This window comes from Scomber scombrus, chromosome 3 (genome assembly GCF_963691925.1).
Source record: "Scomber scombrus chromosome 3, fScoSco1.1, whole genome shotgun sequence".
Lineage (NCBI taxonomy): Eukaryota > Metazoa > Chordata > Actinopteri > Scombriformes > Scombridae > Scomber > Scomber scombrus.
Window position 1 is genome coordinate 7,320,945 of NC_084972.1, and position 144,179 is coordinate 7,465,123.

At 41.2% G+C, this 144,179-nt stretch overlaps 4 protein-coding genes across 5 annotated transcripts in view; 2 read left to right on the top strand and 2 right to left on the bottom strand.

Annotated features, from left to right (window-relative positions):
- The window catches only part of ppp4r2b (protein phosphatase 4, regulatory subunit 2b), a 6,814-nt gene extending 1,558 nt beyond the window's left edge, over positions 1–5,256 (bottom strand). Inside the window, exons 1-9 of the mRNA XM_062443948.1 lie at positions 5,161–5,256; positions 4,381–4,462; positions 3,904–4,074; positions 2,531–2,624; positions 2,406–2,443; positions 2,169–2,264; positions 1,933–2,073; positions 1,531–1,841; positions 1–53 (exon numbers count right to left, since the gene is read on the bottom strand). The exon at positions 1–53 is cut by the window's left edge and continues 1,558 nt beyond it. Of these exons, the coding sequence (XP_062299932.1) occupies positions 1–53; positions 1,531–1,841; positions 1,933–2,073; positions 2,169–2,264; positions 2,406–2,443; positions 2,531–2,624; positions 3,904–4,074; positions 4,381–4,462; positions 5,161–5,194 (1,020 nt within the window). The 5' untranslated portion in view covers positions 5,195–5,256. The remainder of the gene's footprint in view (positions 54–1,530; positions 1,842–1,932; positions 2,074–2,168; positions 2,265–2,405; positions 2,444–2,530; positions 2,625–3,903; positions 4,075–4,380; positions 4,463–5,160) is intronic.
- Positions 5,257–8,256: 3,000 nt separating this feature from the next.
- Positions 8,257–28,527, bottom strand: gxylt2 (glucoside xylosyltransferase 2). Its single transcript, XM_062443937.1, has 7 exons — positions 28,114–28,527; positions 19,895–20,093; positions 18,672–18,803; positions 12,091–12,342; positions 11,634–11,757; positions 9,775–9,947; positions 8,257–8,716 (listed from the first exon to the last, which is right to left on the bottom strand). The coding sequence occupies exons 1-7, from the start codon at positions 28,404–28,406 to the stop codon at positions 8,540–8,542; spliced, it is 1,350 nt and encodes a 449-aa protein (XP_062299921.1). The 5' UTR covers positions 28,407–28,527; the 3' UTR covers positions 8,257–8,539.
- Positions 28,528–30,912: 2,385 nt separating this feature from the next.
- shq1 (SHQ1, H/ACA ribonucleoprotein assembly factor) lies at positions 30,913–68,955 on the top strand. 2 transcript variants are annotated; one of them, XM_062443917.1, is made up of 12 exons: positions 30,913–30,981; positions 31,893–32,059; positions 32,174–32,238; positions 34,767–34,895; positions 35,011–35,171; positions 35,303–35,415; positions 35,520–35,617; positions 42,433–42,590; positions 43,126–43,179; positions 49,235–49,358; positions 54,787–54,907; positions 67,342–68,954. In XM_062443917.1, exons 2-12 carry the CDS (start codon positions 31,917–31,919, stop codon positions 68,042–68,044), a joined length of 1,869 nt encoding a protein of 622 aa, XP_062299901.1. In that variant the 5' UTR covers positions 30,913–30,981; positions 31,893–31,916; the 3' UTR covers positions 68,045–68,954. The 2 variants fall into 2 exon arrangements, with proteins under 2 accessions (XP_062299901.1, XP_062299909.1); XM_062443925.1 differs by lacking the exon at positions 30,913–30,981 and having other exon boundaries at positions 31,919–32,059; positions 34,793–34,895; positions 67,342–68,955.
- Positions 68,956–88,120: 19,165 nt separating this feature from the next.
- Positions 88,121–107,961, top strand: rybpb (RING1 and YY1 binding protein b). The gene is made up of 5 exons (XM_062415623.1): positions 88,121–88,239; positions 88,858–88,983; positions 103,665–103,979; positions 104,133–104,231; positions 104,544–107,961. Exons 1-5 carry the CDS (start codon positions 88,214–88,216, stop codon positions 104,791–104,793), a joined length of 816 nt encoding a protein of 271 aa, XP_062271607.1. The 5' UTR covers positions 88,121–88,213; the 3' UTR covers positions 104,794–107,961.
- The last annotated feature ends 36,218 nt before the right edge of the window (positions 107,962–144,179 follow it).

The following is a 144,179-nucleotide window of genomic DNA, read 5'->3' on the forward strand; positions in this document are numbered from 1 at the left end:
CGCCTCCTGGCCTGAGCCCGCGCACACTTCTCCCTGTGTGCTGCTGGTTGGCTCTATAATGAACAAATTATGAAAAAAAAAAAAAAGACATTAGCCCCCTCCAGACTGTAAAATTACCCCAAATTTCCAACCAATTTCAGGCAGATGAATGACTGGTTTGATTTTCTTTTTGTCAAGCAGCAAAAGTCGAGAAGGATCACACACATTTCTGCTTCATTTGCCTTTCAACAAAACTTGTCATTTTTTACTCACATGACATTATATAATGGACTCAGTGATTCCTTTCATCTGCTAGATCAAATGTACATTACATAACTCTTAAAGTCCAACATATTAAGGTTAATATTTATAAAAAGTAATGCCTCTTAACATATATTATCTAAGTGTGAAGGATTTATCTCAACCAGCCAACTTGATTCACTCCCAGTACGTCACCTGCAATTGGTCAAACATATTAATGTTAATGCAAATCATGTCTGCTGCTACATCTACCTGCATCCATCCTGCACAGACACCATTAGAGAAATATTAGGAAATATTGGGCATTACCAAACTTCTGTGCTGATCATATTTCCCAAGAGAAAACGCTGAAAACCATCATCACAGCTGAACTCAAGCATGTTTAATACTTAAATCTATCGTGAAGCTACATGTTAAAATACTGACAGCACTCTTTGGATCGAGCCTGTACTCAGACAGTAATTTGACAGAAGCTAAGCCGGTCAAATTTTATGTGAGCAACAGCCAAACACTGACTGGTAAAATGATCTATGTGAAAAATAACCACAAACAATCACAGAATGCATCGTTTTCCGAACAATCTGCAAGTATAACAATGTAGAACAAGGTGGCAGCTAAATTATATGGTATCCAGATCAAGAAGAGGCACAAACCTCATGTCTACAGTCTGCACTGGATTTACATTACAATATAAACTACTTTCCCAGTCAAAGCATACATGTTATTATACATTATCCTACATTCTACAGGGAGATGAACGATCATCTTAACATATCAACAATTTCATAACCCAAATGGTGATGAACTGTCATCGTCGGCGCACTATCTTGGCTCACTGTCACAGATGGCATGCCTGAACAACATTTTCCATGCAAAGCAGGACATGTCGGCCAAGCTCCAGTAGCTCCACTATCTTCAGCGGCTGTCCCGTGGGAAACTTTTGACGTATGTTTACTAACTGGGGAAATAATTAGTCCGCCTCTCAGCCACTGAAAAATCTTTTTACAGACACATATGAAAAAGCACATGTTCCTATCTAACCAACTAACGTGCTTTTTTGCAAATGTTTCCTCCATACAGGACATTTGAACATTTCTGCTATGTGAGGGGTCATTTCTTAGTATTTAAAAACTCCATGAGAGATGATTTCCTCCCAGCTCAACCACTCAACATGACTTTGAACAAAACCCTTTCACCTCACACCACAAATAAGGCTGAACCGGACAAATCAATAACCAATTAACACACAGAGCATGTATAAACATAAAATAAAATAAATAAAAAATGTACCTTGGTCTTCCACAGCAGCAGCACTGCTGGAGGCTTCACTCTCCTTGCTGCGAGCAATCTTCTCCTCCTCTTCCTCCTCCTCCTCTTGGACCATGGCTTCGGCTTCCGCCTCTTTCGAGAGGCAGGTGGCGTGTAAAGGCCTCAGTGTGTCCGCCTCCTGCTCCTCCTCTTCGTCCTCCTCGTCTTCGTCCTCCTCCTCGCTGAACTTGAGTCTCTTCACCTCTTGCTGCTCGGCTTCCATGTCCTCTTGTTCATCTTCGTGTTTGTTCTTCACCGAACTCCCCAGGGAACCTCCTGACGCTGAAACCTCACTGACAAACAAACAGAAGATACAGAAGAGATTTTTTTTAAATGCCGAACATGGAGAACAGAGATTCCTGTGTGTTATATCTTGAGACATACCTGGAGTCTTTGTCGTCCTCTTGCTCTGTGTTGAGGTCTTTGTTGTCTGTGCTGTCTGGCAGGCCGTTTGCTGCTAGTGAGTTGGCCAGAGATAACTTCGGCCTGTTCAGTGGCCGTGGAGTTCCTGGACCGTTCACTTTCCTACAACAAGCAGACACAAAAGAGAAAAGGAGTAAATAAGCAGTATACATAAATCACAATTATAGATAGAATTTATGGATTTTAGGATCAATGACCGAATCTGTTGCCGACACAACCTCTCTGTAAAAGCGGACGTGTTCCCAGGAAGCATCACTCCATTCATTCTGTTGAGGGCATTGCATCCATTTTTCCTACACACACACACACACACACACACACACACACACACACACAGAGAGAGAGAGAGAAAGTGAGCATGACAGTTAATCCATCAGTAAACAACTTCCAAAGCTCCATATTTAGACTTTTTTCCAGTGTTTGACAGCACTTACTCTGAGTTTGGATGAACACAGCTTACCACCATTACATTCTAGATGGAAACAAGAATAGACTAATGAGTCAAGTGTCAAGTTAACAACTTCAAGAGGGAAATATAACCACGCTGATGAGGACTTACCTTTTCCACACCCCGGAGAAACTTCTCTGTTCCTGTGTAGTTCCTCTTTGGTTCTGTGAGCAACTCACACAAGCGCTGGATCGTAAATGGGATCCTGAAATAAGAAAAGCAGAAGTTTAAAAAACGTGCAGCGAGGGGTGTTGACACCTCTGTGCAAAAATGGCCGCCTCAGCCTGACACGCTCCCATTACGACAGCCAGCATCCACAGTGTGAACATTTTTCTCCAATATGAACATATACAAATTTGAAAGATTACTCTAAAACCTCGAATGGAAAAATACACAGATCAAGTTTGGACGGTGGCAAATCTGTTGTAAAACCTCTCAGGTCGTGTAATCAAAGAACAGTGTACAAAACACAAGATCATTTAAAGAGAGGAAAGAGAAAAAACTCCACTCTAACTCACAAACAAGTGTACTGAGTGTTTCTACAGTCCCGACAGCTGCAACAGATTGGGACATCTTCTCTCTAGCTAATCATGTCACATTCATTTCAGAAGATGCTTTCTGCCAGTTAAATAGTTCTGAACCAGGACCTCCAATATGTGGATGAAGTAGCTCATAAAAAAACGAAGTGTGTCAAATTCTGTAGGCAACACCTGTAAATACACATTTAATAAACACGCTACATTGTCTGCTTCTGTGCAGGCTGCATTGTGGATTGTGAACACAATACTGAAGGTGTTAAAAAAAGACATGGTTATTTTCTCCTTTTTAATAAGAGACATCTAGAAAAGCTGTCTCCACTGTTAACCTTTTGGCTGCTCAGTATGAATAAACATACACACAGTGATCACACAGCACTAAAATTCTCCTATTCAGTAATGAGACATGGAAAAAAAGGGTTCCAAATTCCCTGAATGTGACTTTAGTCCTATCAAGTATGATAGCATGTTCATCAATACATGCATCTAGGTGTTGTCCTTGGCAATATAATCGGGAAATTTGATTCTCAATTAGTTATTAAAACCAATCACTTTAATCAAGTGGTACTAAGTATTCCCCACCAAGGGAGAAAAAGTCTCATCTTTGTCAAAAACAAACTGACCCCCCCCCCCCAGAAACAGTAAATATATACAGATCTAATGGATTATCCTGCTCACACAATTACAGACATGATTAACTCACTATGCTTAGATGACAGTATCATATGACTGTAGGAAAATGTGCTACTCCATAACTTATGTTGTAGATTATAAATTTCTTGACAGCCAACTCTTTTCACTTTGCCATAGTGAGCAGTCAGTGATGAGGACAGGACACTAAACTTTGGTGGGAGGGTGGATATGTGCCACTGGTTCCTCCATACTTTCAGTCTGGCCACCACTGTCAGTGTCATACATTAAAACAGACTACTTCAGCTGGGTACCTACCCATTGTATCCCTTCACAATCTTCAGGATTCTCTCCTTCATATCCTCAAATGGAATTGACTCCACGTTGGGATTGGCAGGGCCTCTCTGCTCAGGCGCTGAGGCTCTGAAGTCATCCATCACCTTCTCCAGTTTAAACAGGAAGTAGTTCTTAAATTGAGACCATTGAACCCTAGAAGGAAATGGTACAAACATAAGGTTTAAAACATTAAAGCATTACACATTTCAGATACAGGAAAATGTGGACAAAGGTATACAAAGGTTGGCTGCACATTATGTGATACTATTTCATTCAAGTAGAGACATGGCAACACAGTTACACAAACATAAGTAATAATTTTGTATAAAAATGATTAATGGACAGCACATCTACACAAGCCATGAATACAGTTATCATCAATTTACATCTACAGGAGTTGAAAAATCTGGGTTTGTGTGGTAAGGAAGGGTTTTTATTAGGCATGCAATGTTAACTTACATGGTCTCCCCAGTCTTGGCAATGTGACAGAGAAACTGCTCCAGATGAGGACATGCTTCCTTCTTTGTTTTCTTATCAAAATCTGAGGACATACATATAAAGCCGTTGGTAAATAAACATACATTTACACCACCTAACATCATAATCAGAGATGAAGAGGCTTTGATTGAATGTAACGCTAGCTTAACCCATACTTTTACTAGCCTCGCTGTATGGTACGGATGCCTTGACTACCTGCACTGATTGACTTCTTTAACCAATTAAACGAGGCTTGTGAGTAGGTCTCTGACGACACTTTGGCGGAGGACTATCACGTCTAATTAGCGTGAACTATTTACATAACGTAGCGCTAATCGGCGAGTGGACGCTATCAATCCAGCTAGGTCGCTTGCTAGCTACGACTAGCTTAAGTTTAGCGCTCTGACTAGCATGTTGAAGTAGCATAGCCGGCAAACAGTCGCCGGTGACACCGACCAGTTACTTTATATCAGTCAAAAGTACAGCGAGCAAGTTGTAAACTAATAGGAGCAATGCCCATAACTTCTTAGGTAAATATCATGTAAATCATCATATTTCGGTTAGCTATCTTGTCTGGTTAATACACTGAGCCGACAGCTAGCTAACCATTTCCGTGAAACCACTAGTAATGTTAGCATTAGCTAGCGACGTTAGCTTCTGAGCTATAACCCGTTTATTTTTAAGAATTTAACAATTAAAGAAGCAAACACACAGCACACGGTGTCAATGAGAACACAAACTATCGAAATACACTGGGCTGACCTCTGAGCGCCTCTTGAAGCGAGTCAATTTCCATCACGACGTCGCCCTCCGTCAGTCCAGTGGATGTAAGAAGCAGACTGGCGGCTAGCAGCTGCTGCTAAGCTACAGTGTCACAGACGGAGAGGAGGGAGCATTTTAATATGGCGCCGTGAGGTCACTGCCTGTTCAACACTACACAAGGCACTGGGGAGCAGGAACACATCACGAGGAGGCTCAAATGTTTAGTTATGAAGAATTACTGATATCTAGAACCGTTGCTGTCACTTAAAAATAATATCAAATGGTAATAAATGCTGTTCATGTAGCGCAATTCTTCAGTGGACGAAATGTCACTCTGAGTCAAGAGTTACAGGACCAACGGAATACATGTTAAAAGTCACAAATGTACTAATAAACATGTCAGAAGTTACTATACAGCAAAATGAAAATGACTTAGGTGGGGTGTTTGTTTGAAACTCCATTCAATGGGAAACAACACGGCTAAAATTGTGTTTACCCCAACAAACTGAAAGAAGTACATTACAAGACTTTGCATACTGATGGTTGGGAAGGTTACTTTGGAAATGTAATGTGTTACAGATGACTAGTTACCCTATTTAAAATGTAACTATTTCAATTGCTTAATCAAAGTAATGTAACTTACTATATTTAATTACTTTTTGATTACTTACTGACCTGATTTGTAAGGGAGATCATTTCTTATAAAGCGAAATGTATCTCATTTGAAAATGTATTAATTACTTCATGTAGATTTGGGAATATAAAATAACTATGAAAAATGTTATAAGTCTGGCATGTGTGCTCCAAATAAGCCCACGTCATGATTTATTTACAAAATATATTTTGAAAAATCGAAGCTTAATTTCGAATAATTTAAAACAGCAATATATGTATTCAATAACATGTCCAATATTAAAGAATGAGCACAATCTTAAAGGTCTGACTTCAGATGTAACCCCCTTTGTATTCATCAACATTTTCATAAATAACTAACTTAATTACAAATTTTTCCTCAGTAAATGTAACAGATTGCAGTTATTTTTTATTTTGTAATTAAATTAACTAATTACTCCCCAACACTGAATATAATGTACACCCTACCAACCTATTCCAAAGCAACAGTAGTGGGTATTGATAACAAATATACATTTTGTAAAAAAAAAAAAGACTCAACTAAACATGAACTTCATGAAAGTCAGTATAGCCTACATCAGGATTCTGGAATACATTATTTTTACACTCAAACCAACTATTCAGTTAAGTTGGAAATCAGACTGTATACTACAATACTATAAAACAAAACCAGTAAATCGACGGACTGTTTTTTCATTTAACTAGGAACATTTCACTTCCAGAAATCCAAGTACGCCAGGGTCTCACCTATCATTTGAACTTTTCATGACTGAATTTAAGTATTAATTATTATTATTGCCTATCTTTTCTTTTCTTCTATTTTTTATATTCTATTATTATTATTACTTTTACCCTACGTTCTGTTACCATGTTGAATGTATCCAAAAGCTGAAAGTGAATGTCAGTCATGCCTGTTATGTTACTCTACTTCATTATGGTGACATATTTGAAGTGTTTTCTGTTGCCTCTAAATAAAGAGATGGGAGTAAAAAGACAAAGCACTGGAGAGAGCAGCAGAGACATATGGAATAATTTCCAATATAGAAAAGTAAATAAAAATAAGATCAATACCAATACTTCAATTCACTGATTAGAAGCATGATATACAAATATCAGTACATATAAACATATAATGGACTATTGGACTGGTTAATAGACTGCATATGCGTGCAGCACAATTTCCTTTTTAGAATAAGACATGTTTTTATTGTTGTTGTCAGTAGGTTTGAATTTCAGTGATGTATCATCGCCTGTTATAGCGTATGTTACCTAATACTCTTTATTATCTAAACACTGGTAGAGAAATAAGAAAGTATGATTTGTACCATAGAAGTGAAATGACTACTTTTCTTACTCTAATATTAAAGCCATATGTTCTTGTATTTCTAACAGCTTGCTCTTAAAGTCCACCTTAATTGTTTGCTAACTTTCTGTTCCCAAGACCCCTGCCATTGGATTTGGGCAATGAAACAATTTTTTAAGGCCTATATCTGTCCTTCATACACAGAGCTTCTCCCAATCTTTTACTCAAATCTGAAAATATCTTAAAGACTTGAAATTAAAGAAACCACTCAATAATTAATATACACCTCTGACAAGAATGCATTCATCCATTTGAATTTCTTTCGTGTAGTTCCATCCCCCATAAATTGCCTATATATGTACGGTAAATAAGACCCCATACATTGCATTGTTTTATTTAGAAAGACATATTGACTGTACACACATTTTTCAGTTTCCAGTTTGATTGATACATATAGACCATCACACCACATTCAAAGTAATGTTGCAAAAACATATCGTCCATGTGTTCTCGACAGACCACACATCATATTAGAAACAAAGATACCGACTCAAACACACAAGTCTACACCATTCATTTTCTTCAAATAGTAAACATGGCAGACGTGAATATTTATATGGCACATACTCAGCTGTAGTACTTTGAAATGCCAAGCACTTTTGGTTTGGATTCATTCGGATAGTGTAGCATCTAATGTGAACCACCCAGTCCTCTCTGCTGTAATATAATTCTGAAAGTGCATTTTAAATATCTGGTATGTAACATAAATACCTTATTTAATACTGTCAGTGGCATTTGGCAACTGCAGAACATGCCAAATATTCTCCTCATTCACACAGGCTTCAATTTCAAGTTATTTACTGGTAAAACATTCACATCATTTTCGAGGAGTGGTTTATGAATCTACTACTTCAAGTAGTAAAACTTTCCAAAGTCCAAAGTTGACTTTTTTTTTTTTAAGCTCCCTAAAGGCGGAAAAAGATTAAGTCAAACCATATTTATGAGGAAAAATAAAGAAGGCAAATGCTTTTATGCATCGCTCAGTTGACGAAAATCTGCCTCAAGTGTTGCTTTTAGCCTACACTTGAGCTCAAGAGCTGACAAAAAAATAATGCAGTCTCCCCCCCCCCCCCCCCCCCACTGTAACATTCTTATTCATTTTATCACCGTACATTAAAAAGGCTGTGCACAATGTAAGATGGCATTAAGGCAAAACCTATTCTACAGCATCACTGACCAGCACTGTATGCTTCTCTGTATACATAGAATTATTATTACCATAACCCACCAATAGAGCATCATAATGTTCATATTCTAGGAAGTGGGTGTCATGTGTTGAATACGCTGCAGTTCGATCTTGGAGATGCTGGTTTGACACATAATCCACAGCGAGATGGTCCTCGGTTATTCTCAGATAAAACATGGAGTCTGTTTCTCCGTCTGTTATTTATGCGGTTTGGCGTGTCGGACCACTTTTTCCTCAAACACCTTCTTCATGGTCTTTTCTATCTGCTTGAGGAAGACTTGAGGGATCCGACCACACAGGGTGTTGACCGTATCCAGGAACTTGGTCTGGATCGGATAGAAGAGGGACTGAAACATGTTGTCCTCGAATGGAAACTGCAAAGACATAGACGTGTCAGCTCTGATCCTAAAGCTTTTCCAGTTTGATAGTTTTTGTTTTTTTAATGGAACGTATCAGAGACTAAATGGTATTTATATATTCTGTAGCAAGGGTAGGGGTGGGGGTGGGCTCTGTATTAATCATAAATTACGACTGGGCGAGTCTTTAAGAGGCTTATCTCAGCGGAGCAGAGAGAACTGACTCTGCTGTCGGAGAAAAAAAAACAAATTTCCAAATTTAAAAACTGACCTAGATTGTTTCATGTGAGCAAGAGGAGCTCATTTGTATCACTGAGTAAATACTCATAGCTGCTCTTTTTCTGAGCTGATGGCCTTTAAAGAACATTCTCATTCTTACTAAGAGGAAACAATCAGTTTTTCAGCCAGCGGAAGGTGTATATATGTATATCTCAATTGACAGTGTGAGTGTGTCTGACTGTATTGGAGGCTGATATTGAGCTTTTTTTATCTGACTCTGAGTAAAATAGAGCACAAGTATATTTACCAAAATGTGCATTGTATTCGTTCTTCTATAGATTATAATATATAATATTCCCATAAAGGGTTTACATGAATTTGAGTGGCTAAAATAAATAAATAACTTGTATATGTTTCAATATTTGTACATAATATTCAGCTGCATTCATTGTATCCACATAATATTCACAACTACACTAATAACTTGGCTTTTTTTCTCAATTAGTCGTTATCAAATCAAAGCCAGTTGTATACAAAGTTTAGTTTATTGCTCAAAAAGTAACATAAAATGATTCTTTTGCTAGAGTTGAGTAGCTGGAGGCTTCATTAGCTGTGAGCATAACGAACTTTAATCTTCAACTGAACTCTCAGTTGTCTAATGGCATTATGGGTAATGTATGCGTCAAGTTTTGACAAGGAAGATGACTCTGATTTTGATCCTTTTTTAAAACCTCCATCATGAGAGCAATGCTGGATCAGTGCAGAACTGAAGTCTAACAAAACACCTTTCAACAGAGGGCGCTATACATCAACACCATTGTTCAGTAAGACTCTTAACATCCTTCTGGGATACTCACATCACGTATTGCATCATAGACTACTTTGAAGGCCGGCTGCTTGTCATCATGATACACTCCACGATTGCCATGCAGGATGGAAACACCCTCCTCTTCGGCCCCTTTGCAATTACTCCCATACATGCAGTGATCAGGCCTGTAGTTCCACTGGCAGGGAAAGATGAAGAGACACTCTGGGAAGAAAAACACACACAAGAACACATCATTGCAAAGATATTACACCACACACACATTGTTACTTTAAATGTGATGCCAGGACACAGTGAGCACAGCAGCTTATGAGATTGATAGAATTGATTTCTTTAGGACACTTTGGAAAATCTTGAGAGAGTTTGAACTACATACAACATGTATATCTCGGCATTACAACAAGGACCTTTGCTGTATCTTTCTTACTGGTTTCCTGTCATCTCTTCACTATCACTATCTAACAAATGCATACAAGATAATAAATAAAATAAAAACAGATAATAGTGATTTGAGCTAACAAAAGGTTGCATATATGGAATACTCATCTTTCCTACATGTCTTGTGGTTAATAATAGGTGCTGCTGATGAGGAAACTGCTTAAAACTGCAGCCTGAAGCAGTGGACAGTGATGGCACCATGCAGCCTGACTAATGCTGTTCCCCCTATGGATATATCTGAAGAGAACTGCATATATACTGTTCAAAGAACCATAATATTCCATCCAATTCAATGGAAACTGTTTGGAAAAGAGCAGACACTTAAAGCATATCAGGTAGGTGACTGGATGAACCATGTGATGTGTCTATCACTGCCTAACCTTTACAGTCTGCCAGTTTGTTTGTTTTGCTCCTCCCATTTATTGATTTCTGTGCACCTAAACAATGGAGGGTTAAAAAAAAGCTCTGAAAGCAAGGACACTGCTATATTCATGAGAGAAGCAATCAACCTCCAACTGCTCCAGTGCAGCAGCTGAAGGTAATTATACTGCAGCTGCAAGGTGTGAACGTGCACATCTGTATATATGAACATAAAATGTCAGAAGAAACACTGATGCTCCTACTGTATGTGTTCGCTCATTTGAAACTCTTACAGATATATATTTTACATTGAAATGTGCTCAGGATCTAGTATGGGAAATACAGTACCAAGCTTAAAGTCAAGAATAAACCACAAATGTACTGTGTTTACTCAAAAACAACATGAATCAGAATACCAAATCCATGTGATTCCCTTTAAAACCCCATCAAATCCTGATCTGAAGGGAGATCAAAGTTTTTTCCTGATTCCAGAAGAAGCAAAAAACGAGTCAGAACAACGCAGCGAACCAACTTGAGTATCTCTCTTGAGATGGCAAACAGCTCAGAGCTGCACCGTGTAAAACAAACACTCCACCCGCCTGTTTTTTCAAGCAAACGCCAGCTCTGCCAAAGGCCCTGAGCATTTAATGCCCACATCTGGCCACTGCAGCTGGAGCTCAGTCTGCTGCTGCTGCTGTCTGCCATTGCCTCCAGCCACTGGCTCATGTGTTTACTGATCCACATTCATAATGTTGACTGGGCTAGTGGGAAAAAAAGAGGCAATGTATGTGAACATGTTAATAGTGTGAAACCGCTGTGTTAATTGTGTTTATGCAAATATTTCAAGATGCAGTTTTGTATTGTAATGTTTTCTGTGGACCGTCATTAGAGTGTTCATCATTTGTTTTCAGTGTAATAATTAGAGCCAATGTTTGTTTATGTTTATACTCTGTACATGCATCGGAATTTCTTAACTCCCTAATATCAGTATCAGCCCCAAAAATCCAGTATCAGTCGGGCCCTAGTAGTAGTTATAGTACATTTTATGCTCATTGTGATCTTATATAAATATCCCTGTGAAAAGGACTGTACCGGGGTTGTAGTGGAAGATGATGTTGAGGAGGTCCTGGTCCCCCCAGGTGATGTGGTTCTTGTACTTCTGGTAGAGTGGATGTAGTAGATCCTCCCACGACAGACCGGCGGGGGTCATGCTGTTCTGAAATATCAACAGTGTTCACTTGCAAAACAGCTCGAGAGCAGCCTTTTACCAAAAACACATCAAAGGAGGAGCACATTTGCATTCCAGCTTCTAGTTGCAATCTGTTGCCAGTATTAAGAGCTTGAGCGCAGCTAAATTGACTTCTGAGGGCAGGAGCCTGTGATGGCAGCGTGGTAATCAGAAAGCTTCAATCACAGCCCACTCACAGCACTCAGTCTGTGACTTTCCTCGCAGAAAAAAAAACTCTTCAGAATGCAAAAGGGGAAATCACAGCTCACTTAAACTGTCTACTGATCAGAGTGAATAGGTATGACTAAGTTCTGGCCTTACTTTGAACATTGTGTGACGGATTCTCGTGAGATTCATCAGCATGACACCGGAGTTGACCCCAGTGACCCCGTAGAAAGGGTGCCGTGCAAAGCGGCTGTACCAGCCAATCTTGGGGACCTCGTGCTCTGGGGCCATTGCTGCCAGCTGGGTGCTGTTGAAGGACTTCAGGAGACTCCAGATGTCATCCATGGGCCGCAGGAACAGCACATCAGTGTCCACATACAGCAGCGAGTCCACATCCTTCAGGATGACCTGAGAGCACAATTACAGACAGTATAGTATTTAAGACAACAAACCAACCACTAAAACTCCATTACTCTGTAATATGCAGACATGAAGCTAAATCGATAAATATGTTTGACAGTGTTAACCTAATATCCTAATAAAGTTAGTAGATGGTTCTTCAGTACTTTTTACATTGACATCTCTCTCCCATGCTAGATACTCTTCTTCATTTGCAGAAACATCTTGTTCTCAGACACAGAGTGATTCGCATATTAATCAATCTTGCATTCAGAGGGTAAACAACAAAGGTCAGATCAACTAAATGTTCAAAGTAGGAAACAAATGCTATTCAACAATAAACAAGCACTTCATTTCAGTATTTTGACAAGACTGCAAGTTAGACAGGCTGTACATTAGCAAAGTGCTAATATTACCATGTAAACATGCTGATTTATAGAGAGGTTCACAATTTTTCTTAAAACAAGTCTGGTCTCTGTATGAACAGTGAAAGAGGTTTTCCTGGATGTAATCATTCCTCCTGTTCATGCTGACTATTAAAAGATCCTCTACAAATGTGCTTTCAATGTAAGTGGTAGGGGCCAAAATCCACAGTTTTTCCACAGTCATTTTGTACAAAAATGCCTTTAAAAGTAGATGTGAAGCTTATATGAGGCTTTAGCAGTCTGAGTTAGTCATATAAAGTGGATATCTGCCACATTAATAGTCTCTGTAGCATTACATTCCCTATTTGTGTTTCCCTGTTGAGCTGTGGTGGATGTATAGTAACACAAAGAGGGACTTGGCACTAAAAAGACTGTAACGCTGAAAGATATGTACTTGATTTGACTCATTTGAACAGCTGAAGCTTCATATTAGCTTCAAACTTTTAAATACATTTTTGCACAGAAGGAGGACTGTGGGTTTTGTCCTCCATCACTTACATTGTAAGTACATTATGAAGGGATCTTCTAATGGTAAGTGTGAACAGGAAGAATGATTACAGCTGGAAAATGAACAGTAGCCTATCTTGTCTATCATGTTTATTTTTGCTTTGGACTCATTTAGACCACTGATATTTTAACTCTAGGAAATAACATGTTGATTGGATGATCTGTCTGGATTAGTATTTGTTTAAATTGATTGCAGGAAGGGTGATTGACTACTGGGTGAGCTAGATTGACAAGAGAGAGAGAGAGAGAGAGAGAGAGAGAGAGAGAGAGAGAGAGAGAGAGAGAGAGAGAGAGAGAGAGAGAGAGAGAGAGAGAGAGAGAGAGAGAGAGAGAGAGAGAGAGAGAGAGAGAGAGAGAGAGAGAGAGAGAGCAGTACACTGCCATGTCAATTCATAAGCCTGTCTCAACAGAAACGGTCTATGCTTTAAGGCAATATGGAAACAATCAAGTCAGGTTGGAATTTTAAGCTCTACCTCCTGTCTTGCATGCATTGTTTTCTAGGTTCTTCTAGTCTCAACAGGAAATGCATTGGCAACTATGACATTAGATAGTGACTGCATCTGCATTCTAAACTGCTGATATACACATTTCTACACAGCTGGAAACTGAAATGTTACTATAGCCAACAAAGAACGCTGGGCGAAAGCCTGAATTAAAGAAAAACACGAAAAAAACAATAGACACATTGACTTATTTTTTCTGACTTCTATTATTCTTAATAAACCCCATGCCCATCATGCCCTTGCCACAGGACATGGCATCCATTAGTGGGATACATTACAAAAAACAATGACTAGTTTGATCTGTTTAATAGCAGAATATTTTCTTTAGAGTTTTATGAAACCACTGCTGTCGAGGCTTTGCCATTGTTCAGGCTAACATTAATAACATTCCCTAACACACAAACAAAGGAATGAAAGAGATAAATAAATAATCATATTCCTTACTACATCATTACTGTTGTCAACAAGTCTCTATCTGTATTTCTTATCTCACATCTGTCTGTGATTCTCCCTACAGGAGTAGTCGACTGGGTTGGCTTTTGGATATATGAATCATTTCATCATAGTTGAAAGTTGCCGTGAGATCTGAAATGTTAACAGACAGGACGAGTTGAGGTGATTGGTGAGCAAATAAGCTCCAACTGGCAGTTTTTACTCTCCAAACGTTGGAGACGCACTTTATACACAATGTCATTAGTAGAAAGATCACTGCTTTTAGAGAGAAATGAACATGAGAGAAGACGTCCTCATTGTCCATCACATCAGTAAGACTTTTAAAAGCCCTCTTCCTCACAGCGTGCTAGAGAAACACTGAAAGCTACAACTCTGTCAGGCTGATGTGGAAAAGCTTTCCTGCATCATTTAGACTTTCTGGCATGTCAGTGGAGTCATTGTGGAACCTGGCACTGAGTTCATTAAGCAGGCAGTCTATTAGTTGGTTTATTATAGCTCGCAAGTCATTGTCACTGACCCTTGTAGATTTTCCCCGTGAGGCAGTAACTATGCTTTCCTCAAATCGACTTGGTGAGCAGGAGGGCAAAGATATAACCCAGCTGTCGCTATTATTATACCCCATAATATTATTCGTCATTGCCAGCCTCTTCAGGAATTCTCTGTTACAGCTGTCACTGCGGATGTCTGTCAGTTACCATTTTCAATCAAATCCACTGTCGTCTGGACTGTCAGCCTTTGGTTGCATAGTCTGATTTGTTGAACAGTGCTTTTTAGAGTACAAGGAGAAAGATGAATGTCTTTGTTCGCATCCGTTGTAATAACGACTGTGCAATTTGACTCTGACCTTCCTTATCAGCATTTTCTGACAGTACTTCAATGATTATTCCTCAATGCTGTCGATCTGGAACTCCATCTTGTATCAAATCCTCGCTCCGGTTCCAGCGGTCTCTGATAGGGAAACATTTCTGCTGTTGACTGCCACACATGAAGGTGTGCAAGGAGTTAACGGTGTCGAAAAAAGTTGACGCGTCAGCTGATGTCTGTGCCACAGCTGCCAGGACTAGAATCAGTCTACGAGAGCGACAATGCCTGTAGATTGCATTTTGAAAGGTGCTCCTCAGGATGGCTTACGTCCAGCCATAACAGACACACCATCAAATCCGAATCACACAAGTTTGGGTCCAATTCAAAAAGTGCCACAACTTCAATTATTTTTTTGGCAATGGTCTTAGCTGTCATCTCCTCTGTATCCAAGAGGCTGATTGCTCTTTCCCTCACAAATCCCATGTACGGCTCTTTTAAATGAACAGCTAGCGACTCCTTTTTTGATATGTCCTCACATTTGTCAGCAAATACTGCATAGAAAGTTCTTTCTGATCCATGCAGCTCTTTTTTTATGCATCTTGGCAGCCGAGTGGATGCAGCATTTAATAAGCCACTTTGGATATAATGGCTAAGCATTTTTGCATTACTATACTTTACTATAGTCTTTGTTGTATATCTCTATTATTTCTGCAAGGACAGATTTTTTTTTTGCTTACCATCCAACAACAACATCCATTCACTGGCTTAACAGGCCTGTCCCAATGTAAAATGGCCTGTTATGATTGGTCCAGACATCACACCTTTAATCTTTTTGTAAGGTAAACAGTTTTTTGTATTTTTTTGTATATTTAAATGTTCATTTTAATAATTAAAAATATTAGCTAAGTCATTTAGGATGGCTCAGTTGTACAAGGTCTGTTAGGCCCACCTACAACGCTGCACTTTCATCCTGGAATTATTTTAGCTTTTACTCAAAAAGATATGATTAAACGTTAGTATCCATTGCGTGGGATAAAAGCATTTTCTTGATAAAAGAGGCCAGAAGAGATTCATAAGATTTGTTCAAGTTATGAGGCAGGATACAAATGACAGTGGTGATCTGTAGAAGGGCATCTTAGCATTCACTTATCATCTAACACTAACGTTGTGGGCTGCAGCAGTACAAGAAAAATGAGAGTTCCATTGTCCGCTAAGAACAGTAAGATGAGTTTCAGATGAGACAATTACTTTCAGTATCTACTGATGAATTATGCCATCAGTGGATGGCAGAAAATTTACAGGAGCGACTATTGGATGAAGTAAGATCAGGGTTTTGCTCCTCACTACCATAGACATGACTTTCAGAGGTGAGAAACTGCTTTATACAGCTTTGGTGACTTTCCAGTATACAGTATAAGGACATAGAGCTTTATAGATTACCTCACATTTTAGCACAGGCTGGTACAGTGTCAGTGTCTTCATACCTGTCACAATATGTCATTTTGGAAATGCAACAGAGAAAGACACAGGTTCAAGCTGTCTTCATGACAGAGCTGCAACACAGCTAACTGGGATATGATGTGAAGTCGGGGCCAATAAAGACTGAGCCACTAAGAGACAACTGCTCGAGCTGAGTGGTCGTATTTGTGCTCTAGTTGCTCCAAACTGCCAAAAGAAACAGTCACTGCTGCAGTGTGTTTTACTTTTTGTTGGATTGAGTTGTTGACAGCAGCGAGGAGTGGTGTGTGAGTACTAGTGGTGTGTGTGTGTGTGTGTGTGTGTGTGTGTGTGTGTGTGTGTGTGCGCACATGGCAAAAGCAGCAACCAACCCCAGCAAGAGCGGCGCAGCGGACCACTGACTGTTTCAACAACCTAATTTTATGTGTGTTTCCACAGTTATGCAGTAATGGGCATTACACTTTTATAAACCACAAAAACCAGACAGGATGTCCACATAATTAGCATCAAACTTTTCTCTTAAAGCCGGTATCCGTAATTACCTTAAATTATTCTCAGATGTATATATGTAATATGCGGTGAGTATCGCAAAACCCACAAAAATAAGGAACCAAATAGCTTAAATGTTCTCAATTAAACTGTTTGGAAAGCGATTAACCAAAATTAGGTTTGTTCGTACCGCCTTTATTCTGCGGCCGGCACAGGAATGTATGCAAGAACCATGACATTAAGGTTCAAAACAGTATGGTTGAAAAATCCTGTGGTTTCTGTTCAAAACTGTAACCTACAGGCATTTTTAGACCATAATGTTAACTTTTAAGAACCTGTCAGGCTTTGGTGATCAATTCTGCATTGTTTTTTTTTTTTTACTGTGGTTAAAGTAATTGAAAGGGTGATTCCTGCTTAAGACACCGGAACAAACAGTCATTTTTATGTGCTGCTATAGGCGGGAACATCAAGTGGGAGGCAACATGGATTTTCTTTCATGTTAAACGTAATGACTTTTAACGTCAGTATCATGAAATAATGAAGGGGCTCTGCTGTAGTAAGATGACAAATGGAGCTCAGAGTGACAGAGACTGTCTATAGATGAGCTCAGTGCAGGATGTGTCCTTCAGGACAGATCGGCTGCTGGCCCCCCCCCCCCCCCCCCCGCTCTCTTTCTCTCTCTATCTCTACTGTCAAACCAGCCTGCTGCTTAATTCTTTAATAATAAGAAGACAGGGAGTCACAGCTGAAGAATCTGGCAGAGAACAGAGAACAGACAGAGCTTTTTTTTTCTTTATAAGTAAGGAGAAAATAAAATACAGCTGGCTCTCTCACTACTTGAAAAATAAAAATGGCTCACTGCTGGAAATGTTTCATGATACAGAAATACCTACATTACTGCTTAATCAGTAGTATACTCACCAACGCTGTGCACACAATGTACAGTTTGCACGGAAATGAAACTAAATACATAACCAGAATATGTTGAAACACATGTCCTGCGTTATTGTGGTATTGTAAAATGAGCTGTTGTAGCGTCTACAACAGCTCAGATTTAGTGTCATCACCTCAGCAGTTAGTTTCCCAGAGCTGGTGTAATACAGTGAAAAATATTATTCCCCCGGGGGACCAACAATGCGCATACAGGTCTGACCCTAGTCTTGAGTTGACTTCTGCTGCTTCCAAAGCAGAGCTTGGTGTAAAAGTAGAGCAACTTTCAGATAAAAGACAGACAAAGATTCACATCTGGAGACAAAGCTAGTTAAACAGAATGCAACAATATTTAACTAGGTGTTTTCCTAATACAGAGGATACTAAATGTGTATTGATTGGCTTGCAGCAGGAGAAAAACACTTATGGATCTGTCTAACCTGCAATATGTTCATTAGATGGTCAGAAAGCAGGCTGCTATTTCAAGCAGAAATCAATAGACAGGCACAGTCTTTTCACTTGATGAAATTACTGGATTCCGTCTCTAGAGACTGCTTATTTGTTAAGTAAATGCAGCAGAAAAGGTGTGAAATCATCAGCAACCGCACAAGTAATTAATTACAAGCATGCACTGGAATAAAATAAAGGGTAGGGAAATGCTGTTTAAGTAGAAATGAAATGGATTAATGTTTTTTTTTTTCTTCTTAACAATGCTTAATGGCATTATGCACGGTGAGGATATGAATGGAGATAAGTGCGGCGGCCTTACCGGGAGGAAGAGTCTCTGAGCAGCGCAGGGTTTGAAGAGCTTCTTCCACTCGTCAGCGTTCCCCACGGAGAAGGTGATGGGGTAGAGGCTGTACTTGAACTTGGCTAAGATGGAGCGGGGCCACTTGTTCAGCTGGAAAGAAAAGCAAAACGTCGTTACTTCACACATCACATTTCATTCGGAGGAAGTGTCTAAAACGGACTGAGTGAGTGAGTAAGAGCCAGGATAAACAATCATTATTCTGAAAGCTAATCGCTCTCTTTCCCTCTCTCTTTTTTCACAGACTTATAAGCATGAAATGTCTCATAAAGAAGGCCATTTTAAACAATGAAGTCATGTCTCGTGGTGGGTCGCATGCAGCTGCCAGCTGTTGTTTTATTATAAAGCTATAGTCTAAACAAGTTGAAGGCAGCGTGTTGAAGTGACCTGCGAGGTGCTGAATCCCTCTGTAATCATGGGGTTTAATAGTTTGGCCCTGAGAAAAGTCAGAGCGCCACAAGCAATTGGTGAGATTTATGCTGACGAGGATAAACAGATTGCGGCCAACCTTTCAACCATTTCTCAACATACGCACATCGTGTTTCTTTACACTGCGGCTAGACATAAGCTCCTTGCTGTACACACTCAGGCACATGTGCTGCGTTACCTAAGCCTCGACTACCACCGCTCCCCGTCTTCTACAAGGGGGATTTTTCGACACATGGGAATGATTCACCGCACACAGCCCACATGAAGGCAGGAGCGCAGGTTTAGAGGTTTAGATCTAAAGTTGTTCAAGGTGCTTTAGGTGCTGTTTAAGGCCCATTAATTAAAGCGATGTTAATAGACTGTTAGTTAGAGTATCAATGGGAAATCAAAAACATGCAAAGCACCTCTGTAAAAGGTGACTTTGAAGTGATACACGGCCTTGGAAGCACAGCAGGGGTGTCTTGGTGATATATTACGCCCCAGTCTTGAGATAAAAGTCCTGAGATAAAAGGGTTATACGTCTGTACTAGAGTGAGCCAGGGAGGCAGAGTTAAAACTACTCTGATCTTGATGTCATCTGTTACACAGCGAGGGGGGAATGTTTAGCAGCCGCTGCATTAAATCAGAAGCTTTTAAAATAAGATCCAGTGAAGATCAGCATGGAGAAAATAAACTGATAAGACAAGTTGTTTTTTTAGCCAAGGTTTCTGTTTCTGTAAAAATGCCACATGTGCATTTACATTTGGGCATCTTACCCTTTCTTTAAACTGCGGGGCCAAAGGGTCCTCTGCAAAAATGTGAAACTTGATCTTCTTGAGGCTGAACAAGAGGGCCGATTTGACCAGGGTGAGAGTCTCGTCCAGACGATTCCCACAGGCCACCACGGCCAGGTGCATGACTTCCTCCGCCCTTATGCGTTTGGTCACAGGTCGGCCTACATTACTCCGCGATTTACTAGAAAAAAAGACAGAAGACAGGCATGAAAAATGCACCACAGTCTACAGGCGCAATATATTACAATTAGGACAGGGAGATAAAAAATAGACTCTTTAATCAAACAAATTATGTGCATTTTTTCCCCCCCTCCCGACAGTGTTTTTTGTTCTAAATGGGCCAAGGCCATGTGTGTGTGTGTGTGTGTGTGTGTGTGTGTGTGTGTGTGGGGGGGGGGGGGGGGGGGGGGGGGGGGGGGAGTGGAGGCGGTGTGGATGTGCTGACAATCCCTGATTTCACAAACCTTGCTTCCCTCACTCATCGCTTGTAAATTGGGCTGTGTTTGCAGTGTTTGTGAAGAGCAATTTATCCTCTGCAACAGATGTACTGGACTTTACTGCAGTCAAAACATACATAGAAAATGAGCTGCTGAAAGAATGAATGTTATTTAAAACTTCCACATTGAGTTTGACCAGCATGTCATTTTGAAGTTTGATAGCTACTAGATTATATTAACATGCATAACTATGACCATTTAATACAAAAAAAGGCAATTATATAGCACTTCAACAGTTCCCCCTATACATGACTCAATTTTACTGACGCGGTGGAGAAGCCTCTTAAAACATGCACTTGAACACCGTGGGATACTAAAATGCTTCACTGAAAATAAAGATAGTTATTACCCTCTTGAATTATATTCCCCTTAAATTCCCACTTTAAAAATAACAATTTAAATAAACATTTGTTTCACTGTGTTGAAACACTGTACTTATCCGCTTCACTGCAGATAACATTCAAACCCAAGACACCATTTTATCATCATTCCATCAAATAAAAAATGTGTTGTGCGTCGCTCATACACAGTTCTCTGTAATTCAGCCTTACATATTAGAATGATGTAACAGCTGACAATTTCAAGTGGATGAAATGCTTATCGTATAGTTGCAGAAACAAAAAGGGAGGAAATAGGGCTGTTGTCTGTTGTGGGTGGGGTTGAAGTCTGAGGACAGAAATAGGATCAACAAGCGAATAAAAAAGGCAAAATCCATCGTTGGTTTGCCTCCTTACTCACTAAAGATGGTCATGGAGCATCCTGCACAATTAGGACCACCTATTGTACAGTGTTTTTAGTAAGCTGAAGAGAGATTTAGTGCCAGACTAATGCTGCCAAGGTGCTCTTCAGAAAGATTTAGCAGGTCCTTTATATCTTGTGCAGTGAGGTTTTTTAATGAACATTGTTGTTGACTGCTGAATGTTGTGGATTGTTTGATTGATGTTGATGTGGTGCCTTGCACTTATCTTGTACTGCCTGAGTCTGTATGTTTCCTTGTTGTATGATGGCTGTCTTTGTGTGAAGGTGACACTCCATTTTCCTCCTAGGGGATTAATAAAGTACCTCTTATCTTATCTAACAATTTGAGGAAAATATGGTGATATTGTGATTCTTTGGACTAATGTTTTGCGACTGCAATTTAATTTGTCGTTATTTTCTAAAAATGCAATTCCAGGTCTGTATTGGTCTATATAGTAGTAAACAAGATAAGCTTGTTAGTGTTATCTATTCAATGCTGTTTCCACATGAAAATAATCAAATACAAATGATGCAGTTTCGTGTTACTAATTGGGTGTTTACCCCAAAACATCTTTAATTTCTAAGTAAATTAGGCCATTTTTTTAAATGACACATTTAGCTCCCATTTTAAAAAGGTATTATACTTGTAATGCAAGTTTGCTTCACTCGATTAAAAAACAGCATTTTAAAGTGACATTATATTTACTGATAAAGCTACATAGTTGTTGTCCCTTAAGGATAATTAAGACAAACAGCTGGTCAGTCACATCTGACACTGATAAGAACCCTGGGTAAGATACTGTTGACAGTACTTAAGTGTATCAGCTTGAGTTAACGTTAGCTTGCGTTAACTGACAGACCAGCTGCTATCGCCCCAACTCTAGCGTGACACGATTTGGAGATTTTAAAGTAATAAGCTGAAAATGTTATGATGTACTTAAAAGTTTAATAGTAGGATACCAACTACAGCTCCCTATCTACCAGCTGTCGGGTCATTTACTGAATACTCAGAAGCTACGAAGCTAGCTACTAGCTAACGTTAAAAGAATGTCATATGATACCTTAAGTTGTTTATCTAATGATACAGAACACCTTGACACTCTGTTGCTCTTTGATAGACGAAAAAAAACAGTCCACTATGATTTTGCACATCACATGAAATGACTTAGTCATTATTTTTGGTGAAATATGTGGTTGCAGAATAATGCTTTTACCTATTTTAGCTTAGGAAGGAAGACACTGTTGATAATGTGAGTTACAGCCTAATTGAAATTGCGGCATGTCCCACTTTGAAAATTGGACTCAAATTGCACTTTTGATTTTGAAAAGTAAGTACTCATTTATCCCAAATGAAACACTTTAATTTGGGAATTTTTTTTGAAGAAAAAAGAAAATACATCTAGTAGAATAGTTGTATAAATGTTAATAGTTGTATAAATATTAAAGTGAAATGCATCGTATTCTTTAAACATAGATTTGGTGATATCATCAGAGCTGCAACAAATGATTATTTTCATCATCAATGAATCTGTTATTTTCTTAATTAATCAATTAGTAGTTTGGTCCATAAAATGTCAGAAGGTGGTGAAAAATGTTTCTCAAAGCCATCAAATATATCAAATATCCTTCCACAATCCAAAAATATTCAGTTTACTGCTATAGAGGACTAAAGAAACCCATATATATATATTCACATTTTAGAAGCTGGAATCAAAGAATTTTGACTTTTATTCTTTAAGAAATTACTTGAAATGATGAGTTAATGATAAAAAAAAGTGGGGGTTGTAATAGTTGGCAAGTAATTCATTAATCCACTAATCTTTGCAGCTCGAGATATCATGGGCAAATATATCTGTTAAATGCAACCAGCAACCAGTCCCAGAGCACAGCATCACACGTAGGCTCTCTGTCTCGCCACACTTGTCAACATGTCACTGTTGAACAGTAATGATGCGTCACTTCACGAGCACATCCGCAACACCAAAATTCATTTTTGGAATTTGAGAATCAAAACAGAAGGAACAAGCCAAGCAGATCACCATATTCATCCTCCTGTCAGATAAACAAGGTGCAGCAAGGTCGAGGATTTCTCCGAAAGACACGACGTCCGTGCCTTCGAGTACCGTTCAACGCTGCCTCCCAGCTCTACCACACACACACTGAACCGCTTCTTCTTTTCTGTAGCTCTGTGAGTTCCCACTAGACTTTGTTCTTCCATGCTCAAAAGGCAAGGAGGTCTTTTATCTGATATAAAAATGTGCTCTCTCTGCAGAACAAGCTCTGCTGCTGAGTTAAAACACACTCATCAATTCAGAGTATCTCCCACTACGATAGGGAAACATTTGTACAATGGTGGAGCCTGAGGCGAAGGCCAACATCATCTGCCTCTCCTCCAATCACACATATAATGCTGAATCGGGCTGATTGTAACATCAGCATAACGTAAACGTTGTCATAGCTGTAGGGAAAGAAGACTGGCACACACCAGAAAAAAAGAACAGAACCTTTTGTTTCAGGGTGCAACGTTTTATGGGGAGAAGAGTGGAAGGCAAATGGTGTAACGTCTAAAAGACTGCGCAGTACCAGAAAGGCATGGATTTCCTCTGAGCCCGGAGGAAGCAAAGAGTCTACCATGAAACGGATGGGAAGACAGAAGAGTGAAATTTGACAGGTGGGTTGCAGGGCAGTCTCAAAGCGTGACACTTCGTTTTCCGCATGGCTGAGGGACAATGATGAACCGCAGATTAGAAAGAATGAGAAGGTGCTGCGAAATTTATCTGCCACACTTCAAAGGCTGATGCTCTGTCAAGGTTGTTGAACACATATTCCCATACACCCTCCCCCCACCAGAAAATGCAATCCATATCTCCTACACATGTGTAATTACATTGCACTTAGTCATGCAAAGTAAAAGGATTTCTGTGAGAGAAGAGAACAAAAAAAATTGGGAGGACAAAACAAAAAAATACATTTCTTTGTACCATAAAGAGCGGGCTGCACACATGATGTTTTGTGTCATGGCAGCGTTCCCCACATCTGGAAGCAGTCAAAAAAGCGCAGAAGAGGTACAAAAGGATTGAATTAATTACTGGCTGCAGAGTGAGCATAAGAGAAGCCCTCTGCCTACAAAGCGCCACAGCCAATGCTTTCAAATTATGTTGAGAGGGGGAAAAAAGCAGCACCTTTAAAGATAGTCAGAGTAAAAGAAAAATGTACACGTACAGAATAAGGATCCAGAGTTACACCAATGAACACCTTTAAGGTATTTAAATAACTGTATAAAAGGGCCATTTATTGGACTTGTATCAAACATGTTAATTGGGTTTGAAAGTGGGTAACAAAGCCTTTATAATGACCATCATTCCTCTTTTTTCATGGGGTGGAAACAGTATTAAACTTTTCAAAAACAGGCAAACCATGTCCAACCATTTCAGAATGAAAACAACCAATAGTTGCTCAGACTGATTAAATGGATTCATGGCTTGCTCTGTATTCAACTGTCGCCAGGACATGTAGCAAAGTAGAAGAAATTCAGAAAATTCATTCAGAAACAAACATCATTTGTGATTGGCTGTGGCCACAGCCAGCTGACTCTGGCTTTTTATGAGAACCAGATTATCTCTTTCCATTGCAGTCATCTCATGGGATGATTTGTAATCACCAGGATGCCTAGCTGAGTGGACTGAACCAAATATGCTACGTGTCGGTCCACTTTATTCACCCAAGATGTGCAGACTAAAAATGACATAATGTTATATGCAAATGATAAATTACTTTTATGCCACTGAAATACGACCACACAAAAAAAAATCAAGCCTGTGGCTATTGTGAGAATGCATACTGGTGTGAACATGTTTCTACTCTCCAGAAAACCAACACTCCCCTGATCAACACTTTCTGGCTAACTTACCTACAAATGACTGGTGTTACATGATGCACATTACACACAAAGCAACAGGTCTTAAGTAACAGCAACATTGGACAAAAAGAGTTAGATCAGATGTGCTGATTTGGGTACATTTAAAAATCAAGTGCTTTCTAACACAGGGCTTAAGCCTCAGTATGTTCCCGGTCTGTTGTGACTGCTCTGTATAAATGCAGTTGTACAGTGATTATTGTACCATGCTATGAATGTTCTGCACCGTTAAACTCTTGCTCAACACTAAAAAAAAAAAAAAGACTGAAATTCAAATGAAGTAAAGCATCATCAGCACCAAGAGATTTATGGTCAAAAAACCTTTAAATCAACCAAAGCTGCAACAAATAACGATTATTTAATCTATAAAATACAAGATGGTTATTTAAAAAAAAGCAAATAACAATGTCACCAGGTTCAAGGTATGTGGCATCTTCAAATTGCTTGTTTTTCTTTTTTTATCCAGCAGTTTAAAACCAAACATATTAAATTGACAATTGCAGGAAGGCAGCAGATCGTCACATTGTAGTCTCTAAAATCCTGCTCTTTAGAAAAAGTTGTATTCTCTCCAATCCAAGTCTTTCTATCTCTCTAGCTTCTCCTTCCACACCCTCCGTGACTCACTAAGCAGTAATTCTAAAAAAGAGTTAGCCAAGCTAACGGACAGATATAACTGGCCCTGATGAAGCTCACTCAGGCACTCTCTCCAAAACACGTCAGGCTACACAGGCAAGCAGGGAGATTTCAAAGCACTCCTATCAGAGAGGGTGCTTATGCGAGATGACGTTTTTATAGCTATGCATAATGCCAATATGAAAGACAGCGAGGAATGCTGCTTAACCATATGTGAAGGTCAAGGGATTTGTTTCAAAACAAATTATCAACGCCAATCTAATCCTGTAGATACATGCTTTAATACAGTGTTAACACACAGACTGAGAGATTACCTCAATAATATTCTGTCTGAAACATGTACTGAAGGGGATAAAAGAGATGACTAACAAGAAAACATAAGTCATATTAACATAAACTGCTGATAGGTTTGATCCATCTATAAATTGTTTAAAATGCCTAGAATAAAAGATGATAAATGCCCATCAAAATTTCCGTACGAAAAAAGAATTACTTGTCAGATCAACAAACTAAAATCCGAAGATATTCAGGATATAAAACAGAGGAAAGCCACAAATCCTCACATCTGAGGAGCTGGAGGCAGCAACTGCTTGGCATTTATGCTTAATAAATAATGATTAATGGATTATCAAAATTGCTGTAGATTAATCTTCTGATGCTCCCTTGACTGACGAATCGTCTAATTGACGATTAGAGACATGTTATGGAATGTTCTATGATAATAATAATGGGATGGTGTGTAGGGGGAGGTGTGGGATAGGGGGGGCAGCTGGAGCTCGTCTCTCTATTTTGGGCCACAGGAAGTAGTGTGATGTGTCAAGAGGAAATGATATGATTAGGAAAAACAGGGATGTTTGTCTATTAAGAACGCAGCACAGGAAATATGTCCGCTCAGATTAACGGATGAGTGTAGTGTAAATCTGTGGAGATAAAAAACATAAGGCCACACACCTACATAATGGTGTGTGGATTTATAAAAGGTGACAATAGACAACCCTGGCACATTTAAGTCAATTACTTATCCCTTCATTTATACATATATCCCTGCTATTCCTTAATCCACACTAACACAGTATACTTTCCACAAGTAGAGTGTGTTTAATGCCTGAAAACTATTGTTCGGATTCCTCTGGCTGTCCAACCGAAGAACCATCCAATTAGTGAACGAAATTAAATTTTCGGGCAGAAGCTCAGTGTTTCCTCTAATCGCAACAGTCAGTCTTGAGTGTTTTCCAAACCTGTTAGTGTTTCTTTACGGCCACCAGTGACCTCTTCCACCCCATCTCCCTTATCAGTGCCGAGCACACATGGAGGAGTGTGGTTTGTGGGAGGACGCAAAAGTCCTTTTCTCAATGTAACGCCTTGATGGCTTTTATCTACCCAACAGTGTCCCCAACCTTCAGTCTGGCTTTAGTACAGAATACACATTGGCAAAGCGGGCAAAGCTAAGTATCTCCGCAACCACACCATGGATATTACTGCTTCCACTGGCGTTCAATCGTAGGGGTGGAGGAAACGAAAGGGATGCGTGAGGCCGAAATTAGAAAACTGGAAGACAAAATAAAAAATGCTTTCATCCTCGAACAGAAATAGCGACTCTGTCTTTTGTCTGCAATCGCCAGGGTGCGGCGTTGTTTCAAGTCTTCTCTTATAAACCCGATCCAGAGAGGAGAATCACACCTGACAGGCCTCATACTCCCACATTAGTTTTTGGCAGACTTTGACAAGAGACGATCAACAGGATGGGTTTCCGTTTTTCGGTATCCCAACAGTGTCAAACTATTTAACAGGTAACCTAAACCTGTCCTCACTGATTGCAATCTACGGCCTTGAAGGTGACCTTTAGCCCTGCAAAGAATAGCAGAGGATTGAAGAAGTGGGCCTAAAACAACAAAGGGTCAATAATCTAGATTTAGAGGTCAGGTAATGCTTTATCATTCTGTTATGTGCTATTGTTTGATGTCCTCTCTGCAAATGCTGGCAACCTTTCCATCTAATCACGTTAGTCATGCTTCCTACTCACATTTCAACCAGATATTTGAGCAACCTCTGATTGCAACACCGTGATTCACCCTATCCAACAACAGACAAATAATGGACATCAAATGCAGCCAAGCAGATGCCCGTTTGCATGCTGAAGTGTCCCTTGACAGATCAGGCTATTGTGAAGCCAGCGTCCTTGAGCACAATATAAGCTGGTTGTTGTTTTTTTGATGGCACGTCTGCTTCAAAGCGTGATTAAAACGCTGACACACTCTTTAACTCCCAAACGATAGGAAAAGGTGAGAATCAGCAGCACCAAGTAGTTAACGATGCTGTTGTTGTGCGCACAGATGGAAACAGGCGTGGAAAGAGAGAGGGGTAAAAAAGGGGGCTGCAAAAAATCGACAGCGGCGACAGAAACAAACTCCCCTCACCTCTTTGCATTCACGCTGGCCCCTCTACTGATCGGTTTCCCCTCTTTCCGTCCCTTGAGAGGAGGCTCCTCCGGACGCACGGCGACTCCGGCTGGTGGTTTCCTCGCAAACTTTGCTGCAACATTGCGTCCGAGCTCAGAGGACGACGGGGAAGAGTTGCTGTCCTCCTCCTCCTCCTCCTGTACAACTTCTTTCAACAGCGGATCGTCCGCGGCGTTGCCCCCCAAAAAGTACAAAAGTAGGAAAACTCCGAAACACACGGCGATCACAACTACTTTGCAGTGGATCCGCATGGTGACGAGAGCGACTTGTTGGAAAGGGTGGAAAGGGCAGACGGGACTCCTCTCATGTCTGCGAGTGACGGAGAGCAGCCCGAGTTGACATTTTGTTACTGCTCCCCGCTCGCATTTCTCTGCAGATGATGATGGAGAGCAGAGAGGAGCTCCTCAGCGTCCATGGAGGATTACACAGCGCAGGCGGGGCTTCTCCTGCCTTACCGTAATCATGGGAGTAACGCCGCGTTAATTTATTGTAATAAACATGTAGCCTAAGGATAAAAATGTGTCTGTGGTAATAGAGGTACTGTATGTATAAAAGTGTGTATTCTCTGTTTTATTGGTGCTATGGCAAACATTATTAACCCTCAAACACGCAGGAGTGAAAATTAGATGTGAAAAATAATTTGATGTTACTACTTACCTCATTTGCAACTAAGTAAAACATCATGGTAAAACACTTAATGATTTGTTTAATGAAGAAAAGTGATATATTCTTGTTTTCCCTGGTCATTAATATCACACATACTAGTTTCTAAACTGATTTGATCATTTTTATCAAAGTATAGGCCCACCACAAGCTTCAATTCTACCAATCCAGTTCTACCTATTCCATTTTTCAACTAATTCTAAAAAGGACAAGACATGTACAATTGAACAACCACCTTGACCACTTTAAGCCATTGACTAGCTTCAAGCATTTGAACATATGGGCAAAGGTACACCGGCCCCTGCCTATCCCCAATATATTGATGCTCAATGCTATGACCAACATGTTTGCACGCAATGTACCACCTGACCAATAAAAAAGCAAATTATGCTCCTAATGGGCATTAAAGACTGTGTATCTCCTGGTGCACGTTGCCTGTTTAAGGGTTAAATGTGAAGAATGCAACTGTAATTTATGGATGTTTTAATTAAATATGGGTCAAACACTCAACTAAAATGTATATCAGCTGCATACAAATGTTCATAAGAAGAAATATTTACATTTTTGTATATTCTGGGCCAAATCAGGAGAAGTCAGTATTTAGTTTTTTTTTTACTGCTCTTAAATGTCAAAGTGGGTCAAATTTGACCTTGAACAGTATGTAAGGTTTAAGAAAAAAAGTAGCAATACTGCAATGCATTGACAGATTTAGGTAAATTGTCACCTTTCTTGTTGTACTTGTAACAACTTAGTTATTTATGTTTTTGTTTAGCTTTTGTATGTATTTGTCTGTATTTCTTTACTCTAAGTTTTTATGTTGTATGTCTCACCACAGGAGGGCCACCAACAAGCCTGTATAGGTTTTAATGGCTCCTCCTGCACATTTCTTTTTTTAGTTATTGTTGTTTTTATTTTGTATTACTTTTCTTGTATTATGAATTTTTTTCTTGTGAGATAAATAAAAATAATCATTATGAGAGGACTGCAAAACTGTAGAGTTTGATTTCTTTTATTTCAGCAGATCCTTTGGGAAGCCTGATGGGACGAATACTTCCTTTGAAAGCACCACAACAACCTTTTTCTTGTCTTTTCAAAGTTAATGTTTGGGGTTTTATTTTAGTTTTTCAGAAGTACTGTTTGCCCTTTCATACTTTCATTATTCACAGTGCCATTAAAAGTCTTCATTGTTTTGGCATGTGTATCACTAAAACACATGTCAAAAGACATGATAAGGGGTTTAAAGTGAGACTGTGAACATTTTTTACTGAACAGCAGCCATTGTGGCCACAGGTGACAATACGGGTAAATGCTAAAACCTACGAGTAGAACAGTAAAGAAGAGTTATGAGGTCAGTAAACTGACTCTGTGGTGTTCATTATACAGTAATATAAGTTTAATTTTACCACAACAAATAAAAGTGTAGCTACAAAGCCTCCGATGGTATTGAATTGAGTAAGGGTTTTACTCCCTATAGCTCAAATTTCATTTTTAAAGAGAGTCTGTGCTATTTCAAATTTTACATAGTCTTGCTTTAAGGTAGGTCCTGTTTTATTACCTCACCTTGAAGCTAATTTTTGAAGTTCCACGTGTCAAAAAGTTGTAAGAACTTAATCATTTAAGTTTCATGCTGATGAATATTCTTGAATTAATGTGTACCTTGACATAACAAAACTGAGGCCCAGAAATAATAATTAGATTAGACAAAAATTAAATAAAATATATTGTTACTTGATTAATCATTGAAGTAACTTTTTTAAAGCATTAATCCTAAAAGTTCCTTGATCTTCAGCTTCTCAATTTTCATAATTTCATCATCAAAATCATGTGCAGCATTTCTCTGTCTCATGTCATTCAAAACTGAATAGACTTTTGGTTTGGACTGTTGGCTGGGCAACAAGACATTTGAAGACATAACTAGACGTGCTGGGAAATAGCAATGGCTCCATAGCTGCGGCTCCATGTCATGTGATATCATAAAACTTGACATACACTGTCATATGCTGCAATTTGTACTGTCCATAAACGTGTCATTCAGGAAAGTGAATTTTCTCAGAACATTTTTACTGCCCGTTTACACGTCACACTACGGTAAAACATGGACGCTACATCAAAGTGCTGCTTGTGAGGCTTGTTGGGGGTAACTCTGTGTGTTTCTGGTTTCTGGTGAGTATTTATTCATGTTTATAAAATTTGAAATGAACTGTATGTCAGGCACTGTGACGGAAGTGGCTTAAACTGTTCACTTCCACTGCCTGAAATAAAGTAATAGCAGCGTCGGAAAGCTAGCACTGCTGCTATGGTGTGTTAGCAGAGACACCATGTGTTAGCTCAGCGTGCAGGCTAGTGACAAGCTGACTATAACACCAAACTTGGTCTAAAAATCTGTCATATAAACGTGACATGTAGCTGTCTGACACGTGCTTACACCTGACTGATTAACACTCATTGCCCATTGAGTTTTTAGGGTCTGTTGTTAAAATCGGTATGCAATTTTTCACTAAATTTAGAGCGGGGATTGTAATGCATGTGTGACGTACATAACTTATAAGGCTAAACTAATGTTAGATAACTAATACTCCTCAATGTACTTTAGAGGATATCTCGTAAAGATAATAATAGTGTCATAAGGCAGACATACACACTTACATACAACGTTTCATATTTAGTTAAATGAATTAATGTTACGTTGTGTTTGGAAAGGTACACACGTTTGCTAATATTCAATTCGTTTTAAATACCCAGATTTATAAAAGCAGCTTTGTATGAAGGAGAGAGAACAGCAGGATCCACGATTTATTACAGGCTAATGTGAATCTGAAGCATAGATGCCTGTTGTAACTCGCTGAAAATGAGTGGTTACGTTTGACATAAGCTTTGTTTACAGTTCTCACCATCAGTGCAGCACATGTGGAGTCATGTGATCAGCTACAACATCTTATAGAGTCAACCACAAGGTGGCACACTATAGTCAGCTGGGGTGTGATTCATCAGAGCAGCCTGGCTTGTCTGCTGTGAAATGCAATACTATAGAAAGTAACCTGAGTTCAGGGTTCTTCCTGTGTTTGATTCTGCAGGTGTGTGTGACATTGATATCCATCATGATAACTCCTGCATTTGACCTGAGCCAAGATGCTGAGTACCTGATCCTCAGCATCCGTGTGCCCTACACCAGAACATCAGAGTTTGACCTTTTCATTGACGGCACAGATTTTAAGTTTTATGCCAAGCCCTACTTTCTTAGGTGAGTTTACAAGTATACATGAAGTTATGTGACTCGGTATGGTTTCAATATTAACAGAAAACTGTCAGGATCAAACAAATGAGTTATAACCATCTGGATCTTTATTATTTTCAGATTAACTCTCCCTGGAAGGATAGTGGAAGATGGAAGAGAAAAGGCTGTATTTGACATTGATAAAGGTAGGTAACATTGTCATAAGATAACACATACAATGGCGGTAAATTAGTATGACATGTCATACTAGATAATACATGACAAAAATGCCTGCTGAGGTATTCCAGCAAATGCTGCTGCTGCATGAAAGGGAGCCCAATTTAATTTTACAACATTGCAGGTTCCAAGTCGTAATCTATATTTGGGCATTGAACCAACCTTAGAGTAAGTTTCCCATACCCATTGCCAGTACACTAAAATAATCTCAGCGCATCCTGAGGCTTTTTCTCATTTGCTCAAATATGATTGTAAAATTTCTGTCCTTGTCTAAAACTACTAAAACGATTACGTCTGTCATCCTTTGCGGTATTATATACAAGCGCTCTAAAAGCACAGAGCCAAACAAGCGCTGAGGGGCAAGAGAATAAAGAGCAGGGTTTGTTTTGGAGGATCTGATATCGCCCATCACTTTGCTTTCTTCTGTTCTTGCCAACGTAATGAATCGGGAACAAGTACAATCAGTTCATTCTGTGGTACATTACAAACTTCTAACGACCGTGTGTGTGTGTGCGTGTGCTTTTTTCCCCCCTTCGCTGGTGTTTGTAAGAATCAATGTGCTGACCTTTCCTTCACCAGAAGAAAAGAAAGCTGTTTTTATACTCTGTATTAATGCTGTCTCAACATATTGAGTTATACTATATATCATATACACTCATACTACTCATAAATGCTGAATCAGAGATCATATTGGAGCTTCATGAATCTATATGCTGAACAATTAATTTTGTATTTTCAGCTTTATTGTGTAGTTTTGACAGGAGACGCAGGTAGTGAGAGAGGGCTATGCCATGCACAAAGGTCTCTGCTTGGCATTGAATGGGGTTGTGGTTATATGGGTGTATGCATCTTAACCATCAGAGCCCCCGAATTGGTGTAAGCCACTGGATTTCCGGTCTTGATTCAGTCACCTGATAAAAAGTTAAAGGTCTAGTAAGAAATTTGTTTTAAATAAAAATGACCTCAGATTTAATGAATTCTCAGCCAGGAGCGATATGTAAAGCACACGTTTTAATAACAGAGCACTGATGATGATGATGATGATGATGATGATGATAAGAAGCCTGCAGTTTTAATTAGCGTAAAGCGGTGATGGTGTGTTAATGTGTTCCCGCAACAGGGACATGTCAGATTGAATCCAGATGTGTGATAGTCATATGTTGCATGTTCATATGGAAGCATGCACGCAAATTAGTAGAATGATGTAAACAATACTCATATATAAAAAAACATTCAAAGCGTTTCAGAACTGATTTAAAAGGTGTTTTATGACAACAACACATAGATATGCATGTATGCCAGAAAGTGGACTATTAACACATTTTAATTGTTCCGGATAAAAAAAATATGGATGTTCTTTTTTTACATGATTTCTGGGTCTCGCTTCATTTGTAAAAGACACCGAGATGTGTTTCGACTAGCAGTCAGTGATTGATCCCCGGGGTATCTTCAGTTTGTACTTCACTCAATCAAGCGCAGTAAATTAACCCACTGATCATGTTATTTCATCCCATTTAAAGGGCCACTGGAACCATCTGTAATGTCATAACGATTACAGCCTGCAGGTTGCCTGTAACATCTCATCACACAGCGACAGTGACGCTGACATGACAGCGAGCTGATGCAGGATTCCCCTTTTAAACACACAAATGAAACAACGATTATCGGCGTCCTCTGTATTTATAAAGCTCTCTGTGTGTCATCTTGATCCGTCTTTGACTTTCACATAATCACTTCTAATGAAGCTGTCTTTCTACAGAGACGTCCGCCTTATGGACTCTGACACCTCATTGCCCGTCTGTCAGCGTGGCCCCGGTTAACATGCTGTGTCTAAATAAGCCTGTAACATCTGCTAATAAAGCTCAGATAATGAGTGTCCTTGTTTAGACTAATAATGAGCAATCATTAAGATCCCTCTTCCAGGCTCTCCGCTCTGCAAAGCCCCACATCTTAAGCAATTAGTTAGCTTCCAGCATAAAGCACTTTTAAGCTTTACACTTGGGCGCATTGATGAAATTTTATGAGGTCTTTAGGGTGACCAGACTATACTTGTGGTGTGCCCAGATCTGTCTGATTCATCTATGCTGTATTTTTTTGCCTGCTATTCATTCTTTTAACAAAAATGCTCACCTGTGATTGTCCTAAATGTAATTCATAAACTTTTTTATAGTTGTAGTATGAGCAGTTACTGATCTAATAGTGTTTTCCTATGCATTTCATGTCTGAAACATCAGAGTGAAATATTCCTCAGATATATTACATGTCACGTATTAGTTTAATAAGTGCCTTCAGCAATTTTATTTGATTAAAGCAACCTCTCAATCTCATATAGAGGCTATTAATAATTTTCAGTGAGAATTAAAAAAAAAGGAATAGGTTGAAATGAATGCCTGATTTTGTCAGCAGTTTGCAGTCTAATTTACTTTAAATGATTGTCTAGTATAAATTGTCAAAACTAAGCATACATTCACCAAACAGATGTCCTGTCTTGCTTAAGGTCTTTTCACTCTTCGGGTCCCTAAGGAGACAGCTGGAGAGCACTTCGAAGGCCTCCAGATGCTGACGAGTCTCCTCGCTTCCAAAGGAGCCCGTTCAGCTAAACCACTGGTTGAAGAAATCAGCACAGGTGAGTCAAATCTTAACAAAAGTTCAACTTTTTTATCGACTGATCAATCAGTCATTTGGGTAAAGATAACATGGAGCGATACTGTATTAATCATACCTGCTTAACATTTCATCAGATGGCGGCGAAGGTGTGGGAGATGATGAGGAGGAAGACGATGAAGAATTTGACTGGCAGGTTGAGCAGGAGGTGTACACGGAGAGCTCTGAAGAGGAGCTGAGAGCCCTGCAGAAATACGGCTTTGGCAATCAGAGATCTGGAGTGTTTGCCAGATTACAGGTAAAGATAATGAGTAAAGATCCTTAAATCCTCCCGCCGTTTACAAAAGTGATTAGAGCTGCTGAATAAAAACGTTGTGAATTATTCAAGTAAAGTTTTAAAGGCTTTAAACGCTGTGAATGTCCCGACAGGAGGAGCTCAGTGAAGTGATTGATGTCAAGAACCCAGAAGGAACAACGGTAGCAGAGAGGAGGCAGGCCCGGCTGGAAGTGGAGGCATCAGCCTTCTCTCCCGACCATTACCTGTGAGTTCATTCATTCAAACAGAAAAAAAAACACATCCTGCATCTGAACATGGTGTTTCTGTGCCGTCTGTCTGTCGTCCGCTAACATATCTGCGTCATTGCAGGGCTGATTTGTTTGAGGACGATGAGATAAAGAGGCTGCTGAAGTTTAAACCGTGGTGGGCGAAGCTGAGTCCTTCTACAGACCAGGAAGGAGAAGCTGGTGAGTTCACGTCATCCCTTCATTTAAACACGTGTATAATTCAGTATATTCATCAGAATTGTGTCGCAGGGATACATCTCAAGTTTATCACCTTTTTAAACAATAGTGAAATCAATTTACATTTTTAGATTCATTTTTTCTGTGTACAGACAAGTTATGCACAGAAAGCACACTTCAACAGAAGGGTCTAATAACTGACTATGATTATTGTAGTTTTAGCTTAATAAAAAATAAAGTAAAAAAAAAAAATTATAGTAGTTTTAGGTGCGTATTTGCACAGTAGACATGGGTAGAGTGCATGAGAATTTGCAAAATTTCAATTAAGGTTCTTGAATTGCCAACTTCAGTTTGCAAATTTGTACTCAGTGATTTAAAAACATCTTTCAAATCAAAATGCCTGAATCCGGGCGCGCAGGTGGTCGAGTGGTTAAGAGCGCATGCCATGTACGCAGCGGACCCCGGTTCGAGTCCCGGCCGGCGGACCTTTCTGCATGTCACACCCCCCTCTCTCTCCCGTAATTTCCTGTCTCTCTACTTTCAAATAAAGGCGTCTATGCCAGAGAAAATCTTAAAAAAAAAAAAAAAAAAAGCCTGATTCCAATTTCCGGTTCCTCCAGTCCATGTGTCGATGTGTTCTTGGGCAAGATACTTAACCCCAAATTGCTCCATACGGCTGTGCCAACAGTGTATGAATGTGTGATTGAATGTTAGCTCCCCCCTGATGAGCAGGTTGGCACCCTGCGCGGTAGCCCCTGCCATCATTGTATGAATGTGTGAGTGAATGGGTAAATGTGACATGTAGTGTAAAAGCGATTTAAGCTGTGAAAAAGACTAGAAAATCTCTATATAAGTACAGTTCATTTACCGTTTACAATCAGATTTATTGCCAAGTAAGTAAGCAATTTGACTTGGTGTAGTGGTGCATAACGAAGCAAGGCAAATTCATTTGTATAGCACATTTTTAACGACAAGGCAATTCACAGTGCTTTACATAAAACATAAAATACATCAAGACAGAATAGAAAAGCAACACGTGGCAAAAGACATTTAAACATGATTAAAAGTGTTAATTGGAAATAAAATGAAGCAATAGAGTAAGACAGATAAAAACAGGAGAATACAGTTATAGTGCAGTGTGAGATATTAACCCTAGAATTGTGATTTAATAAAAAAGCAGTGGCAGACAGAAAAGCCTTCAGCCGTGATTTAAAAGAACCGAGAGTCGGAGCAGACCTGCAGTCTTCTGGGAGTTTGTTCCAGATATGTGGAGCATAAAAAGTGAACGCTGCTTCTCCATGTTCAGTTTTGACTCTGGTGACAGTCAAAACATAGAAGGTACGAGAAAAAAAACAAGCCAAATACCACAATAGACAGGTGGTATAAATATATGCATATACAGTTTTACAATAGAATAAGTAAAAAAAAAAAAAAAAAAAAAAAAAAAAAAAGGTGTTTTATGTGAAGACAGCTGTGGTGTTCACAAACAAAGCAACAGATGTGCAGCAACACATCGAAGAAGCCATTGTGCCATCTTGAAACCAGCAGGGATACATATCACATATCACATGTTTATAAATGCGTACTCATCATTTTGGGTTTTCAAGCAAATTAAAAGTAACCAACAAAGTAGTGACCGAAGGCTACCAGAAGGTGGCATGAAGCTGTATAAATTGAGAGGAGAATCATGCATTGTTTGTTCCTTTTAATTTGACCAAATTAAAATACTCTCAGCAACCATTTCACTATTCCCAGCAGTACTATTCCAAAAACTTCCACAAATAGTACCGTGAATTGGAATTACTGTACACGCAGAGCTCCAAACAGGAATCCGCTGGCTGGGATTCATGTCAGCCGGGTACTGACATTGTTCTCTGACAATATATCAATCCCCAAAGGACACATCAGCCTTTTCACTTGCCCCCCTCCAGAGGAAGGTCAGGGCTCAGCTAATCAGCTACAGAGCTGCTGCACAGCCTTTGCCAAAAAAGCCTCGGGGCACTTCAACAGGAAAGACACTTGCCATTATGAACGATTGAACCTTTCTTAATCACTACATCTCCCTGTTGGCTTTTGACAACTAAACATGCACATCTTGAGTGCTGCGACTACTGAGTTCAAATGTGACAAGCCCAAAAAGGGAAAAAAAGGAGGCAGGGTGCTTTTTCCACCTTCATACATTTCAATATCCTGTTTTTCTCCTATTCAGAAGTGCTTTTTTTTGCAATCAGTTCCCATCCATTTAAAATCAATGGCTCATTACCTAAGATTGAGACGTACCGCTTGTTGGCTGGAGCCTCCCAGCTTCATTTCTCCGTTCAGCCTCTTATGCTTGTCGGAGGCCCCCGGCACGATGCGAGAGTCTATTTAATTGTGTCATCCAGCTCCTCTAACAGCCTGCTAATTCCAGCACTTCCACTGTTTAAGCAGGCGCGCGTGGGCTCGCAGCCACAGCTTACGCGTAGAGCACGGGTGTCGTACGCTCCAGAGAGGATTTAGATTAAACGGATAGCATTATGTCAGGAGGAGCGAGCCCCCTCGTCCCCCCCCGACCCCGACCCGCCTGACGAACAGCCATCACTCAGCGACTCACAGTCCATTAGCGGCAGTCTGGGTTTACCCTCTGAAGAACATTACGGTCCTCTGTAGCCCCCGCCGGCTCCCATCGCCTCATTCTGCATTCTAAGACAGAGCGCCTCAGTCGGGAGCCCGGGCGTAGATAAATGGGCCAAATTAAACTTAATGGCTTGATTGACAGGCCAAATAGCATTAGCCTCAGCTGAGTGTGAAGAACAGGAGTCGGTCAGGAGATTTAAGAAGCGGGGCTAGTTGATTTAAACCGTTCGACGTATTTTTTAAAGACGGAGACTCACAATATCTCGATGCTGGGTCTTTCTTTTTTAGACTTTTCCTCTCACCCCACTTCACTTCTGCTGAGTCTGATATATATGTCACCTGACAGATGGATGTGGACACAAGTGCTAATGAAGTAGAAACTGGCCCCTTTGTGCTCTCCGGTGTCAGGGCTCACACACTGACAGGCCACAGCTGTCCACTGGAGGCCTGTATTCACACACCGCTCCAGACTAAACGGACCTGACAGCTCCCTCTCTTTCTTTCTCTCTCTCTCTCTCTCTCTCTCTCTCTACCTGCTGCACGTTGTTATGGCTAAGTTCAGACGCCAATTGGAAATCTATGACCTTTGACCAGATTTCAACTACTACAACTAAAACCAAAGCTTACAATTTGGACAAATTGTAGATTAAAAGTCTCTTTAATCTGCTGCCTCATGATCACAGCTTGCGCACGCACAAAATTAACCGTATCTGCAAGGTCACACCCCGACCCCTTTCCATTTGCGAGATTCTGGGAGTGTTTTCCAACACTCAGCAGTATTTGACAAAGCATATTTACTCCATGCCATCAGGCCATCTGGGCCCGTAGAGAGCAGAGAAGAGCCAGACTGCCTTTCCAACTGGAGGAATTAGGTCAGAAATTAATTTCCAATCAGCCGAAGCTCTTCTACGCCGAGTGCAAATGCCCACTAGAATTGATTGGCTCCATATCGGAGATGAATGAATGGCGGTGCAGCTGCAGTAAGAGGGTAAATCCATCAGGTCTGCTCACCTCGTCGGTTTGGCTGCAGGATTAATTGAAACTATCGCAGCCCCGCAAGGCTGCTGTGTGCGACTTGGAAGAGAGTGGGAGCTCTGTGAGTGTTCAGACTTTACATCATCTATATATATATATATATATATATATATATATATATATATATGTATATATATATATGTATATATATATATATATATATATATATATATATATGTATATATATATATGTATATATATATATATATATATATATTGTAATGGGAATTCTTATTAGTCATCTTCTCTGATACAAATGACCAACTATGTCATACGATTAGGTGTATGTGTGTCATAATCTGCTGATCGTGACACCACTTGTGTTACATGAAATGCTGATTGAGTGAACACCATTGAACATTGAGCGTTCGGGACTCAGCGCTGCAGGTTAAGTCTGTATACAGCTGGAGTCTGGGACTCCAAAAACCTCAAACCTCCCTGTCAAAGAGGGTAGAGAAGCGGGGGACCTGACACGTGAGGACCGACGCCCACTGACTGGCGTGATCAAGGAACCTTTTCTGGCACACAAACTTGTCTTTCTGGTGAGTAAATTCAGAAATAATAGATCCTCACCACCAGGGGTGGGTGTAATAGACGTATTAACAGGGCAGGTGCTTACCGCTGTTGGATCGTGAAGCTTCGGGTCTAGGACCCATAGAGACTGTAGCAGTGTGTGTGTGTGTGTGCGCCTTCAGGGTCATTTTTGTGTGAACGATGATGCAGGAAAATATATTTTAGAAGCAGTAGGTGTCAAAATGTGTACTTTTCTCTTGCATTTTTTATTCCTGGAGTTTATGTGTGCATTTGCTCACATTTACGTATCAGTTTTCATCTCTTCTCTCCAATCTTGGCACGAGCACGGATGCGAGTGCACGTGAATGTGGGTGTTCAGGTCTGCGCGTGTGTGTTCTCTCTCCGCTCAGCTGCGCTCTACCCGCCGCAGCTGCACCGATGAGGGACTCAGGTAGCGTCTGCAGGGAGCTAAAAACCTGACGTAATGCAGCAGGAATCTCCCTCCCAGCAGAGCCAAGTTCCCACTGCAGCCAGAGAGATCATTTTTTAAAGCGCTGCCTCTGTGTCTGTGTGTGTGAGTATGTGTGTGTATTTGTGTGTGTTTGTATATGCATACTGTATATCAAGTGTGTCCGCCTGCTCGTGTGAGTTTATGCGTTTGTGTACATGCTCCAGCCACACACACACACACACCAGTACATCTTTGCACATCAGGGGCTCGGTGCAGGGACTCTCCTCTTCTCATGCAGAGAGAGGAATTGCTTTCAGCTGTTTTATAAGCTGCTGTGAGAGAGAGAGAGAGAAAAAAAAAAGAACTGTTGAGTTACAGCATGTTCCTGCAGACATTCAGCGCCCCTTTCAGTACTAAACTGCAGATAGCTTAAATGGGATTGAAGTCTGTTTGTGTCGCCCCATTAGGCTTGCCGCAGATCAGACCATTAAGCAGATGCCTCCAAATAGTTTATTTATACTCATACGCATTTGAATTATAGGCAGATATGTCTCTATCAAAAAGCAACAGTTAATAGAATTTGTGGATATAAATTGCAACGATTTTAAGATACTTTCATAACCACAGACCTTTTATATTTTCCTAACACAGAGCTCTCGCGTATCTAAATGGGATTAGCTTTACTAATTTGACTAATGTGTTTTGCCTGTTGTTGTTTTTTTTGCTTCGATCCCTTAGCAACTGCTGCTGTCGTGGCTATTCCCCTCGACAAGGCGGCAGCTCCAGTGCAGCAGTTCATCAGCCGGCAATAAAAGCAGTGTGAAATAGTGAGAATGTGAAGCAGAGGTTCACTGGAAAAATACATCCAGTTTATACTACAATCCCCATTAAACTGGCTAATTTGTGTAAAAACAAAACAGTTTCCAGGTTATTTTGGCTCTCCAGCAACACTAAAACACGATAACAGTAGGAAAATGGCCAAATCTCTTTTTCCATTTGCAAACAAAACTGTACATCAGAGACTCAGTCTTCACCTGTGCTCTGTATACCCGCATACAAGGGTTGAAGGATCTCTCCTTGCCTCCCTGAAGTATATCCCTCTTTTACGATGATTCCCAGGTTTTCTCACCATGAATGAAATTAGATTTTAAAATGAATGCTTTGGATAATTAATCATAAAATATGCCGAAGTGGTGATAGGAGAGTGTATGACTGACCTGGAGTGTTATACCATGTGAAAAATTCATCTCATGCGGCCGTTTTGAGTGCGAAGGAGAATCGCAACATCCCTGTATCATCATGGTATCATCTGCACTCGATGCGCACTTGTTGAATGCCGCTTAGCACGATTGTCTGATTAATCTGCTTTTAGCTTAAAGGTTTTGCACTCTATTTCGTTCAGCCTTATTCGGAGCGATGCTCGGCTGTTAGCTGCCCGAAAAGTGAAAAGTAATTGGAAGACACCTGCAGCCGAACAGTTGATCCAGTTATTTTTGCCATCATAATAACATTTCAAGATCGCACCATATCTGTGACACTCGTGAGGTTAATGAGATTTGAAGAGGGCGTCTGTGTTTAATTACCTAGTCATAAGAACAAGAATGCTAAAAAAAAAAAATTCAAAAATCTGGTATTCCTGCAGGTATTTTTTACGGGGAAAATGGGAGATGATTTTGGTGGGAATTCTTGGGAAATACTGCTATTTCAATATGGCCCATACATCAATATTTTACTAAAGCTCCTTTTCCTCTCGTCCACACTGAAATATGAGCCGAGCATTTTCAGATACATCCAGTCTCGATAGTATTTTTTGAAAAGCACCATTTTGGTTATGAAATCGCAGACTTAATGGGGACAGAAGGCCAAACAATAGAGAAAATAGTGCATTTGCTGATTGGGTGGACAGTTTTAAAGACTAAACCTACTTCATGATGCTTTGGTGTCCTATTAACTTGATACACAATGGTTTCAGTATGTATCTCATGTGAAAATCCTGTATATATTTCTTTGTATATAACTGTAAGTTTGTAAATTCTTTATATCAAAAGCGTATGTATTAAGAATTCCACCATCGCACCTCACACCCACTGCTGGCTTCTTTTACAGTTCACAAGTCGACAGGAGAGAATCTTAAACCTAGGTCGTCTCAGTCCTTTTAAAAGATAAACCGAAGCTTTACGGTGACTTGAAATGTTTCCCGCAGCTGTATCGTTCACCGACGACGAGAAGGAGCAGCTGAGAAAATTCACCAACCGCTCCTACCTGCTGGACAAGGCGTCCCGTCACCAAGCGTGGCTCAGCCTGACGGACATCCTGCTGGCTTATTCCTACGAAGCACGCTCGACGGAGGGAGAGCACAATGTGAGTTGAGTGAGTACGTGTGAAGAGGCAACTCCTCCCGAGAAGCACTTAGCCTTGGATGACAAAGCCCTCTATCCTCAAATCCTTTAGACGCCCCCCCTTCCATTTCATTCAGAGCCTTAAGAGATTACCAGCAGATCCGAGAGCTCAGTCCAGGCCTCTTTATGTCACTCCTCCAAGGTAGCTGCAGAGAGGCAAGGTGAGCGAGGCAGATTTCATTGTTAAAAGACGGTTCTCAGGACTGTGTGAATGAAGCCAAATAAATACTAGAGATGTTTCATAGAACGCAGTGTTGACTTAAAGTCCAGTTATGAAAACAGAGTGTGTCACGTGTGTAATTTCCATCTGGGATATAATAACGTGGAGAGATTCCAGGAAAAAAGCCCATATTTCATTTTAAATGTTTTGTTGCCAGATTTGTAACTACGAAAAGAAACTCGAGTCGCTACTTTTGTGTGTTTCCTGGCAAAATCGGACGTACTGGATGTTGTTGGAAGTATTTCCTGTCTGTTAATGGTCTCCGTCTTCGCTGCAGGTGGAGTCACCATGGACTATCAGAAAACTCAGCGGGACTCTCTGCTGGCTGGAGGTGAGACAGTTTACGCACTAAAGAATAACACCAGCGTTGAATGATTGTCAATTACATATTTATTTATTTTTTTATTAATGGAGGCAGTATCAGTATTATTAACTGTTAGTAAAATAGAAAACAAGCATGCAGGATAGAGATAAGAAGACTATCTTCGTTGTTTGGGTGTTTGCGAAAGTCTGGTCTAATCTCATAAGTCCTCTGTCTTGTCTTTGCCTTAATTCATGCCACATAATATGGATCTTTATACTTTATACTCTTACATTGATTTATCTCTATATTCATGCCTCTCAGTAAAGTTACCTGTATTTATAATGCAACTGAATGGCATCTTCACAACATGTGCTTTTGAAACTGTTGCCAACTAGGGGTAGGCGCTGGTGAACAGATGGGACCGGTTTCCATGAGTTACAGATGTGTGTTCACAATACTTGCTGGCAGGTCTTGTCGGCACCCTGCTGCGAGTTTGTTGGTGCTCTGCTGTTCCACAGTGCAACCAGAGCAACCCTATCAGGTGGTTGATATTTCTGATGTCTTGACTGAATCTACAGAGAATCTGAGCGTATTTGCCACCCAAGTGTTTCTGAGGGATTAATCCCTTGCTGTTTTTAATTTATTAATTACTCAAATGGGGGGGGGGGGGGTAAAGGAGCAAATAATCATGCCTCAGGCAGCAGCTAACAATTACGTTTATCATTGATTTGATCTGTCGTTTTTTTATATTAGTTGTTTTGGTCTTTAAAATGTCAATCACAGTTCCCCCCAGGCCATGATGCAACCGCAGATAGATGCTATAGAAATATTCACATTTAAGAAGCTGGAACAAAAGAAATTGAATAAAAGTTGGCAATTGATCAACCAATTGATGAATTGACAAATCATTACAGCTTTATCCATGTCCAATCCGTTTTTCACTTAGCTTAGAAAATGGCCAGATGTTTAATTGTGTGTCAGGTAGGAAAACAAATAGAGATCATGTCTGAACCAAAACAGGATTTTTGAACAAGCAAACACACTGCGCCTTATACTGTGTTACCCTTTGTCTGTACTGTGCTCACTGTTCAGGCATGAAGATGTATTTTGGAATGATTTCCAGCTAAACAGGTGCTAGTTGAGTTGGGTGGTATCATGGTGGTTTCTGAGAATGTCAGCCCAACCTATTTAAAAAATGTGCTGTTTATCTGAATGACATTCCCGTAGAGACATTTTCTAAATTCTTCAAGTTAGTTTAATGTCGGCCAACATCTGCCTGTAAAACAAGATCAGTTATTTATTTAAATGTTTGCAATTTGCAGCGGAACGCTAGAAAACCTGAAAAAAAACAAGGAATTTTCGATGTTTTACTGTCGTTTTGTGAGCCCTGTAATAAGATTTATACTGGACCTTGAGCTGACTATAATGACTAAAAATGTCATGACATCATACTTCACATATCTCAACCTCTCCTTTATTATCCTCTTGAAGTTCTTAGACTTGCGGTTGGTTCTTGTCTGCTTTCAGGAGCTGCCGTTAAACAAACTTGTTTTGATTGGTGAGTGGGCTGGATGTATTTTGAATTGATTAGAAGTGAGAGACTCCCAAAGTGTGTGAATGTGTCTGTGTGACTTTCTCACAAACACACATGGTTTCACTCTGTCTAAATATGTTGACATTTGCATCGACATATGAAGGCACATTAGAGACTCATCTATCACTTACACTTTCTTTCACAATCGGTGGACTTGGCACTTAAAGGAAGAAACGGGTAATTATAGGGGGGTTTTGTGTGTGTGTGTGTGTGGGGGGGGGGGGGGGGGGGGGGAGGATCAGTCATCTCACAAACTGCCACTCAACAGTCACTTCAGTGTGAGTGCGTGTGTACGGCATTAGACATAGGAGTGTCCTACTGTTGGAGCAGTCTTAACACATCCTCCTACTGTGGACATGGGCCACAGTAGGAGGACAAATTTGAAAATCCCAGTTTGAAAATTCTCTCCATCCACACTGGTGTTTTCAGATAATCTTCTTAAAGGTTCATTTCCACATTGAAATACTAAAGCAACAGGAAACCGTTAAATCCCCCACTCCTCCTGGGGTAATGATAGTCAAGTGTTTGAAAGGCTACGCTATTTTGACAGACAAATTAGAGCTACTCTGTTTGGTCCCAGCTCATTACACCTCTCATGTGTTGTTTACTGCTTTCCATTATCACATCTATTGGTGTTTCTACACACACAGGGGGTGTTGCCAGTGTTCAGATTTAGTCAGCTGCAGTAAGTATGAGTTAATGATTTGGTAAAGCATCATAAACAATAGTACATCACATATCTTGGGGTCAAGGTGCCTGCCATGAACTGCAACTTTCTTCAATTTTTCATTGTCTAATAAAGAAATACCCACACAAGTAAAAAATAAATAAAGATTGATGATATAACAGTTTTATTCAGTAGTCATTTATCTTGAACATAACTACATACCACATTTAACTCTTTGAGCCTTTTCCAAGAACCAGATTCACTGATTAATCTGGATCACCTTAGTGAACCTTACCTGGAACATGCCTTTTTACGTCAAACCTCGTTCCAGATTTGAGGAAGTCTCTCATATCAGCAAAGATATCCAGATTACTCAGTAAAGCTGGTTCTTGGAACAGACTCCTGATGAGGAGATCATCTGAGATCGTTGGCATTACATTGCTGTACAAAACGGTTGATTGTAGAGATAGAGGTGACAGGAATTTGGCTTTTTAACATATCTTTGATACATTCTTTGAACATTTCTCACACAACTTTACAGACACAAATAATATTGGTTTCAAGAAATAAGTAACAAAATCATAGGACAGGTTATACATACTTTCACATTCACCCCACATTATCCAAGTAAATGTTGGCAGTATGTCCACATTGCTATATACAATATCACAGAAGATCATATTTCTAAATAAATGTCCTTCTGGAGTTACAGTCTCACAGTTTGTTTTCCATACAAAAACTTGATGTGGTTCAAATGGTCTGTAAGTTCAGAATGTCTCCTCTTTTTCTCCTCTTTTTACCCAATAAACTTGTAAGACAATCCCAGGACAATTGGATTCTATTAAGCCACATCCTCTCCAACAGAAGATTAGATTTATTGTCATAGATGGATATTGTTTTTAAAAAATCTCATTCTCAACTTCCTACAAAATTCTCTCCGAGTTGGGCCACTTCAGCATTAATGCCAGGACCTCTCCTACTCCTCATCTTCAATTATGTTGTTGACCTCCAATTTCCATTTACCTTTTACATATAATGTATTGTCTGTTGAATCTGTGCAAATCCAACTTTATATATAAGATATAGGTTTCTTTTGTATTTGATTTTCAACCATCTCAGCCTAGTGCTGCTCTAAATTGGCTGGTACCTATTTAATTTTGTCCCATTCCCTGTGTTTGGCTGACCAAATAATGTTGTATCTGAAAATATCTAAACAGTTCATTATATGAAATAAGTTACTGGGCCTGAAGTTGAGTCATTCCTTCAATTAAATTAGTTTTCTTTTAATTTACTGTCAGACCTTTCTACACCCACTTAATAAAACCATTATCCAGTTTGGCAGGCTAAAGGTTGCAAGTAGAAGCTATTTCGTTAACCTTGATAAAGACATAGGTGGGTTTTTTTTTCTTATTTTCTCCCAAACCTTTGAAGTATAATTTACCCATTCATTCTTTATCTCAAGTTTCCACCATACCCTTACCTTAAGAAACGAAAGAACAGATATTGATAAATTAATTACATGGACTTGTTCTAGATGCACCCCATTTTGTATCCATGTCTAACTTAATCCATGAGACAGATATCCTAGTAACTTCTGAAATGAGGCCACGGTTAAGCAACCCTTCTCTTTGTTAGAGCAGAGAACTATGACTCTCACTCTGGGCCTTTTATTTTTGCCATATTGAATTTGGAGACAAGTCTGTCCAGGAATTTGAATGTACTCTCTGGGACAGTCATAGAAAGACAGCAAAAGAGAACAAGCAGCCAAGACAGTACATTTATCCTACTTAAGGCAGAGGAAGCATCACCCATCCTTCCAAATCCCTTTTTGGCCTGAGAAACATGTTTATCATTACTGGCTGTGTATAATTTAGAAGAGTTAGTGGTCAAAGTGACCACCAAGTATCTAAAGCCTCCTTTTGACCATCTGAATTTCACCTCTCTGTCTAACTGTGTGGGCCAGCTTCCTGTGTTTGCTTCAGATTGAACTTCATTTATCTTATACCCAGAAACTCCTCCATAGTTGCTCAAACATTGCATGAGAACAGGTGTAGATGATACAGGATTCCTTATAAACAAAAGAACTTCATCCGCAAACAACTGTATTTTATGTACCATGTCTGACCACCCAATCTACTATCCCCTCAATTTTGATCATTCCCTCTAATCAGTTCAGCTAGTGGTTCAATACATAATAATAGACAAGACCAGGTTTCCTTACCAAAATTCAGAGCAGTAGCCATTCACCCTAACTCTAGATGTAGAATCTTGATTAAAAAATGAATCCTCAATGCATTTTAAAAATTCTCTGCAGCAAAGTGGGCATTGCCTTAGAAAAGGGTAGCCACTAATCACCACATCAGGTCAATAAATATAACAATATCCCTCTTCAGACCTTCATCTTGTGTCCAGATACATCAAGATTACCTTTAGATCTAGATGCTATAAATAGCTGTTCACCTCTGCCATCAGAATCCATCTAATATACACTTTTGAGCAGTTAATGAAAGCAACAGTACATGTTTCTTCCGTAAACCATGAGATTCATGGACTGTTGTTATTTTTATACTTTTGTCGGTGCTACTTAAAGGGGTTACGGGTTGTTGTTGCCACAGTTTGTGCATGAACGCATACACATCTGCTCAGACAGTTGAAAAGGAGATTGTTCATTAATTTTAAGGACACATTTGAGTTCACACCACACTAAAGACGCGGTAAACGTGTCCCAGAATACTTCAAATATTGCATGAGTGAGTAATAGGATCCCATAGCGTCCTCATTAAGTGTTGGGTGTGCACACATGATCACCACTTGATCAAACCACCCAAGATGCATTTTCACTGCTAATTATACACATGCCTTTGAGGCAGTGTAGAGGAGTTTGGTGTCGTAGACGTTCACCATAGTTTGAGAGGTAGGAGCTTTCCTGCTGTGGTGACAGCAGAGAAAGAACAGTCTCCACCTGCCTGGCAGCCCTTTACTGCTCATCAGTCAGTCAGCAGAGCCTGTCAGCTCCTATTGACAGGCCACCTCACTCAATCCCCCGCCGCCTGCCTCCTCTATCCTTCACCACAATACATTCCTCTATGTCTTTGGCTGGCTGTCTGTGTGTCACGGCTGATAACAATAATAACTTTTAAAAATAATAACTCCTGGTTCCTCACTCCATTCTCCCTCTGCGTTATCTCTTTTTTTTTTTTAATACTCTCACCATCTATCTCACTTGCCTCGCTTAGAGCCTAACATTCTCCTTCCCCACCACCTTGTCGCACCCTCACCCCCTCCTCCCTCCATCTGCTGCATGTTTACTTGTCCTCAGTCGACTGCGCTGGTGTGACTGAGTCCCCCCCTCCTCCCTCTCCCCCCACTCCTCCCTACAGCAGCAGACCTTATTTACACTTCTACTAAACAAGCCCAAGGGAGATCATGATCCCTGATGACATGCACTCACAAGCTCGCAACACATCCTTAAAAAGCCACAAAGAAAAGAAGAGAAAGAAACACGGAATAAAAAACCTCTGTTTCTGTCTCCAGGCCGTGCGTCCATTAGTGCAGAGAAAATCTGAGAGTGAAGGCAGTGATTAAAGAGAAGCAGCAATTAACAGGCCAGGCCTGCAGAGGTGTTTAAGAGTTGCAAGCCTCTATGTTGCCAGCTTTATAAATGAGGAGTTGTTGGGAGTAATTAGTGCACACCAATAGGAACCAGTCTTAACCTTGAGGAAAAAGAGGCAAAAATATCTGACTGAACCAAATCTTTACCCTCATCTTGCTGCTGTTTTGTGCTGGACAGCTTTGTTAATGTTATATTCCTTGTCCTGCAGACATACAACTCCTTACAAGAGGTCCTGGTGTCATTTGGACGGAGGGTTTTATGCTACCCACTCTACAGACACTTTGCCATGGTCTCTGCGGCTGTTCGTGACACAGCTATGATCCTGCAGTCAGGTGAGTCCTACTTACCAGCACCACACCAAACCACACACACACAGGATCATAAATATACATCACCAGAGTGACCTTTCACCTCGGCAGGCTGGTTGTGACCCCTCGGTGTCTGCCACGTGTTCGCGAGTGAATGGTTTCTTTGTGGATTTTGAGCTAAAACTGTCAGCTTCTGCGAAACAAAACCTCCACTGTGAACACATGATCGGTGCTAATTAGTGTTAATTGATTTTGTCCACCCCGCGGTTTCTTCTGAGCAGTGTTTTTATATGTAAATAAGGTTTTGTAGTGTGCAGGCAAGCAGGGACGGCTGCCTGCCTGTAAGCAGTGGGACGCAGCTCGATTGTGAGCGGACGCTGCTAAAAAAGCCAGCCGGAAAGCCAGCATGCTTTCATGGTACATTGCCCTGCAGAAGTGACCTGCTGGACAGATCCACAACCTGAAACCCGAACACAGTATGGAGAGAGTGGTTCACGATCATGCTGCAGCGTGTGTTTGAAAGTAATATTCCTCCAGCTAAGCAGGAGAGTGGCCCGGCTCCCACTCCTCAGGGAGCAAAATGTGGATTAGTGGAGAACGGACTGTTGACTTTGATATCTCAAAGCTCAGAGTAATCTTTAAATCAAAAGCCCCTGCGGACAGATGAAACTCTGCAGTGTAAACACACTTAAATGTGTGAGGGCTAAGATTATCCAGCTTGTGATGATTTTAACGCCGGTAAATGACAGCAAATTAAAGGCCTTTTAAGCCCCAGATTAGCATTTCCGTGCCTCATTAAGTCAGAAGATGAGTTGATCAGGGGAGGCAGGGAAACAGCAGTCGGAGTCACTCTCCCACCTTACCTCCACTCTCTTACCTCAGAAACACTTCCCCTGCCACAGCAAGCCTCCTCACAATCACCCCGATCCTGGATATCATTCCAACACCTTCTGACAGCTCACACAGCATCACACTCGAGCTCTACCTTACCTTAAAACACATACAAGAAGCTGATGAGCATTAGTGACAGGCTGAGGCTCTATTCATTTATTTTTTTCCACTGTATTTTAGGAAAAATTGTTAATTATTTTCATAATATTCACTCACAACTCATAGCGGTTATTATTTTGAAGCATTAGGGAAGTATGAGTAATAGGGCTTTTCCTTAATGAACTGTAACACTACAGTAATTCGGCCTGGCGTGTGTCTGAGGGTGTGTTTCCTCCCAGCATTACATTACACACTAATTAATTTGTCAGGATAAGGCAAATGGAATGGCACGCTCCATTTTTGAGGCACTTCATTTAAGTGGCTGCGAAAGCAAACATTCATAGGTATTAGGAAAACAAACCCATTAATGGCAGCGTGCAGGTTAAGGCCTTGGAGGAAATGTTATCCAGGGGTAAATATTTGAACAGCCCTCTGGCAGCGTGGCGAGTATTCTCAAGTTTCTCTTCCACCTGCCTCCTAAGTGGCTTTAACCAAAGAGCCACCAGGCAGGTGCGGAGGAGGAGGGAGAGCCTGAGGGGCCTTGCAGGTAGGAAGTGTGGAGGAGGACCTCTGGGTCATGCTGCTGTCATGATCTGACTGTGGAAAGAAGATGAGATGTGTCAGATGTGGCTCTCTGCTGCACATCCACCCACCACGCATCTCTGCTTGCTGGCCATAGAAAATCTTCTGGAATTCTGTGAGGGCAGGGAAACGTTGGGAATTTAATACACTGTGACCTTCAAGCCAGAGTGCTGATATTTGATAAGATGCACGGATTGTGTGTGTGTGCATATGCAACAGGTCATGGGGAGCAGGGACTAACGGAAAGACATGAGATAAGAGCGTGCTGGTATTAAACACTACAATATGTGCATTGACTAAACTAGATTTTGATGCCAGTGGGCAGCAAATTTAAAGAAAAGCAGGGTGACAGTGAACCTCTCTCGTCCTTAAAGCACATTATCATCAATTTGCAGATGATATACTTTTATTTATGTCAATGGTGCAGCACACTTCTGGAGCTTTGAATTAAAAATATAACCTCATTCAAATGACAAAATCAACTGGACAATATCTGCTCTGCTGTTATTATGAACACTATCTTAGAGTGACGCTGGTGTGAACCACAACATCCCAAAAATATCTCATTTTAACTATGTTGGAATATACATATATTTGTTCAAAAAGATACAGGGAGATGGTGCAGACGACCCAATTCCCTATCAGCCAGGATTTCAGTCACATAATTAATATTTAACCTTAATTTACACTAAATAATCTGTTAATTCATATAAAAATGCAAACAAAATTAAAGTTACCGCAAAGGAATTGGTCTGGTAGTTTGCTGTTCCAGATCTTAAACTATACTGTACAGCTGTCCTTTTTTAAGCAGGTTCAGCTGTGATTAATCTATTCTATGCCTTGCAATAGAAACAGATTGAAAATGAAATCTCTGTGAAACAGCTTTATTCACAGATTTTAACTATTAGGCAATCGATTCATTACTCAGAAATAATAAATTCTTACAATCACAATTTCTTAAAGCCCAACTTCTTCAGATGTCTTGCTGTGTCCAAGACCTAAAGATATTCATTTTATTATCACACAAGATAAATCTAATTTGACAAGGTTGAACTAAAGAATTTCCAGCATTTTTGCTTGAAAAATACTTTTAATCAATTATCAAAATGGTTGTAGTTAGTTTTGTCAGTTGACCAACTGATTAATTGTTCAGCGTTAGTAGAGACAACCTATAGCAGTCTAGATATTTGATATAAAGCTGAAATGATTACATCTAAGTAGGGCTGGGCATAAATCGATATTATATCGATATTGTGATATTTTATATATATTGTCCTAGATTTTGAATATCATGATATGGAATAAGTTTTGTCTTTTCCTGCTTTTAAAGGCTGCTTTTCTATTAAACATGATGTAGCTCAGCGGGATGTGTTGGAAAGAAAGCATGGAATGGGAAAAAATTAAAGTTTGTCATTTTCACTTTGCTGCATCTGCAGTTTTTGCATTCTCTTAATTTTTGTCTAGAAGACACAGCAGCCTTTGTTCAAACCTACCACTCTATCTATGTAAGAATGTTCATTCAGCAGCTATGAAGGAAGTTCTTCCCCACTCACTGGATAATCTGCTCTTCCCTAATGAACACACCTTTCTCACTTATCATGAGAGCCTTATCAAGAATAACAATGTTGACCTGGTTTAGAGATCAACCTTTCCTCTAAATATCTACAAACAACTTATAAATACTGATTGTAAAAAAAAAAAAAAGGAAAGAAAAGAAAAAAGAATCTTGGAAGAAAGTGTGTTTTCTCCTCACATGATCTAATCCTGAAGTTAAGAGCAGAGTTCCCTGCATACGATCCCATGCTTAAATGAGAACCAAATGTTTGTTTAAGGTTTTCCTCAGCGAGAGTGTAATGTTTATTTTGATTGGGCTGGAATGTCTCTGGACAATGCCAACCAGCTCTGCGGAGGTGGAGAGGAGCATTTTCTCTTGCCCTCAGCGGATTGTTGGCCACATCATAAGGCTATTTATATGCATGACTGGAGGGAGAAGTGCTGTGGCAGTTTAGCCTGTTGTATACTTCAGGGAAAACTCCTTTCTCAGAATAACAAATGGTCGAGTCTGTGTAGTTCCGCGTGTGTGATGTATTTGCCGCGTTGAAAGTTGTAGCCAGCTCGCTGTTATGACTTCAAACATACATTGTCAAAAGTGCAAGTGTCAACCGTAAACCATGTCATTCAGGGTTACCCACTGTAAGCAAAAGCTCCCACTGTTTGGTACATATACAGTATAGGTTTGATAGTTTACATACATGCTGTCAGATGATTCATTGTAATTATAATCAATCTAAAATTGTAGATTATTCATTTCATTGTGAATCAATACCGAAATGCATTGAAATGAAAAGTTGACACAAAAAATCCACATTAACTTAATGTATTACATTTAAAATGTAATAAAATCATACAGTTTGATACTATAGTGCCTGTAATTTAATCATGGGATGAACTTGAATGACAAGTTGTGACAGCAAAACATGCTGACAGTTGCGGTTTTATGTGGTGAATTTTTTAATATATGTCTAAATATAAAATGGAATGTTGTTCATGGTGCTCAAAGCATCAAAAAATGATGTTTTTAAAAGCTCAAAATCCACTGCTCTGTGATCTGTGAACAGATCTCATTCAAACTGTTTTAATGGTCCCTATGGAACCTGTTAACCTCTGCAGATAAAGAAAATAAACAGTATGCATGGCTAGATACCCTTGTGGGTAAGTAACAAAAGAAACATTCCCTTTCAGTAGATTTATCTGTGTGGTGAAGTTTTATCCACATTTCCCTCAGTAGGAGACATATCCAGCCTGAGGGTGGCACTTCATTTGTTTTACCACATTTTGCCCCATTAGTGGTAAGGATTTAAATTGAGAAAGTTGTGTCTCTATCATGAAATAACCGTTACAACCTCAAAGGATCACCAGGGTGTCTTGAGACTTTTTAGTTTTGGTTTAAGCAAAGTTTTCTGACGGTGGATTGAAACAACAGACTTCCATAAATTGTTCCAAAACAACCCTGCTGCTTAAACCGAAGGACGACGACGTGCAGGAAGCCAACAGTCTTTAGTTTTAAGTCAACCTGGGCAGCAAATCCATACTATAGAGCTGCTATTGATTTAGATTGCAACGTTGTTTGACACAATGTCGTTAGCAATGCAGGAGTGTCATTTGGGGGCGTACAGCAAACCTCGCAGGCTAGATTACAGCTGTAGATTTTGACAGTGGCAAATACAAGAAGATGTTCATTTCAGACCAGACGTTTTACAAAATGAAGACAATCGACCGATCTGAGCTGTGTAGCAAAGTGACCTGAGTTGGCCTTTGTGCCATAGGGGCTCTACTGCTGGAGAAACACTGTAGTTCATCACCCTGCTGGATTGACTTATTGTTTTCCTAAAAAATCGTAAACCAGTCCTTCAGCTTGTCGAATCACCAGCAAAATGCATTCAGATAAGGACTATTATGATACACAATAGCTGAATGGACAGATTTAAATAAATGGAAAATCATCAAAAACATTAAGTGCTTTTTTTTTTTTAAAGGAAGGCGAACACATTTTTGACATAAAATCCGAGCAGAGCCGCTATTAAATTGACAGATTGAACGCCAAAATTAGAGATGTCTTCTTTTGCTTTTTTTCTCTCTCTAAGATGAACCACTTATTAACCATGAACCCCGTCTTAAATGGTATGGATCAAATTACCGTGCAGCTCGCTGGGATTTTCCTCTGATCCCGTACCTTGGCTTTTATGTATGGAACAATGACTGCAAGCCTTTAGACGCATGCTGTGTCTGCCAGCAGCTGGAGTGCATTGTCATCTGTAATACCGAGCGTGAATAACACTGTTTTTCCATTTGCCTGCCACGGTGTGTTCCTGTTGCCCAGGGAAAGCCTGCGTCCTCAAATGCCTGCTGGATATTCACAGAGTCTTCCGACAGAACGACCCAGCCTACATACTGAACGACCTGTACATCACAGACTACTGCATCTGGATCCAGAGGGTCAAGTAAGTTCACCGACTCAGTCTAAACAGGCACACATGCACCAAAGATCCATACACACACACACCTCAGAGAGCTTCATCTTTAGAGAATTACCTTCAGAGCCAAGGGAAGTGCCACTCAGCCCCCACGATGCATCAGTGCTCCAGAGGAGAGGATTAGACGAGTCATTTGTCACAGCGGGGCCAATTGAATGACCAAGCCGGCAAGAGATGCAATTTCCCTTGTCTCCATTATCATGTGTCAAAAGTGCCATCAGTGAGTCTTAAAAAGAGCCAGCTGCACTCAGCACATTCACTTTGTTTGAAACTTTCAGAGCCTGTGTGTGTGTGTGTATGTGTGTATGTGTGTGTGTGCGCGCTGTGGCTTCTCATCTTCCGTGGGTGTAACCTTCCACTAAGCGTTGCAAGCCAAACGTGCAAAATCTGTGCCTCCCCTCTCCCTCCCCACCACCACCACCACTACACCACCACCACCACTACCTACAAATGATATAGGTTTGATGGCTCTTTCCTCCTCCTCCTACTACATATTTTACAATTACTTACACATTTCAAATGTTCAAATGTGAGCCTGCAAGCACATTACTCAGTAATGAGCTCTGTTTTACTCTTGGCCAGGGTTCAGCCAAGTGGTGTGCTCGTCTGGAAAAAGCCCAGTTGAAAAATGTGTGCCTGATGTTGTAGGCTCGGCGCCCAGATGCAGACACGATAAAAGGTCTGCAGGGATTTAGTGCCTTTTTTTTCTCCTTCTTCTTCCCCCTCGTCCTCACATTCGTATTTCTATATTTTCAAGCAAAAATCTTGAATTTCTGTTCTGAAAAATGCTGCAGATGCACGAGGAGAAGTCGACAATCGGTGTTCAGTTCAGGTTGTTGGATCTCTCTCTGTTCAAGACGGAGACCAGAGAGAAAGACGCGCCGGTACTTTAAAAGGCGGTCTATCTTCCTCTGTCATCTCACTGAAAAACTCAATCAGTCTCTTCTTAGCTAAAGGGCACCAGAGCACTGCTTTCCCCTCCCTGCTCCTCCTCCTCTCCACTCCTCTACCACTGCTCTCCTCCGCCGTCCATTGAAAGTAAATGTCAGCTTGACCTAACACGCCGACTCCTACTACGCCCAGCATCTATCATGAAATGGATTAGCCCGTGCTATCGACCGGTGATTGAATTGTTACATTTCCCTTTTTCTGTTTAGTTTTCCATAAAGAAAGTGGAGTCCGCTGTTTTGTTATCCCCTTCCACGTGGGTCACACAAGCCGTCGTTATTATGATTTAAATGACTCATATCTCAGCTTCTTTCACCTCCTACCACTTGAGAAAGCACCCGAGCATGTCTTACTTTCTGTTGTTTCACTATGGGTCTTTTTTGGCCTAACGCTCTAGAAAATTCCTCACAATCTCCGCTTGAGGTTTCCGAGATGGTGTTTGGAGTATAATATTAAAATGTCAAAATTCAAAGCAGCACAGGAGAGCTGAGCCCGCTCCTTGAGCAACAAAACCATCCACCGCTATCAGACATGCAGTTTGTTGTCGGGGTCCTTTTGTGCCGTCTGACAGGTTTGATGACAGATCGCGTCGGCATTGTTTCCTTCTTCTTGTGTGATATTCCCCCGTGCAGGATTTGTCATCCTTCACTAAGTGAGTCATCTCTGGGAGTCGGGGTGATAGGATTGAGATGTAATCTATACCTCTGGTGCAATCCCTGTATCTTGTCGGTGCTCGCAGCCGATGAGGCGGACACGATCAGTCCCACATGATGGACATGGCGATTAATGGATGTTTGCTGGCCGGGGGGGTTGATTTATTTAATCTCCTCTCCATCCCACATGCATTTCTACGCCTAAAGTTCCTCTGACTGCCGAGACATCAGACTCAAATTTACAACCTCGTAAAGACTTCACAGTGATTTAAACCACGGGGCTTTACTCTCCCATTTACTCTCACACACATAAGAGTCAGAGCACCCTGCGCAGTGGAATCAAAAGCGCAACCTCAAAGCAAATTGCTGCTCGCATCGTTTCAGTGATGGGAAACTTTTTTTTTTTAATTTATTTTTTTCACAGCGATGGTCATCGTTCCAGAGTTTTGCACACACTTCCTTTGTGGAAACTGTTTTAACTTGGCCCTCGCACACCCATCCAATCCTAATTATCTCCGAATTGTTAGCAGAGTATTATTCCAAATGGAGCAGCAGCCTCTCTAGTCCATTAGTTTCAGTGTATGCTTTTGAAGGTCCTCAGATGCCAAAGCCCCTGCAGAGCTGCTGGACTGCAGAGAAAAAGCGAGTCGCCTCACTTTCTCTCTTTGTATTTCTCCTTTTTTTTTTTTTTTTCCTTCCTCCTTTATCAAAAAGCTTGGAGAGAGGCCAATGTAGATTCACGGCAGCCAGCACAGACAAAGCTTATAAGCCTGGTGTTGTGTTACAATCCCTCGGTTAAATCAGAAGGGCTACAACTTCCTTTTTCAGTGCTGGTTCACTCACAACCACCCAACCACCCTTATTAATTGGGTCAATTAGATTCTTGCACCAAAAAAAAAAGAAGAAAAAACCATGGCAGCATTCAAGTGATATGCTCCAGGGTTAGTCTGAGAGGAGGGAAGTGAGGTAAGATTCATGTTTCCATATGAAGTCATTAGTGGAAAGAAAAAAAAATTGCTTTCTGTGTTGTTTTTTCCCCCCTTATTTCTTTTATGGAGTGAATTGCTGACTTGTTTATAAGATGTGTGAACAGGACAGTCACGCATTGCTCCACAGACTGGAAAATTGACAAGAAATGGTTCAGGGATAGACTGAGCCCCTCGTCATAACAGCTGAATGGACACACTCAGATAATTGTGAATGGTAGGTGTGAAGTGAGCACTCCCCAAAAACAAACGAGTGTTGTTTTCACTGAAGAAAGGGAAGACAAAGAATAAAAGAATGTGTGCAGCACCGCATGAACACAGCAAAGGAAACTGCCAAAAATGAAGTTGTAGATTTTCTTTTCTTTTTCTTGAGCCAAACCTTTTATTTTTTCAGTATGACACAGCGCTCTGGGTTTCTACTTACTCTCTGTACTTCCTCCGTCTCATTCATCCTTGGTATTGTGTGCATGACAATGGCCACTGGGGAGATTTGTCGGCAGCTCTGACAGAAGCTCCCCTGCAGGGAAAAGCATCTGGAGCTCCCAACAACTGGGAACGTTGCAGGGCAACGAGGTCAAGCACGGGGTCGTGTCAGCTAAGACCAGCGGTCAAAGGCCTTGAAAGTGCACTTGTGCATGGTGGTGTTTTGTTAACACCCCCCCACCCCCCCTCCCCCACAAGCCTGCCAAGCCTGGCTGGTTGGTTCACCTCAGCTTACCTCTCTATGTGATTATAAAGCCCAAGGCACTTATTACCTAGGTTTTCCCATCGGCTACTTAGCGTGATAGGTGTTTTCATTTTACTTGCCCTCAGGGGCTTTTCCTGGAGAATTCAAATTAGGTGTTACATGCTACTCCTGGGGTGTGATGCACCCTGTGTGGATGAAAATGGGGAATTGTGCTGCAGCCAAGCCTGCTATCTTCCTGATGTGCCACATCAACCACACAGCGGATGTGGCACCCAGTTATGTGTTTGTAAGGACTTCCCTGGCAGCTTCACACAACCTTTCAATATACCACCACTGTAATTTATGCAGACGATTCTACGATATATACATTAGCACACACACTTGTGGCACTTTTCCATTATACAGTTCTAGCACTACTCGTCTCGACTCGACTCTACTCAGTTTGGTACCAGGTACGTCGCTTTGCATTACTTCATCGTACCTCCTAAACATGGGCGGGGTCGTCAGCTCTCGTTGGATCCTCTCGTCTGCCACCACACACAGGAACGTCTGCACCTCGTCGAAGGACCACGGTGTAGTTTTGTGCATAGGAGCCATGTTAACTCGTGTGAAACTGTCGCGCTCATGACTCTTCCAGTGACGGCACTATCTGACCAATCAGCCGGCAGTCTGTTGACGTCACATTTTAGTATCGGCTCTGCTCGCTTGGAACCTCGCCAGAGCAGGTACTAAAAAAGTCCCTAATTGAAAAGCAAAAAAAAAGAGTAGAGACGAGTCGAGAAGAGCCGAGTAATGCTAGAACTGTATAATGGAAAAGCCCCATTGGAGAACTTGGGTTTTAAATGAGGAATAAAAGTTAGTAGAAGAATAGGTAATGGTAAATTAATTGGTTCTTAATATAGAAAAGACAAACTCTTGGGTCAAAATCTCTCTTGGGTATTTGGGTCAAAATATTCATTAAAAGTCACCAATTTTATATATAACTATCAGAGATACAGGTATTCAACAAGTTAAGGATGCAAAGTTATTAGACGTGACTATTAATAGTAAAATGTCTTGCAACAGTCAAATTGATCAAATGGTATTAAAAATGAACATGGCTGCTATAAAACACTGTAGAAAACTCATGCCTAGCTATTCACCCAAAAGATTAGTGATAATGTTAGTGTTAATCGGTCAGATGATTGTACAGCGATTTGGTCCAACACAACTGAAAGTCATTAAACAAGCAGCATCATTAAACAATAGTAAGTGCTATAAATAATCATTTGGCTTTGTTAAGTGTAAAAAGCAGGTTGCATTATTCTCTAGTGTGCCGTATTAAAATATCGTAACTAAAAGCTTAGTAATACTTTATAGTAGGCTATAATTTTATTCAGACTGACATCATTATTCTATTCGGCGGTCATCAGAGGGTCATTTTCTGTTGCCTCTGTGTAAAGCTAATTTAATACAGAGAACAGTTCATTATCAAGCAATGGTAGCATGGAACGTAGTACCAAGTTTTTTTTATTTCATAAAGTAATAAATGTTTTAACTAAAGGTTAAGATTGTATTTGGTTACAAAAGCCATTGATGCAACTTTTATTCGTGATTAAATGGAGGAGTTAATTGATTTATTTTCTCAGTTATTTAAGAGATGAATTATCATATAAAGCTATCATATGTGGTAATCAGGCATTGGGTTGGTGTTGGTTGTTGTGTGTCTTAGTGCCTTTGTGTCATGTTTTGTTACTGTTATTGTGAGTATGAATGTTACGGGTGTGTATTTCTGTTGTTGGAGCATTGTTAAAAATACTTTTGAGAGAGGTTAGCCACTGTTACAAGACAACAGCTAATGGGGATCTGAATAAACAAACAAACAAACAAACTGTCAAACGCATGTCCAGAAGGCTTTGAAACAGATAATGGAGCTGCTCTATCTCATGTTAGCCTCGGCACTGAGGGAGATCCAAGGTGCCCCGCTGGGAAGAACAAAGACACAAACGTCTCCCAGCTAACAGGGATAAGTAGTACAGATTTCCTCCCAGCATGGGGCCTCTCCCGCTTCTTGTCTCGATTACACAGGCTCATCTTGAACACAGACTTAGGCTGTGTCCACACTGATACAATTTTGTGTTCAAATGCATAACTTCTGCTACATTTACACCTAGCATCTACGCTACTTCTGAGATTTAAAACCCTTACAAACTGAGACTTTTTGAAAAACCTGCTGACCCTGTTCTAGTTTGAAAACTTAGGGATTGCATTTAAGTCTCTACGGGCAGAAACAGAGAGTTTTTAAAACGTGGATAAAGGCCCAGTTCTATTAGGGTGCAAAACCATACATCGCACCCTCAGCTGAAATTTGAGTAATAAATGCCAAGCGCAGCATGGTTGGTCTAGCACACAGACTGTGTGGGCATCTCGATGTGCTGATAAACATTTTAAAACATGTTAATAAGGACAGCGATTAATTATGAAATGGTAGTAAAAGGCTCATGTGGATGGAGTTTTTGTTTAAAATGCCGTTATGAGATGAAAATGCATTAATGTGGATGTAGCCTTTGACAGTCTTTGCATAATTCCTTTCATCCAGTTTTGGAGTACCCACTTAAGTTATTACAATTGATTATGGTGTAGGATTATAGCTGTCCTTTTTATCTGCAGCTGCAAAGGCATGTGCATATAGATGGGGGCTTGTTAAACAACTGCTTACAGCCTCCTAATTTATGTAATTTTTAGAGATATAAATAGTTGAACGTTAAGTAAACAGACGCTAGTAGACTGTCAACCGATACAGTTTGAAGAATCTCAAGGGATTATACAAGTCAGTTGATAGAAGAAAATGCTGTAATTGCAGCTAGTAAATTGCAGAAGTATGTAGTTAAGATTCCATACTTCAACCTCTAGAGCATAACTCAAATTTACCATTTTAGATGTCTAAGCTGCGATGTTTAAAACAAACACTTCACACCCAAGTCTGATAGCATTAACTTTTTTTAACACCTCCAAACCATAGCCTGAAGTAGCAAAGGGACTGTATTTTGATAAGATATTTTCAACACTATTAAACTCAAATTATGAAGTGGGAAATACATCTGAACCTTGTCTTTTTCAGGAATACTTTTTAAAGAAATAATACACATTCTTTTTCATGTTCCACCAAATCCACAAGAATGTTTAAGAAAAAGTTTTTTGGCTCTGATGGTAGGTTAGTTGGTCAGCCCACTACTTTGATCCAGACTGAAATCTCTTAGCCACTATTGGATGGATTGTCATGAAATGTTATGTAGACATTACTTTGATGATCTTGTGATGTTTCATGTAGCGCCAACAGCAAATTCATGTTTTCACTTATCCAGTGTAATTATCAAAATCTACTTTGGAACAGACATTTGTGGTGCCATAGGATGAATCTTAAAGATGATCAAAAGTGGCTTCCCCAATATTAACCAGGCTACTTTCCATTGACTAAGAATGACAGTGTCTTGTGGTTGATCATTTAGACAACAATTGGATGCATTGCCATGAAATTTGGTACATATATCCATGATGCCTAGAGGATGAATCCTACTAACCTTTTTGATCTCCTGACTATTCCTTTAGCGCTAACTTGACATTGACATTTGTGGTTTTGCACGAAATGTTAAGACAGCTACATGGAGTCTGGTCTATTAATGCCCCACTTTGAATGAACTGTAATAACTTGATCCTATGACTCCACATATCGAGCCATCATCAGAAATCACAATACTTTGGTTTATGACCAAATACTTGCTAAGCTAATGAAACATTCCTATCAGTCTCAGCTGTAATTTGTGTTTTTGTTTGGTTCTAACACTGTGTCCTTACTGAAAGTAACTTAACTGAGCATCAGCAACAAAATCAGTGTCCTAACGGCTTGCAAGGTGTTTTGAGCTCAATTTTGTAGGACACCCTGTTTCTATTAACCTCATGGTGCTCACATTGAAAGTGCTTCACGGACGAGGGACAGTTGATTTATTTAGTTAAAATGAGGTGTTGTCTCTTTGATACCTCCTCATTTCACCACAAAAGGGCAGCAGCTGGTTTGAGGGAGATCACCAGGGAGCTGCAAGATTCTAGTTAAGTTGCTGTTGGCTATATTGTACGTCATTTCCAGTAAAGAAACATCTAAATATCACAATATAAAACATGTGTTTTCTGTTTTAAAAGTATATACAAAAGCAATCGCCCATCTTTTACTTGATTGGTTATGTCTCCGGTCTGATCTTGAGTGCACGGCTGATAGGTACGTTGTTTGTTTACATGACGTAGCAGAAGTGAATATTTAACAGATTCAGTGTGGAGAGAGAGCATCTGATGTTACTCAGTGCAACGTGATGGTCGGATGCTCACTTGCTGTTAGTACATAGTGCCAGGTTAGTGTACATCCCATTTCACGCTGGGAATGTCTTCCTTCTCCTGTTGGACTTCCTTCCAGTAAAGTTGAGAATAAGGTCATTGTAAGATGTAGCGATGCTGAGCAAAACTATGGCTATAATTGTAAAGAAATCTAAATAATACACCGACATATCTATAACACAATGATATATCCCATATACAGTACAGTAACTCTTTTCTTAGGCAGCGATAAGTCTGACATGGAACATTTGCTTGTTGAATAAATACATCTGCGTTTCTCATTTCTGGGCTCGAAGTGGCAACCAGTGCCTCTGACCGTTCCAGTATTCAGTCACACTGACGGATCACATCTCCCAGCATCGGCTTTTATCACCCTCAGCTAGTGAATGATGCATTCGCAAGTTACACCGAGGAAATGCGCCGCTCATATTACACAGATTTATACATCTGAAGACAAGGTTTATCTGAGATGTTTTGAAGAGCACAAGACATGCGAGTCGCTCTTTCAATGAACACAAGCACAATGAAAGAAATGTCAGATTGTAATTTAGCTCGGCTTCTTCGCAGACACACACACGCACATACACCCTCTCTCCCCTCTTCATCTAAAGACTTTGGCAGATGGAGGCGTCTTTGTCTCGCCAGAAGTTTTCCAACCTTGAAAAAGCCTCCCCTCCTCAGTTTAATGAAGGCAAACCACAACAGCGGTGTAGTAATGACTGGATTGTGTACAACATTATCCCTCCCCCCTCCTGGACACAGCCTTTTGTATTCACCGCAGGCCGAGCTTCTCCCACCACAGAGCAAGGGAGGGGAGAGAAAACAAGCGCGCCTCTCCAATGCTAACTCAATAATGACTTCCCACGGGGGGAAAGAGAATACAGGGCAGTCTTTGAAGTGGCTGTGCTGCAGGAGGCTCTTCTGCCCCAGCCTGGTTTTATAGAGCCTGGGATCTAAACAGGCTCCGTACACCCGGCGCACACTGTCTAACACACACTTAATGTCATAATATCCTGTAGTCATTGTTTAAAAAGCTATTTGTCATTGTTAAAAAGTTGTGTATGGACTTGGGGATCTTGGCTTAAGTTGTGTGTGTTCCTTTTGTGGCTTTCACACATGGAATCAAACATCAATGGACTCAGTGAGCCAAAGAATGCAGTGGTTTTTGGTGTTTACTCATAAATCACAATTCAGACTTCAAACTTTGTTGACATGATTGTGTATAAAGATGAAGCATTTCTCACGCGAAAGGAGTCTCCAGTACATCTTTATTCTGTAATGCATACATTGATTTGGAAGGTCTGTCAGCATGGTGCATTTATGTGCTACTGTATGAACCGGACTCATTTCCAAGGTGTATGGATGCCTAAACTGGTGGTTTGTCCACCACTTTGTAATATCTTAACAACAATCAGATGCATTGTAATGGTATTTGGTACATGTATCCATGGCAACCAGAGGATAAATCCCACTCACTTTGGCGCTCCTCTGACCTTTTCTCTAGCACCACCTCAGGATGAATTGTCATATTTTTAACCCTTTAAAGATCTATTCCACACATCTGTTAAGACATATAAAACTCTGCTGCTTTGGACAATAATGTGTGTGTGATATGGTTGTTCACAAGGAAATTATAATCACCACTTTAAAATCCTTAAAATGACATCTACCCATCCCTCATTAAAAACCCAGCATTCAATGTAATATGCAGATATATTTCATTTAACAGTTTCGAAGGTGCAGTGTGTAGAATTTAGTGGTATCTAGTGGAACGAACTTGGCAGAAATGGAATATTCATATGTTTGTGTAATCACCTGAAAATAAGAATTGTTGTGTATTTGTTACCTTAGAATGAACCCCTTATATCTACAGAGGTAGCTGGTCCTCTTCCATGAGGCCACCATGTTGCACTTCCATGTTTCTACAGTAACCCAAAATGGACAAACCAATTACTGGCTCTAGAGAGGGGCTTTCATGTTTTCGTGAGTGTTTTGGCCACTGTAGGTTCTCCTTTATGCTTGGAAGTTGGAGTGTGGTGGTCAATTGATTGCAATCTGCAACCTCACTGCTAGATGACACTAAATTCTGCACACTGGTCCTTAAACACTGGACACAAAATGTCTCCTACACTGAGAAGGAGACAATGTGCTTGTTGGTGTTAGATTAAATCGGCTGGAGGTATGATTTGCAAAACTCTGGCAAGATTTTAACCCTAACCTTAACCTAACCCTAACCTCGCAACAGTCTGTCCCTCTGGTCCATCCAACCTACCATTTACCATGTGTACTGGAGGCTTCAGATTTCTACATCACACTTGTGTACGTCACAAATCATGCTCATAACTCCACTCCTAAAAATCAGATTTTCAATGAGCACAGAGAAACTTTTCCCTTTCAAGTGTCAAACTCTGCTCATACATCATCCTGCAGAGTGGAGTTCAAACGTCCAACTGTAGGAACAAAAACAAAAACATATTCTTAAGTGGAGGGATACTTAAAATTTCCCTCGACTGCTATCATTTCCAAATATGTCCAATGCTTTGGTTTATGACCAAATATCTTAAAAGCTCAGTCCCATTGGTTCATACTATGATATTAATCTTTACAAAAGGTCATTTTTATTACAGAGAAAATGATTTTCTACAACAGCTGTGCACAGTAGTTTTTATAAATGGTCCTCAAAAAGGGAGTAAACAGCGGTCTTGGGTGCTTCAGTGAAAATTTACAGCAGCAGGACAGTAAGTGACAGCAGTAAAGTCTCACATCTCCATGACCAAAACCGTGCAGGCACATTTTTCTAGAAACCTACGTTCCGAGCTTGGCAAGTTGCCTCAGCATCTTAGAGGGAAAATCAACTTAAGCCTCTGTTTTCACATTCTGGCACATAGTAACACAGAAAAACTGCCAAAACATTTGCGGATTAAGGTGCGTGTGAGAAAGGAGGTTCTGTATCTCCGACCCCTCCTCCCCCGCCTATCCTCATATCTTCACCGTCCTTTCTGTTTCTCAACATTCAGAGGAGAACGTGTATCCACATGATGGAGCGCGACTATAAGATCTGTTTACACAGTCCCTGCTGAGGTGTAAATGAATACTCAGCCCCTACATGCTCCTTCTATAAACACTTTACTCGCCAGAATAGGGAGCTCATTAGGACTGCGCTGTAATGAGGAGCCATCTCGGGGCTCAGCAGTAGGTTAATTGGGCCAGAGAGGGCAACAGGAGCCGAGTGTGAAAATGTGAATGGCAGCGGAAGAGTAACCCCTCTCCACACATTCACACACACACACACACACACACACACACACACACACACACACACACACACACACACACACACACACACACACACACACACACACACATACATACATACATACATCAGCGCGGCTCACACACACTTTATCCCACCCTGAATGGACACAGTCTGAATCGCAGTGACCCACAGAGGTCAGCTCCTAATCACCATGGCAATGGGGGCGGCACACACGCCCGAATCGGTCGGGGGGGACGAATAGCAACCACTTAAGTTTTTGGCAGCATAGCAGGCATTCCCAGCGTGAATAATGTGCAGCCGGGGGCCCTCCCAACAATCTGATGGCTTTACACAAATGGGGCCTTGTAGGAGGACATTCATCAGCAATAAAACACCTTCTTTCTCTCTCTCTTTCTCTCTCTCCGAAGAGTCCATTGCGTCTTCTGAAGCGACAGAACTGTAAAACCTGAAGCTACAGGATGGGACATTGTTTAATGCACTGCTTTATGAGGGCATTCTCTTAATTTTAATCTTTGGAGGACAGAGACGTTTAGCTGTAGGGGATGCAGCTCGGATCTATTCTCAGTCAAAACCTTTATCAGCTGTATTGCGGTGAGACATTGCCCACAACTGCAGTCTATGTGGTTATTCAGGTCTACTTCTATTCTGCAGGATTTACTCTCACTATGAGCTTGTGTTCCCCCTATTTTTTGCCTGATAGTTGAGAAAGATTGACGGAAATATCCAAAGTTTAAAATACTAAAGAGACTACAAGAATGTCTTTGGCTTCATTTAAACAGAAAGGCAAGTGTCATTAAAACATTTTTTTTTTTTTTAAGAGCAAAAATGTGACAAAATCCCATTTTATATGGTTTAAAAGGTTCCTATTCTTGCTTTTTTTCACTGTCGACCAATAACTGTTGGTTTATGTGGGTGAAAGCGTGCAAGCGTGTGCATTTGCACGCGCGGGCCGAGTAGGAAGAGGAAGAGGTGGAGGAGGAGGGGTCGGCATCTCTCTGTAATCCCTCTCAGTCTCTTATCACCTCGTGCAGGGAGAGCAGCAGTGAGGGGGGGAGGGGAGGAGGTGAGCCCCCGTGTATCGGAGCCGCTCATCTCCCTACATTATTAAACATCCATATTTCCATATTTCATTGAGCTCCCCTCCCGCGCCTCTGCAAATCGCGCTCTACTTAACATTCAGATGAGAATGGGATTTGGTTAATGGGTATTAGATTTGTAGATGGTTATCCTGTGACTATGTCTTTAGTACGCAGAGCCCAGTCACTCAGTCAGTCGCCGTACCTCCTTCTCCCCCTCTCTCTCTCTCTCTCTCTCTTCCTCTCTCTGGGGTACCACTGATGAAGTTGTAGTTTGATGTCTCTTTCTTTTCCCCTTCTTCACATAATCATAATTTATTCAAGAAGGTGAATTTAATGCTCAACTTTGTCTGCTTTGTCCCACTTTTCTTCTTCTTCGATATCCAATCTCTCCTTTCCTTCTCACAGGTCCAAGAAGGTGACAGCCTTGGGCGCCACGTTAAAAAAAACCTCCCTGCTGAAAAAAGACTTGGAGCTGGAGCTCGAGGAGCTAGAGGAAGCGGCGACAATGGTGGTTGAGGAGCAAGAGGAGAGGCAGGGAGCTTACAGGAGCGCTCCGATACCCGGCGGTGACAGCAGCAGCTATTCCAGTGACAGCAGCAGCAGCAGCAGTGACTCGTCTGATGAGAGCGAGGAATCTGATGCTGAAGGGCAGGGCTGCACCGACTCCAAAAAAGGAGGAGGAGGAGGAGAGACGTTTAAGGACAACCCTCTCCAGCAGCACTCCACCAGCACCACCACCACCACCACTGCTGCTGCTGCTGCCTCTCCTTCTCCCATCCCCCAGGAGCCCACAGTCACATTCCTGTCAGCAGGGAGGAAAGTGGAAGCCCTCCCCTCAGCCTCGGAAAGCTCCAGACAGCTGATCCAAGAGCTGGGGGAACTGGTGGCAGAGGAGATGAGAATCTCCCAAGACTCGCATTCCAGCCGCAAAGCAGAGGGGAACTGTTCACAGCTGAGCGGCGGCGCAGCAGAGACTGAAGGAACATCAGCGATGAGCAGCAGCAGTGGGACTTTATTAGAGCCGAGCCCTCGCAGGAACCCTCTACTCATCGTCCAGACACAGGAAGATCCAGATGAGAGTATCTTCATCTGTGGAAATGGAACTTAAAATGCTACCTGATGAATTTTGAACTGTAAACTCCATGTAGGTGATGTAAGATGTTTCTACATTTTGTAACTGCTTTATTTTGTGTTTCATTTTATTATGATATGAAAATTTGTATTACTTTAACCCCCCTCTAAAGCTACTTATTTCATGATAAATGAATTGATAAACTTGCTAAAGCATCATTAAAATTATTTTCATATTAACATGGCTGTTTCTTTAGTTGATCTAAAGTTATTAGAAGCCTGCTCCTTCTTCTCTTCATCTTCATTTTCTTTCTGTCTCTCCTTGTTATCTGATTTTGTTGCTACGGCTCTATATCCAAGCTGCCTACTCTCCATACTATCCATTTTTCTCTCTCTTAACATACTGTTTGATTTTATATAAATAATTTCTTCTTCATTTTAATAATTAAGAGTATTTCACCAGTGTTTGTGAATTCAGTACACTGTCATCTGCTAATACTGGAGAACTTTTCTAACATCATGTTTAATTCTATATACATTTATGCAAATGAACTGATACAATCTCTGTACGTGCTGAGCTCAAATAAACAAAACAAGAATTCCAAGAAGCCGAGGAAACATTCGTCATTGTTCATTGTTGGATGTCATTCAGTCAAAGTGCCTGGCAGAGCTACTTTAAAGCCTGCTATTCTTCTCCTAATATAAAGTAGGGAAAAGTACTAACCCCCTTCTCCTAAAGCCCCGGCATTGATTGAAGTGGAAAAGAGTCTGTCGGCACTAAACAGGGCCACGGAGTGATTGATTCATCTGGCATGAATGGCGGAGCGCCGTCGACACAGCTCAATATCATCGGGGCGCGTCTAGCAGGCGAGAGAAAACAAACAAGGAAGCACATGTCAGGCAGATAGATGAGGGCTGCGAGCGAGGCTGTGGCACAGGAGCCGTTTGTTTGAGAGATAAGAGCACCCCAGGGCCCGAGGCAGCCGCGAGATAGAGGAGCGGAGAGCCAGCAGAGACAAACTAACAAACCAGCTCTCACGATGCGCATACAACTAAAATGACTGAGCGAAGAGCGTATGCCAAAGTCGGTTTTAAGGCTGAATTTTTAATCTTTTCCGGTGTTATTTAACAGCTGTTGTTTAGGTTTAGGCACAAAAAACACTTGGTTAGGATTAGGGTTAGATGGTTTGGGTTAAAATAGTAAAATTCAGTCAAAATGCCCAATTTGGGTTAGGGTCATCTTTGAATTTGATGTCAAAGATGTCCATTTGGTGGCCTCGGTCAATGCTCTCATGCTGCTTTTGCAACTTTTTGCCAACAAATTATCTAGCCATCAACTGAGCCTGCCTCCTCCTAATAAGCCAAAATTATAAAATAAAAGAAATTCACCTTATATTGACGTCATGTCTCTGAGTAGGATTGCACCCAAAATTGGACTTTGCCGTATGCACTGGATGCAATTTAAAAGTAAAATTATGTTATTTGTACAGAGATTGAAGAGACTGGGCTAAACTGACACCCTGGTTAGTGCAATGCAATGAAATCCACTTTAATGTCTGTGTCCCCTGAGTGGACTTTGATTACTGTAAGTTAGGGACGAAAAAGAACGACAGAATTGACCCAAATTAGCAGAATTTGTCCTGGTTTTTGATCCTATTGTGTCATAACCGGCTGAGGGAGTGATTGATCAGGCACAGCCGCCATGTCGCCTCCGGCTTCTTCAAATGAAATTTCATCCTGCGTGAATGAAAGCAGCTCAGGAGCCACCGGTGATGATGGGCCCCTTAGGTAGGAGGTGTCTATAGTATTGTGTTACCGAGATGGATGGTGTTGTTAAGCGCCTCCCAAGAAGAGACGGGCTCTTTGCAACACACCCACGGGAGCTAGTGCCAACATCGCTGTGACTGAGATGAGTTACGCCGTAAAAGTCGGCTCATTTAAAACCCCTCTTCGTCGCAGGGACATGAGTCCGGGGACTGCGTGGCCCCCGCAGGCGGTGGTTCCCTCTCCCTGCTGGGGTTTCACATTGATTAAGTGACACTGGGCTGCGTTGCCGTTTTTCATCTTAAAGTGGCTTCCATATTCTCCCATCGGTGCAGCCGTCTCGGAGCCTAACCGAGGGGATCCGCGGCCAAGCTCTGCACTTCAGCCGACTTCTTCCGCAATTAATACTCCTCGCGGACACACATTTTTCAAGAGACTAGGTCATGGTTTAATGAACGTAGCTGATAAATTATACAAGGCAGTAATTAATGTGATGTCTATGCTCTTTTTTGTCTCAGATTTGATAAATCAGCCCCCTTATTCGTGTAGTGAATGTGCCCTCTGACCATCAGAGGTCTAAGAAATAGGAGTAATGTGTCGAGGACTGATTTGGGCCATCTTTGTAAGTGGCCCATTAGCAACAGCATAAGTCTAACAGTCAAAGTGAGCCTCAGGCTTGTGATATACTTTCTTTGTAGCAATGCATTATGCAGACGCAAGCTGCATCGTTCACCTATGCATATTTTATGTGTATCTGGAGAATGAAGACGTAAATCTGCTTGGAGAAGACCAAATTCACATCGGCCAACACCAGAACATCTTTGAGAATTTCCAATTTTGCAAAATATATTAACATAACATTGAGCATGGACGTTCGTCCTTGGAAATAAACAAAATAATTATGTAGGAGTAGTTCTGCCGGTGGTAACAATCTTATCCTCTAATGCTCTGCTAAAAAGCAAATAAGTAAATTTCCTAAAATTATTACTTTAACTTGACTTTCAAAAAGTTTTCAACTGCATCCTTTACGCACAAAATCAAGTATGGAACTTTGCTCTTCATCAGATGTTGTTGAAATATCAGGAAAAAGCTAATAGTAAGTGGACCTTGAGTTAAGATTATGTAGTCAAATAACTGAACATGGCAAGTTATATTGGTGATGATGCATCCTGAAATAATGCGCCTACTATTTTTACTATTGAGTTGCATCTTAGCATCAAGTAAGTTAATTACTGTGGTATAAGTGCTGGGGACCATTATACACATGTGAATGTGTTGCTAAAAGCGAGTGTAGTATATCTTAAAATGCTATGTGTTTTGTGTATAGAACCATCTGATCCAACACACAAGGAGGACCCATTTTAAATCCTCCATGTTAAGTGAATCATTTGGCTTTGGCTCTAATCCTAACCCTAACCCTAGATGTGACCTTGCTTACCTCACTGTAAATAGAAATTCCAAAAATGATCTCACTAGTATGATAATGTTATTTGCTTGTTTTTGTTTTTAATGGGAGCGGCAGCAGCAAGGACGGTGTCGTCACTGCCCCCTCTCCCACCGACACACTGCCTGTGGTTGATTATAATAGAAAACTCAATCTCCTCTCCTGTTCCTGAGAGGCAAAGTGATTCTGGTGCTTGAAAAGATTAATAGCCCTCAAGAAGAAATGAATCAGGTGCTCTCCAGAGCCTGACTCCTCCAATGGGCGTGCAAATAGAAATCCTTTTGTGCACCCTCTTTTTCTCACACGGCTGTGTCGTCTGATGCGGCTCGCCTCTCCCTTTTGTGGCCTTCGTACTGTGTCATGTCGCTCCAGGCTTGGCCGGCTAAGAGACGAGGAGCGGCTCTCGCTGAGCCTGCCGCGAAAAGAGAAGCAGGTGGCTGTTCCCTTCAGCTCATTCTTCTGGCTTTTGGAAGTCGGTCCTCTTGAAATGATTGGCGTATGGTAATGAGGGAATGATTGCATGGGATGTGTCAGTGTCTCTCGGGCTGACAGTGCTGACAGGGAGGGATTATCTAAATGGGCTATTTTCATGCTCTTAATCACAAAAGAAACAGTGAAATACCCTCTTTTCCGCAGCGTGTGGGAGCATGTGTGTGTGTGGCTGCGTGTTGACAGCGTCGGCATCCACTTGTCGTCAGTAGTGTTGCCTGGCTGATTCACTCTAATTGGTGTGAGCAATGTCCGTTAAATCACTCCCTAACTCTCAGTGGACATGTGCTATCAGGCAGCTTAATGCTGCAAATTGCCTCTGCCATGCTAGAGCTGTGCGTGTGTGTCTCTCTGTGTGTGTGTGAGCAAGAAAGCCTCCCATCATTATACCACCTTGTTAAGTGCGTTGGGGTTGCAGGAACATTGTTGAAGTGTTAAAGTAGAGGAGAGTCATCAGGGAGAGTAGCCATGCATGAAGCCCGACTGTCTCAATCTCTGACCCGCTGACATCTGAATGTACATTTAATACTATATATAAACTACATTCCACGTTGTGAACCTGCACCATACATAACAGCTGAGATACAAGACAGCTCCTCATAATTTTTTCACACTGGTAAACAACGGCACATTTCTAATGAGGCTGCTTCCACATTGTGCTTTCCTTTTTGTCCAGAACATTTGTTCATTATCTCAGCCAGTCCGTGCTTCGGCGTATGTTTCGAAGCGTTCCAAAAAAGCTCCAATCTCATGTTTGTTTTCGTAGCTAAAACAGCTGTCAAACACGATTAATATTTCAGTGAGAGACTGTGCTGGAGGGAACCTCTAAGTGCTAGGGGAGTTGGAAACAACAAACCAACACTGTTGCTTTCTGGCCTTCTTCTCCCCTGCTCGTTCGGCTGCGTCTTCTGTATATTATTCTCCTCTCTTCCACCCTGCTTTAATGAAGCTCTTTTTACGACTCCTGAAACCGAGCGGCGCAGGATGGAAATCATAATAAACTAGGTAAAGCTCTCTCTGTTGGTGTCAAGGCTTGGTCAGATTGAGCTATCATTGAGCAGGCTTTTTGATATTTTCTATTCAGAGGCAAGCTGATCAGAGGGTTATTAGATGAGAAAGAGTGTGCACACTTTGAGCTCATCTCAGAGGCTGATGAGGTGTTTGCTCTTCCTTATGTCCACGGGACGGTGTTCTTTAACCTCTGTGTGAAGTCCACATTTCTGCCCCTCTTGGCTCAGAGCGGAGCAGAATGAGCCCCACACTATTGATGCCTTGTGGATGTTAGTTAGTATGTTGCAACCAGACAGCAAACAAAGGTTTCTCGTGCTCATACTCCCCAAGCGCCCTGCAGACAAGCTCCCCTGACATTACAGATGTAGGATCTTGACACAGATAAAACCCTCTGCTTTCACGTAAACAGAGAAACACAACTCTGCTCCTTTTCTAAATTTGCTTGACGGTGTCTGTTCTGGAGTTCGCGTTGACACACGCTAAGCAAACAAACACTCAGACTTTCCACCCTGATTGCAGCTGTTGGAGCGAAACACGACATCATCCTTCCGTGCTTCATCCAAACAGCGTCTCCACAGTTAGCAGCACCTCTACCCTTTTCACCCCTACGCACATCACAAGATTTGGCCTCTTACCATACTCCTCTTCCCCTGGGAGAGTGTTGCATGAAAGCAGATACCCATACATGTGTCGCTATGCCAATCCTGTCAGCATGTCACGGATCGGACGCCCGCCGCGATTCAATCGCTGTTCTCTGGCACGCAGAGGTGTAGATTACATCTGAATGGTACAACGCCGTGCCTTCCAGCTGACACACGGCATCAGCGGAGAGAGAGAAAAAATGTGATCGTTTAGGGGTGAAGGGAGAGAAGAGCAAGGTAAAGCAAAAGGAGGAGGAGGAGAGGAAAAATCACTTTGGTGGCTGTCTGAAGTTCCTCCTCACACTGTCTTTCTAGTTTCTTGGAGAGACTTCTGCTGCTTCTCATCAAAAGACTTCAGTTGAGGGTAATGAAACATTCCAGCGGGCGCGTTCACCAGCCAGAAAAGAGCAGAAAATGACTGAAGTGTCGCAAGCTTAAGTAGGTTTACAGAATGTGGGGCCCCGGCTCTGCCACCACCATCTACCATCACAAAACTGACAGCTGAGCAAGGGAATACGCATGTTGTATGTTAATGCTGTGCGTGGCTTATTATGTTAAGCTGTGGGAACAGTGTCAGATCAGATAAGAACTGATAATATAAAACTATCTGCAGGCTGGATGTGAGCAGCACAACTCCACACTTGAAAAGAGAAAAGAACCTATCAGATAACCAGCCCGTACTTGGATAACTGTTGATAAGGTTGCTGGATCGGTTTACTTGTACAGAAGGAGGCTGTTGACCTCTGAACCCTGGAAGTGTAGCTGCTTAAACTGACCTTTAGTTGGTCCAAATGGCAGCGCGAGTTTATAGAGTGTGTGCTGAGTGCGGACTTTGCTCTCTATGAGGGTGTGCTTTAAGATTTAATCTGATACTATGATGCAGGTTGTTTGCATGGATTTTCAAGAGAACAAAGCAACGTTTTTTTTTTTTTTTTTCATATCTTCATATACTGTGAAGTCGTCAGTATGCTTTTAAGCAACGTACCTTTGCCACCCAGCCTTTGCAATGTTGGAACTGGGGATCTGACAAATTTGGTAACTTACCGAAACCGAAACAATCTGACAAGTGTGCAAAGGTGAGGAAGTATGTATTCTATCTCCAGCTCTATTGCTTCACTTTTGTGGACAGCTGAGTGCAACACCATAAATGCCTTTGAGGGAAGTCTTTTTGAAAGTGTGCACCATTATCCCCCATTATCCACAACTCAGTGTGTCCTGTCCCTCTCTATGACTGAAGGCTTTTGGTTAAACCTTCAAGTGTGGCTGTTCAAATCAGATATAAACACATCACATATCTGCCTTGTGTTTGGATGATCATACAAACTCACACTGCCTAATAGGTCAATAATGCACACATTGCTACATCCAGGTTGAAATGCAACATCATATAAATCTTGTTTGTTTTAAAGAGGTTTGAGCCACAGGGACAGCATATTGTGCTTCCAACTGTTTCCAATTGAAAATGAAAAATGGCAAGAATCTTAAATAATAGAATGAACATCAAGAACATCAGCTGTTTATGAACACCAGCACAACTGGTCTCAGCATCAACTGGGAAGGTGTCAAAGCATCGAACCATGACTCACTGAATGGCTGGAGAAGAATCAAATGGGACATTCACATTGTTACCAAAGACCATCTTATGACAGAGACAGGGGTTACAGTCTCCCCCACATATACAGTACAGCCACTTGATATCTCGTGACTGAAGTTCCTTGCTTGGGTCGCATGATGTCCACGGAGCCAGCTCCATATGCTGAATGAAAACAGAGAAAACTCCAAAAACCAGTAAGTGACATTTGAGCTTAGAGTATTTTCTTACATATACTGTTCCCAGAGGTAAGAATGAACTTCCAAGCTCAAATAAATCTCTTGATTTGAATTAGAAACATGTGCAACTATATCGTCCCAGATTTTCCCACTCAAATAACATTAACATTCAACATTAGATCAAACAGCTTGAATATTTTTGGTAATACATCTGTTTGCAGCCTGGTCCAACCCATCCTCTGATCTCAATGAACACACAGGGAGAGTGATGGGAGAACGGGATTTGCAGGCAGGCTAAATGTGTATGTTCCTCTCTAATATATCCCAGCCCTGAGTGCATAACCCTAACATGTGCTAATCTCTACAACACGAAAATCAATGAGGTGCCCACCCACACAACATTCATCTCTGCGGCTGAGTCAGGAGACTCCAGTATGCACACATCTGTGGAATGTTAGCATCACTTGTGGATTTACTAGCGCGTCAACAAACACACATCTTCCCTCAGCCCAGGGGTAACACCAGGACACGCTTCATGTCCTGTTAGGAATTATCAGGAGACAGGATGTCGTTCAAGTGTATAGAAAAATGAGATAATCTGTCACTTTTAGGATTTCAGGTTTTTATTTATTTGAAGATGTAGTGCTGTTGTATAATCATATTTCTTTATGACAAGATGTAATAAAACGAATGTCCCACGGTAGTACAATACAACCAGTTAGCTACATGAATAAGGTCATTAAGCTAATAATGCATTGACAGGCAACTATAACCACAATACTCCGGAGAAAACTGCCGGTGTGAAACAAGTTCACGGCTATTTCCTGCAGTCTATCTATCCGCGCTCCTGAACCTGTGAATCAATCAACCTGTCAATCACGACGTAGCCACGCCCTAATGCATACCCTGCTTTATCGTCAAATATAAAATCAGGGAGGCCAAAATTTCACAAATGAACATCATACTGCATTGAAGAAGGCTTTAAACTAGCGATTGAGACCATAAACACATTTTGAAAACATTTACTGAGGTTAGAAATCAAGTGAGAAGTTGGTGAATTCTCCATTGACTTGTATAGAGACGGAAGTCCTTTTGACACCAAAACGGTCGCCCCCTGGTGGCCTTTTGATAGAATGCAGTTTTAAGTTACTTCCGCGTTGGCCTCATTTCAGAGGACTGGAACTCCCTGCCTGGTTTACTGCCTGCTAGCACTAGCCTCATATTTAGCATACAGACATGACATCAACAGACATATCTGCTTGTCTAGCTGTCAGCAAGAATATTTCCTAAAAACTATGTCTTTCAAGAACTTTTAGCAACTTAAGGAAAAATTCTCATCGGTATTTAACTTTTAAGTAGAAGTGCTCAAAAAGCTTCATCAGATAATTTACTATGTGGTGTATGTGAGACGTTTGTGTCATGAAATGTTCTTGTGTCAACATGGCAGTGAAGGGACATAAAAATCATTTTAAAAAGCATGTTGAAAGGTATCTTCTTTTATTCTTGTACTCAGTGTTCCCAATTAATACATGCAGGTGCAACATCAATCTACACTTTTTTGCAAAGTTGACCTCACTGACTTTAGTCTCGCACTGTATACATGTCAAGGAGCTAGTCAAGTGCTCAGCATTCAGCTCCAGCAGAAAAATTACACGTCTCTCAGGGGGCCAGAGAGGCAGTGGTGAATAAATCTGAGAGTGGATGAGTCTCAATATTCATCTCAGAAAGGAGAGAGAGAGAGAGAGAGATGGAAAACAACATATAGCACAGAGTCTAGTGCCAGCAGGTTTGTTCTTGGAAATGTACAGCTTGGCAGTCAAACAGCTATCCAGCCTGTCGGAGGATGCAAGAATGTGAGAGACAGACGGCATCGTGACAAACTCTAATAGAGAACAGACCTTGATTCTGGACACCAGTTTCGAGAGAAAATGAGCATCTTGTCATCTTCCAAACTGTGAGATGATGTCTATTTAGACTCTAATGGGGAAAGTAAAGTGTGTTGCTGTCAACTCTATTGTTTTCTCTGTTTTGCATCATCATTACATATTGGTTCTGTTTGTTAGTATTTTATGTACTTCATCAAGTTGATGGGAACTTATGAGAATCACATTGGGCAGGCTACAGCTCTGTCTTCTTAACTTTCTTCTCTCACCCTAATCCCCAACTTACTTTATTTCCACACTGTCTTTTGGTTTTCATTGTGGACATGCCCATTTGAATTTGAAGATATTTTGAGTTTGAACAAGTGACAATGGGTTAAGTCAGGATAACATGGTGTGAGCTTTGTAACATACTGGCATACACTATTTGGCGGAAATCTATTTCTACCTTTAGCAGAAATGATCTTACACATCATCTGGTAACCATGCTGTTGGTCTATTGCTCTTGACTAACACTTAGCAACAATACCAAGAAAAGCTGAGTGCAGTTATGCATTAAAGTCATGACTCAGTGAAACATGACACATTTGGAAGCTGTCTGATTCATCATGTTGATTTTATGTTTAGGTTTTCTATCTTTTGCTGCTGTACCACATGGAGCCACCTCTTGTAGTCTGGTTAAGAATGGGCCATTTTTCAACACAACCACTCTGCCCTCAAGGAAACCTGAGCAGAAAGACCTTAATCCTGACCCTGATGAACACTAACCTGAACCCAAACCACAATTCCTAGTTGCCAGGAGATTTCTGAAACCACTCTGAAACCCTCTAATAGCAAAACAGAGTTTTTAAATGCTCTCCAATGATCCTCCGTATTTTTCTTCTGTTATGATATCTTCTAATTACGCAGTTTATCTCCCCTGTGACAATGTTCCCTCTGTTATCTCGAGTGAGAGTCATATTTCATGTGCTCAACACAAGCTGTGTGGCGACAGCGTGGTTGCGTCGTCCCGGTTCCACTGTGATACCGTGATTACATCTCAGCCACTTGAGCCTCCCTATGTAACGCATGCTCACGAGGCAGAAAAGCAGAGACACCGTGAAGTATTTTATATGTTACAGTTACATGGATGAGTGCAGCACACATAACCTGCCCTGGGCCTGTTTCCTCTGTGCAAACACTCGCTCCACTGGACAAAGACAAGCCGCAACCTTTCCTGACATGACAAAGCAGTGGGCTGTGTAAAAGTCTGATCTGACACAGCTGCTTGACTCTTAATGGTGTGTTTCTCTTCACATGACAGCCCTTCTCACAATGTTATGACCACAAATTGTTCATGCTATGCGGGACCATTAGAGAGATGCACATATAGGGTTTATGCTGAAGCACTTTTTTGACCTCTCTAGGCTATATTTGGGAGTAATGTGTATGTACATTAACCTCTGTGATATGTGGAGAAATGTGTAAATAGCTTATTAGTTCAGCTTGAGCAGACACTCACCCGCTACTGGAAACCTGGGCCCTGTTCTTCGTACACGATACTGAGTTGGTTTGATTTGATCATCCATGATTTGACACAAGCATGGATTTTTTTTTCAGTTCTTCAAAGCTGGTGTGACGTTTATCTGGATCTGTTGTCAGAGCAACAAGCCTTTAAAGTCTATCTTGTAAAAGAGCAGCATATTCTTATCCTTGAATACGGGCAGAAGTATATAAATGCTGATATAGTCCTGTTTTCAGATAAAACGAACATGTGGATTATCAAGAAATGCAATTATCACAAATTACAAAATACAGTTTGGGATACTGTGAACAAAATAAATGTGTACTCTACTTTATGTGAGATTTGACACTGAAAAATGACAGTATGTTTAAAGTGGATTCTCTGCATTAAAGTGGTAAAGGAACCAGCTGTGAGCACAACACTGACATCAGTTTGTAAAGTTGTTAAGATGAACAGCTGCACATTTATACATAGAGCTAACATGAAACAGCTGCTGGGTGGTCATTTAAATGTGTTTTTGTGACTAAGTGAACTCACATTACATATGGTAACAAACTGGCTATCAACTCAACCAATCGAATGAGATTGAATGGTTTTAATCTTGACTTAAAAATAAGAAATAAATACATCTGTTATTCTAGATAATCAAACAGAAATTGGCTGGATCAGAACTCATAGGATCATTTTAGCTGGATAACAATATGTAAACCGGGATTAGTTCAACCACTTCTACTTTTACATGTATAAACATACCATATAAAGACAATTCATTTGCATCAACTGACCTTTTGGCTTAGAAAACTAAATACAATAAAACTGCAAGATTATATTACATTTAAACTTTATGAAAAAAGCCATTAGCCAAACTCCAACGCGACTGACTAAATTCTTCAATTCCTAAAGGACAGATAAGAGCATGCAGTTTCAGACAGATTAAGGCACAGTCCACTGTACACTCTGCATCCCATATTGATTTGTTTCACACTTGGTTTGTTAATGATGTTGATTTTATTTACATGCTTGTTTAACTCTAGTGTAAAGTGTTATCCGCGGCCTATTAATTAAATTAAATGCGTGGCGCCCACGTGGTGCAACCCTGTCAAACTCTCCCCCTGGAAGACAGCAAAGGGCAAACTGTCACCCTGGGCAAGGAAATCAGGTGTATTAACAAGTCAATGAGAAATTCATGTGTGTATAATTTCACAGTGAGCACATCTGACCTTTGTTAATGATGCCACTCAAACCTGCAGGTGGTGTTTCTCAAATGAACTCCCGGGGGAGAAGGACTGGCTGCTAGTAACGGTGGAGAGGGAGGAAGAACACACACTCAGTCAAGGGGAAAATAAAAGGAAAGTGTTGTCCAGATCACTTCACGTCAAAACCAAGTGGCAACTTTCAGGTTTGAAAAATGAAGCCGACACACTAGTGCCAAAATCTCCTGCTCTTCAAATTGCTACTTGAGGCTGGCTCCAAAAGCGAGTCATCCTCCAAAATCCCTGTGTTAAAATGCCCAACTTTACAGGAGACCTAAACATGTTTACAGCCTGGTACAAAAAATGGTTTTGGTCTCTAATAGCTCATTTCCCCATTCATGACAACTGCACAGGGGGTGAAACTGACCCATTTAAATTTTCATTAAGGCTTCAAGTTATGCATAATTAAGGGCACAGATTTTTTTCTTCTCCCACCAGCCAGCGGTAGGTCGATATGGGTGAGGGTGAATACTTAACCGGCTAGTGCAGTGAAATCAAGCAGCACCAACCAAGGCTTGAAATTGAAGCCAATCCCCTTAAAGTACAGTACCACTGATGGTCACTAGATAGTGGCTCCAAAAATAACATTACCTAACTTAGCTAATGTTAGCACAAGTCTGCACCACTCAGTGTTCCCAATAAGTTAGTGTTTGCTTCAGTCCAAAGTACTGTGGGGTGTTTCCAAAGTGTGAAAGGAAACACCCCACACTCCACACTATTTGGAAGTTTCTGGCTCCAAACGGAAAAGATGGAGCTGACTGTTAGTAGCAACTCTGGGCTTCAAACTGGCTATAATTCAAACTAGTGGGTGACGTCACGCCTCGCTACATCCATCTTTATATACAGACTATGAGCAAAACAGAGAGACAGAGAGCACCAGGCTCTTACATTCGCAGATGCTTACATTCACTGATGTGCTGCCACCGTGATGGATCACTCTTGAGATCTTTTTTTTTTCCTGTCTGAAAATTACCCTCATATTGTGTGTACTCTACCTGGAGTACTGTTGGTTTTTGAGGTAGAGCTCTGTTTCGGGGAAGGGGAGGGGGTTAGAAAGTCCTTGAAAAGCAATTTATCCTCTCCCATCCAGAGACATCTTCTACCTGCTCACTCCTCCAGCTATTTTCACCCATCTCCTCTTCTCATCTCCTGGAGCCCTCTTACTCCATCTTAATTTTCTGCCGCGCTTTCATCACCTGCTGACTCACCCTCTCACCCCCCCCCCCCCTTTACCTCACATATTACTCTTTTTCTCTGTGCTGCATCACACACTTATCACATCTAGTATCGTAAGAATCAAATGTGAAGGCCGGCCGGGCTCTCGCTGCTTAAATCTCCCCATAATGGAGCCCAAGGGTATCTGAAATTGAGTGTGAAGACTGCATCAAGGTCATTTACTCCACCCCACAGGATAGTGATGGATGTCTTGTCTGATTGCTCGATTTGGCTGCCCTACTTGAAGAAGAAGGGGGGGCATATCCCATTGCACTTCCTGAGCAAAGGAAGAGTGTTGCTTTTGCACGGATGGCCAGAAAGTCATTCCTTAGTGGGAGCGAAAAGATGAGGAGGGAGGGGAGGAGGTGTAATAGGAGGGTGGAGATACTGTATAATAGCCGCTGGGGCCTGGGGAGAGAGGGGCTCTGTGTCCAGATTCTTGAGTAAACATTTGAAGGGATTAAAATAAAACATATTGATTGCTGGGTGGATGGCGCACCATCTGTCAATACGCTAATCTGCCAAATTGACTGCGACTCTCGGAGCATTGCGCGGCTCCAAACAGCTGGATTCAGTCATAGAAAACCATAAACACCAGGCGTAGTCAGCTGAAACCTTTCCCAAGTGCCTGTGATTTATAATCCCCTGGATTGTGTGTGTATGCACTTGTGGAAATTACTATAGACTGTGGTTGGACATGTAAGGCTCGGTCCATGCAGTTGTGATGTAAGGGTGAAAAAGCTCATTCACTCTGAAAAGCATGATCCGAAAGTGGACTGAATTGTGCGCCTTTTATCCAGTCCCATTTGTCACGTCTCTTTATGCATGACTATTATGAAGATTAAATTCATTATCTCATTTGATCCACTGTAATAAGCGCTCTAATAAAGTATAACATCCTAATGAGACAAGATGGCTAAACTAAATGGTAGCTAAACTCAGCCACGGGAAGCACAGTCACCCTGCACGAAAGCTACAACAGAGGGGCTTCATGTATGAATTGCGCAACCTGAGGTGTCTAGCTGTCGGATTTTTTAATCAACAGGCAGGTAATTGACAAGTGAGGCGTGATTGTCTTAGTCTTTATTCAGTGTTATGTGCCAGAGTTAACAAAGCGTGAGATTGGGCCGTGCCTCTACGCTGCACATTCTCAGCTTGCAGGCCTTTTGTTCTGCAGCCCTTTGTGGAGTCTGCCCCAGATTCATAGAAACTCTCCACTGCTGAGTGAGCTGAAGGAGCTGCTTTTTTGTCACACACCCTCATTCTCTCCTGAGCACGCATAGACTCACACAAACACACACACACACACACACACACACACACACACACACACACACACACACACACACACACACACACATGCACAAAGGCTGAAGCTCTGCCAGCGTTTCGTGGGATAATCTACCTTCCTGAAGGTTTGCTAAAGCAACCCCCTTCCCTCCCTCCCTCCCTCCCTCCCTCCCTCCCTCCCTCCCTCCCTCCCTCCCTCTCTCCCTTCCCACCACAACCCCACTTCTTCTTCTTCTCCTCTGTCCTCCCTCCCTCGTCGCCTCCTTCTTATCGGCCCAGTGTAAGCAGCGTGTGGTTTCCTGCCAACTTCTGGGAGCCGTGAGCAGCCCCTCCAAACAGGAACACGCATGAAGACATTCCACCGCTGAAGGAAACAGTGTCCTCAACCGCCCTCCCTCCCCCCCTCTTGTTCAATCCCCACGGACACTTCCACACCTCCCCAGACACAACCCTTAGCTCTGTGGGGACTCGGCCACTGGACGATCTGCGCGCATGCACAAACATGCACGGACACACAAGACCGGGCACAGACTACAGCCATTCAGCACAGCCATGGAAATGGAAATGAATATAGCTGTACGGCTCAGAGTGTGTGTGAGTGAGAGAGAGACGAGACAAACAAACAGTGAGAGAAAGAGTGTGTTCATGACTATGTATGAGAGAAAGATAGAGGAAATGTCTGTATGGGTATGTATGAGAGAGAGAGAGAGAAAGAGATGGGGGGGGGGGGGGGGGGGGGGGGCGTGAAATGATATTTTCTGAAGAAATCCATCATCAGCTTCTCTCACGTCATTTATCATCATGTCCTGTCACATCAAAATCTCACTTTCGGTTTTGGGTCTGGAGTCTGACTCTGAAATGAGCAACTTTTTCTCTTTTTTTCAGCGCACTAGTCCATAAGTCGCGGGAGAGGTTCTTCTACTGTACGTTTATTGGAAATCCATGAAAGCTTCAGTTGAAAAGCGAACATTACAGTGAAGAGCACTGAGAGAGAGAGAGAGAGAGAGAGAGAGAGAGAGAGAGAGAGAGAGAGAGAGAGAGCAGTTGGAGGGCTGTTATGCGCCTGTTAGAAGAGTAAATTTGTTTAACATTGCAGGAGCGCTCTTTGAAACCAGACGGCAGTTCTGGGGGGAAAAGCAATAAATCCGCAATGCCGCTCTGTTAATTTTGATAAATGTGCAGAGATACAGAGAGACAGAACAATACGAGAGGCAGAGTCACATGGGTATCATCTGCGGGTGAAAGGTCAAGTAAGACTAATCGCGGCAACACAGTGGAAGTGGAACAACAGCAGCCCGGGTGCCGTCACAACAAAGCTGGGCTATGAGAAAGCAACCGTAGGGGACTGATTCTGAAAGAAAAAGTCGAGCAAACATTATGGATTCAGACGGGCAAGCGTAGCATAAAAGTGGGGCTTTAAATCATTTAAAATCTTATTTAAAAGCTCAGTGTTTTTTCTCCTGGCATGACCGGTGTATCGATTGGGGAATGTTATTGGGGAATTCTGTGAGAGATGATTAATCATAAGTCACTTTTCTCCTCTGTGTATGTGGATGAGCGCCAGAGAGAGGGAGGACGTGTCCTCGTCCTGCCGTCCCACTGCCTTTTTAGCAGCCAATTCTCCCACTTCTGCCCTCTCTCTCTCTCTCTCTCTCTCTCTCTCTCTCTCTCTCTCTCTCTCTCCATCTGATCTCCTGGAGTGTTTTCGAGGAACGAGTAAACAGAGCGAAATGACCCAGACAGAGATTTTGAGAAGCTGATTTCTTTCTTCCTTCCTTTCCTGGGTGACTGTACCCAGCGTGTACGTGGCACAGCCTTTTTCTTTTCTGTGTACTGCTTACCCACATAAATGATTCAGTGGCGTATTGAAATCCCACAGTGGGCTCCTCTGGTGAAACTGCAGAGGTGTTTTGAGATCCAGGTCGAATGTTTGATGCGCAATACAAACTGAAGCACTTGAGACAAGAGGACTTGTGTTTAAGTGGTTGAACACATTTATTCTTCTCAAAGTTTAATTGCCACGTACTCACTCTAAAGCTCTTCTTATCTTTTACCGCTCAAGCTTTGAATAGAGTCCTTGTGGAAATTTCATTTGTTTTTTTCTTTCTCCTCTATGATAAAATCTGCAGAAGAGTCATCAGCATTGTGAAATGGATTGTGCTTATGACCGCTCTACAATTTAAATGCACTGTTACTGCACAGAGGTCACTGGGATTTAATGACTTTGTCTCAATGTCTGATATCAAATTTTATTGTATGCATTAAAAGACAGACAGGCTTGGCTTTATTCCTGACATTTTCGGTGTGTCTTTTTGATTTCACGGGTAGAAAAAAAAGTGCCAACAACCTGTACAGCCTGGAATTGGCATGATATTCCAGATTAGAAGTTATTTAAAGCCTCAAATTGTCAGCATACACTTGTGGCTGCAATTACTGTAACTATAAAATGTGGAGATATAGCTGACATGAGCTTATTTTATATGATGTATTGTCCGACTATGTATGAAGGTTGTTCCGAATGACCACACTTAAAGGCGAAGTGAAAAGCCAGCTGTCAAAGAGAGGCGTGAGATGAGATAACCATACAAATACAATCTTTCCTTGAAGGCACTCATGATGTTGTGCTTGGTTGTATGTATGAAAAGAGATTTCAAACCTTGCTTACTTACCTCCTTACAAAGTTACACACATTGTCGAACGCACCACCATCTATTTTGAACATAGGAAAGATCTGTAAAGGTCTTCAATGAGGCGAACAGATCTCTTTTTGTCACACAACCCCCGACAGGACATATGACTGTTTGATGTCCTTGTCAAACACTGTGATGATGATGTTTGACGAGCAGGCTGGCTGTTGCAGAGATTGAACCTCTTATTTCTACTGGCAGTTTTCACACATTCATGCCTAGCAGCAGTACAATCTCAATCTTCTATCAGACACTTGAGCACCTCTGTGGAGTTTTTGCAACTCAAGGCTGCTGCATGCTCCGAACAAAAATGCTGTTTGAGATGATTGGACGCGCCCAGATTTGTAAAGTAGGAAACCCAGTGATCTGACAATGACTCCCATGTTACAAGAGGTATTGCGCAAATTTTGTTTTTGCATTGTATATTAAATCTTCCAACTCTTCTCAGTGTGTCTGAATTGTTTCACCATTGAATGTCATGCTGTTCGAACTCCGCTGCTCGCCTCTCATGCATAATGAATGAGGGCTAACTGTTTGCTTTGTGAAATCGTGTGAGAGTAATGTCAGAGCCTTGCTCAAGGGTGTAGTTGATGAAGGAGGGAGGGAGGGAATAATCTGCACTCCTCTCACCTTTGGGCCAGCTGTTCACGGTAAATGTTTAAAAATGCCTCCTCTAATGTGTTTTTCATTCTGGTTGCATCAATGAATTAAACAGTCTGCACAAATATTGTGATCTCTCTGAAAAAAAGTAACTGCAAGGTCTTATCCTCCTCTGAATACAAATGAACTTCACTTGCTAGAGTCTATGCAAGTGAGTGCTGTAAACGTGCAAGTTTTTTTTGGTTTTTTTAAAGCATTTTTCCCAGGAACTCATTACAGAACCAGCGAGCCAGGGCTTAATGTTGTTTTGACTGAATTGTAGTTATCAGTAGGCCACCGTGATGAAGCTCAATTAGAGCAGCATGCTATGAGCTAAGCAGAGGTAATCACTGGGCGGTGGGCAGACTTATGTGAAGGCACGGATATTCACTCTGAACTGAAAAAGTGAGGGATTCACAATAGGACCTGGAGCCGTGGAGAGCAGCTAATGAGCCTACATGATTCACGCTTGGTCTCCCCCACAGAGAGCCTTGTCCTGGGCAGAGCAGAGGCGCGCAAGAGGTGCAGTGTTTGCTCCAACACATTCCATGACGCAGCCTGTCAGAGCCAGGAGGGTAAAGGGGCGATTAAAAGTTTCTCTTGCAATGGCTAGAAGAAAGAAAGTCTTCTGTGTCTTATTGGGGTCTTGAACCAATTTAAGAGACTGTGGACATGTTTATTTCAGTAAACAGAGATGGACAATGCGTCTAGTCAGGCTGTTTCTTCCCCATTCAAACTGATGTTCCAGAGAGGTCTTGAGAGAGAAAAATGGGTGAGGTTTTTTAAATATAACTGTTCGTAATGAAAGACAACAGATATTTTGAACGTATTCGTATATGCCACAAAATCTAACTTTTCTGACAGCATAGTGCAAGCATGATTAAATACTTATGTGTGAGGCAATGCCTAAATACCTAAATTATCTGTAGTGTTACTTCACAGCAAAAGTGTTCAGCCTTGGTGTTTTGTGTGGAGCTTGCATGTTCTCTCCATGTTAACACAGGCTTCCTCACATTCAAAAAAACATGCGGTCCAAGTGATCCTGCAGCTCTAAATTGGTCATAAATGTGAAGTTGATAATGAATGTGTGTGTTGCTCGTACTTAAAACTCTGTGATAGACTTGAGTGTTTCCCAGGCTTTTGCACAATGCATGCTGTGAAAGGCTCATCATTATTGCTTTGGAACAATTCTTTTGTGCCTCTATCATGGATACATCTGCACCAATATTATTGTTATTATTATGAATAGAATTATTTAAGACCCCCTCCCTCTAACTAGAAACATGTTTTGTATGTTTATCTTCAGTTGGACATTTGACAGCAGAAAGATGTACATGCAGAGTTTGACACAAAAGCTGTTTTCGCAATCATCAGCTGACGGGGGAAATGTTCTCTGTGTGCTTACCTTAATCTCACGAGAGTATGACCTTCGTGACATCACAACTTATTTGGAAGTCAATCGCGGTTCAATTTGCAACTTGCAAAAGTGTGATGTGGAAATTTGAAACTTCCACATCAGCTACACACAGAATGTTCTTCTCAGTGAAGTAGGAAACATTTTGCATGCAGCAGATAAACCTTTCAACGGAAACATATTTGCATATTCATAGATTTTTCAATGAGGAAGAAGTCGCTTTTAAGATTGTGTTAGTAGTTTGTTGCATGTTTTTGTGCAAAAAATATATCAGAAGAAATATTATTCAATATTTTATACATCTTAAAACATGTCTCAAGAGGATCTTTATCCCTAAACGAGCTGGAATGCTGCAGGAGGTCATGACCAGGCTTCTAGTGGCTTTTCTGAGGACCAGAATGAAAACTCTTGAATGTATTAAAACTCCATGTGTCTAAAGAGCTTGTGGTGGCTGCACTTAACTTTTTTTAAACAATGACTTATTGTAGTTTTGACAACCCTGTAATACCTTGCTTCTTTTTTCAGTTTTTCTTAGTCTGTGCTACATTAATGTAATTGTTTTTCCTATTTTGTGTGATGTTTCCTTTCACTTCTTTTCTCCCTAGGAAAGCACTTTGAATTGAAACTTTTAAAGTTCTGAATAGACTGTGTGTGTGTGTGTATTATTGTGCACTACATCATTTGTGTATATGTATTGTACATGTGTATGTATTATGGTATTTTGGGTACTAAATCCTTTTGCTCATGACATGTCAATGTCATGTCGTGTTACGTGTGAAGCCCACATACACGCGTGTGCATGTATGCAGGCACGTACAGCACATGTTCTATGTTGTCTCCCGAAAAAAGTTCTGTAAATGTTTTTGTTATGATTGTTTCGAGTAATAAATCAATAGTGCAACATGTTAATGTTTATGTATGCGTGTGTGGGTGGAGGTGAGCTCTGTCAAATATCTCTAGTAGTTATTAAAATAGCTACTACCGTAAATATCCATCCAGACTTTTAAACCGAATCGCGCTGCTATTGGCCGGCCGCCGGTCACGTGGGGTAGTGCAGTCAGTCGCTGTGCCTTGCCTCGAGCCAGCGCTGAGTGGAGCCTGTCTGCCAACAGCTTCAGCAGCGGCTCTATCTGGATCCTACTACACTCACTGACAATTAAAAGGAGGCCCCTTTTTCTTCTTATTTCCGAGGATTATTGTTCACCATGGGCGACAAGAAGAGCCCTACCAGGTAATGCGACCGCCCATAGTCGGTTTGTACTTGTTTAGGGCGTTATGGGCTCGATATTTGGATGCGTTTCTCTCACTCAGGGATCGTTTCTCCCTTTTTCACTTGGTATGCCACAGCTAGCTAGAATAGTGCAGTCACTATGGCGGCTTCTCGCTCCCTACAACCCAGTCACTTAACAGACAAAGGGAAATTTTTCAGAGGATACGCCTGGCATTCCCTGAAACGCTCTTCCGTCTCGACGAAGCCTAATGTGGGGTTCAATGTCGAAATGGACATTGTTCGCTATCGGTTTTATCAGCCGACATGCTTAGCTTCGATGCCGAAAAAATCTAGCATTGCTTGCCTGCCTGCTAGCCTAGCTGGCGATACTGTCGGACGGTGTGGATAGTCGCTCGCTTCGCCACTGTGGGGATTTATTAACCGAGGAGCTCTACTTGCCGGGACTCGAACCCAATATTAATGACAACACCTTCATGATGCTGTGCCGTGCTTAGTCGCTTGTTATATTAGATAATGGCTTATGTTAGTCCAAATCTCCTTTCTTGTTAATTCATGAAAAAAATTTGTTGGTGGCAATTACAAAACTAACTTGACCTTAACATTTGTCTCATTTGTAAGGCCAAAAAGACAAGCCAAACAGACGGCTGACGACGGCTACTGGGACTGTAGTGTCTGCACCTTCAGGAACACCGCCGAGGCTTTCAAATGCAGCATCTGCGATGTGAGGAAGGGCACATCCACAAGGTAACGTTGCGCTCCCTCTCTCTCCTTCTCTCCCTCTCTCTCTCGTCTGAGCGTCTCGTTTTTCCCCCTGCTTGGCTGGCTGCAGCAGCATTGCATCGCAATTTATGGGAATGACAACTTTGATCGACAGCCTATTTGTCTGTGAGCGATCGGGGACTTGTTGATGGGGGGATCTGGCGAACATCTCCCCGCCGTTTTGTCTGGATTATTTGTAGTTTTCACATCTCATGCGACTAAAAAACATTGCATTGCTTTTTTTTTTTTTTTATGCGTTCGTCTAGGTAGGCTGGCTGCTTCACTAGCCGGAGGGGGGGTGGGGTGGGCGGGGGTAGAGGGACCGTACTTCATGATGGCTGTACAGCTACAGCGCATCAACAGAGCAACAGCGAATGGGCTGCGGTTTATGGAGTGAAAAGAGGTGAATACGTGTGTGTGTGTGTGTGTGCGCCTACCACCTACCTGTAGGATCGCAGAGATTCCTAAAAATGATCAGATTGAGTGTGCATAAAGTGAATGTACAGTAAGGAGATGAATGTATTTCTTAGTTAAGCAAATTGGTTGTAATCAAGATTGCAGATACATTCCAGATGTGCATTTCTGCATTTGCTCTCTTTTGTCATTCAGTTTAAGCCGGTGTCAATTCATGCCCATCTTGGTGTGACACTTGTGTTCAAAGCTCTGCCAGCTTTTGTCCCATATATTCCAGAGAGCTATATTTTACATTATGAGAGTCTATGATTAATTATTTTCTAAACTCAAATCACTTCAGCCTTGCTTTGTCCCCCAAAAGCTGTTTACAAGTGATTTGCTCTCAGAAAAAATTCCTCCAGATTAATCATATCAACATTTAGAGTAACTGGCTTGTGTGTCCCGTACATTTCCCCTGAGCTTTTTAGTCAGAATGAATTTTTGTGATGTCAGCAGAAGACTGCGTCTTATGGGAAACGCAGATGAAATCACTATGTAACTCGTATGTCATGATGGGATTCCCTTTCGGTTTTGTGTGTACACTTGACGCCTCCTCTCTCTGTTCTGGGGAATGTTGTCGCTGATAAGTAGCGTACGCCACAGTGTGAGTTTGTTTGCTCATGTCATCGGTTTGAATGATGAGACGGAGAGATGTGTGAGTCATTTGTGGGTTTGTTGACAAGTCCCTCGCACACTAACCTTTCCAGCTGTGGTTTTTACAATGAGTGGCTCGGCTGCCACCCCGGGTGCACCGTCGACGGGGAGAGCACTGATGCCGGTTTACCGAGAATCCAAAAAAGATTGAGTTCAGTCTTAATTGTCTGATCCCCCCCCCTCCTCCCCCTCCGATCTTATCCTAGCAGAGTGTAGCTGAAGACCACGGTTGATGATGCAGGCTGAGCAGGCTGCACGGCGAGAGCAGGAAGCGGAGACAAGCATGTCATAGCCACCCAACCACGGTGCTTTGGCAACAGCCCAATAGCCTCTATTTGGTAAATGACATCACTGGAGTGGTTGTCGCACATGGCTGTTTGATCTGAATTGTTAACCTTTTTGATTTATGCGATTGTTTAGTGGCGGAGCTGTCTTTTACTCTAATGAGCACTAATTAGCTGTCTTTTCTCCACTGTTATACAGTAAAGCACGAAAGGAGAGCAACATGCTCTCAGCCAAATGATTCACACTAAAGGCTGTTTGCGGATTCTTGTCTCAATGCTTTTATCTGCGGCTCCGCATTGAATAGGCTTTTATGCAAGAGGACATGTGTGTTCACAAATTAGAGCTCCTCGGAGCGCCTCTGTTCTTAACTTTGAAGTGTGATTCAGATCGCCCTCGGTCTTTTGTGTGGACTAAAAGATAAGCTTCACTATTGATTCGTGCAGTCACTTAAGACATGTTTTGAAATGGCTCGGTGTGAATGTGTGAAAGGTAACTGTCCCACAATCCCCAAATGTTCCTCTTTTTTCTCTTTCCTCTGTGTCCTGGGATGAAGGTCAGCTGGCATTGACTGTTCTTGTCTCTAACAGTAGAGACAGAGAGGAGAAGATAGATGTAGCTGTTCTGGGCTGCGTCACAGCCAATCATGCATATCTTCATCTGTTCCTGATAAGCTGTTGGTACAACAGGTAGCAATCAGAAGACACCAGCGCAGTGATTTGGTTATCAGCAACAGTTTGTCACACAGGGAGTACCGAAATGTCGTAAAAGAAATTCAGAATCAAATGAAAATTTCCCCCTTAAAGCTCGATACATGCATCCCTCACAGTCTGCACTGAGTCATCATGACGCCAGCTGTTTCTGCAGGTGTTGATGCAGAACATACAACAAACAGGATTCATGATGACAGACAGATAGCAGCTCACACCATCCCGGCAAAGCTTGAAGCGCACAGTACTTGTCCCCTGCCAGCAGTAGGTAAGCCAGGTAACTGCGGGTCACGCAGCTCTGGTTTGTGCTAATGGAGCCAAGAATGTGTGTTAACGAGAGCAAAACTCTGGCTGTGGCATCAGCATGCAGGGAGGAGGCCCTGCTCTCCCCAGCCGAGCGCTGCCTAACGAACCTGTTGACCCAGTCCAGCTCAGTGATGTAACACGATACCCGAGAAGGCAAAAAATCTAGCCTCTGCCACTCTGACTCTTAAACAAGAAAGCTCCCTGCTTTTTACACCTGACCTCGCTGCTAATCTACAAGTCCAAGTAGCCCGAGTGTTCAGCGTTCACATTCAGCTCCTTTTTTAAATTTTGGGTAACCAGAGAGGGGCTCGCATAAGCATCCCCTGTGAGGTGCATGCGATCATATTTAAATGTTTCTGGCATCTGAGCCAGATCGCTGTGTAAACGTGATACCAAGTTGCCGTACATCAGTTTGCTTTGTGGCAGTGTTTGGTATGCACCTCTGGCAGCCCCGGGGCCCAGGGAGAAACCATTAGGAGTCCTCTAAAGTTGATTGATGGTGGGGGGATCACAGGAAGTCTTGAGGTACCGCAGTCTTTTGACTACTGCGCTGTTATCTGTGCTCTGTTGCTGCGTTTTTCAACCATTTCAAGAAGCTCCCATCTGTGCTTTATATAGAACAGAAGAAACAGGAGTCTTCCACTTGTTAGCAAAACGCAGCCTCCTGACTCGATTAAATAAACTGACTTACATTTGTCTGAAGCTGCAGAAAGCACACAGAACCAGAGCCAACATTAAAGCTGATGTAGTAGGATTGGGCTGATGTAAAAACTTTTAAACCAGTTTTATATCAAGCCCAATACTGGACCAATGATACTGAACGTTACCAGTAGGTGTCGCACGTGACTCAGCTGTTCCCGAAAGAGCCCACAAATGAGATTGTAGTGCTCTGAGGGGAAATGCCACACTGGGTCAGCACAGTGTCCAAGGTCTGAAATTAAGAGGCCACTAGATGAAAAAAATCCACGACCAAGCATATTTTTCACAAGCCAAAATAATTAATGGACTCTTTGTGTGACATATGCATTTGTTTCAGTACATTTCATTGCAATAATAAGCTGTTATGTTGAATACAAACTTAAAGAAGAGGCCAGAGCAAAATTTGCAGCAAAATTATTAACAGAACAGAGAGCTTGAATGTTATCAATAGAGTTGTCTACACCACCCACATAATGGCTCATGTGTCATGTATGCTATGGGCACATAGCTGCTACCCGAAGCATATTTTTTTTTCCTTTTTACACGTGTAATTACAGTCATTTGGACTGGGATCTGAGCGCTACCAAAACGCAGGTGACCTACGCTCAACACGGCACCTGAATGCCTCCTGCTCTGCTTTCTGTGTAGACACAGTGTCAGACCATCTCGAGCGTTCGTAGAGTTTAGCCGTACTGTTTTGATACACGTAAAATAAACACATACATGTATACTCTGCACATGAATGAACCAGTAATTACATCAGAGTCATCATGCCACATATTTCGTTACATGACTATTTTTATACTAACATTTTGCCCGCCAGCATGCCGGATAGTTTTCTGAGATTTACCCGCCAAGCGGAAAATCTACCCGCATTTGGAACTCTGCGGGTGTTAATTTCAGACCCTGACAGTGTCCAAACAGAATGAAGGATGGGAACGTGAATAATATCAGAGCAGAAAAGGGGATTGTCTTACGCCGAAGCGGTCAAGAGAACGGAGAGAAATGATGGCAGCGCAAAAAGAACTTGAGCTGATCAGAATATCTGCATGGACTAGAAGGCATTCATTTGTCTCCATATGATAGTGCTGGTGAAATACAATAAGTCACAAAGGAGTAAGATGGTAGTGGATGCTGCCAGGAGATTCTTGAACATGGTGGACATATCTGGAGAAGATCTAGGTATAATACTGAGGGAAAGATTTGGGTCTGGATTATAGATTGGAAAATGTCTTGAATTGGTTTACTTTAAGTGGATACTGTAAATAGTAAGCTCTGTGAAGCTGTTACAATGCAGCAAATGGCCATAATGCAACAATTGTGGATGCCAACCACCATGAAACTCAACAATGGAAGAAAAAGCGAGTGTAGCAGCACCACATACCGACAGCTGAGTGATGGATTGTGTTTTTATTTCTCACAACAACCATTCAGCCTAAGTTTTCTTGTTGTGCTAGGGTGCTGGCATGGCTATGCTTTTCAACTACGATGCTAGCCGTGCTAACTATCTGCTGGGAGTTATAAACAGTCCAGATGGGTTTATCCAGGTTACTGGTGAGATCTGCACTCCACCCATCTTTGGCTTCCAGCTGGATGGACAGCAGCAACTGGCCATGTCAGTGTTGTAGCCTTTGTGTAAAAACACTTTAACATCTCATAATGACAAATGCCAGTTCTTATAAAATCAAACTGATTTAAACTTGTGGACCAAACCAGCAAAACTATAAACCAATCCAACCCTACTATATATACAGCAGTATGAGATGTACAGGTATATTGATACAAGTGTCAGATATAAGGTGGATAATAAATAAATGGTTAAGATAGCCCTTTACTATTAAATATTTATATGAAGGTCCTTTGGAGAAAAATCTAAGCAAGCAATTTGATAAGGTTATATTTATCATACTGTATGTTTACAGTGAATGTAGATGTAAAACAAGAAACTCAGTGAAGGATAACATATTTAACATATTCAAAACTAGAGGTGTACAGAAATAATGCACCATTACATTGTATTGCGTCTGTTTGAATACGTCACCAGTCTGTTCCTCCTGGTTTAGATCAACCTGCTCTTAACAGTGAAAACAAGACACCTGTAGCCTGTTGTATAGACCACTATTGTGTGAATACTGCCATGAGCAAATATTGGCACACATATGAAGGACTGTGGGTTGATGATGAGATGTGTGATCACTGTGGCAAACCCATATGACTCAACCTAAGACAATTACTGTAATTTATCCGTGATTCTGTAGATATCTACATATGTTCATGTGGTTAAGCATATGTGTACTGTATTTACTTTGTGGTTTTATATTTGAAGATAAACCAGTATATTATTAAAGTTAGAATCAGGATTATTAAGCAGAATCAGGATCAGTAAAAATCTGACAGATGATGACATGATGCTGTGGTTTAACACTGAGGCAAAAAAGTAAAAGTGCATCCATCTCTCTCTGTGTGTGGGTGTAAGTGTTGAGCCTGCACAATTATTGTAAGATGAGTGTGTGTGTGTGTTTTTGTGTGTGTCTCATTGTGCGTGCGCCTTTTCTGTCTTTTACAATGATGGAATAGAGTCATTATAATCTGCGGATTCTACCACTGTCACATTAAGGCAAATTGTCTGGGATAATGGAATTACATAAGAGGGGACATGCCAGCGCTCAATTTATATCTGCACTTCCTCATCCCCCCCCCCCGGCTGCCACAGCAGCCCCCCTCTCAGAGGAAACTGCTTTTGCTTATCCAGCATTATCAGCATCTGCGCTAAAACCCTAAGCAGCAGCGGCCAGCCCTAATCTTTACATGTTAATTGCCGGATTTAAAAGTTCTTAATTACTTCATGGGATTTGGCAAAGAGTGCGAGTGATTAAATACAATAGCCAATTTGGCAATCTGACAAAACAAGAGAAATGTAGAGAGAGAGCGCTGCCGTCGAATCGGGGGCTCCTCCCCAATCAGGAAAATACAGGAAAAAGGCATTTGAGGACAAGGAGGGAGAGAGAGAGAGAGAGAGGGAGGGAGGGAAGGAAGGAGAGGAAGGAGGGAGTTGTCAAAATGTGGAGTCACAGCTTAGCTGGGTAGTAAGGAAGGAGGGCAAGAGAGGACAAGGAGAGAAACAGAGCGGTAAAAAGACAGGAGTTTAGCGTGTGTGTGTGTGTGTGTGTGTGTGTGTGTGTGTGTGTGTGTGTGTGTGTGTGTGTGTGTGTGTGTGTGTGTGTGTGTGTGTGTGTGTGTGTGTGTGTGTGTGTGTGTGTGTGTGTGTGTGTGTGTGTGTGTGTGTGTGTGTGTGTGTGTGATGAAGGAAAAGGGGGTGGTGGGGGTGTGTGGATGGCTGCAAGGGGGGGATGTGCTCACTCAGCCAAGAGTCTCCAGGGGCTAAAGCAGAGCGAAGCACATCATTACCCACGGAGGGAGAGAACCAGACCGGACAGCCTCTTTACGGTTTTCTAGCAACGCCACCGTCCACGCACGAAGGACGAGCAGCAACATCTGACATGTCATCGGCCACATATGAGAGAGCAGTATCGAGCGTGTTCTCTTGGGAAAGTGGTGAGGTAATTCCCAGCATCGAAAGCTCATTTGTTGTGGATTCTCATGCTAGTTTAGGAGTGAGTTAATGATTGTTAGTCCGAGCCATAATCTAGAAAAAAAAGAAACCCAACTCGGTATGGGTGCAGAAGTCAGTCAGGATTCCTCTCACCTGTTTGTTTTTGTGTTTGTTTGCGTAATGTCGTTCCACTCGTGCAGAAAACAAGCTGTGGAAGGAGCAAGAAGCCCCCCTCCCTCCAACGCACCTCACGCTGATTTGTCGAGCAAATTCAAAGTATACTCTATTTACACTAAAGCAAAAAAAGAGGGGGGGAAAGAAGACGATAAGACAGGAGCATGATTGGACGGGGGTGACAGACAACCTCACGCACACCACTATAGGCAAAACAACAGAAGGAGGGAGGTGAAGAGAAGCAGGAGTTAGGGATGGCGGGGGTTAATGCTCAGGGAAGAAGACAGAGAGAGAGAGAGGAGGGAAACGATATGTGATAGCAACCAGTGTGACACATCGCCGCTGATGGAAGGAGCTCAAACATGCTTAGTGCTCTATAGCAATGATTCGCTGTCAGTCAGCTCAGAGCCTCAGAGGTCAGTCATGGAAAGAAAAGACTTGTCAGTGTGAAGATAAAGACATAAGTGTTTACAATCTCTCTTCTAATCCTTCTGGAAAAGACCCTTCCTGCTTATGTGTGTGTGATAGACGCACATACAGGATTCAGGAAGTTTCTGCTTGTCAGGATAGTGTATAAGCTTTACAGTTGTTGTAGAAAAAGTAGAAATATGTGATGTTTCTTGTATTCCTTCAGCCTGGCCGTGAGTCCATGAGTACATACAGAGCACTAAAATAACATTGATGGAGCTCTGTGGGGGATCCGAACCCCGCCATCCACACACACACACACACACACATACACACACACACACACACACACACACACACACACACGCACACACACGCACACACGCACACACGCAGTGTTGGGAGAAAGGGGACAAGTGACAGTAATATTAAGCCCTCAAAATCCTGACTGGAAGGGAGGGATGAAGGGATGAATGTGTAATGCCTCTGGTGGGCAGTGGGAATGAACTGAGGAGCGCTGTAGCCCCAGGCCACTCTTCAGGTTATCCTCACTCAACCTCCCCCACCGTCCCCTCCCAGCCCTCTGACTCACACAGATCACTTTACACACGGATCGGCCGGAGGTGACAACACTGCTGCTGTCACTACAGACACACACTGATTAAGAAGCGGCTGACAGAGACACAAACCTGCTGTTATTTTTATGTTTCAGTTTAACATCCCAGTGAATGAATAGCTCAGCTGATGTGCATTGATGGAGGGGTATTTATTAAATATTCTGTCTATCTTTGGACTGAAGGTAATGCTTGCAGGCAGAGAGGTCAAAGGTCATATTAATGGTCCTGGCCTGGAAAAAAATTAATAACTGACAATTAATCGTCAACAGCTTGAATAATTGATTAATCATTTAAGTCATCAAGTAGAGATGTTATGATCAAGTTCATCTGGCTCCAGTCCTGGTTCAAGGCCTTTCATATTGAGTTCATTTCATGCCAACCCAGCCAGAATTCACAACGTTTTTCAATTCATGTCAGGGATTTCCTCTGAAAAAATCATGAAAAAAACCTCTTTTAAATTCATGGGACATTGCAAAATCCTGCAGCTCTTATCCAAATACTTTTTTTTTTGTTATGAATTTGTTCAAGTTAGACCCTCTGAGCTAAATTTAATCATTTTTGTGTGTGTGTGTTTTTTTAATATATGCATGTTCTGAGCCTCACCAGTTGCTCATTTTTCACTGGATTGGGTTGAAATTTGTACCGAACATCCAAGAAACTGTAGGGATAATTGGCAAAATGTGTTTATGTTAAATAGTTGTTGCTGAATGGTTTACAGTAATCAAATTAATAAAAAAAAGAAGTTTTTTTAAACCCAAAATGAAGAATCTTTAATTTTCAAAAATGAACATCTCCACTAGTTTTCACTTTCCTTTCTTTGATTGTGTTTAGTAATAATATACATCTGTCACTTCTGTAAGTTAAGTGATTACCATAGATGTTGCTCAATATAAAAGCAGAGCTGAAAAAACACAATTTTTTCATACTTTTCACTGTCTGCAGTATTACATGCAGTGGTTCAGTTTCATAGGTAGATATTTGTACTATATTGACTTCAAAGTTTTTCTATCTCTGTGATACCTGTTGAGCCTGTTTGGGTTCAGGAAATGTGCAAGTTACAGCTCACAGTTGTTTGGTTAGTTATGGTTCAACAATAAGGTTTGCTCGGCCCCCCTGGGACAAGTAAAATGCCATTTTGGGCAAGTAAATCTAGCAACACGCTCGCCTGATCGAAAAAGATATAGATAATGTTCTCATTCTCTGGCACACAGCAGAGTCTGTACCCCTCAGCACACGCATTGGCACACGTACTTGGTTATCAAAAATTTAGTATGATAGTAGTTTGATGCGTGAAACAAACACACAATCAGGATTTAGTGGGTGCTGTCAAATAGAAACAGAAACATTAAAGTGTTAAATCAGGAAACTTATTGTGAAAGAAACAAGTCCAAAAACACGTAGTATCCCATCAGGTTAGACAATCCGTCCCATTTATTTGAACGAAACTTGGCCAACCAAAAGAATTCAGTGGTGAGTGAAATGAAACTTGTCCAGTCAGGCAAGTGGGTCAACTTTACTCAAACTGATTTCTGACATCATCAACTAGCAACTTTAAACAACAATAAAGCCAGTCAGGGCTAATTTCACCTTAAACAGGTCTGGGCGGATTATTATTAAATGAATTGAAACACCTCCAGAAAGTATATGTAAGAGTACAATTATAATACATTTCATTATTAAGCATCAAACTGCTACTATAATATTTAAATAAGTGTAAAATGACACACAACTAACAACCAATACTGCTCATTTTGTCCTTATCTTGTGTCATCAGTTGTTGGTGTTGAACCAGAGACTACATGAACCGGGTCAGTCCAGGTCCCTGCAGCACTCCTCAAGTCGCCCCGTCCAACATTCGACAATAGAACAATGGAGCACACATATACCCACTGACTGCTTAACATATTCTCGAGGCTCTGCTCCATCGCCCTCCATATCTGTAGGAGGGAGAGGGGGGGGAGGCATCACATGCTCCTACATGATGATCAAGGCGCACTGCGAGTGTTGACAAAGACCAGCGCATGTAGTTGATTGGTTACACTGTTGCCAGAGCATTGTAGGCAGGCGCTGCGATCAAACCCGAAGCCCCTGCGGCATTCTCACATGTTGGATCTAAGTGATTTTTCTCCAGGCTGAAGCTGTAATGGAGAGGGGTGATGGAGGGGTGGGGGTGGCAGTGGGGGTCATTGGTGAATGCATGTGAATAGAGGATTCATGTTCCTGAACAACTTTGTACATCATCGAGGACGAGGAGCAGCCGTTTGTACTTTGTGTGGATGTGGTTATTGACCGACTGAATGAGCGAGTGGGTGATGTTAAATAGTCTCTTCAGCAAGCCGTCTGTGGCCCAAGAATACTGTCGTCTGTCTGTCTGTCTCTCTCTCTCTCTCTCTCTCTCTCTCTCTCTCTCTCTCTCTCTCTCTCTCTCTCTCTCTCTCTCTCTCTCTCTCTCTCTCTTTCTCTCTCTTTCTCTCTCTCTTCACTCAGCTGTCTGCTGCTGCATTCACTCAGCCTGGCAGGAAATAATTGCTTGTCCTCCACACAGCACTTGAAATAAAAGAGCTGTGTTAATGAGGGCTTTCCTGCACCTCTCCCTCTCTCTTTCTCACTGTTTCTCTCCCTCTATCACACTCTCCATCGCTCACTCACTCTCTTCATTACTCTCTCCATGAAGCGCTCGGGCTCATTGTTTTTCGGTTTCTCTAGAAAGAGTTCCCCCTCGCTTCAGCTTTTCGTTCTCAGCCGGGGCAGTATCCCCCGCTGCTGCTGCTGCTGCTCCCGGCTACAGCAAGAGCAGAGGCGTGTCCGTCTGCGCGCCTCCGGGACGGTTCAGGCCGAGCGCAGCCATCTAAATACCGGTGTCAGCCTCCACTGAATTAGGAGCTTTTAAGCATGATGATAGTTATTTGAGGGCATCCCACCGAGGGGAGACTGCGCCACTCCTCCCTCAGCCAGACGGCAGAATTGACGGGCGAGCATAGGAGGAGCTGTCAATCACGCTCTATTGTAGCGCAAAGAGAAGGTAATGTGCTGTAAGCCCTCACAGTGGGAAACGGTTCGACAGCAGGGATTTACACACTCCCCCCACACACACACACTCATACACACACACACAAGCGCAGAGCGGTTCCCCAGAAATTTATTGGCAGCAGCGGGAGCAATTTCACCAATTGGACCCTGGGGTTCACTGCTGGTCCTGGTCCCAGTATCACTTCCAGTACCTCAACTGGCACACACATGATATCTGTTTAATCTGGATGCTTGCAATATAGTAAGTTGCAGTTTAATCGGGATATTTATGCTTATCAATAAGGGCGTATGATCTAATTATGAAGTGTAATTAATATGAATTAAGTGCAAGTAGCAGACACATATGGTGAATCTGCAGCCAGGCTAATGTGCCACGGAGCAGCGCTGTGCAAAGTCACCATGTGTGGTCAGTAAATAAATAATGGGGCAAACAGAGCAGCAGCTCATGGCTGACTTACAGCTGGCACTGAATCACCGCTTAACTAGCAGGGCAGCTTCTGCCGCCGCCGCTGCCTCTCAGACACACACACAACACACACACACAAATCTCAGGCTTTGATCAGGCTCCTCAGCAGTCATTCACCACCTCCTCGGCTAATAGCGCACGCCGCCAAACAAAAATAAGTGATTTCCGGCCCTGCTGAATGCTTGTTTGTGCTTTGTGTTGGTGAACACATGCTATTCTTGTGATTGACCCTTTGACAATGGCCTGAAGGCGTTTGCTCATTTAGCACAACACATGAATTTTTTGTCACTTTTTCACTGGTTTGTAGGAGATTTCCCATCAGAGTCTGACCATGGGACCAGGAAACCAGTGGAACTCTTGGGACTCACTGGTTTCCCACATGATAGACTGCATTGCGTCATCAGAATAAAGACAGGACAATAAAAAAAAAAGCAGAAAAGCAAGGCTGGGAGAATTCCTGCTCATATCATCAGTCATTAGTTTTATATGTCACAGCAGGTTCAGCATAAAGTGATTACAGCTTTATTTGATAAGTATATAAAAGTAGAATATGACTGATAGTCCTGAAAAAGAAGTCCAGTGCTGTAAACCCAACATGTTAACTTGCTTATTAATGATTTAATGATCAACTTCATGATTTAAGCATTTAAAAACTTTGCTGAGTTAACCAAATACTGTGAGAAGCAGCTTTAACACTACTTACTACTACATGGGAGGTCATTAGTTCCAAATTTTTAGTGGACCTGGGATCAATCGATTTGATGTGAATATGGTTGGCAATTATGAGGCTGAGCTGTCATGGGAAGAAAATTTCACCCCTACCTCACTATCTAATTCCCCCCCCCCCCAGCGGGTGCCTCACACACATAGAGAGCAGGTAGAGAGAGACCCTGAGCTCCAGCTTATGGATCAACAGCCCCAGAGCTCATCAGCATTCTCCACAGCTGCCGTATTGATTGGAGTGTAGTGCAAGCATTACGACATGATGCTCTATTATGCCCCGATTGATTGGCTTCTGATCGGCTGCAAGCGACTGTGTGTGTGTAATAGATTACAGCAGGAGGAGGAGGAAAACAAATGAGCCTGTTGGAGGAGAAAAGAAAGGAAATTTGTGAGAAGAATCGGACCAAAACGTCTAAAGTTTTAAATTGAAATTGTTGGTAAAGTATACAGATGCAGGGAGTGAAAGACAAGTGAAGATGGGAGCGGCAGAAACAAGCAACTGGACCTGACAAAAAGATGTAGCCAAATTGAAACACTGAGGCTAACCACTCGAGCAGCTGTCTGAAAACCACTCTCCACAGCAAGCCACTCAAATCAGCAGCATCAGTCCCACCCCACTGCTGAGCTTCTTCTGTTCTCACCACAACTATTTACTCTTAGACTTGTTCCACTGCGGCCCATCCAACTAAAAATGTTAGTTTTGTATCTGCGCAGCCTCATGCTACCACTGTAGAGCCGAAACACACAGCCTAAAATGTTATCATGATGTAGATTATTATTACAATATACATTTAATAATAGTAAAAATGCTTAATATACAGTTTAAAGACTATTCTCCTTAAGAAAGAACCCTAAAGACAGCAGGTTATCAGAATGAATAAGTGACAAACATTCAACAGCACTAATATGACTTCATCTTTAACACTGAATAAGTAACATAAAATAGTAAACTGCTGTGATTCCTGTCACATCAAACACCTCCAACATTTTAGAGGCTGTATGCTGAACATTGATTAAAGATAGTAAAAAGTAAATGTAAAAATGGCAATTTGAAGAAAGAAAACAACACAATTGAGGCATTATTAAAGGTAACCTTGTTAGGTAAACCACGGTGCAGTGCTACCCTCAGAAAAGTTTGTACCCCATTACGTCTTCAGTACAGTCTTTGTCTTTGGTGACATTTTTCCTTGTTTTCTTCTGAGTCCTTTACTCCTCAGAACACGGTTATTCATCATTCTGAGAGTTGTTGTGAGTGGAAACATGCGTCAACCACATGTGTTTGTTTCTGTGCCGTGTGATTGACTGTTTGTGTATTGTTTCTGTAGACTCAAAAATAACAATTAAAGATAAATCCCGTAAGTTTCTCGTGGTAATCGTGCATGATTTTATCTTTTAAATCATCAAGATCGTTTCATTGCCCATTCCTATTCCACCTAGACCTTTTCTAAGACCTTGCTACACCTTTTTAAAGACTCCCCACTTGACCACAGGTCTAGTAAAGCAGTCTGAAGGATCAAGGACTCCGCTCTGGACTGTTGGGACATTACAGAAAGTCCTCCTGCCAGGACTAGGATTGGCTTTGGAAGGTTTGTGTATACACAGTAAGCTAGTAGAACTCGTCGTGTTCCTGTTGAAAGGCCTCCTGAGTGGCCCGTCGAGCCGTTGCCAGGCTGTTTGTTTGCATGCTAAGCTTTTCAAGAGTGTGTGTTAGTGTGTGTGTGTGTGTGAGCGTACTTGTGGTTTATTCCTCACCATGCCTGCCCAGTGCTGGCCTGTTATTAGCTGTGTCGCTGGCTGCAGTTTGTTCTCGGCTGAGTCGGGAGTCTCTGGAAGGCTGCAGTCATCCTTCCCTCCTCTCTCCTGGGGTCCTCTGCTTCTCCACCTCCCCCTTCTAGATGCTTCCAGCTGGTGTCCATTATGCTGCAGGTGTGTGTGTTGGCTCAGGCATTTCGCCGCACCACTTAAGGCACTGTTGATCTGCACAGCTGATCAGAGCAATGCTGCTTTTACTGCGTTTAGTGGTGACACATCAGAAAAAGATGCTTTCATGCTCGTTTTTAGCAAATCAGAGCATCGTTCGTTGGAATTTACACATTTATCTTTACATCTATCTTTGCTTTTATCCTCTCTGCTGAGTCGGAATGATCAAACTCAAATATGATTACGTGGTGTGTGTGTGTGTGTGTTGACGTGTGTTAAAATGAGTCAGAAGTGGATGGAGGAGCTCAGCAAGTGCGGCAGCTCCACCACATCCAACTGAGTCTCAGTCTGTGACAAATGGGGCCAACCCCGCGGTAATCAGATTAGAGGACCTAAGTGACGTGCTGCAAATGTCCCACCTTGTGATCCCGCGCATTCATTTTATTACAGCCGCCAGCTAATGAGATTACCCCTCAAAACAGAGCCTGCTCCATCAGGAAAACACACCTCTGCAGCAGCTGGGAGCAGCAGCAGCAGCACAGCCTCTAGGTTCACTCACCTCTCCTTCTCTATCTTTCTCTCTCTCTCTCCATGCTGGTGCGCTGGCCAGACTGCACTCACAGCTCCACTACCAGTCTAATCCATGTTTGTGCCTTGGATCTCCTCCACAGGAAACCCAGGATCAACTCCCAGCTGGTTGCCCAGCAGGTGGCTCAGCAATACCCAATGCCTCCCCCGCCCAAGAAGGAACGGAGGGAGAGGAGCGAGCGCTCGGACAAGGAGCGCCCAGAAGGCGAAGGTGAACGCGCCATAGGAGAGGGACGTCCCGAAGGCGAGCGTCCGGAGAGAGTTAGGCCAGAGCCGGACACCCCGGAGAAAGAGAAGAACGATAAGAGTGATAAGGAACAGCCAATCAAAGACAAACCCGACAAAGAGAAGGAAATCAGCCCGGCCGTCACGAAGAAGCCCAGCATCAAAAAGACCAGGTGAGCGTGCATGTGTGTGTGGAGGATTCAGTGCTGTGTGTGTGTGTGTGTGTGTGTGTGTGTGTGCGTGTGCGCGCGTGTGTGTGTGTGTGTGTGTGTGCGTGCGTGCGTGTTGTATTATCCTCTTCACGGTGTTCCCGTTTTTCCCTCCAGACCCAAATCAGACACCCATCAGAGCCCACCCAGCGACAAACAGAGCATACAGTCCGGCAAATCAACAACCAAGACCAACAAGAACTCTCACATTTCCAGGTGTGTAACATCGTCTTCTCCTCTGCACAACACATGGTTTCACATCTCTGACTGCACTCTGTGTGTTTAGAGGAAGGCACAGCGAAACCACAAATGATTCACAAATGATCTTTTACACTAAACACCCACTCTCACTTTATACACACTTGCTCTGACTGTTCATGTGTCAACTGATGAATTGAGCAATTTAGTGTAAACTCCCACACGAATGCTAGCAGCCCCTCCCCCCTTGTTGTTGTTGAGACACAGATGTTGGATTTCTAGTAAATAACTAGGGTAACTTTTTTCGGGGGGGTTTTTCTCCCTCATCAGGCCCAAACTGAAGAACATTGACCGGAGCACCGCCCAGCAGTTGGCCATCACCGTTGGGAACGTGACGGTGATCATAACAGACTTTAAGGAGAAGACCCGCTCTTCGTCCACGTCCTCGTCCACCATCACGTCCAGCGCGGGCTCCGAACAGCAGCACCAGAGCTCCGGTTCCGAGAGCATGGACAAGGGCTCGTCGCGGGCCTCCACCCCGAAAGGGGATCTCTCTGTGGGGCACGACGAGTCGTTCTGAGGGTTCCACCTGCGCCCTCTTTTTTTCCTGCCCCGTCCTCAACCCTGCTCAACTACCCCCCCTTGCCCCTCCCCTTTTTTCTCTCCCCCCACCACACATTTCTGGACACTATGGATCCCATAGGGGGGGGAAGAGATTTCAACCTTTTTTTCCCACTGCTGCTGCCCTGCCTCCATTCCATGAACCACCCACCTGGATGCTGAGAGGAGCTGGCTGGCTGAGAGGAAACAGCACAGCGTGCCTGTCGAGAGGGGGAGAGGAATGCCCCCTCCCCCACCTGCTCGCAGGTCGCACGCGTTGTACAGGCAAGGAGAGCTGGGCTGTAAGGAATAAAATGTCCCTACTACCCCCACCACCACACACAACCCCCTCCCCCTGCGGTAGCATCCAGACACTTGTATGTATTGTTTTATATTTGTACGTGGATGTGAGGCCAAGTCGACTTTTATTTTTGTTTGTTTGTTTTTTTGTTTTTGTAAAGAAGAATTCTCCGCTGGGCACAATAACCACCATCATTTTAATAACTTTAAACTATTATTACCCTTATTTATTACCTGTTGCACCTGTATACTTTGATATTTCTCCTTTTTATGTTGAAGCTTTGCTGTGTAGCTCTGCCGATCGATCGTTCCTTCAGTGTTTTTATTACAATTTGAAATGATACAACAAGACTCGAGTCACAGACAGATACACAATAACACACACATTTACACACACACACACACACACACACACACTGGTGCTAGATACACTGTGAAGCGGTTTTGCAAATCTGGGATTGCCCATTCACTCAATGTGACAAAGTGCTGATGAATCAAATTCTCATTCACTTTTCTCAACAACACTGTCTCACTCTGAACACTGTCGGGACCTCCATCAGGTCCGTCTAACTCGCTCTGTACAGGTCAACGTGCATCCGAAGAAGGTCACCACCGAACTTCAGACACCTGACTTTTACAACTAGACTGTCTCTGATTTAGTATGCTATAGCAGATCTCTTCTACAGTATCTTATGTCCTTAACTGTACAGTGTAGGCTGTTGTGTAAAACACTAAAAAGCTGTTGATATTTTCTGCATTCCGTACTTAAATATTGAGTTTGTCTGGCTTGAAAGGTAGAGCTGCCCTCTCAGCTCTTGAGCCAGAGTTTTTCTTTTTAATTTCAGTTGTGACTGAAGGATGGTTACATGCAGTTCAGCTTGGTGAAACCATAAGGAACTGTAAAAAATTCGACCTGTTGTGTCAAGCTGTTGTGAATCGATTCCTTTTATTTTCTTAAGTCGTGGGTCCTAAAGGCGACTTTGAATCTTCCCCGAAACAAGTGCAAAGACATGAATAACTTACAAAGATTGACAATTGAATTGACTTGTTTTATTTTTTTTAATTTTATTTTTTTTAAATATTAATTTAAGACTCCTATCATTGAAGGTTAAAAAAATATTGCAGTAGTTAATGGAACAACACAATTGCTCTTTCAATTTTTTTTAGAACAGCAAGGCTTATTTAAAGGTTTTAATTCACTTTCACCTTAGCTGATACTAGAACATCATTTCCTTTTAACTGTATGAAATTGTATAAAGAATAAATGTGTATATGATATCTTAGTTTTATTTATTGAAGGACCAAAGGAATTTCATAATGACATGATACATAGACAGATGAATAACAATTTGAAATGCAATTATCTAATGTGTGAGATGAATAACAGTTTAAATAAAGACTAATATAATCCATGTAAACGGTGTTCTTATTGTCCACTTGTCTCTGTGCACGGCTAAATCGGGGCAGAGAATGTCACGCTGTGAGCTCGTGAGTTTTGAAGAACACCCACCCCAGCTCCACATTCAGTGGTGGATCTTGGATGAGAGAAAGAGAGAGAGAGAGAGAAAGAGACAGAATGGGGTGTGGGAAGGCAGCTGAGACGGGTCAAAACCTTTTGGCCTCCCCTCCTATTCACTCTGTAGCTCCCCCCAACTCACCAATTGAGCCGCTCCCAGAGCAACTAAAAACCAGGTTAGGTGAGGTTAATATGTCCCCCTGAACACTCGACATATCCTAGCAGGATTTAAAGGAGGTGAGGTAGGGGAGGGGGGGCATGAAAAGCTTTGCAGTTTCACACGTGGGGATGATAATCATATGTGTGTCGTAAGCAATGTTTCAAGTCCAGAAGATAATGTGTTCCTAACTTCTTTTTCTTTTCCCTGCTCTTACGCTATGGTTAATATGTAATTATGTACTTTTATTGCATACAAATATGGGATCAGTGTTCAAAGTGAGGAAAAGCAATGTGAATAAAGCTCAAGCTGGGACTGTTTAGGTTAAAAGGGGGGAGGGAGGGGTGGGAGATGTTTTTGTCCAATTTTTACTGAGAAAAACACCCCGCTTTGTAATGCAATCTATTAGAAACGGGCCCTAAAAAGCCATCTTTTCACCTGCCTTATCTGCAACCACGTTCACTTGACTGAGTACTCCAACAGAAAGGATTCATTGTTAAATTATTGACAAATGGCCATTTGCTGAGTATATGAATTATTGCTTGTATATAGAATTTTAAAAAGGTGCAAAAGCAAAAAACACTATGAAAAATGGCATTGGAGCTGAAAGTCTTTTGTTTTTCCTGTTTCCTTTCCGCGCAAGCAGTTCTGTTCTTGTGTGCGACCAGTAACCTTAATTTACTGTGTAAAGATGGTTACATTTTTTAGCTTTGTTTGTCAGAGACCCAAATATAGAATGCTTGTTTACTGACTGTATAACCTTAACCGTGAATTTCCAATTAAGTGTATTATACAAACTCATTTCTTCCTATAACAATGTCTTGTACAATGCTTTTAAAAGTTATTGCTCGGTTTAAACAAAAAAAAAAGAAAAAAAAGTGTAAAAAAAAATTGTAGGGACAGTACAATAATCCATTCTTTGTTTAATCCAGTTTTCTTTTTTGTGTTTTTTTGTTTTTGTTTTTGTTTTTTTTCCTTCTTTTGTTAACTTATAGCTGATGTGTCATTGTTTCCTCTTGTGAAATGGTCACATTATGTTCCCTGGTGTGGAAATGTATGCAGCATTTTCAAGCGGATCACAGCTCCTTGTCTAGCTTATAATGTTAAAAATGAAAATACATGTTTCTGGCTATGTGCACGACTTTGCGCTTATAGGCTAACCTGATCATTTTTCCTCTGCTTCAAATAGAAATGTCTATTTATGAATTTTGCTTGTAGTTTTTCACAAATAAAATTGTTAAAGTTATCTATTTTTCCTGCTGCTCTGTGTCTTTTATTGATTCTGTCCATCCACACACACACATAGAAGCACATTCACATTGTATTTACTGACATACAAGTTCAGATGTGTAGGTATCACATAACAGGATGTGTGTATGGAGGTCAGACAAGCAGACTTATTGATTGAGAGTGTGTGTGTGTTAGGAGAGGAATCCTCCACAGCACAATGACACATGACATGAGGGAGCCCTCATATTGACAGCAGCTTTCAATCATCCTTCTCTCTCAAGAGGCTGCTTAGCAGGCCGCTTAATGTGTCTGCATCTGAAAAGCTCCCGACCAATCACTGCATTCCTCTGTCGCCACTGATTATCTTTACAGATATGGAAGTGCTCCGGCGAGGACAGTAGACGCTCACGTATACGTCAGCAAAAAGTCACTTTGGTGTCTCGGCTGTTCACCGAGGGAGCGTTCCATCTCTCTCCGGTTCATGCATTAGCACTTTATCCAAGCACCCTTCCCCCCTCTGGTATTAATAAACTTCACATTTACTTTAAAGCCTTCCATTTTAAAAACGTTATGTTTCAGTTTTTAATTTTTTTTCCCTCTTAAATGTCAGCAATCTTTGTAAAACCACTCTTTTTTCTTTTTTTAATAAATAATACATGTAAGGAATTCTTTTTAAATAAATAATGAATGTGAGGAGAATTGAGTGTTTTGAAGTGATTGATATCTCATTTTGGAATTAATTTTTATCTCTTGACCTTTGCTGAATATAAATGAGTCCTGGGAACAAACTGAGTAACAGGAGAGCAGTGAAGTGAGAACTACAGTTAATGGAATAAATATAAAATGTAAAATATATCTCCTCTTACAATGATTATCATTTTAATTAAAGGGACACTCCGTTTAAATGTTGGGGTTGGTTTAGAGATTACAAATGTATATCAGACAGTCATGGTTATTGGACTTTTTGTTTTTACCATGGTTCACTTGTGTTGCTTAGTCCTTAGAGTCATTTGGTTTTTGATGGTTTGTTATTTGACTTTTCTTTGAAGGACTTTCAGGAATTCGTGGTTGGCTTGTGGTGTTGTGTTTTCTGGGTTTTGGTTTCTCCTTGTGTGTTCCTTCACGTGTTGCCCATTTTTTTCCCCTCTACGCCTGCCTTGCATTGGGTTCATTAGCCCTCCCCAGCCTTCACACCTGTCATGTATCAGTCTCCTCAGCCCTGCCGTGTCTCCAGTGTCCTCCCCAGCCAATTAACTCCCAGCCGGCACTTCTATCTAGTCACCTGTTCCTCATTCCCTCATTAGTTCTGTTAGTATTTAAGCCTTGGTTCTCTTTTCAGTCTTTGTTGGATCCTTTGTCAAGTTCTTGTCTAGTTTTGTTATATTTGTTCCAGTCTTGCTCCATGTTTTCAGTCTCTTCCATGACACCCCAGGCATAGAGGGTCTAATAAAAGATGCTGTCTGGTTGCATTATGGGAAGTGAAGTGTTTTTGGAGCTATAACGAACCAAATGTCAGATATCAATTTGATCCTTTCTTTTTTAACTTTCCTCTCAGAGTTGCCCTAATTTCACAATAATAAAATACATCGACTGGGTGCTTCTTTTCAGAATTTAGAAATTAAGCATCTTGTTGGAAACCATTCATCCTTGCATTTCCAGAAACTTTCTTTACTGCAAGTAAACATCTGTCAGCTCTGTCTTAATAACATGATTAGTGATTTCTACTAAGAAATGACAGCCTGTAGCCGTAATAACACTAATGAGACTATGTGAGGTTGCTTTTGCATGCAGTGAGAAATGATGTGTGTCATTGACGGGCAGCATTTATGATATTTCTGCTGCATGTTTGCATAGAAGCTCCCACTTATTCTGAAAATGAGTAACATCAGCACGTGTGAACTCACTGAACTGTATTTTGTTAAAACAGGTGTTTTATCTGTGCAAAACAATCCATTACATTCATAAAATTCATGGTTCGGACTAGATCACCACATGCTGATAGCTAATTACACACTTGAGAGGTTTTCTTCTTTGAGTACTGACCATTTCCATTCATTACCTTTTCAATTCCTGCAGTTTTAGGCACAAAAATAACTCCTAATTTTAAGCTTTTCATAAACTCTTAGTCATTCTGGTTTGTTTTCTACCCAATATATATATTTATATATGTGTGTGTGTATATATACATACACGAAACTCTGATGACGCTTAGAAATCTGCTCATACTCACCTACAATGCAGTATTATTACACAAGGGGCAAGTTGGATTCCATTAAGGAATACATCAGTGACGGTTTTTTGTGTCCATGTGGTTTAGTCAAATTTAAAAGGGTTAAAATTGGAAAATAAACATATGAATAACTTGCACACATTATTTTTTTGTGAACACATCGTTTGAGAGAATATATTAGAGGATTATGGCAAAAATGTCTAAGTGGTGTTACCATAAAAACTTTGTACCAAATAATCAAACTTGCTTAAAAAGTCTAAATTCTCAATAAAACACCATATCAACTAGTTTGGCATGATCTTACATATTATTTAATATTAAATAAAGGTAATGGAATACAATTGTTCTTTGGAAGGTAAAGGTAATCTTTTCTTCTGTTTTGGAGCATTGTCAAATATTGGCTATCTTCTGCTCAAGCCAGATGTTTTGATATTCTTCCCACCTCTGGCTGTATATCTCCAGGTAGCCTTGAGCCCTTGATATTTAACCTGTACTTGCTCAGGTGCCACTGAGGACACAGCGCAGATACTCTCAGCCCCTTGAGGGATAAATGAAGTATATCATATAAAGAAAATTGCTTTCAGGTCACTACCCAAGTAACAAGGGCAAAAGCCTTACATAGAAGGTGGCTTTCAAGCCATAAAATAAAATTGCCGTTTGATGTGATGGAGTAAAAATGGAACAAGTTGGCATTTGCTTTGAAGGTGCTATTACGGTGTTTTTCGTAAGGGTCTCATAGTCCTTCCTCCAATATTGTGCAAGTGTACCATAACAGAGCAGGCAGGGAATCAGCAATCCATTAGTGTATCCTTTGGAAAGCTATGAAAGAGGGTGAGATTTGGCCCTTAGTTTCAGTGGCTGTCATTGATCAAACTGCACTTTACTTTCTCAGCCTCGACTCAAGGAGGACTGCAGACAAAAAGCAGTTTCCACTCAGGTTCAGGGTCCAACCAGATGGGTGTCTTCCGCTAGAGTCGACCCCTCTTGCCAGCCCAAACCGCCATACCATGAGCAGATCCATATGTCCAGGAAGGGTTGAACATCTGCAGATAAGAAACCACCACTTTCATGTGAAGAGGAAATCAAGAGTCTTTATTCAGAATTCCGGCAATGTGTGAAGCAGAAGGTGAAGCAAGCCATATTTCCTATCAAACCACAAAATTCTTGATGTTTAGAGTTGAGCCTGCCATCGTGATGCGGAAGCACTGCAGGGGAAAAACATAAAAAAGACGTCTTTAAATGCTGTGTATCATCACAACACTAACTTGAGCTCAGCCTTATTTTTTTTTTACCACTGATACAGTCATCAGAAGGCAAATTCAAGTGAGTCACTGGGTCCACTTATTATTCATTACACTCCTCCATCTGTACTCAATTTGTTGAAAGAGGCAGAAATCGTGTTCTACAAGTTCACATTTGTGCTTAACAAAGAAAAAGAAAAATCCAATTAGAAAATGAAAGTCAAAGTTGGCTGAATGTGAAAACTAAGTTATACAAGTTGGCAAATGTGCCAGGTACAGTAACGCTTTCATGAACAAAGACCACGCCAACTTCGATATGAGTTTAGAGGTTTATCGCAACAATAGTAGAAGGGTTAGTGGTGGAGGGATGAAGGGATGAAGGGATGGAGGGATGGGGGTGTAGGGTAAAGGATGAAGGAATGAAGTCAGAATCAGGGTGCCAGTTGGATGGATGGACTGATCTCATGGTGGGTATAGAGAGGGAACCAGTGTGGGGGGAGACTCTGGGTGGGGGAGCCATCTCTTCTTCCTGTCCTGGATTGAGCCCCCATGGTTCCTGAAGTCAAACCAAAGAGAGAGAATGTGAGAAAGGATTTGGGAAGGAGGGATGTGAGAATTGAGACAAAGAGGAGAGGAACGGATAAGGAGTGACTTAAGTACTCATTGTGTGGAAATGAGAGTTATGAGGCGTGGTCTTTGTTCCCAAACTTAGTTATAAAACTTCATTAAGTACACTTACAGCTTTTTCCTGAGCTTTTGACCCTATCACATGGTCTTTCTGAGCAAATAGTTTAGTCACTTGCTATGCCACTGTATATGTATAACTGTATAACATTCTAGGACTTATTGACCATAAGTTAAACAGTTCATTCGCGTCCTTGGGAACGGGAAGCGACTAAATAATCTAAACTCAAAGTCCACTTACTCTCTTTGTCTGGAGCTTTTAACTTCACCACACTGTTTTCACACAGGTAGAGACAGTTTGCATTTGTTGGCAATTTGGCAACACATAAAAGGTTATGGAAACCTTGACAACAACTGATGTTAAAAATGATTCCTCACAGCTCCTTCAAAGGTTTGTCAGCCTGACTATGAATCTTTAAAGATCCTCGTCTTAAGATGTAGATAAAATCTGAATAATATTGAATTGAATAATAATTTGTCTGATGTGGCAATTATCTTGTGAAGGAGCATCATTGACCCTTTTACTCCACCACTTTTTAAAGCAACTCAACATTCTAAGACTGCCTGATTGCTGCCACCAGCTTCCTAGACTGTGTGATTGTGTGGGTGAAAAATTCTAACGCTGCTTCTCCTGTGGAGGTTTGAGGTCATGCTTGGTGGTGATGAGAAGGCTCTTTCATCTCTGTGGGTCAAATATGCGTTTTACACTCATTCCTTATCAGCAAGGCAGGTCAGCTGCCAAAAGTTCCACTGTCACCCTCTTCTCACAAGCATACAGGTCTTTAAAACAGCCATCATGCTGGTGGAGAAGGTGCGGGATCATTACTGTCTGGATCAAATGAAGTGTGACGGAGTTGCCGTAGCCCTTGTACGTGTCACAGTAACAAAAACAAGAGTTGGCAGGAACTCTTGATAACCGTTCTGTCCCTGCTGTTGTTAGAATTTCATTATTTCACTTAACTATCTTTGAGCTGGCAGCACAAGCTAACCTGGTTATTGCTTCTCCTTCATTGGAACAACAGAGAGCTTTTTCCACGGCTGTCAAGAACAGAAAATAAATGGTGGTAGATGATATGAAGTGTGTGCTGTAAAAGACTCAAGATAAGTAATTTATGATCAAAACCATTTAGTTCCTGTTAGGAGCTACAGTGTATAGAGTGCAGGATTGTGCCAGCTTTATCCATTTGTAGGTTTGTGTGTAAAGTCCTTCCTAAACTGCACTAAAACTACAGTCATCATTATATTAGAATTAGCTGCCAGTCCTTGTAATTGTAAGAAAGAATAGTGATAGTAGTATTCATACAGTTTAGAAATGAGTGGATATGTTATGGGTTAGGGTTAGGGTTATTAGAAAATGTAGTTGATGTTGTTTAGACATTTAGTCTAATATTACTGTGTATTTACACATATTTTAAAATCTTCCCGGTTTACATAATTAAACAGCATTTTATCAAATTGAAGGTCAGATATGTCTTCCATATTTCTTTATAAGCGTTAGTTACACCTGGCAGTGACTGAATATTTAAAACCAACTAATCTCCACGTAAGGGTTAAGTTGAGATTTGTGTGAACTTCCAAAGAACTGGTGCAGCTGGCGCCAGGTGTGCAGTGGTGGTCCAGGTCATTTAACACAGAGCGGCTCACTCTTCAATGAGGTGAGTCACCTCTAGATAACCTGCTACTACTCCAGATGGTCATTCCTCCCTGCTGGCTGGTAAACCTCTGCTTTCCCAACAAACTACATCCAAATGGTAGGTTCTTTTTATTTAGGTATTTATTTATTTATTTTGTGCACTCAAACTATTTACCGGTTTTCTATACAAGAACTGTCTGGACTATATCAGGTGAAACCCACAGCTCCTTTTTTGTGTTTTTTAAACCTTGGAAATCAGACCTTTATTTTGCCTATAAGCCTCTGCAGACTACACATAGACATCAAAGGTTACGTCCTGAAAGTCTGCGTGGATCAGCAGTGATCTAATAAGCCTGTGCCCAAAAACCTTTTTGAAAAGTCGCAATTGAATTCCAATTTGGTTCAATATGATACGTTCTGCCCTTGGATAATTACTCTGATAGCAACAAGGGTGTCTCAGAAGATGAACAAAAATTCCGTTTTAAGGTTCCATCAAAAGAGGGATTCAGCTCAAATTGTGCAAAATGTTATTAAATAATAACTGTAAGACTTTCTTTGCACAGGACTTGATGTTCTGAGCGAGCAGAGCCAGTTCACATGAAATCATATTGTGAAACATAAACCTCAGCAGTCCTTACTTAACCCCCACAGCTGTAAACAATGGAGAAAACTGCTTATTTGGTTCCTATCAATCAACATGACGTCGACCTCCACTTTGAGGGAATGAATTTCTCTTTGCAAACAGCTCTGTGTAATTGTGGCTTAGCAGTGATGATGGCTCATTTTCTGTCTATTTATGGCCAGACATCTGACCGAGGAGGTCTGTGCTGTGTTTCTATTGACGTTATTATGATAAAAACTGGAGAAGATGTCTTAATCAGATCCTGTCCCAAATCAACGCAGCTTTTTCTTCTTACTTTAAGCACATATTGCAGCTGCTCTTACAAAATACATGCTGTTACATGCAGTTTGCAGACAACTGAGACACACTGCTTCGTCATAACATTGCACCTTGAACTTTGACCCTTTTGCACATACATCCATTGCAGTCTAATGCAATGTAAGTATGTCTATCTGCAGTGTCGCAGAATCTACATGACATACCTACTTTGTTAGGTTTAGGGTTAGAGGTCAGTGGGGGATGTTGTGTAGCAGGCTATGACAACATGAGGGGGTGTGTGTCCTGTCGTTAAAAGGGCGTATCTTTTGTAATACCCTGTCATCTGTCTGTGCTTTCTCTGTGGCTCAGTCAGAGGATTGTGGGTCAGAATAGCCAGAAAAGCATGCTGGCTTGCATACCTCGCAAATGCAACTGGATGCAGAAGGACATCCTGGTATTTTTGGCAGATTGCATTTGACACACTATATTTTGGAACATACCAAATATTTTTCTGGCATGCTAAACAGTACAGTAAAATGAGTATTGGAACGCTCCCAGCCTAACACCGCAACCCACTGGGGCTCAAGCACGAGCTGGTGGGAGCTCACAGGTCTACAGGGGGAAGCTCCAGCTCCAGCCGTGATTACTCACCACTCGAGCGAGTGTCGCTCAGGCACGAGCGTGATCACACCGACGTGATCAATGGAGCTTTCTAGTTAACTAGTGCTCCGTGTACACTCCTGTGCCTGACTGCTCAAACAACACAGAACCCGAGTGAAGTCAGATGGATTTTTAACGCTGCCCCCATCTGTCTGCTGAGATCTCCCAATAAAAGCACAATGATAAAGGATTTATTGAGCAGCAGCCTCAGTGCTCATAAAGTGGAACAGTAAATCTCTGTTGAAGAACTTTACCTCTTTTTTCCAGCCTGTGTCTGTGGGATAGCTTTTTTCCCATTTACAGCTGCTGCACATTATCTTCCCAGTAAACATTGTTCGGATGGTGACGTCGCGTCCCCGGCCAAAAACGGTTCCGGTCAGGCGCCAAAAAACAGCAACATGCACATGAAATGCAAATCATGAAACTCAAGACAAATTGTGTTTTTGCGGATGTGTGCAGATATTTGGAATACAAATATGCATGTGTAAGTGTCAGTTTCTGCTTTTAATGAATGTTTGGTCTGGTCCGGTTTTGGTTTAAAAAACAGTTGTGAGCAGACGTCACAGGGCGTCGTCCTTTGCACGTTCAATAAAGGTCAGTAAAGCTCCACCTGGACCTGACTTCAAATCACTTCATTACTTCTCAAAAGTTTCATTGTGCAACATATCTGTGCACAAAAACCTACAAAAAGTACAAAAGCTTGAGAGCAGATTGTCTGAGAGAGACGTCCTCTGCCCGTAGAATGAACGTCATTGGGCACTGAACATTTTTAAAAGTTGGGTAATTATTTAGTTTCATTTAATAATAGTTTGGATCTATGATAAGAGCTGGATACCAGACTGAAAATGGTGTTCATTCAGTCCAATAAGAATTGTGTGGCTAGAAGATGCACCAAAAGTTCCTAGCTTCTGGGTTTGTGGCCCACAGAATTTATGCTCTGGAGTTTCCCCCACTGGCCCTTGTCAGCGAGTTCCCGCTTGGCCCATAGATTTTATATTGTCTTAATATCACAGATTTTTATGGATCAAAAATCTTCATTTACAATCTTTTACAATGGTAGTCTGTAGGTAAAATGCTTATTGGGTTGCAAGGGGATTTTTCACTGCAATACCACGAGTGACCACTGGGAAAAATGTATCGTAAGGCTGGGCAGTGGCGCTCTGTCCAACTCTTATAATACAACCATGGTTGAGAGCTGAGATCAATGTGCTGAGTCTGAAAAGCAACTGTAAAAACAGGACAGAAATGGTGCAGAAATAACTAAAATGTGCTTATATGTTGGCATGTATGTTCTATAACACTAATGATGATGAAGAATTCAGTGATTTAGAGCCTGTGTTTTTTAGTATACATGTAAGAGTTTAAAAAGCAACAGTAACAAGAGGGCAAAGACAGTGCAGACATTGTTAGGTTAGTTCACTCTTAAAGTTTGCTTTAATGTTGGTGTGTATGTTCTATAACAATCATGATGATGAATAATTCAGTGATTCAGTCTCTGTTTTCCTCACAGAGTTCAGACAAGGAACTCAAGTTGTATCTTCAAGAGGCTGTACTTTTGATGAGCATCTTTTCTGTGTTGTTCATCCCAATAAAATAGTGTTGCACATCAATATTGACTCAGTGTGTTTCTTTACAAATCATTGCATTTGTCTTTTAAGTATTCCAAGTCTTGTAAATATTTAATGTGTTTGCTGTGTTTTTGGTTATATAATATTTATCATCAGGATTATCATGTTTTTAAGATGTATAACAGACATGCAGATCAGACAGGACTTGGTTGGACCATTTTAGAGCGTAGAGCATATTAAATTGTTAATCTGGACCTATACAGTGCCTATAAAAAGTATTCACCCCCTTCGATGTTTTCCCCTTTTATTGCTTTTATAAATGAAACATGGTCAATATCATTGGCTTTTTTTGACAAGAATTTACACCAAAAAAACCTGTTTAATGTCAAAGTGCAAACAGATTTCTACAAAGTAATTTCAATTTGTTTGTCAAGTGATTGCACAGATATTCACCCCCTTTAAAGTGACTGACCTAATTCAATGGACATCCAGCCAATTGGTGCTCGCAATTAGTCTCACAATTAGTGAAATGGAGATCACCTGAGTGCAGTGAATCTCAAGTGATTGTACTATAGACACCTGTGTCTGGAAGGTAACAAAAGGGGAAAACATCTATGTGGGTGAATACTTTTTATAGGTACTGTAGATATAAAATGTATAAAGCTGCAGAATGCACACTGTAAACTCTAGCAGAATAGCTGAATAGGCCTGTAGGTGATGGTGATGACATATTTTGACATTGTTGGGACGCTCAGGAATGATGTCCAGGGAATGTCCTGGACATCGGCACAATTTCCATTTTGGAACTATTTTTGAACCTATAACATCTTGATTGGATGTTCAAAGAATGTTCATACAGTGCCTCAATGTTTGCTGGGTTCCAATTTTGTGTCAAGAGCTAAACGGAAAAAGAAACACTCATTTCAGACACTCCAGTGTATCTTGGAATATTCAACATTAAATCCCATTAACTGTGAATGGACCCGATACCAGAGCTATTACCCTCTTTGTTTATTATCTGCAGCTCATCGAGATGATACAAGATAATAAGGATCATTTTTATAATCTCAATCCGTGCATGTTTGTGTCTGTATGTAGCGGAGGCAGTGACCTAACAAATGTCTGTGAGTCTGTGCATGCATGAGGAGAGTGTGGTACATAATGAGTGCGCTTAAGGAGAGTGTTAACATGACCGGCGGTGCAGTAAATAATTGATGAACCTCGGAGCCTTGTGAGGCTTGTAAAGCAGCTTCACCTGCAGGTCAGAAAATCAGCCTCTGATATCTGTCACAGCTCGCCCTAAGGGCCTGCTCGCTGTTTTCTGACACCATTTAGACATCATACTTATATTATAAATACATTAAACATGACTGCCGCGGGTTATGTTTGGTTTTGAGTGTCTTTTTTTTCGAGATCAGGCGCCATGCATGAATCAGCGTTGTTTTTCCCAGCCTTAAAAGTAACTTCAGAATTGAGGAGATTATGTTGTCCTCACACCAATAAATCCTTGATCTGCTTGCTTGTGTTGTTGTGGCTCATCTGCAGTTTTGGTCTGTCTTCTCTCCCCTAAGGGGGGGTTGCATTACATTATCATTTAGGCTAATTACTGCTGAACAAATGGTTTCTCGCTGCCTGTCAGCCTGCAGTGTGTAATCATTCTTGACCTACTCACTGAACTCCATGTTTTAAGTAGGCCTATGTGAACTGTATAATATTCACACTGCTTAATTAGCCTATTAATAGGACCAAACTGCGTGGGATGCGCCATCCATTTAATCTGTGCTCCTAATAACTGCGGTTGCACAGCCGGGTGAAGTCAGGGGAAGGGAGAAGGGGAGGAATATGAAGTGGAGCCAGGATGGAAGGAATAGCACTGAACCGAGGAGATAAAACGTGATAGACAGCAACACACTGTTCAATACTACAATCTGAGTGGAAGTTATGGAAAAAGCAGATCTTTTTTTTTTGGTGGAATATCTACCTTTTCCATGTGTTAACTATATTAACAGTCATATTTCTTCCTACCAAAAGGGTCATATACAGATGGGTTTCTTATCATGAGGAGGCTTATAGGCAGATATAAGATAAACTGGAGAAATATAATGTGGAAAATGCTCTACACCCCACAGAGAAAACCTCTCTTTTAGCTCAGAATGCAGACTTAACTATTAGGATCTAGCTGGTGAGGGACCTCGATTTTAATAAGGTGGCGGAGTGTTTAGTTCATAACCTGGTGAGGAAGTGTTAATGGCTGCTTAATGACTATAGACTCTGTGATCAATGTTTAAGTGATCAGTTTTGCATACATATCGATTTTCAGTATGGGACAGCTGATATATGGCAAGAAGATGCAAGAAAATATGCAAAGGTGTGCAGAGTCACTTCTTCTCTTCTTATTGTGTAGGCTTTACCTGTATAAAGTGCAGACATCTCATAGGAAGTTCAACTAAGGGAGCACATCTGGCATGAATCTAGTGCGATATATTTCATGGTAAACAGCAGGATTTTCATCATTGCATGCAGATAATCTTTACATACGCTACTGTTTTTGCTATTTTTCTGTGCTAACATTACTTCCAGGCTGCTCATTGATAGTTTGGGATGCACACAGGTCATTTTTCTCACTGCCTACAAGAGCTAACTTCACACACCCTCGATTAGCCCCGCCATCGTTAACAGCTTCGGTTTCTGGCTGTAATTCCAAGTTTCATGTTATCTTAATTGAGCAGACTGACTTAAAGGTTTTGGAAATGCATGCGTTGTGCATTTATACATACAAATGTACCACTTAAACAGTCATTTTAATTGTTTTCAGCTAGTTGCTTTATTGTGACAGTGTGTTTTCTAGCTCCTCGCATCCTCAATTGTTTGTAAATGGAAAATCCGCCAATAGAATAGCAAGAGAAAGAAGATGGATATTTAACAAGAAATCTGAAAACCCTTATGTTCACATGTTGTTTTTGTGTCAAATTTAAATGAGTATTTGAGTCAGTTCAAACTGCTCTGAGTGATTAGTCCTTCACTCATTTGGACACTTTGTTCCACTGACAGCCCCGGAGGACTGCTCTATCCAAGCAGCCGGCCATCATTCACACTGCAAATCATGCGCAAGGCTGACAGCTTGGCACAGCTCCAAACGTGTGTTTCCATTTGGGAGCCATCCAAACAAAACCTTGAGTGCTCAGCCAAGCTCCTAATGAGCGATCCAGGGAGCTGGAGGTAAGCTAACGTGAACTCATTCACTTGGACGACCCTGGGCTTTGGTGGAATTTTCCCCCCTGCAATCGACATAACACAGCGTAGGGAAAAAAGGAATCCACTCTGAGGTTGAACTGTTTCTCTGAAATGTACTCTGTCAGATCAACAAGATTACTTAGATTACTGAGATTACTTTTGACAGCTTTGCCGTTCTGTGTTTGTGGTAGTGATGAGATAATGAAGTGCTGAAAGCGTGACTTTAAACTCTTCTTTTTTTTTTCAACTGGGGAACCTGTGCTGCCAGCGTATATTTGCAACTACACCTCTGTTGCTGCTAGTGCTGCCAAATTAAAGATTTACAACCTCCAAATATCTGCAAATCTATCTCATCTTCACAAAGTGTCTCTAAAAAACTACTCCACTTTTTCCAGTTATAATGATTATATTATCAACTTGGCCTTGCCGACTAATATTTGATGACTTAAGAGTGAATAGTGCAAAATTGTGAGCCTGTCCTCCCAAGAAAAACAACACTATAGGTTGTGATGTCAGTCACCAAAAACAACCTATAGTTATGTTTGAGTGACAGATGCCCAAAGAAGTAGAGCAGTTAAAATGACGTCTATATAAGGTGCAAATGTCCATAATCAGAGGTGGAGTGATCCTCCAGTGGTGGAGGATCTGGTTAGATCCTTGGACTTTGCTGCAGTAGACCACCATTCGCCTAGACCACTGTGCCTTCTCTAAACCTGAGCAAGCGTTTTTTGTTCCTAAACCTAACCACACCTTAACCACAGCATTATCACACCATAAAACATCATTAGCGATTTGTAGCAGCTTTAAAAAGCACAGACAAATGATGTTGCCAATAGAGGCGGCATATTAGAAAAGGCTCCTAAGGGTCGTTCTGGAGGTCAAACAACCTATTTAGTCGCTTCCTTTGGAGGATTTGTTGGAAATTGTGCACTTTATACACCAACTGTTGAGTCAAAGCTTGTATAAAATGTGCAGGCTTCACAGTTTGACACAGGAGTAGAAAAAAACACATGATGTCAGGAGGCGCGTACAACGTTATCACCTCACAGATAACACGATCAGCTGTTTCGTTTGGAGCATGCAGGGATTTCACCTGCCTGTGAAGTTACTCATAACACCCTCTTTTTTTTCTTCCTTGTGTACAGGCTGTAGACTTCTTTGGAGGCTTCTGATCTTCACGAAGGGGACGGTGACAACGCGGCAGCTGCTCCCCGCACTGCTGCAGCTGCAGCGATCCCAACAGCGGCTGATAATGAAGACGATGCAGAAGAAGTGGAGGAGGAGGTGTAGGAGGAGGAGGAGAAAGAGTAGGAGGAGGAGGAGGAAGGGGATTAGAAAATCTGAGGGGAGGAGGGAAAAGTAAAGGTGCCTCTGCTGAGACATTTAATTTACAAGTGAGTGGTTGTTATGCACTGGTGTGATTGAAAAGTGCCTCGACTGCTCCCTGATTATTTTCCGTGGCTTATGTGTAGCAGTGAAAACCTCTCTTCTCTGCAGCAGGGAGCATAATGAGATATTGAGAGGAGATATAGCGCAGTATGTATGAGCCTCAGTCTTATTTCAGGCTCCGGTGAGGATGGTTGTCTGGATTCAGAGGCGGGGGTGGGAAGAATGGGGGCATATGGGATGTAACAATCCTGTTGAAGATGTCAGTACCTACAAGGGCTGCGAGTGGTGCCAACCGTCGGCGCCCCTGCTGCCAACTGGCACGACTGGCTCTGCATATTGAGCGCCTCTCCTGCAAGCGCCCACAGAGCACCGTGGGCCCCTCGGAGTCAGCAAGCCAGTGAATCATTTATGTTCTCGCTGGAACTTGCCAACGCTTGTATGACACACTTTTTTTTTTCTCTCTCGATGTACTATAAGGAGATTTAGAGTTAAGACAAATGTACCCACAGAGCGGAAACGTTGTAGATCAGCTTTGGTTTTGCGGCAGTCATGAATTGCAGTTTCTTCGGCCAACAAAACAGCTCCCTCCATTCTTTTTCTTGTTCCCTCCGAGCCACAGTCAGGCCTGATGTTTTCACACAGTCTGCAGCTGACTATGCAGGTAAAAAAAAAAAAAAGACCAGTCCAAACCTCTAACTCACCACCACTGCCCCAACCAGCCAAGACGGACTGAAGTGAAGAGGGGTGTCTGTCGGCTTAAAGATAGAAATTGCCTCTGCTCCTCTCATATATTTCATCAGCATTGGAACTCACCTCAATTCTTGGGAATTAATGGCTAGGATTTCTATGAATGTGAAAGCAGGCTGCTGTGCTGTTATGCACCTCTGCTGCTTCGTGCTGCCCTGGAAACAGGGAGGCAGCAGATAGACCCTTAACCAAAAATCATTAACATACTGCTATCATCTCTGTCTGTTTACTGAGCCATAACACTTAGTTGAAAATGCTTCATTTTTTTCACATATACATTTTCTTCCATCTGATTACAGTTTTTAACATTTGATAGAGGCTCAATTCTATATTCATTATCATACTGTTAATTAAACCAATGGTGTGTTACATTAGACATTTTCAGGCTGCTTTCCCCCTCATTTCTTGATTGTCCAATTTCCTGTGCTGCTATCTTTGTCCCTGTTTAAGGAATAGTTCAACATTTTTGAAACAAGCTTTCTCACTGTGTTGCCAATGATTAGATGAGAAGATCATCAACGCTTGGTCATTTCTGTATGTTAAGTAAAGGAGCTGGAGCTAAACCCAATTTAGCATGAAGCAGGGTGAATACAGCAAGCTGACGATACAGGCTTTATTCATGACAAAGGTCCAACACCTCTAAAGCTGACTAATTAACATGTTTAATCTGAACACAAACAGAAATGTTACAGAAATGAGACAGAAATTCCTCAAGTCTTGTCGTTTCCTTGCGGTTGCCAGGCAACCAGTGGAGACTCCTGGCAGTCGCTGCACCTGGCCTAGAAATTCAATTTCAATTCAACTCTGATAAAAAAGGATTCATTCAATCTCTATATCCTATGTTGTTTATCAATGAATTATTAAATACACGCTCTGTTTTTATTATTTTGTTGTTCGTTCTCCTCTTTGTTTGACCCCCACAACCAGATTCCCCCTCAGGGATTATCCATACATTCATTTTCTCAAGCGAGAGCGAGGTTCAGGTTAAAAGGGCAACTCGCCCCGAGGCCAGCAGGGAGTTGTAGTCCCTCTGATAACTCCTGGTCTTGCCCTGGGGTCTTCTCCTCCTAGCAGGTCCTGTATGGAATACCTTCAAAGGCAGACGCCTCAGGGATATCCACAACGGTTGCTAGAGCCCTGTCAGCTGGACACAGAGCTCCCTGTGAATCTCTGAGTGTCACATGCTGCAACTGAGTGTTTCATTCAGTGCTCAGAGCTGGTGAAAATTCAGTAGATTGAGGTTGAAAGTAGGTCAAAGATAAATCAAATGGCTTAATGGCTTTTATTTTACATTATGGTCCCAAATAAAGCCAATATTATATAAATGAGTGAAGTCAATGCACCTAACAATTCATATTACCATTACATGTTAATTATCTGGATGGGAGATGGAACCATGACCTCAGAGTTTCTCCCACTGACCTTCATATAAACTGACTGAAATTTGCAAGGGGATGAGGCACATCCTTCTAATATTTCAACACCAATGTAAAATATTCTCGATTTAATGCCTGAAAAACTAACACAACTCTAACCTGCAGAGGACAGACACCCACTGGGACAAAGTATTTTCTTGAATCTGAGACTCACATACTGGCCTCTGTTCCTGCACTTCGGTGTAGGCTTCCCCAGAGAGGCTGAGCAGCTTGTCCACTGCTGCTGCTCCACTCATACAAAGGCAACAAAAAGAGAAACACACATTTAAATTCTTTTCACGAATAAACTGAAACATTTCCTCAATTTATTAGTGTATGATAAGTAAATGAGGGATAATCTCTTAATATCATTGCCAAATACTGTATATTTGAAGACCAGTGGGGCAGCTAGTAATTTGGCTTTTTACAAGGTGAATTTATAGACTTTTTTTTTGGCAGTCCTGACATTGTGTGTGAATGTGTGTGTGTGTCTTTGTGTCTGCGTTTTGGCTTTTTTGGCTATTATTATAGAGACAAATGCACACATACCCAGACTCAATACCTGGCAGATGGGGAGCTTTCCTTGAACGTGACATTGTTGGCAGATCTCCGCCCATCAGGCTTCCAAAGGAGGACTCAGACAGACGCGGGGACGGCTCAATCAGTCAAACACCGCTTATCTGTTTCACCGCCAGCCAGTGGGAATCCAGACTCCTTCTCGCCATGCACAGCAGGAGAGCTGGCAACACGTTCATTCCGGCAACCAGAGCCAGACTGTCCATGCACTAGCAAGCAATAAGCAAGCCAGAACAAACTGTGCGATTTTACAATGCAAACTTAAAAAAGAAAAAATAGACGCCTTATTGGTAAGCGTGTTTGGACATACACAATAATTTACAGTAGCAATTTGAAGAGCTCATTTAAACGAAGCTGCAGGACTCCTACTGGGTCAGCTCACCTTTGACAAAAACAGATAAAAGGAGAATAACTAAACCAGCTGTGTGTGTGTGTGTCTGTGCTTGCACTTGGCCGGCAGTATAGACTGAGTATGTAATCTTAGAGGGCAAGTTTTATTGAAAATTCCAGTATTCCCTGCTCCGTCGTTTCATCAGTCATCTTGTTGAACCATATCACTGATGTCAAGAGAAAATCTGTATCTCAAGATGACTACTTTTCAGGATCTAAGAAAATGAGCCCCATGTTGCTGGATGCCACTAAAAGGAAAGGCTTATAGAATTGTGTGAGTCAATGCAAAAATATTTCAGCTACTCTTTAAATGGGAAAAATGCCAAAATGAGAGATGCAGTTTGGCAAAAAGAACCTCAACACGAGGTCCACCTCAGTAGCTGTTTTTTAGGCCAGCAGATAGAGTTTGGAGGGGTTTTTTGTTGCTTTTTTGCACTTTAAAGCAAGAGCTTAAAAGGTCATCAGTGTTTATATGGTTAATGAACTGGAGATCCAAGGTTTTCATGTGGGATCTGTGCACATGTTTCAAGAGAGCCACATATTTCATGCACTACATTTATGGTTAACAATCATTTAAATTCAATAAGAATTGAAGGGGAAAAAAACTCCATTGATGTTATTTTGGCAGGATATCATGCTAAGAGATGTTGCTCCATAAAAAGAGGAAAAAGGAAAAATCCACTGATCTTCTCCAGGCATGATGATGGCATATATGAAGAAGGCTTTAATATGCAATGTAAGTGTACAGGGTTGAAACACACACACACACACACACACACACACACACGCACGCACGCACGCACGCACGCACGCACGCACGCACGCACGCACGCACACACACACACACACACACACACACACACACACACACACACACACACACACACACACATCTGACACACTTTTGAAGTAATCCCACATTGTTGGAAGTCTTTTAAAATATCCTCATGCTTCAAAGAATGATGAAGAAGAGTAAAACTTTATGATGTGAGATAAAACAAAGGTAGAAAAAACAGCTAGTAGGATAAGAATGAGGAATGAGCAGCCTCTCGCTTTTTATAGTCCAACCATGCCATCTTGTGGTTAAAGTGTTAATAAAAGAAAGAAAAAAGGAATAAAAAAAAGAAGAGCTTCCCTTGAACTTCAGCCTTGCTCCTGAGCTATAAACCATTTTTAATCCCAGCATAAATCAGCAGTGCAGCCTGGCTATTCCCTGAGCGCTGGAACCTGTTGTGACAGCGGCCCTGGTCCCAGTCAATTAAACTATTGATTGAGTTGTCAGGGGCGGAGGGGAGTGATGATATGATGGGATCAGTGGTGACACCCAGTGGTAATGTGTCGCTCCTGGTGCTTGCTGCTACACTCGGCTCATTTGGCCCCTGCGTCTCCCTTCGCTTAATCAGATATGACAAGCTCCCCGGGCCTCCACTTACAAAACAATCACAGGCGACTGGCCGACCGGTTGCACCAGAGCCCGGCTTCCTATTCGACGTTGGCCATTAAGGGAAGGGGGGGGATGATGTGTGCCTTTTTGCTCATTTGGAGCTCTCCTCTTAATTGTAAACACATTATTCTCAAGACAGCCTTGGAAACACAGCAGATGTCTAATTGGCTTGTTAATTATCATTATGCACCACTTATGAGTCTGTTGACAGCACTCTGGCATTAAACCGGAGCTGCTGTCAGATGGTTCAGAGTTTTTCCAGAGCCATTTTTGAGACTCCCCAAACTCACTGATTAGATCCATGCCTCATCATCAAACAATAATACCACACTGGCAATGGATATTTAAGCATCTCCAGAAAAAACAACTCAGTTAGAGTCAGCCATTGGTTATAGAAAAAAAAAAGATTCCTGCCTGTCCTCATGTGACAGAGCAAATAATTAGGAGTCATCTTTCCATTTGAGCACCAACTGACCTGACAGCCATTCCTCTGTGCTGGGCAGAGTTTGGCAGGGCAGGCTTCTGTCTGTAGGAGGCTTCTTAGACTCCTGTCATCCTGTCTTTCCTTGTCTTACCAGGAGGAAGTGCCATTTCACTGCTGGAAATATCAGAACTGACCGAATATAAAGAGTTTTGCTGTGAGCAATGCTGCATTTACCATAAGAGATTTTTTTTACCCTATAAACATGCCATGGCCTTTCAAGATGTAATTCCAAGTAGGACAAAATCAGGACTGACTATTAAAAAGCCAACATAAATTAGATTATAGATTATAAATTTGTGTAGTCTCTGCTGGGATGAACAGCATTTTCCTTAAATATATTCCCTCATTTTCAGTTTGTTTTAAGTCGTCGCTCTAAAAGCTCCCATAGGTCTTTAACAGGGTTGAGATTTGGTGACTGATCATTTTCATTTAGATTCAGTGAGCCTTCAGGCTTTTTTGTATAGAAGCATCTGCTCTCACTATGTTTCTTCACTCTTTTATTCATGTTTGTTTCTTTATCTTTGTTACCCATCTGTAGCTCTGTGCAGCTTGGATTATAAGACTCTTTCACCCTGCGGATCTGCAAATCATTAAAAATGTATGAATAACAAACAAGCGCTGTTCAAACTCTCCCAACTTTATTTTAAACTGTAAACTTGAAGGGTTCAAAAGGCCAAACACACATAGAGGAAAGTTACATCATGGTAACACTTTACTTTCAGTCCCCCTATTTAACATTTATAAGCAGTATACAAGCTTTTATAGTTAATAACACATTATAATGTAGTTATTAGTATAGTATTTGTCCAGGTTAGAATTTCTGACAAATACTGTACATTAATGAACATAATAAACATATCTGCTTAGATACACATCATATTGTGTTGTAAACTCTTTATTGAATGTTTATATACTTCTTATGAATGCTAATTAAAGGGACTTCACGTAACCTGCTACCAAATTGCCAAAACTGTAACCTGCTGACTTTGTTCTCCCCAAGCCGTTTGACATTTGTCATTTTGAGTGAAATGTATCAACAACTATTATATAGGTTGCATGGTAAATGGTAGAGATATTTAAATTTCTCACAGGATGAACTGAAATAGCTTTGATCCTTTAACTTGATCTCTAGCGCCATCACCAGGTCTAAATTATAATTGGTCCAATACTTTGATTTATGATAATATACCTGCAAAGACATGCCCATGACCCTCAGCTATATGTTCTGTTTAGCACTACTTATCAAATGTTTGCATGCTTACACCTGCTAAACATCAGCCTTTTAGCATACTCATATTCGCATTTAACTCACCACTGCACAGCCTCACAGAGCTGCTATGACTTGTGTTTTATACTGCGCATGCTCTCAGCAACTCTGACGTTCAAATATACACTGTGAACACACCTATAGGTAGACTTTTTCCTCCTAAAGTAACTGAGGAATAACTCTACCATTTCAGGTCTTAGCTTAAATGTATTGAATTTTGAATGTGAGCTCTCAAAGATCCATATGTCATCAACAGATCAGATAATTTCCCCTCTCAGATGAAACTGTGTGTCTAAGTTTAGCACCCACAGCACTCTGCAGCCCCTCAAATGGGTATCTCCTCCTTTTAAGGGCGGACGATATTTATAGGAGAGCCATCTGAATAATTGATCTGGAAGTTGAAGTAGATGGCCACTGCGTCACGAGGGCACAAAGAACAGCCTGATAGCAGTGCCGGATGGAGTTAATGGAGCAGAAGTTTCTGACAAAGACGGAGGAGTGAGTGCAGCACTCCGCTCTGCTCCTTGCTGCTGAGCTGATAGCTATTTGGAGCTCGTAGCCGGGCTCCTTTCATTCGTCATTATTCTCCCCCTATGTGTGCTAAAGATCACAGTTGCTGTTCTGGAGCGTAATTTCATTTAACCACATGATTATAAATGTTTGAACTCTGGCAGGTTGGTATAAATTTGCACACATTTGAACATATTGCAGTGCTGTAGGGGGAATTCTCAGTGAGTCAAACATTTACAACTGTAGAAAATGCAAACATGCAACTGTATAGAGAGGGTACAGTATACTCCCATGACAGTGCAACAACAAAACAATTTTCTGTTTCTCTGTGGTCTCCCTCCTCACTGCACAACACCCTCCCTACCCCCTCCCCCCAAACATAAACTCAACACTGGTGGCCCCTTTCATTTTGTACCAATAACATCCCCTTCATCTTTAATGAACATAAGCACCAAGGTCGTGTAATTGGTGAACATCCTGGTGTGTCGCAAGAAAATTGAAAAGTCATGAAAATGTCACATGAATATTCAGGCGGCTCCACCACACTGCCCGAGATGGACAACAACAGCTGTGCCCTTACATCTTCATCTTCATCCTTCCACATCATCCTAATTATGTGGATATGTTAATTGGGCATCTGTTGCCTGGAGTCAAATTCATCTTTCTCTCTCTCTCTCTCTCTCTCTCCCTCTCTCTCTCTCTCTCTCTCTCTCTCTCTCTCTCTCTCTCTCTCTCTCTCTCTCTCTCTCTCTCTCTCTCTCTCTCTCTCTCTCTCTCTCTCTCTCTCTCTCCACCTTCCTCTGCCTGCGTCTGACAGCTCTTTGCTCTCGTGCCTGCTTCCTGCCTCTCCGATTGAACTGCCACTGAGGTGGGAACGGCTATCTGTCCAAGCATGCACCACCAGCAGCATTAAAATACACAGATAGATGCACAGAAACTATAAGTAGCAGTCGCATATATGCATTCATGTCATGCATGTTAACTCGTGCCATTGCTAAGATGCATGCACGCAAATGCAGCATATGGAGGTGGTGGTAATTGTTGTCAGTTGTAAGCAGTTGAAGGCATCAGCTGGAGCAGTGAGGCAAGCTGTGAAACCAAGTCAATTAAGGAAACATGAAATTTTCAGGGAGTAAATATGCAGTGCACCGGCTGCCGTTCCTCTCTTAGATGTGTGTAGAACACAACACACTGCCATTTGGTGGATGCTTTTATTCAGAGTGCCTCGCCGTTCTGTGAGAGCTTGAATTTTTTTGCATGGCAGCGAATCAAACATTTAATCCTGGCTGGCAGTGCCTGTGCCAGCCAGGAACCTACACAGTCTGGCGGCAGAGGTTTCTTGAGGATCAGTGTTGGAGGGTAATGTCAGATGAAATTTCACAGAGAGAGTGAGTGCTGGAGTGTTTCCTTGTGATAAATGTTTAAAAGGTTCTTGAGTTTCCTGTCCCCGCGTCATATCTCAGGATGGGGAGGATGGGATGCAGGTGTGTGTGTGTGTGGGGCAGTCAGAGTAAAAGCTTCTTCTTCTCCTCTTATGAACCCCACCATGACAGAATCAACATTTCCATACACAACCCACTGATTGTGTGGTAAATGTTCATTACAATATATTGATCAGGGTCTTAATGACCTGATTGCATTCAGTTACACACAGATTTTCCTTTTTTTTTTAAAGGTTGAACCTAACATTTTTAAAAATTTGACATGTTCAACAAAAAATAAACTAACTTGTAACATTAAAACATAACTGACAATTTCTACAGAAATGTTCTAGGTGGTTCCAATGGGGTTTCTATGGGTTTTTTTTTTCTTCAAAGTTACTATCTATGGTAATCTATGCTATTTCCTATGTCACACCTACCAAGTTTACCTTGTCAAAATTTAAGTTATGGTTTGTGAAAAAAGTCAAAATATTAACCTTCTTTTCACTTCTTTGCTGCACGCATTATCAATATGTGGTTGCTGAATTGCTGCTTATCTTAAAGGTGCAGTGCATAGAATTTCGTGTCATCTAGTGGAATGGACTTGGAAGAAATGGAATATAATATTCATAAGTTTGTTTTCATTAAAATATAATCACCTCAAAATAAGAATCATGAGGACCATCTTAAACACTTTTTGTAATCAGGTTGTGTAGTAGTCAGGTTTTCGATTAGCACACAGCACTGAAATAGCTCTGCTCAGGGTTGTGAATGACCTGCTGATGGCAGCTGATGCAGGATCCCCTACTCTTCTAATTGTCCTTGACCTGAACGCTGCATTTGACACACTATCCTCTTAGAACGCCTCCACACCACCATTAGTATGTCCGACCCTGCACTCAAGTTGTTTCAATCGTACCTTTCACTGGGAGGATGCAGGTCTACATTGCCCATGAACAGATAACACCAATTAGGTTTTCATTGCACTGACTCCCTGTGTCCTTCAGGATTGACTACAAAGTCTTGCTACTCACATAAAAATCCATTTACGGACACAACACAACACGAGAGTATTAGTGAGTTTGAACTCTAAGGAACACTAAAGATCCAAACGAGTGTACCACCTTATCCCTAAGGTGTGGTGGATGGATGGGGTTCAGGTCAGGGCTCTGTGCAGGCCAATCAAATTCTTCCACATCTAACTGGGTATATCATTTCTATACAGGGCTGTTTTTTGCTGAAACAGGAAAGAGCAAACTGCCACAAAATTGGAAGCACACTGTTGGCTCAATGTGTGATTTCCCAGTCAAAAGTATGAGATGGTGTGAATCCGGGGGAATCTGGGCTCCAGACTTCAGTATGCCACCAGACATCGCTAAAATAGATGTAAAAATGTCTGTGGTGTCAGTCTGTGTTTTATTTTCAGGGCGGTGCCTCATCTATCCACTGTGTGCATTAAGGTATTAATTAGAGTTCACATTTGAAGATGTCTCACCTCTAAGCAGAAAAGAGGGTTCTTCTAAACCACAATTTCTCTCTTTTATTGTTTTCTGTCATTCTTTGACAGCAGCAGCACCTCCAGTTCTCTGTTTCCTCAGCCCTCGGAGGCTGGACAGGGTTCATTTGTGGCTCTGTTACACAGAGGTTTGCCGTTAGCGTTCTTTGACGATACATCCTCCGCTCAATTAGCCGTGCTGACGCCAACGCCTCCCCAAAGACACCTTGGAGGCAGACAAGATGAAGCTGCACAGGATCCTGAGAAGCCAGATGACTATTTTGAGTGACTCATAGCTTTGGCTCATTGCCCACGCAAAGGTGTGTTTGAGGTGTATATAGAGATGGAGAGCAAGGAGGAGAGAGCAAGGCCCACTTATGTGACTGCTCCCAGGTGAGAGAGAGTCCTTGAGAAGTATTGAGACATTGTTCTCTGAGCCTCCCTGCAATATAAAGGCTCTCAAATCCATACTTATGTAGACTGTACCCTTAATTTCATCAGTGTCAATGTCAGTCGGTAGAAGAGATGTTGATAACAAGAAATACATGAATCATTTCCTTTACAATTGTGCAAATACGTCAGCATGAACTAGCCAGCTTGTCAACTGTAGTCCCAGAAGATCATGTTTAGTATTAGATTATTAAAGAAATTTACATCCAATTAAGTTTCAGTTTTCGTGCTACACTGCACTACTAAAACAGCAGTAATTCAACCTATATTCAGTTCATACATAATGTATATATGTACATAATGTATCAGGACTGTTTGGAAAGAATGAAAGATTAAATTATTGAGTTAAAAAATGCAGTCTATAAGCTTTCATGACTTAATAACAGAGCAGCACCTAGAAAAATCATCCACAGAAATACATCGCAGTTAGTAGGACTGAATACATGGTTGATCTTTAAGAAGTCCTGTGTCAAAGTAACACAGTAACTAACCAAAAGATTAGGACAATATACAAAACTACTGAATCTCATAGCTATTCACTTTCTTCAGTTTGATGAGAGGAGAGATGATTGCTACCATTCGCATGTGTGAAGCTAGCCTGCAGGCAATTAGCGTAGCTTAGCATAAAAACTGGAAACAGGAGGAAACAGCTAGCTTGAATTTGTCGGCAGTAAAAACTAAATAATTGTACCTGTAAAGATCACTAATTAATTTGATAGACCATTTTTTGTAAAATTTCAATATAAAACAAGATTCTGTTTTACTGGGAGTTATGTGCTGGACTACTTTTTTGGTCCACTTTTAAAGATGCTACCAAAAAATAGCACTAGCATGTAACCAAGTGTAAACCAAAACTTGCTATTTTTACACTCTGGTTTTTGTATGGATTAAAAAATATTTTGTATGGATATATCAATATACGATAAATTGATTAGTGAGCTGTGGACAAAATGTATTTTTGGTTACTTTACTTTTGGTCTTCATGCTATAAAGATAAGCTAAGCTGACTGTGTTCTGGCTGCAGCTAGATGTTTACTGCACATACATGAGATTGAGTAGTATCAGTCTTGTCATCCAACTCTTGGCAAGAAAGTGAATAAGTATATTAACTACACCTTTACACTGCATTAGAATAAATTAAAATAAATATATAAACTCAACCCTGCTAAAGATATCACTAATATAGCGAAAACAACAAGCAAAAACACTCAGAGGCACACAAAGAAACATGGCAATGTTGATAGACAGCTTACATTAAAGCATGAAAGTGTCAAAATTGACAACAAACAGAAACTTTGCACCCAGTTACAGAAAAAATCAGATGAAAACAGTTTCAGTTTTACAGTTTTCATAAATACAGATAGAAGGAACACTGAGAAGCGATGCACATCAGGTTTCACAGTGAGCTTTTCTTTTATCTTGTGCTGTACTTACCACACATACTCCCAGACGGTATGGGGAATCTCAGCTCCATATCATTTGATTTTCCCCTCTCGCAGTGAAATGTCCAGCTGTGATGCTGGATATCACAGTGAGCCACTTGTTGGCAAAACACCAGACAAAGAAGTGCTGTGCAAGCGATCACAGCCATGCCTTCTAGTCATTTCTCTCAGCTATTACAACACTACTTTTACAGTCCAGGAAATAAGCCAAGAACAATGAAATCACACACTGAAATCTAGAGCAGGAGGTTGATCCAATAAGGAAACAATGGTACCGTAGAATAAAACAAAAAAGAAATACAATTTTTGTGATCAATGTGGTGGAGGTTGATGAGTAGACGGAAGAATTATTAAAGCTAAAAAATACAACGTACAGTCTCATCACAGAGGCAGTTTGACATTTTCTTTCAGACTTTGTTGCCTTTTGCTAGAATGAAACATCACTTCTCATTAAAGCGTATCATTAATACATAGGCAGTGTCAGCTAACTATCTCAACTAAAGGAAGTAAATCTGCTGTGCTGTGTCACATTGTTGCACTACATCCAAGAGATGTTTTTGTTTCTTTAAAAAGATATTCCTCTGAGAATGAAGTCTACATCTATGAATAAATCACTAAGAACAAGTACAGAGACAAATAATGAATTAAAGCTGCAAGCAGTGATGAACGGGCCCTCGCACCCCGATGCATTTCAGGCTGTGGCGCAGTGGAAGGGCTCGCATCGAGGGCATGTAGATGTCTTAAAACCTGAGCTGTTATCGGATATTTTGAGAAGTGATGAAATAACATATCCTGTGTCCACTATGTGGCGCTAGAGTACACCCACTAATCATAAGCCATGTTGTAGTGTATGATGTGAAGAACACACCATGTAAAATTCATATATATCTGATGATGTTTGTCACATGAGGCTGACTTCCTGTGTCCAGTAGGTGGCCAATCATCAACGTTTGTTGGGCATTTGATGCAGACTTTAGATATGTATAACTTTTCATCGCAAAGGTCCTAAGTTGACATTGACTGAATTTGGAGAGGGTCGGGTTAAAAAAATAGGAGGAGTTTGTTCAATACAAGCCCTGCAAAAAGCAAAAAATTCGCCAAAGTTTTCTAGTTATTGCAAAATGACTGCCTTCCTGTTGGATTTACAGTATGGCTCCAAGAGGCTTTTTTGTGCATCTGGACATGATACACATACCGAAAATTGTTGTCCTTCTATGTCAATTTGGAGGGTGGGGCTTCAAATTTGAAATGTTGTTGGGATCGCTACTATACTATACTATACTATACTATACCATACTATACTATACTATACTATACTATACTATACTATACTTTAATATACTACGCTATGGTACGCTACGCTATGCTACACTGCATTGTACTATACTATACTATATTAAACTATACTATATTATACTATGCTACGCTACACTGTATTGTTCTATACTATACTATACTACTATCTTGAATTGAAGCTCTAAATTTGTTCAGGCTTAAATAGAGACTTTTTGTGGCTTTGGGTCATTTGTCTTCTAGTTCTTTAGCTTGTTTGTGGTACTTCAGAGTTTATCTTAAAGAGATCTTAGTGAGAAAAGCTATGGCTATTTGTGGGTTTTCCATCTTCCTGTATTTCTTTATGTGTTATTTATAGGCCACATAACCACCCAGGATGCTTTGCAATGCTCTGAAAGAAGTATTTTTCTTCAATAGTCCCACTCACAACCTTCAGTAATCCACAAACAGAGATTATTAAATTAGCTGCAGTGTGGAGCCTATCTCCACTCTTGAAGTCTTCATTAAACATTCCTTTGATTCACATTGACTCACAGAGAGAGAAAAAGATCATCTCCGCTCTGTGCTCGTGCTCTCCCGTGGCTTTGTAGAATCTCATTTTTGGAAGGAAATTGAAAACTTAAATTGCATTGAACCTGCAACCTGCAGGCAACTCAGTGGGAAGCCACTTTCCTTTTAAACCCAGCATATATGAAGGGCAAGTAGGGGTTTTTAGAGCAGCTTTGTTGACAGTTTTATATTTTCCCCCCAAGTTTTTGAAATGTTGTTTGTCTGTGTAGCCTACTGTTAACATCATCCCTCTTCTGGAGCTTTGGTTGATTCTCTCTTTGCTCCTGCTTTTCAGTGAAAGCCCACATTTTTTTTCTCTAGCTGTGTGCCACATCCCCCAGAGCTCTCAGCTGTGTGCCCTATTTTTAGAGGAGCACTCTGGCAATTTAGCTGAACAATGTGCTGTAGTCGCATCTTTGCTTTCATGTGATCTGGTGGGATGTTGACTACAGGCATCACATTTGCATTGCATGTCTGAGTGTGTGTAGTCTATATTTTTGGACCTAAAAGCCTCCCTCAGGTATTGATACATCATCTTATTCACATCTTCTTCACATCTTATTCACTACAAAGCAAGACAGGATCTGTCTAATTCTAAACAGCCACACAGAATAATGTGTGTACAATAGCCAGATGAAAAAAAACCAATTGCTGTGATTTTCTGTCTGATGTAAGATCTTTTTTTGTTAAGTACTCCTGCTTTATCTGCAGGCTTTAAAAAAAGACTACTCAAGCTTTGAATATGAACATAAATAGATCCCCTAGCTGCTTGTAAAAATGGCTTTGAGTATCCCGTCTAAGGTTCACTATTATTGAATCAAATATTAACAGCCAGGCTGGGTTAATTAAATGGAAGCCCTGTTGTGTCCTATAATTCAATGAAAGCAAGCTCAATTAACCATCTAATTAGAAGCAGAGCTCGTATGAAACATGCTAATTCACCTTGTGTCCAATCCAATTTATTGATTGATGCCCAATGAAAGAGTCACACAAGATGCAATGAGCCAACAGAGACACAGAGAGAAGGACATTGATCAGATAGTAGATAGTAGCTGTTTGTGCAAGGATAAAATTAACAAATAATGTCAATCTAGCTTATTTGTGCCAATTATCTCTCTAAATGCCTTTAAAATACTTCTATTGGCTTAATTATAATCTAAATCTTAAAGTCAGCATGCTCAGCTGTCCATGACTTCTTGCTCCAAAGAGAGAAATCCAGCGCAGAGATGTCATCATCAGTGCATCTTGAAACAGCACTTGCCCCTGAATATGAAAGAAACACTTGAAGTGTACTTTCCTCCTGCTGAATATGAATAAATACTTCTTCTTTTTTTCAAGAGATGCCAAATGCATGCAGAGGTGGGTAGGGAGAAGCTGTGGTGGACACTGTAGTCAGAGGAGTCCACTGTGGGAGGAAGAGAGTCTGATGAATGGGACTGGAGCCATTACAGTGACATTGACAAAAAGGCAGGAAGTCAGATTATCATCTGGTGAGCAGGAAGTGTATTAGACATGATAACCTTGCCCTCCGGCAGGTGAAATGCGGAGATCTGGGAGGAATAAACGGCAGGCTGGGTCTTTAATCATTAGTTTTGCTCCTTGTGCCGTGAGAGCCAATGGGACTGTAGAGGAGTCAAGTACATCTTATATTCTTACCTGGGCTTTCCACAGCTACAGTATGACAATGTATATATATACACACACACACACACACACACACATTCTGGCACATGCTATTATTGTTAAAGTCTGGGGATTTTCTATGTTTGTCATATTATCAAAAAATCCCATGAATAATCTAAACACTGAATTGAGTCTACTGACAGGTGTTATCAGTGTAGCCAGCATCTGATATAGTTTATTCCTTTATTCCACAGACCTTCATCGTGGTCTACAAACTATGAAAAATACATCAGTAAGCCACACTGTTTTGCTGTTCATCGTTATTACAAACATGGCTCTGCAGTTTATTTAGAGTCAATCATTCTGCTGCCAGAAATACTTACTGGATCACTGAATGTGTAATAATCTGCTGCAGTAAATAGTCCCCAACGAATGCATTATTTATTCCTGTTTCAGCAACATTTCAAAACAACAGATAAACAGATAACTACATGACTTTATAGAGAAAAACATATAAATCAACCCTATTCTCAAATGTGTAATAATGTCATAATTATGAAATTCAGTTTCATTATTCATTTTCATAGGAAGTTTTGTTGCAGTTTATTTTTGTTTTATTATTTATATGATTGATATGTATTATTTATTCATGATTTTATTTTATTTGTCAAATTTGTAATCATATGTATTTTCTCAAAGTCAGTTTTATGTCATCATGGCATTTTTACCATTACACATTTTGCCATTACACATGATGCTATTATGAAATAAAACAGACTTTTGAAAAAGGGCATTTGGTTGGTTTTGGTCTTTTCACTGATTTTCTTGACAGTAACAGAAACATAGAATTACAGTTACATATTATCACCTTTTAAGTTGTCATGGCAAACATCTGGAAGATATGAAGCAACAGTAGCATTCATTTGTAGTCGTGTCTCAGGCCAACCAACAAAATGTACATAAGTCCAATATTCACTCTCCTTTTAGCTCTGTTTTGGTCCCCACCAGAGGGAAATACCTTCTTTCTTTTTTTTTTGTTAAATTTAAAAATTCTATCTATCTATCTATCTATCTATCTATCTATCTATCTATCTATCTATCTATCTATCTATCTATCTATCTATCTATCTATCTATCTATCTATCTATCTATCTATCTATCTATCTATCTATCTATCTATCTATCTATCTATCTATCTATCTATCTATCTATCTATCTATCTATCTATCTATCTATCTATCTATCTATCTATCTATCTATCTATCTGTCCAGCTCTGCTCTTTGTTAAGCAGTGGACTAGTCTCTGTGATTGACCTCTTTCACTTACAAATACAGTATGTGATCCATTGCTAATTAAAAAATACATATTTTATTGCCACTTTAGTGCAATAAACGTAAAGATAATTGATAATTAATTATTTTACTATTATAATTATTGCACCATTAGATTCTGTTGTACAAAAAGGAAGGCGTTCAATAACATTAACAGGGCCTCAAGGGTGTTTAAAGTGTGTTAAAAATCATCATACATCCTTCTAGTTCAACACTGACACTGAAGTAGTTTCATCATTACGAACAGGGCTGCTTATATTTAGACTTGATAAAAAATGAAAAAAACAAACAAACAAACACACACACACACACACACACACACACACACACACACACACACACACACACACACACACACACACACACACACACAAACAAACACACACACACACACACACACACACAAAAAACTGTTGAGATTTCTAAACACTTTTTTCATGTGTTAAGCAAAGTGATAGAGTGAAGGAATGTTTTTGAAATGTTTGAGTGTCGCATCACCTTAGCAGCAGCAGAGAGAGGGGGCGTGTGTGTGTGTGGGTGTGTGTGTGTGTGTGTGTGTGATGTCTTGCCACGTCAGATCCAGGGATGTCTGTCAGGAGAGATATACTGCTTTTCTGATTCATCCCATTTAAGCCAAAAAGCATGAAATGCAATTCTACCTTAAAGCGCAGGCACAAAAATATAAATAACTGTCACAACTTCCCTATCATAACTAGGCTTCCTCTGTCTATAGTCATATTCATTACTGTCAGATTTGCACATCTGCCATTCACACTGCAGCTTCTGTCAGAGAGTCAGGACAAAGCAGCTGTTCCCCTGTAGGCATATATGCGCTTAGCTATTGACTATCTTTGAGTTGTTATATCAGTGTTACACACAAAGCTGCATGTGTCATTGTGAGTGTAAGAAATAGGGACAGTGTTTGCCTTCAGAGCATCTTTGATCCCCCTTGTGCTGCTGTCACAGTCCATCCTGTGTACACTGGATACTTGGCCTTTCAGAGGAAAGGCTTACAGTTGTCTGAAGGATAAAGAAATTGAAACAAGCAAAATAGCCTCATATTTCTTGGCTCATAGCCGATATCAAGCCTGATGACTCACTGCTCATTGTGCAGATGCATCATCATTTTGTAACAGTGGACAAAAGACATTTCAGGCGGAGTATTTCTTTTGACCAAATGTATGCCTTATATAACACAGAACAAGCAGGAAACCTGTCCAAACCCACAGTGCATGCACTTCATATAAAGTCCATAGCAAGTTAAATGCAGCAGAATGGTAGTAAAGTAGATTATAATGCAATTGCTAGTGCATTTAGGTTTATATTTGGCCACTTAAATGCCTCAAATAAGAATTCCCGACAGCAAAATTAGCAATTAAGTTATTCATTTATTTTTTGTCTAATGCCCAGAAGGAAACTCACATTGTCAGTCACGTAAGAGGGATGTAAGACTGGAGACACGGAGACACCTGAATGCCAGGTTTGTCTGCTCTGAACTGACAGGGTGATCAGTCTTCACTCTAGTGCACCTGAGCACACCTGGAGTCATTTACTCCAGTGATGTTAGATTGAATTTGAAGCAGAGTTGATATTGGCTGAGTTTCTCTTGCAACTCTGTCTCCAGAGCTTGGAATGTCTCATGTAGCTCCACAGAAGTTGGTACCTCTGTGCTTGCCTTGGCGTGCAATGAGTCTCCTGAGAGCAGGCAAGAAGGCATCTGAATCCAAAGAGGTAAGGAGCTCAAGGTGCACCGCTCTAGTGTTTAGGGATTCAAACAACCTGTTTCTCGGTGTGCCTCCCACCTTTAATTGTCAACCCTTTAAGGGTAGAAAGGAGAAGAGGAAGAACAACTGAAGGAACTGTAAGCACCATTTTGGGTGGAGGAGGTCTTTACACATTGAAATGTTTTGTTCTTTTACAGAAAATAGACAGGATATGTTGTGCGCACCTCTTTCTGATCCTTGTCTAGAAAGCCAGGACCTCTTAATCACATACAGAGTGGAGAAGTCATGCAAGCCATCCGTGAATTGAACCTCTGAATACAATTGAGACATCACCCAGGCTGTTCTTTAACTATTAATAAATGTGTGTTAAATGTGACTCACTGAAGTGTTGGCCTCAGGTGAGTTGAAGAACATTCAGGCTTCAATCTCAACATACCTCATTGTAATACTGCCGTTCAAACCCCACACCTTTAACAAGGAATGAGGCATGATGTGCAAATGTACATTCTGTATTTAAATGTCAAAGCAAATGTAAGTTACACAATGTGGTAAACCTTGAATGTTACATTTGAGCTTGACATATGAGTAATTATTGGTCTATAGTTGACCCTGTATGTGCAATAAACATTTATTTTTTATTTTTTACATAAGACACATTATGCCAAATGCACAAATAATGAAGAATCTAACTCCCTGAAAATAGATAAATATGACAGGATAATCAAATTGGCTACAAAGGCGAAAAGTGAATGGCAATGTACTATTCCACAGCACCTTGCATAATATATGTGATGCCCCTGTACAGGGCGGAAATTGTCTTTCTAAAAATATTAGGGGAATAAAGGGAAATGTGTTTGAATGGGAAGCCGGGAATAATTGCATTCTCCTTGATAGCTACAACACAGCCAGAGATCCACATTTCTGCTTTTTGTGATGGATTGCGAAAAGAATATGTAAGTAATAATGTCCTCCGCTGCGTGTTGGACGGTTTTGGCTTCGCTGTCATCCATTAATTCCTGATGATGGACATCTCAAAGGGCATTGTCCCGCTTACACCATGGTCACTTGTCAAAGAAAAGAATAATAAGATCATTCATTTATATTGTCATGCGTTTTGCAAACAAAATCTCTTTAAAAAAAAAAAAATCTCCATGGTTTGGTTCAATTCATATCATAAGGTTTATTTATATGTGTGGTACAGTACAGTACATACAGTTTTCATCTTATATCATCTTAAATAAAGTAGTTTTAAAATATGTTGGTAAATTTAAATGAATTGTGGGGATTCTGAGATGAAATTGTTGTCTTAATTGTTAATTACAGGTATCAAATGACATTGGATGAATTTATTAAGTAACTTAGTAATGAAGACTATACGGGCTATAAAAAATAACGTATGCACTAAATTACTTAGTTGTCATTACATAAATAATTCCATTCCAAGTCAGACTGGACTTGACAACAACACTCATGAAGACTTTAGCTATTATGTCTACATCTAGTCTGTGCTAAAAGGAACAACTAGATATACAAAGATACATTCACAAAATAGTAATAGCTTTGGTTTCATATTTGAAATAAAAAAAATGCAACAAATGCAGCTTCCAATCCAGTTACTGTGAAATTCAGAAATAGTAATACACACATTGAAGTGCCCTGCTGTGATGCAGAAATCACAGTGAAACTGAAACTGAGGCAGCACACTAAGACCTCTCACTGTGAATTCACACTTATTCATTTTATGATTCATTCAGAGACACAAAAAGCTGAGTAAATTATTTCACAGATAAAATATGCTGGCATTATGTAGTTTTATCCTGCCTGTTAGCTTGTCCATGAACAGATCAGATTATTTATTTCAAAAGTCATTTAATAATTTCTTGAGCTCCTTGTCCCACTGGGATTGGCGTTTCACTTTAGAAAAAAAAAGTATAGGTTCTCCCACACAGATCCTATATCTGAAAAGAAATGCAAAGTCAGGGACAGAAACATAGAACCTCAATGGGTGAAGGCAAGCATAGAACATAACAGGGTCATCTGCCTTTTTTCTAGTGGAATTTGCACTTCAGTCCTAATTCAGACTTCTTCAAAGAATTAAAGCTCTGTGAATGAATGTATGGCCACTAGGGGGCAGACTCTGAATTATAAGTGCATTAAAAAGTTGGTATGGCTTGAAGCTTGCGCAACAAGTAGACAACAAATATCTCTTGTTTGGTCTCCATCAACTTGTTAAAAAGGAGGAGTTTAGCTGCTAGATGTTTGTCTTTCTTCACCAGCCAGTTGCTATGTCTGTATTTTATGTCAATGTGTGATGCTGGGCAGCTAGCATACAGTGAATTTATGAGAACCTTTTCATTAAAAAAAAGCCTACCGGCACTCAAAGTGAGGTTGGTGAAGGAGATGAGCCTGAAACATGCAGTAGATTTTTAGATAATAAAACTAAAACTGTAGGAAATGTTCCTTCCTGTCCAGTCCTAGGTAGGCAGGACTTACTTTCACCCTAATGGTCCACACCTGAACTGACAAGAAGACTTGCTCAGGCCTTGCTCAGTTTCTCCTATTGTCTGCTGCAGCATGCTCACCTGTGTGTGATGATGAGCTGTCTATGCTCCAGTCGACTGTGCACCATATGCATTATTTGAGCAAATTGAGGACATTTGTTAGTGTTATTGCTGGTTCTTTGTTTGATAACCAAAATACTAAACTAATAAATATGATTGATATTTACAGCATTGGGATACTTTTGTGTACAAATTATTGCTTTGATTAAGATTTATTAGAGTACCTTTGTTTGCTGATTATTGTTTTGATATGCCTTCTAGCCCTTAAATCAGGCATGTCCAAACTATTCAATAAAGGGCTGTATGCCTGCAGGTTTTCGTTCCACCCAATCAAGAGCATTCGACCAATCAACCGTCAGAAGACTGAGATCAGTTGATTAAATGAGTCAAGTCTGGTGTGCTCCTGCTTGGTTAGAATGAAAACCTGCAGCCACATGGCCCTTTATGGAATAGTTTGGACATTTAAATGATGTGCCAATGCAGACACTCTTTATATAACCCAGCTACCACAGTCAAGTTTCTTCAAAAAACAATCAACTCAAAGAGGCTCAAAAACTCTATAGCTGAAGAGTTATTAAAAACTGTGCATTTGTTGACCTTTAATCAACTTGTCATAGAGAAACTGACACTGTTCATTCTTCAATGTCAAACATAACTCATCAAACCACAACACAGGTAGTTGTTCCTCGTACTGCAGCCTTGAATTTGTTGCTATCACAAATGACTGTGCAGTCAAGTGTGATATTTCCTTTGTAATTAAGAAGCCAGATCTTGCTGCTGTACATGAATCACAGTGCTCATTAACACCCAGTGAGTGGAGCTATCTATGGACCTGTCTGCATATTTATGCTCTGTAACTGCTGCTCCAGTTCCCCCCATGGACACTGTGTTTACTCATTGAGGTTGTTTGACATGCAGCACAACCTCTCAGGATATAGTAGTGCATCATGTTTTTGTCCCTGCTCAAACAAATGTGTTTGAGCAGGTATAAAAAAAAAAACATGCAGTAGAGGGGGTCTGATCCCATTACAAGATGTGACAAAAAGATTAAAAAACAACATCTAGTCTCCAAGGTTTTATCCATATACAGAGGAAGAAACAAACAGTGACAGAAATATCACCCAGTCACAGCTTTCATACTCTCCATCAGCATCCCTGACCCTCTGGAGGGTAGAGATGGAGGAGGAGAATCTTCCTCGACATACAGGAGGTAGGGACGGTGTACCAGGTCTTGTATTTAATGAGTAAAGCTCCTTGTTATCCAGGACTCATGCTGTTCATGTCTTACCCTGAGGTGGTTGCAAGGTAAAGATGAGGTTGAGAGAAGGGCTGAGGCTCAGAGAAACAAAAGACACATGAACATGTATTTTACTGTAAAAAGCTTGTTAAAGTATACAAATTTGACATCATTCTAATGTGCACTTTGGGTGTCCTGGTAGACCAATGGTAAAGATGCATACTATATAATCTCAACATTACTTTTTGATTCTGGCCAGGGACCTTAAGTTGCATTTCATATCCCCATCTCTCAATCATCTGTCTATCTCTAGACTGTAGAGGCAAAAATACCCAAAACTTAAGTATCACTTACTGCAGTTGGGCTACTTCCATTCTCCACCGATTGCCAAGTTCCAGGTTAAGACGTCATCCTCCCCAGCAATGTCCTCTAGCTCCAATTGGGGGATACCAAGGTGTTACCAGGCCAGAGGAGATATGGTTTTTGGCTTCCTACCAATTGGTTGTGCCCAGAGAATATCCCCAAGGGAGGTACCTGAACCATTTCAAAACGAAGGAGCAGTGTCTGTACTCCAGAGGTCTATGCTCCATATCTGATCTCTGAAGCTGAGCCAGGACACCTACTGGGTAAATCAATTTCAGTCGCTTGCATCCATCTTATTCAGTCACTACCCAAAGCGTGTGA

Coding starts and splice junctions, on each gene's coding strand:
- shq1 (XM_062443917.1), top strand. CDS start 31,917: ATGATAACTCCTGCATTTGACCTGAGCCAAGATGCTGAGTACCTGATC. Junction 35,172..35,302: donor GAGTGTTTGCCAGATTACAG/GTAAAGATAATG, acceptor ATGTCCCGACAG/GAGGAGCTCAGTGAAGTGAT. Junction 43,180..49,234: donor GGACTCTCTGCTGGCTGGAG/GTGAGACAGTTT, acceptor CTTGTCCTGCAG/ACATACAACTCCTTACAAGA.
- gxylt2 (XM_062443937.1), bottom strand. CDS start 28,406: ATGCGGATCCACTGCAAAGTAGTTGTGATCGCCGTGTGTTTCGGAGTT. Junction 12,343..18,671: donor CTCAGAGACTCTTCCTCCCG/GTAAGGCCGCCG, acceptor TTGTGCTCTCAG/GTCATCCTGAAGGATGTGGA. Junction 8,717..9,774: donor TCTATGATGCAATACGTGAT/GTGAGTATCCCA, acceptor ATGTCTTTGCAG/TTTCCATTCGAGGACAACAT.
- rybpb (XM_062415623.1), top strand. CDS start 88,214: ATGGGCGACAAGAAGAGCCCTACCAG. Junction 103,980..104,132: donor CCCAGCATCAAAAAGACCAG/GTGAGCGTGCAT, acceptor TTTTCCCTCCAG/ACCCAAATCAGACACCCATC. Junction 104,232..104,543: donor AAGAACTCTCACATTTCCAG/GTGTGTAACATC, acceptor CTCCCTCATCAG/GCCCAAACTGAAGAACATTG.